General features: G+C 44.0%; 6 protein-coding genes and 1 long non-coding RNA gene across 27 annotated transcripts; 3 read left to right on the top strand and 4 right to left on the bottom strand.

The window, feature by feature from the left end:
• Positions 1–25557: 25557 nt before the first annotated feature.
• Positions 25558–38251, bottom strand: si:dkey-196h17.9 (tumor necrosis factor alpha-induced protein 2). The gene is made up of 12 exons (XM_061243938.1): positions 38123–38251; positions 36391–36551; positions 35313–35817; positions 30948–31062; positions 30738–30851; positions 28803–28903; positions 28022–28114; positions 27765–27888; positions 27546–27656; positions 27299–27451; positions 26931–27046; positions 25558–26809 (listed from the first exon to the last, which is right to left on the bottom strand). Exons 2-12 carry the CDS (start codon positions 36518–36520, stop codon positions 26632–26634), a joined length of 1740 nt encoding a protein of 579 aa, XP_061099922.1. The 5' UTR covers positions 36521–36551; positions 38123–38251; the 3' UTR covers positions 25558–26631.
• Positions 38252–39314: 1063 nt separating this feature from the next.
• On the top strand, positions 39315–46356 carry LOC133137238 (eukaryotic translation initiation factor 5-like). Of its 2 annotated transcripts, none has more exons than XM_061255379.1 (12): positions 39315–39472; positions 39750–39935; positions 40946–41225; positions 41514–41595; positions 41707–41879; positions 43280–43391; positions 43939–44060; positions 44155–44316; positions 44410–44571; positions 45310–45474; positions 45635–45775; positions 45928–46356. In XM_061255379.1, exons 3-12 carry the CDS (start codon positions 41154–41156, stop codon positions 46027–46029), a joined length of 1293 nt encoding a protein of 430 aa, XP_061111363.1. In that variant the 5' UTR covers positions 39315–39472; positions 39750–39935; positions 40946–41153; the 3' UTR covers positions 46030–46356. The 2 variants fall into 2 exon arrangements, with proteins under 2 accessions (XP_061111363.1, XP_061111372.1); XM_061255388.1 differs by having other exon boundaries at positions 39750–39972.
• Positions 46357–49396: 3040 nt separating this feature from the next.
• LOC133122075 (uncharacterized) lies at positions 49397–51813 on the bottom strand. Its single transcript, XR_009708072.1, has 2 exons — positions 51446–51813; positions 49397–50366 (listed from the first exon to the last, which is right to left on the bottom strand). It is a non-coding gene; the product is annotated as an uncharacterized LOC133122075 (long non-coding RNA).
• mark3a (MAP/microtubule affinity-regulating kinase 3a) lies at positions 49698–104467 on the top strand. Of its 18 annotated transcripts, none has more exons than XR_009708070.1 (19): positions 51487–51734; positions 53740–53931; positions 54238–54291; positions 78300–78348; positions 81987–82052; positions 84456–84526; positions 87030–87086; positions 89773–90009; positions 90411–90551; positions 91048–91147; positions 91776–91888; positions 92143–92293; positions 92652–92866; positions 93157–93260; positions 95724–95990; positions 99599–99681; positions 99811–99880; positions 101783–101827; positions 102892–102986. XR_009708070.1 is itself a non-coding variant. In XM_061231689.1 (19 exons), the coding sequence occupies exons 1-17, from the start codon at positions 51627–51629 to the stop codon at positions 99877–99879; spliced, it is 2058 nt and encodes a 685-aa protein (XP_061087673.1). In that variant the 5' UTR covers positions 51488–51626; the 3' UTR covers position 99880; positions 101783–101827; positions 102892–102986. The 18 variants fall into 18 exon arrangements, 17 of the variants coding, with proteins under 17 accessions (XP_061087689.1, XP_061087607.1, XP_061087594.1 ...); XM_061231689.1 differs by having other exon boundaries at positions 51488–51734; positions 99830–99880; XM_061231705.1 differs by lacking the exons at positions 51487–51734; positions 99599–99681; positions 99811–99880 and adding exons at positions 49698–50474; positions 94425–94586 and having other exon boundaries at positions 90411–90530; positions 102892–104467.
• A 1079-nt stretch (positions 104468–105546) lies between these two features.
• On the bottom strand, positions 105547–110030 carry LOC133122051 (creatine kinase, testis isozyme). Of its 3 annotated transcripts, none has more exons than XM_061231734.1 (8): positions 109968–110017; positions 108510–108697; positions 108084–108238; positions 107166–107298; positions 106851–107022; positions 106421–106544; positions 106142–106331; positions 105547–105921 (listed from the first exon to the last, which is right to left on the bottom strand). In XM_061231734.1, the coding sequence occupies exons 1-8, from the start codon at positions 109976–109978 to the stop codon at positions 105743–105745; spliced, it is 1152 nt and encodes a 383-aa protein (XP_061087718.1). In that variant the 5' UTR covers positions 109979–110017; the 3' UTR covers positions 105547–105742. The 3 variants fall into 3 exon arrangements, with proteins under 3 accessions (XP_061087718.1, XP_061087710.1, XP_061087727.1); XM_061231726.1 differs by lacking the exon at positions 109968–110017 and adding an exon at positions 109681–109735; XM_061231743.1 differs by lacking the exon at positions 108510–108697 and having other exon boundaries at positions 109968–110030.
• Positions 110031–111458: 1428 nt separating this feature from the next.
• Positions 111459–115909, bottom strand: LOC133122068 (creatine kinase B-type-like). The gene is made up of 8 exons (XM_061231755.1): positions 115757–115909; positions 114499–114703; positions 113470–113624; positions 113252–113384; positions 112902–113073; positions 112359–112482; positions 112067–112256; positions 111459–111884 (listed from the first exon to the last, which is right to left on the bottom strand). The coding sequence occupies exons 2-8, from the start codon at positions 114689–114691 to the stop codon at positions 111706–111708; spliced, it is 1146 nt and encodes a 381-aa protein (XP_061087739.1). The 5' UTR covers positions 114692–114703; positions 115757–115909; the 3' UTR covers positions 111459–111705.
• A 723-nt stretch (positions 115910–116632) lies between these two features.
• trmt61a (tRNA methyltransferase 61A) lies at positions 116633–134864 on the top strand. The gene is made up of 4 exons (XM_061259674.1): positions 116633–116764; positions 118522–118908; positions 124575–124841; positions 133797–134864. The coding sequence occupies exons 2-4, from the start codon at positions 118578–118580 to the stop codon at positions 134111–134113; spliced, it is 915 nt and encodes a 304-aa protein (XP_061115658.1). The 5' UTR covers positions 116633–116764; positions 118522–118577; the 3' UTR covers positions 134114–134864.
• The last annotated feature ends 7928 nt before the right edge of the window (positions 134865–142792 follow it).

Raw genomic sequence — 142792 nt, 5'->3', positions numbered from 1 at the left:
TAAGACCTTGAGAACAAGGCGTGTGGATACTTTAACCAATCATTGACTTGAATGAACCCAGAACACCCCAAAAACCAGCAGACACTACGGCCCTCCAGGACTGAAGTTTGACACCTGTGCTCTATTCTATTCTATTCTATTCAAATGAAGTGCTTGGTGACTGTATTACTGTGGTTATATTGATGTATATGAAAAATAGCCCTAATAATACTGTTCAATAATAGTTCTTAAATAAATAGCACATCTGATACGCGTTCCCACTAACCCTGCCAGGAGTGTAGGCTTGGAGTTAGTTAGTTGTAAATGGGGATGCAATCAATCTTGATGCAAATGTGACTGCATCAGTATGTTCTGTATGTATATGAGCTCAACTGACATTTTTTAGTCATGGTATGAGGCAGCAAAACGTTGTCCAGTTCAATGGCCTGAAGTGATCACGCATAACATAACATAACATGAAATAACATAGTGAGAAGAGGCCATTCAGCCCAGCAATGCTGTATCAGGCTGTGTGCTTGTATCTCATTAACTGCATCTTTTATTCCTATTCAGACTCTCTCGATCATCTCATTTAGAGTCTCTCAACATCCATTTGTACAGGGAACAATTTTTGTCCATTGAAGAATTCTTGTTAAAGTGAAAGTGGTTAAAATGTGATCTTGAATCTAAGTGAATGCAGTTATAAAAGATGCATCAGGCAACACTTATACATTACACATTCAGTTTCCATCATGCAGTAAAAATATTCAGTTGCCTTGTCCTGATGAAAAGCTAATGACAATTTGACTTCTTATCCCAAATTTTCTTCATCAGTTTTATCTTTGTAGAATGTTTATTTATATATGAGGATATATTTTTAAATGAATGGTTATTTGTATCCTAAAATATTTAACAATGTACAATATTAAGCAAGGCTTTCATTGTTTTGCACCAAAAAACAGCCAACAGTGTCTCATGGTGAAATTATTTAGTTGATAGTTTATTTAGAAAATGGGTTACAAGTCATTCTTAATTCTAGCATTAGGTGTAACAAAAAGTAATAACATAAATAAATGGAGTTATGTCAAATCTAATATTGTAAACATCGTTTGCAAACATGTTGCCCTCCATCAGGGCACTTACTGAGCTGTGATCGGAACTCACAACAACTTCTTCAAGTCATTAATCTGGTGATTCTAAATTAGTCATTCTTCTTTCCCTTCTGTTTGAAATGTCTTGGTTCAGCAAGTTCTTTTCACACAAACAAATGTATTTGTTGTAGAGTAACAATTGGTCTTGGACCAGCCAGCTGAAAGAGAGAGAAAATATACAGGAATAAATATTAAAATAATAATTTCTCTATGGCACTAAGACTATATTTTGTTGAGTCTTAGTTCCTTGGCTATGAACAGGTGACTCCAGTGTATTATAATCTAGACAATGGCAGAATATGATTTTGGATAGACTGTACAAATATGTTTGTGATGGTCTCTTAGTGTCTTTGAAATGACATTACCTCTTGTTTGCAGATAAAGGCAAGGGTAGCTGCTGGATGAAGCCTGAGATTGCCAGTTTTGGTAGTAGAATCCTTCACCATCCACCCACAACCATGTGTTCTGTAGGGTAGAAAGTAAGAGTCACTGACACTTAGTACTTGTCCTCAACACCCCTTAGGAAATAAAACACATGACATGAAAATTGTTCTCCAAAGCTTTATAATCACTTTGTAATTGTGCAGATGGGACATTTTGTTTTGACAGAAAAAGATGTGTTACCTGAAGATAAAACCCCCCAAGCCACGCCCGTGAAGTTCGACCAATTTCATCCACCAAGTCTTGGAGGAATATGTATTCCCGCGGGTTGCGTGCTGAGGCTAAATTAGCACCTATTCCAATGCAATATTGCTGGAAGAGAGAATAATGTGATATCAAGTAACTCTTTAAAACACAGTATACAAGCATATTCACGATAACTTCAACATGTTTTCATAAAGTGGATAGAGAAAAAAGAACAGAGCAGGATGAGCATATAACACTTATACATCATGCCATGCAGCAGTTACAAGATGAAAGAGCCTCTGCTTAAATGATTCATGATGGCCTTACCTGTGCATTGATCCATGTATTGGCCTGATTAACGAACTGGTAGCAGCGTCCTTGATGACCGTACCAACCAAATGGACACTCCTCTTGGAATCTTGTGAGTAGAAGCTTAGCCCCCAGTTCAGGGGATTCTGTAAAATAGTGCACAATACACAAAAAAGACATCTTAAAATGTCACAACTTTTTTAATCAAGCAGGGAGTGGAAAAGTCTGTATTGCATTTGAAATGGATGGCAGATAACTTTCTTTATTGTCAAACATCTTTCTTATGACTCTATATGAGGCAGATAAGTTGGATAAGTCAGACAATGGTTTGCTCATAGAAGAGTACAGTTGAAAAGGCTGGACCTGGGCCAGAATAAAGTTATGAATTTGTGGACCTGCTGCCTTCCAGACTTTAAGGGTTTTGGCAGTGAATCATCATTACACTTGATGATTATTATACTTCTGCTACTTCTTGATAAAGGCATTAGAGAGACTCTGGTGTATGATTTGAAATAGCTACTTCTGCAGCAACCTGGGCTTGTCCGGCCAACCACTCTGAAATCATGTCCTTACACAGTGAAATCCCAGTTATTGTAAGTTAATGACAAGGCCAAAATCTTCAGTGTCCCGGCTATAGGGAAGATTTGGCTTTGGCTTTACCAATTAAGCCACTAAATTGTCTCACTGAAATAATTTCATTAAAGTAGAGGCAGTAAAGCCAGTCTACTGAAATTCAAAGGTATAATGCAGCTTTATTTCACAATTACTGCGAACAAAAATGTTTTTCAGGCTTGCTTTTATAAATGCAAATATTGGTGGTTTTCCGTAGAACAATTAACCATTAAAACTTGTGATCATTTTAACAGCAGAAGCACTTACCTGGGATATTCTGAGCTGGTTCTTCTGGCACAGTTTCCACAGTCTCCTCTATACAGGAAAAGAATGATCCAGATTATAAATGCAGCTTCACTGTGTCTTTTATATGCGTGTCTGTCCTGTGTCAGTCAGAACCTGCTGCTACTCTCGGGCTGAAATCAGAGCACTGACCTGCTGGAGGTGCAGCACCATTTTCAGCCACACTGACCTCTGCTTCAGCCACGCTGGCCCCCTCTGGAGAAAAAGGACATTGTTTCCTGTGAGAACCAGCTAGCTTAACACTGGGTCTGCAGTCATGAGTGCTACTGTGGCTGGGGTTTCATCTCCATTTGTACAAACTGTAAAAACTGCTCAGTGAATTCAAAACAGATATACAAACAAAAGATTAGGATACTGGTGCTCATCTTTTGGAACAAAAACTGATGAAAAAAGGCAATGCACACAAATAAAGGCATTTTTATTCATTGCACAAAACTGCACTTTTTCATTTTTCCTATGGTGTATCATGCACAAAGTGGCATATTCGGGTGAATTAATTTATATAGTGCAGTGTCCACTTTTCTCAGATAATTTAAACAGTGGCACACACAAATGTCAGAAATTACTACAGTGGACACCCCTTATCTTTAAATAACTACATATTTCCTCCCTTTGAACTTTGACTTTACAGTGATATACACACTAGTAATTCGTACAGTTGATTGGCCTGTTTATAGCATGTTGTTCAGAGATCCCACCTGATACACTAAGAGCGAGGCCCATGAAGAGCAGCACAGAGACAGTCAAAAACTTCATGATGTTTGTCTGGAAAATTAATAGACAGAAAATCAGTATCAATCGGCAAAATCATTACCAATATGACATTAATCTAATGACATAGTTAGGTTTTTTTGCATGATTGCATGACTTCAGTATCTTGCCAGTCATGTCAATATCTTATCCAAGTTTTTTGTGTTTAGTGTTTCAATTGAGACCATGGTTTCATTTGTTGATATTAGTCAGTAATTCACTTTAAAGAGTTATGCATAAAGCAAAACATACCGCACTAATTTTAATTGAATTGACAGACTAACAACAAGTACACAAGCAAAGTGGTTTTCCTCCATATTTAACAGCTTAATTACATTGAACATACATACATATTCATGTCACTATTATTTGAGATATCAAACTAATTGTTACAGTTGATTCAAAATGAATTCTTTTTTCATTTTTACTCAAATCTTTAGAAAAGTGTTCATTTATTTGTTGTATAAATGACCAGTTTCCATGAAATCAGGAAAAAAGCAATGAATTCAAAGATTGCACATTTTTACTTTTTAATGGGTTAATTTTGTAGGTTCATGATCCACTACAACTGATCTCAAGCATGAACTGGGAATTTCATATCAACAGGCAATGTTCTGACCAGATTTTAACTTGAGAGATCTTCCTGAAATATCAGTTCAATTAATGAATTAATGAAAAAATATTACTCTTAATTTCTTGTGCTCCAGAATAATGGGAGACTAATTAGAAGGTATGTGTAAGTGTGAGAGAGTGGATGCAGAAAGGCACTTACCTGTTGCAGAAATACTGTAGGCCTGCAGGTATTTTCTCAAGTGGTAATGAGTGAGTGACAGACACACTTCAGACACATCCATTTATACTAATCTGATAGACTGAGGACATGACCCCACTTGGGATTATAATAGGTACATAGTTCAAAATGTATTATTCATATAAATCAGATGATAATAAAATCTAATGGCTATTCTCAGTTATCAACACCCTCCCATTTCTTGGAAGGTTACTTGCAATAATATTTGGACAATTTCCTTATAGTCTTATTTGCAAAGCAGGGCAATGAACTCCCATTCCCAGACTCAGACAATAAAAGGCATATTCGAACAATCTTTGATACCGTTTCTGTACCTCAAAACATCATGTTCCAATCGAAGAACAAGAACATGCAGTTCAGAAGCTACATTTCTAAGCTAATTTTATTCCACGTGTGGCTGACATAATTATGGTGTGGTAGAAATCTTTGTTTTGAAAATCTTTGTCTCAAGAAATCTGTTTTAATAGAAAAATGAGCTATTCTGATCACGTGTCTGTTGGCGCCCAAATTAAAGTCTGGGTTGGTCTTCGACTTAGATTAAATTGAGATTTCTAATAAAACATACAGTGTTTTGTAATATTTTTGTATTTTAGTGTGTCTTTTGTGTACACAGGATGCACATGCTCTGACATGTTATCTGTCTCAAATTTCTGAACGGTATGAGCCTCTGTTTTAATTTAAGTCTTCAACCGTGTGTAGTAAATAGCTGTTGAGATCTTGACACTTTTATAGGACTCGTACAAAGTAGGTGGAAATTGATATTGGAAAAGAATATCCCTTGTCTGTTAAGTAAGGACATCCATGTAATGCAGGTGGAATGGGTGAAGAGAAAAAATGAAATGAAAGAATGTATTTCATTGAATTTGCTTTTTCTGCCGTAATTTCTAACTTCTCCATTATAATTAAAATGCTGAGGGGTTCAAGGTCATAACACATATGAAGTATATTTGACTACATATTGTATATTGAAATATTGAAACAAGAATAATAAATAAATACCTACCATGTACACCAGAACACAAGTGGCAATCATTTAACATCCGGTCAGCAATAAAACAATTATTGCTGATTGGAATCAGTGGAAGGAAGTTCCACTGGCCAAAAGGGGAATTTATTTAAAATTACTACTAATCCAAGCTGCCAAGACAGGGATTTTTGAAGATCACATCCTGGTCTTGTTGAGAGCTGTTGCTGACTAGGGCAAATGCCTCATATCTCCTGCTCACAAGATTGGCCCCGGATTGTCAATCACACTGTGCTCACACCAGGCCTGGACTTCATTATGAGGGTCACTCCTTTTACCTATTGTGCAGTCTGTGGCTCTAATTAACATGGCGGCATGACAACGGTACATAATTATGTTTTTGAATGTTGATTTACCTTCTGTGAAAAATTATTGTTACTACTCCCTGAATTGAATACATACATTTCTAGCTTGAGAGACCTGAAATTCATTGCAGGGTGTTCTAAATGGTAAATGGTTGGCATTATATATAGCGCCTTTATCCAAAGCGCTGTACAATTGATGCTTCTCATTCAACCATTCATACCCACACTCACACACCAAAGGCGATTGGCTGCCATGCAAGGCGCCGACGAGCTCATCAGGAGCATTTGGGGGTTAGGTGTCTTGCTCAGGGACACGTTGACACAGCCCGGGCGGGGGATCGAACCGGCAACCCTCCGACTGCCAGATGTCTGCACTTACTGCCTGAGCCATGTCGCCCCTGTGTTCTATATTTTCAGTGGATATTTTTGACCAACTACATGATCAATTTTTGCCAAATATAGTTTTTTATGAGAGTGGAATCAGTACAGAATATATCAGGAATGGTGGCCCCTACTTTTGTGTATTGTTGTCCACCATTGCCCCAGCTACTATAAAAAAACAGAATATATGTAAATCTACTGTACATCAGATTCCATGATGTTTTAATTCATGTTATACCCTCTGCTCAGACTACTTAAGTGTGATGCAGAAACAGTGCAATACTGAAGATATATAATCTTTTGATGTCTGAAGTAGAGAACAATTGATGAGATTATCATTTTCAGGGAAAGGAGCAATCAATAAATGGATCATTTACATGCTCCATTCCAGTCAGCCCATGTTGTGCTTAAATCACCTTTCTGTTAAATATGATAGTGATGATCGATGTGCTCATTGTTGCAACAGTGTTTGCCAACCAAGACGCAGGCGCGCACGCACACACACACACACACACACACACACACACACACACAGACAGACAGAGCACCATTAGATGGCGCTGGGGCCCGTGGTTTAAGAGGGCCCATATGTTTCTCTCTCTGTGTCAGTATGCCGTTTTTTTACAGGTCGTTATTATTTAACCACTCACCGGAAAAGAACACAAAGACTACATTTAAATTATCAGTGGTGTTTATTAAATAAGCAACCTAGGTCTCGGCCATGTTTACTACACTTTGAATTCATCTAATAAAACACTTAGCAACAGATTAGCAAGATATTTAGTGAAATATATTATTAACAGAATGAACTTACAATTTATGGAATAAAGAAAAAGTGCACGCTAAAATGAACAAGCACTACTGTACAGTGGGAAGTAGCCTGTTTTAAATCATTTTTGCATGAATACATGAAACATTCCTGGAGACTGAGAGTGTCAGACTAGATTAAAAGAAACCTCCAGTGTATGGAGGAAGTCCAACTAGTCCAGGTGAAGCGGCATATTGACTGCTGTTTTGTTGACTATTGCCTGCCTGTACCATGACCTTGCCTGCTGTCTTCGTGCTTTTGCCCCGCGGAGCAGACTTTGGTCTTGACTCTTGCGGCGTCATCGACCCTGAGCCTGCCTAATGTCCGCCTGTACTTCTGTCCCGTTGACAGCTTTCCTGGCTACTGGACTTTTTGCATGGTGTACCGATTACGAGACTGCCTTCTCCCTCGGTACTGTGCTTTGGCTTTGGCTGGATTTTACTTGTATGAACATTGCTTGTTTTTTTGGGGGTTTTTTTTTGCTTTTTTGGGTTAGACAAGAGGGACAGGGATATTGGAAGGTGGGGGAGAAATCAGGAGGGCTTGACTATGAAATGATTTTTTGGGTGCCAGACAGGGTGGTTTGAGTATCTCAGTAACTGCTGATCGCCCAGGATTTTCACACACAACAGTCTCTACAGTTTGCAGGGAATGATGCGAAAAACAAAGAAACATCCGGTGAGCAGCCGAAGAAGGGCCAGACTGGTCAAAGCTGACAGGAAGGTGGCAGTCACATAAATAACCATACAGTACAACAGTGGTATGCAGAAGAGCATCTCTGAAAACACAATGTGTCAAACCTCTGGATAGGCTACTGTACAGAAGACCAATACATTTTTTAAAAAGACTAATAATTACCTAATGATAAGACACATGAAGTTTAATTGTCTTTATATTTTGTATCTCAAAATCTGTTGTAATATAAAAACATAAACAGATGTGGAAATTGATATTGGAAAAGAAGATCCCTTGTCTGTTAAGTAAGGTCATCCGTGTAATGCAGGTGGAATGGGTGAAGAGAAAAAATAGTCAATGAAAGAATGTACTTCATTGAATTTGCTTTTTCTGCAGTAATTTCAAACTTCTCCATTGTAATTAAAATGCTGAGGGGTTCAAGGTGATAACACTTATGAGGGATATTTGACTACATATTGTATATTGATTACAAGAATAATAAACTATTAGTTCCACTTTCACTGCCATTCAGCCTGGCTGTGACAAACCACATAGAAATCTTGAGTGGACATTAATGCTGCTGATTTCCACTTCATATGTGCCACGCTGTCTCTGGGCATGCAGTGAAACTCCATCAATATAGATGTGCATGTAGAGACAATATCATTATACCACGTGAAAAGTAGGGATATAATCTGTATATGAAGCTGGTACATTGATCATTTATAATTTGCAGTCATACTTTCAACAATCTCATCAGCATTGTAAATCTTCAATCCAAATATTGCAGTGGTGCTAAAATGTGGTACATTTACCATAGGGGACTAACCACTGGTTGTTACATAGTGCTCTAATTGGGTTCTTGGTTGTAGTTTTCACTTGTTATAAGTCTCTATCAGTCTAAATGTGCTGTGAATCTCTCTGATCTTAGTCCCTGATGGAGATATTGCTTGGGCCATCAGCAATGGTTTGTTAAGGTATATGCATTGTATAGTGTAACTCAGTTTCTTTCTTTGTTTTATAGATTTTTTATTTTATTGCTATGCGAACCTTGTATTGTCTTTATTGTACCTTTCATTTCTTTTTTTAACAATAAACAAATATATCACAATAATGCACAAGTACAAATAGGTTTTGTGTTTTTTCTAGCAGGCAAAATAGTATATACAGTCACCAAGCACTTTATTAGGTATGTATTGGACTTATTTTTTAGACTTCTACTGCTGTAGCCTATCCACTTTGAGTTATGATGCATTGTCGGTTCAGAGATGCTCTTCTGCATACCACTGTTGTAACATGTGGTTATTTGTGTTACTGTCACCTTTCTGTCAGCTTTGACCAGTCTGGCCATTCTCCTCTGACATCTCTCATGAACAAGATTCTGTCTGCAGAATCGCTGCTAACTGGATTTTTATTTATTTTATTTTTGCACCATTCTTTGCATGAGATCAGAACTGTTGATACTTTCTTTGAGTATCAGCAGTTTCTGCGATACTCAAACCACCCTGTCTGCCACCCACAATCATTTTACAGTCAAAGTCACGAAGATCCCCACTCTGATGACCCGTATCTACATGATTGTATGCATTAGACCTCTGCCACACAATTGGCTGATTAGATAATCACATGAATAAGTAGGTGTAATAAAGTAAAAATGTTCCTAATGAAGTGCTTGGTGACTGTATTGCTGTGGTTATGTTGATGTATATGAAAAATAGCCCCAATAATACTGTTCAATAATAGTTCTTAAATAAATAGCACATCTGATACGCGTTCCCACTAACCCTGCCAGGAGTGTAGGCTTGGAATTAGGGCATTTGTTCAGTTGTAAATGGGGATGCAATCAATCTTGATGCCAATGTGACTGCATCAGTATGTTTTGTATGTATATGAGCTCAACTGACATTTTTTAGTCATGGTATGAGGCAGCAAAATGTTGTCCAGTTAATTTGACTTCTTCACTCTTGTAGGTGAGCATGTTTGCTCATTATTTCAATGGCCTGAAGTGATCACGCATAACATAACATAACATGAAATAACATAGTGAGAAGAGGCCATTCAGCCCAGCAATGCTGTATCAGGCTGTGTGCTTGTATCTCATTAACTGCATCTTTTATTCCTATTCAGACTCTCTCGATCATCTCATTTAGAGTCTCTCAACATCCATTTGTACAGGGAACAATTTTTGTCCATTGAAGAATTCTTGTTAAAGTGAAAGTGGTTAAAATGTGATCTTGAATCTAAGTGAATGCAGTTATAAAAGATGCATCAGGCAACACTTATACATTACACATTCAGTTTCCATCATGCAGTAAAAATATTCAGTTGCCTTGTCCTGATGAAAAGCTAATGACAATTTGACTTCTTATCCCAAATTTTCTTCATCAGTTTATTATTTGTAGAATGTTTATTTATATATGAGGATATATTTTTAAATGAATGGTTATTTGTATCATAAAATATTTAACAATGTACAATATTAAGCAAGGCTTTCATTGTTTTGCACCAAAAAACAGCCAACAGTGTCTCATGGTGAAATTATTTAGTTGATAGTTTATTTAGAAAATGGGTTACAAGTCATTCTTAATTCTAGCATTAGGTGTAACAAAAAGTAATAACATAAATAAATGGAGTTATGTCAAATCTAATATTGTAAACATCATTTGCAAACATGTTGCCCTCCATCAGGGCACTTACTGAGCTGTGATCGGAACTCACAACAACTTCTTCAAGTCATTAATTTGGTGATTCTAAATTGGTCATTCTTCTTTCCCTCCTGTTTGAAATGTCTTGGTTCAGCAAGTTCTTTTCACACAAACAAATGTATTAGTTGTAGAGTAGCAATTGGTCTTGGACCAGCCAGCTGAAAGAGAGAGAAAATATACAGGAATAAATATTAAAATAATAATTTCTCTATGGCACTAAGACTATATTTTGTTGAGTCTTAGTTCCTTGGCTATGAACAGGTGACTCCAGTGTATTATAATCTAGACAATGGCAGAATATGATTTTGGATAGACTGTACAAATATGTTTGTGATGATCTCTTAGTGTCTTTGACCTGTTGTTTGCAGAAAAAGGCAAGGGTAGCTGCTGGATGAAGCCTGAGATTGCCAGTTTTGGTAGTAGAATCCTTCACCATCCACCCACAACCATGTGTTCTGTAGGGTAGAAAGTAAGAGTCACTGACACTTAGTACTTGTCCTCAACACCCCTTAGGAAATAAAACACATGACATAAAAATTGTTCTCCAAAGCTTTATAATCACTTTGTAATTGTGCAGATGGGACATTTTGTTTTGACAGAAAAAGATGTGTTACCTGAAGATAAAACCCCCCAAGCCACGCCCGTGAAGTTCGACCAATTTCATCCACCAAGTCTTGGAGGAATATGTATTCCTGCGGGTTGCGTGCTGAGGCTAAATTAGCACCTATTCCAATGCAATATTGCTGGAAGAGAGAATAATGTGATATCAAGTAACTCTTTAAAACACAGTATACAAGCATATTCACGATAACTTCAACATGTTCTCATAAAGTGGATAGAGAAAAAAGGACAGAGCAGGATGAGCATATAACACTTATACATCATGCCATGCAGCAGTTACAAGATGAAAGAGCCTCTGCTTAAGGTAAAGTGATTCATGATGGCCTTACCTGTGCATTGATCCATGTATTGGCCTGATTAACAAACTGGTAGCAGCGTCCTTGATGACCGTACCAACCAAATGGACACTCCTCTTGGAATCTTGTGAGTAGAAGCTTAGCCCCCAGTTCAGGGGATTCTGTAAAATAGTGCACAATACACAAAAAAGACATCTTAAAATGTCACAACTTTTTTAATCAGGCAGGGAGTGGAAAAGTCTGTATTGCATTTGAAATGGATGGCAGATAACTTTCTTTATTGTCAAACATCTTTCTTATGACTTACGAGAGAGTACAGTTGAAAAGGCTGGACCTGGGCCAGAATAAAGTTATGAATTTGTGGACCTGCTGCCTGCCAGACTTTAAGGGTTTTGGGGGTGAATCATCATTACACTTGATGATTATTATACTTCTGCTACTTCTTGATAAAGGCATTAGAGAGACTCTGGTGTATGATTTGAAATAGCTACTTCTGCAGCAACCTGGGCTTGTCCGGCCAACCACTCTGAAATCATGTCCTTACACAGTGAAATCCCAGTTATTGTAAGTTAATGACAAGGCCAAAATCTTCAGTGTCCCGGCTATAGGGAAGATTTGGCTTTGGCTTTACCAATTAAGCCACTAAATTGTCTCACTGAAATAATTTCATTAAAGTAGAGGCAGTAAAGGCAGTCTACTGAAATTCAAAGGTATAATGCAGCTTATTTCACAATTACTGTGAACAAAAATGTTTTTCAGGCTTGCTTTTATAAATGCAAATATTGGTTGTTTTCCGTAGAACAATTAACCATTAAAACTTGTGATCATTTTAACAGCAGAAGCACTTACCTGGGATATTCTGAGCTGGTTCTTCTGGCACAGTTTCCACAGTCTCCTCTATACAGGAAAAGAATGATCCAGATTATAAATGCAGCTTCACTGTGTCTTTTATACGCGTGTCTGTCCTGTGTCAGTCAGAACCTGCTGCTACTCTCGGGCTGAAATCAGAGCACTGACCTGCTGAAGGTGCAGCACCATTTTCAGCCACACTGACCTCTGCTTCAGCCACGCTGGCCCCCTCTGGAGAAAAAGGACATTGTTTCCTGTGAGAACCAGCTAGCTTTACACTGGGTCTGCAGTCATGAGTGCTACTGTGGCTGGGGCTTCATCTCCATTTGTACAAACTGTAAAAACTGCTCAGTGAATTCAAAACAGATATACAAACAAAAGATTAGGATACTGGTGCTCACCTTTTGGAACAAAAACTGATGAAAAAAGGCAAAGCACACAAATAAAGGCATTTTTATTCATTGCACAAAACTGCACTTTTTTCATTTTTCCTATGATGCATCATGCAAAAAGTGGCATATTCGGGTGAATGAATTTATATTGATCTTGTGCATTGTCCTCTTTTCTCAGATAATTTAAACAGTGGCACACACAAATGTCAGAAATTACTATAGTGGACACCCCTTATCTTTAAATAATTACATATTTCCTCCCTTTGAACTTTGACTTTACAGTGATATACACATTAGTAATTCGTACAGTTGATTGGCCTGTTTATAGCATGTTATCAGAGATCCCACCTGATACACTAAGAGCGAGGCCCATGAAGAGCAGCACAGAGACAGTCAAAAACTTCATGATGTTTGTCTGGAAAATTAATAGACAGAAAATCAGTATCAATCAGCAAAATCATTACCAATATGACATTAATCTAATGACATAGTTAGGTTTTTTTGCATGTTTGCATGACTTCAGTATCTTGCCAATCATGCCAATATCTTATCCAAGTTTTTAGTGTTTAGTGTTTCAATTGAGACCATGGTTCCATTTGTTGATATTAGTCAGTAATTCACTCTAAAGAGTTATGCATAAAGCAAAACACACCGCAATAATTTTAGTTGAATTGACAGACTAACAACAAGTACACAAGCGAAGTGGTTTTCCTCCATATTTAACAGCGTAATTACATTGAATATACCTACATATTCATGTCACTATTATTTGAGATATCAAACTAATCGTTACAGTTGATTCAAAATGAAATCTTTTTTCATTTTTACTCAAATCTTTAGAAAAGTGTTGCTTCATTTATTTGTTGTATAAATTACCATTTTCCATGAAATCAGGAAAAAAGCAATTAATTCAATGATTGCACATTTTTACTTTTTAATGGGTTACTTTTGTAGGTTCATGATACGCAACAACTGATCTCAAGGATGAACTGGGAATTTCATATCAACAGGCAATGTTCTGACCAGATTTTAACTTGAGAGATCTTCCTGAAATATCAGTTCAATGAATGAATTAATGAAAAAATATTACTCTTAATTTCTTGTGCTCCAGAATAATGGGAGACTAATTAGAAGGTATGTGTAAGTGTGAGAGAGTGGATGCAGAAAGGCACTTACCTGTTTCAGAAATACTGTAGGCCTGCAGGTATTTTCTCAAGTGGTAATGTGTGAGTGACAGACACACTTCAGACACATCCATTTATACTAATCTGATAGACTGAGGACATGACACCACATGGGATTGCACCAATAGGTACATAGTTCAAAATGTATTATTCATATGAATCAGATGATAATAAAATCTAATAGCTATTCTCAGTTATCAACACACTCCCATTTCTTGTGTCTATTTTACAGAAAAAAGGCTATAATGTATGAACTATTCAATGAAATTACCTGTGGCCGGCTAATTCAGTTGGTGTTGGTATTATTTTCTGATATGCAAAGAGTGCTGCCGGGAAATATGTTTGCTGTTTTCCAACGTGAACTGTCTTGATCATCTGTTGATGGCTACTCTAATGCGTAAAATATTGAGCGCCATATAGCTGCGTAGTGTGAAAATGCCGTTGAAGCACAAAAGTGGGTCGCAGAAAAGAAAGGATAAAAAGGAAAAGGTTGCAAAACTACCTAAACTGGACAGCTTCTTGAAAAAAATAAAAGCTCAACTTTGCCCATTGCACTCAATGCACCCGACGGCGGCGAAACCTTGCAGGTAGGATAGGAAACTAAATATAACGTTAGCCTACTGTACTTATTCAGGATAAAATCCGGCTAAATTTGGCTGAAAAGTTACTTTTCTAGGAACTACGATGTAGCCATGGTATATCCAGGTAAACCATGAGCTGCATTGGCGTTAACCGTCTACGTGTCAAGACGTCTCTCAACCAATATTTCCACCCCCTAGACGTCTAGATTCCAACGCTGAACTTTGCTCAACGCCGTAACGCTCATGTGAGCTAACTTCATTCATACATCGCTCATCTTACAATTATGAATTAACATTAGTCAAAGTCCGTACTGCACTCGCATTGCATTCGAATTAGCCAAAAAAGAAGCTAATTCTCCCAGCAGTTACCGTGGATTAGATTTGTTATCCTGGCAGACTACCTCCAGAAGTGACTACCTCCAGAAGTGGCACCTTCAGCTCAGCATGGGCAAGACAGTGTCTGCAGCTTACCACCTTAACAATCGGGAAGCAAGAAGGGAACTGGACGTGCATGTTGGCAACAAGCGCCTGGAGTTCCAGCAAGCCCCCAAGTACCTCGGCGTATGCTTGGACCGGACACTGTCCTACAAGCAACACCTGGATGAAGTGAAGGCCAAGACAACAGCAAGGGTCTCGCTCATCCGTCGCCTGGCGGGTTCGACTTGGGGAGCTTCCCCCCAGACCCTACGCATATCCACGCAAGCCCTGGTATTACCCGTAGCAGAATACTGTGCCCCAGCCTGGAGCAGAAGTCCACATGTGAACAAGGTAGATACGGTCATCAACAGCGCCCTCCGTATAGTTACTGGTTGTCTGAAACCCACCCCTGTGTCCTACCTGCCAGTCCTAGCTGGAATCGCCCCAGCCAGTCTCCGACGGGATGCGGCTACCCTCGCCCTGGCAAGAAAAGCCCAGAAGCACGACTGGCACATCCTACACAAAGCCACAACAACACCGGCACCACCATGCAGGCTTAAGTCTCGCCATCCCTACAACAAGGCAGCACAGGAGATGCTACAGTCTATCCCTGAGGACTTGTCCAGAGACGCCTGGCTGGCAGCATCCTGGAAACAGACGTGGGAGACGGCTGGGCCCTCCCGCATGCAACGATACATCCGGGACCCAGGAGGCGGTGTAAAAGGAGAAGACATGCCACGCCATCTATGGACCTCACTGAACCGTCTGCGCTCTGGCGTCGGACGATTCAAGTCATCTCTGAAGAAGTGGGGCCTATCGGACAGTGCGGCATGCGAGTGCGGCGAGCCTGAACAGACTGCCGAGCACATAATCACCGGCTGCCCCCTATACAGCCCACCCTCAGAAGCTGGCCTTTTCGACTTAGGACCGGAGACGAGGGCGTGGCTGCATGACACTGAGTTGGCCATCTGACGATATACGAAAGAAGAAGAAGATTTGTTTGTTCAATAGCTGGACTGGTTTTCTGATGTAAACTCAGCGTTCCACCAATGTTGAGTCAGGGGGCTGCTTTTAAAAACCTCATGAAATAGAAAGTATAAATTGTATCGCTTAACACAGAACAAGTGACCAAATAGGTGTGTTGACCTTTGATTGGCATGTTTGGTCTCTTTAATTTTATCAACTGCAGGAGGAGTTACGTCAATAAAAAGAATAAGTACCTGCAATAAATCAAATGTTAATTTTTCTAATAATAATGACAAGTTGAAAGATAATCTTCCTAATGGTACTGTGTGTATATGTGTGTGTGTGTGTGTGTGTGTGTGTGTGTGTTGGTGTGTGTGTGTGCGCGCACGTGCGTGCGTGTGTGTAGGTTATATGTGTTTGCTGTGTAGTATTCCCCTGGTCCTCCCTAGTTCCCTCCATGTGTTTCCTTCCCATCCCTGTCCTCTCTCCTCTCCCCAGGTCCCAGTCAGGTAGGAGGTTCGCCTCCCGCCAACATGGGCAGAATATCTCTAACCTCATCTTCCCTCCCAGATCCCCTGGTATTGATCTCTGTGTGGCTGGTGGCCTCTGGAACTGCCAGTCCGCCGTCCAGAAAGCAGACTTCCTATCTGCCTATGCCTCCCACCTCAAACTTGACTTTCTTGCTTTAACTGAAACGTGGCTCTCACCAGAGAACACGGCCACCCCGGCTGCCCTTTCCTCTGCCTTCTCTTTTTCCCACACACCCAGATCCTCTGGCAGAGGAGGTGGCACAGGTCTCCTAATCTCATCCTCATGGAGATCTAGTGTCTTCTCCTCATCCCTCTCCTTCTCCTCTTTTGAATTTCATGCGGTTTCTGTTACTCTGCCGTGCAAACTGTTTGTTATTGTTGTTTATCGCCCCCCGGGTCCTCTGGGGAACTTTTTGGATGAGATGGACATCCTCCTCAGCTCCTCACCTGTCAATGACACCCCCCTGATCCTCCTGGGTGACTTCAACCTCAACTCAGAGTCCACCCAGTCTACCTTTCTCTCCCTCCTCTCTTCTTTTGACCTTACCCTCACTCTTTCCCCTCCCACCCACAAAGCAGGCAACCTTCTTGACCTCATCTTCACAAGGAGCTGCACAACAACCAACCTCTCTGTAACACCATTCCATATATCTGACCACTCCTTCATCTCTTTCTCTCTTCCACTCTCCTCTAACACCCATCCACCTCTCCCACCATCCACTGTCACCTGTCGACGGAACCTACGCCACCTGTCTTCCTCCACCCTCTCATCTACAATCCTCTCCTCCCTACCATCTGTGGAGTCTTTCTCTCGACTGTCTCCCGATGATGCGGCTACAACTCTCATGTCCTCCCTCTCATCTTCCTTTGATTCTCTGTGTCCCCTCACCACCAAACTAGCTCGGCCTCCCCCCCCAGTCCTTGGCTTTCTGATGCTCTACGAGCTGTCCGAACCGAACTGCGGGCGGCGGAGAGAAAATGGAAAAGGTCCTGTCTTCCCAGTGATATGGCTTCCTTCCATGCCCTCTTATCATCTTTCCATTCCTCTGTCTCTCTAGCTAAATCTTCCTTCTTTCACTCGAAAATTAACGCGGCCGCCTCTAATCCCCGCAAACTGTTTTCAACTTTCTCCTCTCTTCTGGCCCCCCCTCCCCCCCACCCCCCTCATCACTCACACCTGATGACTTTGTCTCCTTCTTTGAAAAGAAGGTCGATGCTATTCGCAATTCCTTCTCCCAACCCTCCACCCCTGGTGACCCTCCTACCCTCCCCAACTCCCTAACCTCCTTTTCTCCCCTCTCTGACGCTGACACACTGAAACTCCTTACTTCCCACCGCCCAACCACCTGTCCTCTTGACCCCATCCCCTCTCCCCTCCTACAATCTATATCTGATGACATTCTCCCTTTTCTCTCCTCTCTAATCAACACCTCCCTCTCTTCCGGCACCATGCCCTCTTCCCTGAAGAGGGCCAGAGTCACTCCCCTGCTCAAAAAACCTACTCTTGACCCTTCTGCCCTGAACAACTACCGGCCTGTCTCTCTTCTTCCCTTTCTCGCTAAAACTCTGGAACGGGCGGTCTGCTCCCAACTGTCCACTTATCTTCTCCAGAACAATCTCCATGACCACAACCAGTCTGGCTTCAAGAGTGGCCACTCCACTGAAACCGCCCTGCTCGCGGTCACTGAGGCACTCCACTCTGCTAAAGCAAAATCCCTCTCCTCTGTCCTCATCTTCCTCGACCTGTCAGCCGCCTTCGATACAGTCAACCATGAGATTCTGCTCTCATCGCTGTCTGGGATGGGTGTCACAGGTTCTGCACTCGCTTGGTTTTCCTCCTACCTCTCTGGTCGCTCCTACCAGGTGACTTGGAGGGGCGCAGTCTCCGACCCTCAACCCCTACGAACTGGAGTCCCGCAGGGCTCGGTTCTTGGGCCTCTCCTCTTCTCGCTATACACCATGTCTCTTGGTTCTGTTATCTCTTCCCACGGCTTTTCTTATCATTCCTACGCTGATGACACCCAACTCTTCATTTCCTTCCCCCCCGACACCCAAATCACCACACGGATCTCTGCCTGCTTGGCTGATATCTCTGCGTGGATGACTTCCCATCACCTGAAGCTCAACCTTGCCAAAACTGAGCTTCTCTACATCCCTGCTAAGTCCTCTCCGTCAATCGACCTCTCATTGACTGTTGAGGACTTTGTAGTTTCCTCCTCCCGTACGGCAAAGAATCTTGGGGTGACTCTTGATAACTGCCTCACCCTGGCTCCACAAGTATCCTCCACTGCCAGAACCTGCAGGTTCTTTCTGTATAATATACGCCGTATCCGTCATCTCCTGACTGAGAAAGCCACCCAGCTCCTAGTCCAGGCGCTCGTCATTTCCCGCCTGGATTACTGCAACTCCCTCCTAGCCGGTCTCCCAGCATGTGCCATCAAGCCCCTCCAGCTGGTCCAGAATGCTGCAGCCCGCCTGATCACCAGTCAGCCCAGGTCGGCTCATGTCACCCCGCTTCTCATTGGCCTCCACTGGCTTCCTATTGCCTCACGCATCCGTTTCAAGGCCCTAGTGTTGGCATTTCAGGCTGCTAAGGGGACTGCCCCACCTTACATACAATCCCTGATCACTCCCTACTCCCCAGCTAGACCACTCCGGTCTGCCAGCTCTGGTCGCCTTACGGTTCCCTCTCTACGTGCACCTGGCGGTCGAGCTGCACGTTCACGCCTGTTTTCCGTTCTGGTTCCTCAGTGGTGGAATGACTTGCCTACCACTGTCAGAACAGCAGAATCCCTCCCCCTATTTCGACGCAGACTCAAAACCCACCTTTTCAAACTGTACCTTAGTCCTCCCTCCTGATTTCCCCTGCCCCTCCTTTCTGATATCCCTATCCTTGTCTAACCCCCCCCCCCAAAAAAAATATTAATTATTTAATTTAAAAAATGCACTTCTGATGACAACTATGTTTAGAACAGCATTTCCTGTGTATTTTGCTAGTTTCTGGATGTGATGCTCTGACTTATGGTAGAACCTATGCACTTGTAAGTCGCTTTGGATTAAAAGCATCTGCCAAATGACTAAAATGTAAATGTAAATGCATGCGTGTGCCTGCATCTAATCAGGCTTTAGAGGAAGGTCCCATAAAAGAAATCTTGCACCGCGGCCCATCCTAACTAGCTGCCACCACTGCCTATCTAAGTGGTCTATCTAAGTGATCACTGAGTGTATTGCCCTTTTTAATTAATGGATATTTGTCAAATAAAATATTTAACACGTACAATATTAAACAATGCTATAATTGTTTTGCACCCAAAAACAGCCAACAGTGTCTCATGTCATGGTGGAATTATTTATTTATTGAAAATAAGAAACAGGTCATTCTAATTCTAATAACTAAATGAATGGAATTATGTAAAATCTAATATTGTATTATACATTGCCCTCCATCAGGCAATTTATTGAACAAAGAGCTGTAATAAGAATTCACTAAAACTTCTTCAAGTCATTAATTTGGTGATTCTAAATTTTGCTTTATGATTTCCATTCTTCTTTTCTGATTGAAATGTCTTGGTTCAGCAAGTTCTTTTCACGCAAATTAATGGATAGCCTGTAGAGTAGCAATTGCTGTTGGTCCAGCCAACTGAAAAAGAGAGAAAACATACAGGAATACATTTGTCCCATATTAATGTTAGCCTTACTTAGAGTAAAGATAGCTACTCTCTGCTACTCTGTTTGAATTCCTAACTCCTAATTTCATAGGCACTGTTAAGAGAATATTTTATTGAGTGATATTTCCTTGACTATGAACGGGTGACTCCAGTTTACTATAATCGAGACAATGGCAGATGTTGATTTTAGATGGACTGTACAAAAATAACAACAGCACCTATGAGCCACAGTACAAAACAGCACACCGGTCGGAGATTTATTTTTGTGTTTGACTTTAAGTGACTTTCAAAGGACATTACCACTTGTTTGCAGATAAAGGCAAGGGAAGCTACTAGAAGAACTCTGATAATCCCAGTTGTGGTAATAGAATCCTTCACCATCCACCCACAACCATGTTTTCTGTAGGGTAGAAAGTAAGAGTCACTGACACTTAGTACTTGTCCTCAACACCCCTAAGGAAATAAAACACATGACATGAAAAGTTGTTCTCCAAAGCTTTATAATCACTTTGTAATTGTGCAGATGGGACATTTTGTTTTGACAGAAAAAGATGTGTTACCTGAAGATAAACCCCCCCCAAGCCACGCCCGTGAAGTTCGACCAATTTCATCCACCAAGTCTTGGAGGAATATGTATTCCCGCGGGTTGCATGCTGAGGCTAAATTAGCACCTATTCCAATGCAATATTGCTGGAAGAGAAAATAATGTGATATTAAGTAACTATTTAAAACACAGTATACAAACATATGTATAAGAACTTCAACATGTTTTCTTAAAGTGAAGGACAAGGATAGAGAAAGAAGAACAGAGTAACTTGATAAACATTAAATTTCTACAGTGACACATTAGCAACTCAGTCACTCAAATAAGTCTAATAAATACCAAATAAAGTGGTCACTGAGTGTATATTTACTAGAAATCCAAGCAGCCAAGGCAAGGTTTTTTGATGCTCACTTCTTCTTCAGAGATGTTGCTCACTTGGGCTAGTGTGATGCATCCATAGACTGTAGATAAAATATGGGCCAAGTGCCTGGGATGTCACCCACGGTCTATACATGGGTTTTGAAAGTGAAGTACCGCCATGTTGCACATTTTAAAGCCAGAGACTGCTCACTAGGGAAATGGGTACCCCTTTTAAGGGCATGAAGTCTCACACTTCCACTAAGTGTGTGAAATAGTCGACTCGACAGCAACAGAAACCGTACCTGATTCATCCACAAAGTATTTCTGTATTGTCCTAATAACACATTAAATTGGCACATGGGGAGACATTAGATGCAGAAAAAGCACTGATAGCAACTATATTTTCTTGTAGGAAAAAGATATTGACATCATATTTTTACTGTATTGGTTCCATTGGCTTCCATTGAAAGGGGTGGCTGAAACACCTATACAGGAGCCCACCACAGTGGCGCTAGTGAGCCACATCTCTCAACAAAACCAGGAAATGAGCCTCAGAAACGAAGCCAGTTTTATTGCTTAGATGTGTGTCGTACTCAGGCATGGCTCCAGACTGTCAATCACACTGTGCCAGCATGACCATATAAGGGACTTCATCACCATATAAGGGTACCCTCCCCAAAACAAATCAAGATGCATACAAGGTGAGATCATATCAGGGCATTGATGCCTACTCAGATCAAAAGTTTCCATAAGTCTCTGAATATATACCTATTAACAAGCTGGTGTACAGGTCTAACTAATCAAGTGCTCACTGAGTGTTCATACACAATGATTTTACTTTATATTGGTCATTGAGCAAAAATATACATGAAACATTCCCTCCATTGGAGAGAAATAAACAGCCTCTTTCAGGGTTTTTTTTCTTTAAAGGTTCTAATATATACCTATTGTGCAGTCCCTGGCACCAATAAGTGCTACATGGCAGCATGAAAATGATACTTCCGCAGTTTCAAAACACTTCACCATTACATCACATCAGACCCCTAGATATTTTAATTTATGCAATACCCACTGCACAGAATATTTAAGTGTGATGCAGAAGTGACGATCTGCTGTGCAGTGCTGAAGAGCTATCATCTGTTGATGGCTGAATTAGAAGATCATTGATCAGATTATCATTTTAAATCAAGGTAATATACATAATTTGTAGCGCATTTCCAGGGAGGGTGCTATCAATAAAATAGCCTGTCAGTCCCATGTGTTTAAATTACCACTCTATGAAATATGGGAGTGATGACGTTTATTGTATCTGCATTGATGATGAAAGGTACAGGAAAGAATCTTAACACTTACTGAGATCAGCAAGATATTTTGCAAACTACAGTACTGTGCAAAAGTCGTAGGCACCTGTATAACATTCTGTACAGATAAGATTCTTTCAAGAATAATTCAGTCAAAGGTCCTAAATAAACATACTATACATTTTACATTACATTTGAGTAATTTGGCAGAATAGTTCAAAACTGAAGTATTTTTTGTGACCACCCTTTGGTGTTAAAACTGCATCACTTCTCTGAGATCGCCAACGCTGTCCTGCAGTTCTATAAAACAATCAGCAGGGTGGTTGTGTCAAGGACCCGGCCCTAGGCCTGCCTGATGAGAGATTGACAGAAGATGGGTTAGGCAGGAATGCATTGTTAACCCCTCGCACACGCCATTGAGGTGGTAGCAAGAACGCCCTAAGAGGAAAAATATGCGGTTCAGAGCTAATGAGCAGCCCTAATTGTCAGCAGAGGAGTCTGAAGTCGGGGGACTTAGATTTAGGGTTCTAGAGAGCAAGGCTAAAGGTCTGACTGAGGCCATGCGTAACATGAATGTATAATAACATTCTTGGTTGAGGAGTGTGGGCTTGCTCATACAGGGGAGGAGCACTTGTTCCAAGCATGTTGGAGAACTTGCTACAGTTCTTCTGCAGACTTTGGTTGGCTCCTTGCTTCTGATCCCAGACAGCCTTGATCAAGTTTTTATGTAAAAAGTAGTCATTTGCTTACAGTAATATGTTCCTTTTTAAATTAAATACAAAAATGTCAAATTACATCTTTTGGAAAATTAATATTCGGGAATCTCAAATGTGTTCTTTTATGCTAACACACACAGAGAAATAAACATATGTATAATAAAGTCTAGGGTGCCTAATACTTCGGCACAGTACTGTATATTGACACCGAAAAGTCAAAGTTGACCAAGAATAGGCAGCTATCGAGCTAACTGCTTTTGATAATGGGAAGTGTAGTAAGTGATTCAGTGCACCTGATCCTGATGTTCCAGCTCCAGTGTATCATGGCAACCACAAAAACGTGCCTCTCCCTGGAGCTCTGTACCTCAATAACACCAGTGGTGCCATTTGTGAGTTAACTAGGTTGCTCGCTTCTTTGCCACCAAGGCACTATTGCTTCCAAAAACTGTCAAATATCTATATATATTCTATTGTTTGATCAACTGTCTTTTGCTGCCATCTACTGCAACAACAAAAAAAGTGACTTGAATAACAGAAACTTATAACTTCAGGCTTTTGATGTGTTTCTGTGCTACTTCTTTGACAGTATCGACTTCCAGAAATGTACTTTTAATTTGTCAAGAGCTTGCTTAGTCTTTTTCTTTTTTTTAAAGATATTTTTTCAGCCTTTTTCAGCTTTATTGGAGAGTATAGTATAGAGAGACAGGAAGAATGGGAGCAAGAGAGGGAAAGACATGCGACAAATGTCAGACAGTCAGATTCGAACCGCTGACGTCGCGGCTCGCAATGAGCATGCGGTCAGTGCTCTACAGGCTGCGCCACCGAGACACCCTGCTTAGTCTTTTTCTTGACAGTCGGCTTTGGAGCAGCTCTGTTCAAGTCACCTTACTACCGACTGCACTTTACCTTGCTCCAGAATACGATAGCACTGAGTCCCAAACCTCACAGCTGTCTATATGACTGGTTTTACTGAATCTGCAGCTCGAGATCACATATCGGAGAGCATGTCTGTACATTCTTGATTTGACGGAGCAAATTACCTGAATACATACTTTGTGGATATTCAAAAACCTATGTTCTCTAATCAAGAAAAAAGTGTCTATATTTGGCATTGTCATTGCCATCAGCCCGCTTTGTGGTTTTAAAGTATTTATTTCTCTAGTCTCCATCATTATTTTCAATAAAATGTTGTAAAGCTAGAAATCTGGCATTATCACTCAGGGCTGGTCAGCTTGCTGTCTTCCTCTGGTATTGTGGAATATGTGGCTGTAAAGTAATTTAACTCAGGAGCATGCACCATTAACCCCCACTATCTCCGCACCCATTCGGGCAGGAGCCTGTGGGGGAAGACTCAGGCCTCCAGCCGTAAAACTCGTTACGACGGGGCAACATCACATCCATAGATAATATTCATGTTTGGTATTATTCTGATTGTTTCAGTGCGACTGGTGCAATGGTTTTATTTCTGCAACAGCAAACCCTGGACATCATAACCAACCAGGAGAAACTGTGTGGAGCTCTGCCCCAGTGAAAGCCATGTGCCTCAACCCCCCCTGCGCTTCCTGGGGAGGCGTGGCTCCAAATTACAGATGGGTGGCCCATTTTTAGGGTTAACATCAAAGGCCAGATTTTGGATTTAAGGACAGCAAACTAAGCAATCTGGGAGAATGCAATCAGCCTCCCGTGCACACAGTGCACGTAATTTCTACGTACAGGGTGTCTGTAGCCAGACTCCCGTATGTAGCTTTTATTACTTTTAAGACTCCGTAATTTGGTTTCCGTTGTAATGTTTTTTGATTTGGAACTAGTATGTAATTACGTGTATGTAAAATAAATGCCTGGTAAAATAAATTGTTAAAACTTGATCTGTTTGGTTTCGCTTACTGACACTCAAAGTTATACAGGGAATGCGTGGTTTACCCCCTCAAACTGGTCTAGGGAGGATGATTATTTCCACTTAATGTATCACGGCGTATAGCACACGTAGACCTATGTTGGTAAATCCCTCGCCTCCGCATGGTAGTTCATTCATGTCAAGCACAGCCGTAGCTAGGTTGGTCTGCTTGGATCCCTAGGCTGTAAACAGATATACCCAAGAGTAGCTATTCCTGCAACCTCTGATGACTACAGATAGCTAGTCAGTTCGTGAGATGTGCACATTACGTGCGATGTGACATGTGGTGGTACCAGCAGTGGACTGTTCGGAGAGTAAATCTCAGTACAGGATTCCTATAGCGATCAAGTCAAAATTATAAATACAACATCCACTAAATGTGGACAACTAATCTAAATTATTATTCTAAAATGGAGTCAGATAAACGAAGGTGAATCTATTGGCCCTATTGTGGAGATTCTGGGTCAGCCCGGACCAGTAAAGAGCGGAAGGCAGAGTGGTACTACTGCCTTTGTATCGTGGTTTGTTTATTGGCTGATCTAGACTGTCTGCATAGGGGCCACTCATTTTTAACCCTATTAGTATTCTTTCAGCAACACCAGAAGGACGAGCACGCTGATACCTTCAGCCCTCGCTAAATTCCGTCGTTGGGTTAGCGTGGGGTTTTACAATGTTATTTAATATACCCAACAGAATCCCACCATAATTTGCTCTAGGAATTGAATATAGGATTTGCAACAAGCAGTATTTACTGTATGATAGATTAAATGGAAACAGATCACAGTGGGACTAGTGGGATGAGTTACCATGGTTTATTTACATTCATTTACAAGATTAAAATAAGAAATATGCACATAAATGTCTTACTATACTGTCCATACAGTACATACACTCAGCGAGCACTTTATTAGGTATTTACTGCACTTATTTTTGACCCTTCTGCTGCTGTAGTCTTTCCACTTAGGGGTTTGACGTATTGTGTGTTCAGAGATGCAGTGGTGCATACCACTGTTGTAAAACATGGTTATTTGCATTTCTGTCACCTTCCCGCCAGCTTTGACCAGTCTGGCGCTTCTCCTCTGACCTTTCTTTTTAACAATGTATTTATACTCACAGAATTTTGTTTTTTGCACCATTCTCTGGAAACTCTAGAGTCTGTTGTGTGTGAAAATCCCAGGAGATGAGGAGTTTCTGAGTTACTCAAACCACTCAGTCTGGCACCAACAATTATTCCATGGTCAAAGTTACATAGATCACATTTCTCCCCCGTTCGGTCTGAAAAACATCTGAACCTCTTGACCATGTCTGCATGCTTTTATGCATTTAGTTGCTGCCACATAATTGGTTGATTAAACATTTGCATTAACAAGCTGGTGTACACTAATAAAGTGCTCACTGAGTGTACATACACAATGATTTTACTTTATATTGGCCATTGAGCAAAAATACACCTGAAACATTCCCTCCATTTAAGAGAAATAAACAGCCTATTTCAGGGGTGTTTTTTAAAAAGGATCTAATCCCAGTGCCCAGGGGGTCAATTTCTTTTTGTGGGCTGGGATTTGGCTGCCCTGCAGACTACACAATGCAAAAAATTGAAAGTATACTGTAAATTCTCACCAAAGAATGTTATGCTATATATATTATTTACTTGTACATATTTGCAAATGCCACATACATCACTATAGGTTCACTTTCACTCATCATCATTCCTGAAATCATCTTAAATTCCTCTACAATAATTAAAACAACAATTAACAATTAATACGATTTTGTAAGAAATTCAACATGGTCCCATCCTGAGTCTGTTCCTGAGGTGTTGGTCACCATATCAATTCTATACTCTCCAACACACATTGTTGAAAAAAATTATTAAAAGTTAAAATCAGACTTGGCCCAGTCTGAATCCAAATTCACAGTTGATATGTATTCAGAGCATTGAGTGGGGGATTGTGTCCATATCCAGCATTCTCGGCCTGCCTCCAGCACCTCATTCACTTGACTCCGTGATAAACCTTTCCACTGTAGCAGACTGCGAACCTGCTCTTGACTGAAACACATTTGCACACATAAACCAACACAGACAGAATTACAGAAATGCAGGACAGGCACATAGACAACAGAACAGACAAAACTAATAGTCCTCACTGGACCAAACATGGTGAATTTACCTCATGTCAGGACATTCTGTCTTCATTTTGATGACTGTCTGTGCATTTAGATCATTGCACTTCAAGAGCTTTCCTACATTCAGTAGAGCCTGGTTCCTTGGTATCACTTCAGGGTTCTGTTAAAAAAAAACTCAGGTATCAGAAGAACAAACCAGCTCATCCACTCTAATCATTAGCCCTTTGCTGTGAAGAAGTTACAAGTGCAGAGTATTGCCTCCTTGACTTGTGCATTGCCCTTCAACTTCAACACAAATACCCCCCTCAAAACTAAGGCATTGTACACTGCAGTCAGTAAGACTCTTCCGACTGCAGCCATTGTCCATTGTGCCAATAACCTAGAAAAGGCTTGTGTGTATTAGCGATCTTACCAAGTGAGAGAACATCCTGTGCATATACTCTGCATTCCCTGTTACTTCACTCCCTACATCACTCCATGTCCTCTCTAGCTTACTCCTGTTGCTCTGCAATAGGTGTTTCAGGTACAGACAAGTGAGGCGATCATAAGCTGTGTCGACAGCTTTCTAAAGAGAGAAGAAACAAGGACAGTAAGTTGGTTGGCCATATATTCAGAGACTTCTGCTCTGAGTAGCAATCAATGCCCTGGCATGAGCTCACCTTGTATGCGTCTTGATTTGTTTTGGGGAGGGTAATGAAATACTCTCTGATCTCTTCAATCACACCCATCTTGTGTCTCGCTTCTTTCTTAAAATACTCTTTTAATGTGGCCTGTAATGACATAAAATAGCAATACCAGAAACTCAAACATCATGAAACAGTAGAGTGAAAATGAAATGATAGAAAGACAATTTTCTTGAAGAATTTAAGAATATGAACCTTTGCTTTGGACAATGGCTTCCTCAACACAAGCTTCAAAGACTGGTCCTCAATGCGCTTTAATGAATGGACAGCCTTGATGGATTTATCATTTTTATTGGTTGCAATAGTTTGCGCATACTTCCTGGAATATGAACAACAGAAGCATCATAAACAGAGGCACCCCTTACATCTTCGGTGAGGAAGATCAGTTCCCCACAAAGCACAGAGAGAGAATGTGTAGCTAATATGGATTTTTTGTAAGAGTTTCAGTTTACCTAAGTTCCATAGAGGTGCAGAATGTCCTGAATGGGTACATATCTCCTGATTTTGCATGCATTTTCAGTTGCTTCTTTTCTTTCTCTACATATCTATAAGAGAAAAAACGTTGAATGTAATGAGTTTAATAGCTGGGATGTACAACCAATGGATATCCTTCCCATATACTATTCACCAAATACAGTCACTGAAATTAACTGTATTTGGCAAACTGGTTTGAGTGCAGGACCATTCTTTGGAGCCTCAATGAACTAGATCCTAGACAATAATGGTTTAAATAAGAGCAGATTTTAAAAACAGCCTCTGCCCTCCAGTCAGCCCATTTGGGTCTTGCGGAAATTTGAGGAAAGGTAGGGAAGTCAACAGATATACAAGTGATAGCCATAGTTTACAGTATCAATATACATGATTAATGGAGTTAAAATAAGTGACTTTCTTTCTCCATTCCTCCAGGGTAGAATGAATCTTCACTTGGGCATCCTTAGTATCCTTCCCAAGTACATTGTATTATATTCTACTTTGTAAGATCACTATTAAATGCAGTTATGTAATGTAGCATTATGAGATTCAATTAAATACTATGACATGTGCATAATAAATCTGATATTATTATTATTATTATTATTATTATTATTATTATTATTATTATTATTATTATTTTTATTATTACAGCAGCATCATGGAGCATTTTAAAAGGGCTATTCTGGAATTCATAATGTGTTTGCACAAGTGATGGAAGAAGATATTGGTTGGAGAAATGTGACTGATAATGGTACTCACTTTTCTAAAAAGTCCAACAGCTTCAGGTAACAGATTTCTTGTACTTTGACCTTTAGTAGTTTACTAATCTTGCCGGCCTGCTCGATCCAAGCATGAACAACCTGTGAGCATAAGCATCACCACAGTCATTGCAATCACAGTTATCATAAATATACTGCTAGTGTCACTGAACTACATTTGGAGTCATTTAATCAAATCACGTTGTGCTTTTCAGAACATGATTTAAACCTATATTATGTTAATTATGTTGATTTTATGACTGGTTTTACTTTTGGGGTCAAATTGAGCCCAACAGTTGAAGTAAACACAAAAATATTGTAATAGAAAACTTCTGACATGTAGCATGTCGCCTTCTTGTCTCTGAAATTACTAGCCTTTCATCTGTGAGAAACAACTCATTTTAGAGTCTAAGGTTCGCCACAAAGTTTGCCACCTGTATGGGAAAGTGCCACCAGAATCATTCACAAAGAAATCTAAGATTTAATGGTTGTATATTTTCTTACATTTTATACATTTTATTCTTACATTGTGCAGTGTCAAAATAACACTGCACAACACATTTGTATGCCAAGTTGGTACAGGACTTCACATAGCAATATGTTTATTGCATTTTTACCATTTAATGCCGCCAAAACAGAAAATGTAAAAAGAAAAGAAAAAAACACAGTATCGAGATGAAAAAAAAGGTTCACTGGTTTCTAAGAGATGTCAAACACTGAATGAGGTCAAATTTCAGTCATATGCGTGGCCACATGTCATTACTTAACTGTTCAAGGACTATCCTCTTACAACGGGTTACTGGTGAGGACCCAAAGGCAGACGTTGACCACCATCAGGTTAAGCACTCCTCACTGGGGGTGTTTATTGAGAATGAACAGAGTGAGCTGGAAATCAGAATCCCCAGACAGGCAGGAAAGATTGGGAGGAACCAGCGAAGATGGCAGGGAACAGGAGGACAAAGAGGCAGACGAACAGGCAGGAATCAGCAAAGATGGCAGGGAACAGGAGACAAGGCTGGGTACAGAGACAAACTGAATAGTTCACAAGCACTGACAAGACATGAAAAGGTGCTTGACTTAGAAGGAGAAACTTGCACAGTCTGGCAGGGAAAGGAGTGTGTGCTGGGACTAAATAGTGAAAAGGGAACATGGAAGCTACATGGAAGCGAATGTGTTACATGTTCCAGTACTACTTGAATGATTGATTGAGACATGAGGAATGTGGTGCGAACTGCGGGGCAACTGAAATCAGTGCTCATGGAATGATGAGGTAATAAAGCAGGTGAAACAGGAAGTTAGGCGGGTTAACAAGATGAGTGAAGTGACTTTGTGGGATGGAAAACCACGACAGGCAGAGAACATGAACTGCACTAAGCCTACAACACGGAAAAAATAAAAACACACAAGTATACATGGGGTGACATGGCTCAGGCAGTATGAGCAGTCGTCTAGCAGTCGGAGGGTTGCCGGTTCGATCCCCTGCCCTGGCTGTGTCAAAGTGTCCCTGAGCAAGACACCTAACCCCTGAATGCTCCTGACGAGCTGGTCGGTGCCTTGCATGGCAGCCAATTGCTGTTGGTGTGTGAATGGGTGAATGAGAAGCATCAATTGTACAGTGCTTTGGATAAAGGCGCTATATAAATGCCAACCATTTACCATTTAAATTAAATATAATACACGACACACAGGGAACTGGGGAAACATGGAGGTGGGGACCCGGGAACCGACAAGCATAACACTATCCTATTTCATGTATGTTGAGTTAGTTTGAATGAAAGTTTGGTCTTTTTCCAAGCCAGCCATCTGTTAATATAAGTTGTTTAATTCAGTACATTACATTATTGGCATTTAGCAGACACTCCAGAGCAACTTACACCAAAGTGCACACCCATAACCAGTTAACTGAAAGACTGTGGAGGGAGTACAGATTCAGTACCTGAATGACATCTATATGCAATTTAATGAAGTTCTCCTCATCTCCTGGGATACAGTTGTCCCAGTAAATCTTCTCATTCTGATGGATACAGCACAGTCTCTCAGAAACAACCCCCTGGGAAGAGTGAGAAAGAAGAGAGTCATACTGTTTTTTTTATTGTCTTTGCACCTGGAGATTTCTCAGGCAGAGAAAGTGAGATTATATGGGTACCTGTACAGCAGCAAGGAACACCTTTTCTGCTCTCTGCATCCAGTCTGAAAGGACCAGCAGGTCAACTGCCTTGAAACAGCTATCCTTGATGTCAGGGTGGCTCATTAATTCTTCACTGCAAAACCCAAAACCAGAGGATACACATGGGTCAACTTCATCAGTGAGTGGTCATAATGTTTTGGCTCATCAGTGTATGTATTTACTATTTACTATCTACAGTATTAACTCACAGGGAGATTTTTAGAATCATGACCTGATAAACAAAAAGGGCACTTTTCTCTCAGGCATGGCAAAAGAAAAAGGAATGACATGTAAGTTCACCAAAAGATAGAATAAGTTGTTTTGGTTTTATAAGACATCGTGAGAGGTTGGGTTGAGCTGTGTCAGGAGTGGTAGTAACCCACAAGGGGAAAAACATAAAAACAGCGGAGCTAAGATGTGAAGAACGTAAACAGTCAATTAAAAAATAATTTACTTGAAAAAGATGTTTCAAAACAAGAAAGCCCTCCTTTCCTCAGGCTCATTCCAATTGCTTATTCAATCCCATCTCCTCGTTCCTTTACTGACCTGGAAATCGATTGATGTCCACCAAATGACATTCCAACCTGTTAAATGTTCCTTGAAGGAGCTAGGAGCCAGGAGCTTAGAATCTCCAAAATAATTATTGGGCAAGGAAATTAGATACTTTGAAGAAGCAGGGCATGCCATTTGTCTAATTCACATTTTCTTGATTCTTCCTTGCCTTCTCCTATGGGTGAAGCTATGAACTAGGAAAGGAGGGAAGGAAATGAAAGAAGGTAAAAAGAAGTGATTGGAAAGCCCCTCATTCCTCGCTCCACCCACTGGACAAGGCAATGGAAGGCAGTGAGAAAAGGAAGCACAGACAGAGGAAAAGAGAAAATGTGAATGAGGAAAATGGAATGTCCTTGCTCTTTTAAACTTACATTTTAAGCCACATCAATAGCAGGCATGGCAGCGAGGGGTGGGACCACAGGTCAATCATACATACATATGTCACACGTTCTGAATGCACTCGTGTTACCTTGCTCAATAATAATTATTTTTATTTTCTTCTGTAAAATAAAATCATAATAAAAAAAATTAAAAAAAAATAATAAAAAAAATAATATATATATATATTATTTTGGAGCCTCCTAGCTCCTGAAAGCATCCTGGCAGCCAATCGCCGTCGGTGTGTGAGTGTGTGTATGAATGGGTGAATGGAGAAGCATCAATTGTACAGCGCTTTGGATAAAGGCGCTATATAAATGCCTGCCATTTACCATTTACCATCCTCCATTCCTCCACTCGTCTCCTCCCCCCATACATTTGAATAAGAGAAGATGAGTGAAGGAAAGGAGGATTATGTTCTGCCATATTGGGAGGCACCCTGGAGTGGAATGTCTTTAAAGATTGCAGACCTTGAACGATTTCCATTGGTTACTGGAGGTATTGCGGCATATTAAGCCTCTGGTGCCAAAAAGCTAATTTCCTCATTTTGCCCTGCCAAATGTATAATATTTTGGACAGTACTTCTAAATGTAAAAATTTCTTCACACTTGTAGGGCATTTTACATAGGTGTGCCTCTCTGCAGACCCCCAAAAGGAAACAGACTATGTTGACCATGTTGATACAGAGTCAGCAAGGTTTGATGAAAAGACAGTGTTTGTCAATACAGACTATTGCTCCCATCATTGTGCTGCCTCTGCACAATTCTGCCACCTCAGTGGAATGCTCCCAGAACTGATGAGTTGAAATAGCACTGTATAAACCATGTGTTTTCCACATACAGTGTTTGGTGTCTTCAGATAGCTAATGATGTAGGAAATAATTTGGTGTCATTGGTGGTGTGGTACACTGGTTGCTAAATAAAGATCTTGTAGGAATAAACCACAGGTAATGCAAGTTACCTGTGAGTCAGCCTCCAGTTGTGCTACAGGGGTGAACCAGATTTGTTAGACATACAGAGATAACATCAGCAGGGCCATTGTTGTTACCGCCATCTTGTGACTCTTTATTTGATGATTTGTTGTTTTTCCTGTAAACCCTGGGTATATAGAGGGAAACGTGGAATAGTTCGAGGGAGACTTGCTAATACGATCTCCTGCCCACTATTTGCATATAGCCATTCATATTATACCTTGTAATTCTTGTAACACATTTTCATTCTATTTCTGTGCACAATGCACATTGCTGAATAAATTGTATTCATTTGACCCTGCATCCTCTTGACTCGCACCACTGCAACACGGTTTAGAGTCCTACTAGACATAGACAACCTAGGATACCTACACCCCATAGTCACTCGCCTATACACCAGTGCCATCACCAGATACATACTAAGTGTATCATTGTAGGCTATACAGGCCACAGGCATGTCTGCGTCTATACAAATAGATAGCGATATAGAGCCACATTATTGGCAGACATTTGCAGTTCCTTTTGTTGAACTGGTAGAACAGAGGAGCAGTTGAACTTATCTTTTGGAGTCAGATAAACGAGAACAAAATTAAATGAACCCTGTTCCAGTAGCAATGGTCAGACTACACACGTTTCCTTCACCCCTCAGATACTTCCATCTTTTGGTGTATTTGGGGGGTTTCTTACACACTGAACAAATTATTCTCCAGGGATTGGGTTTTTTTTGAGCCGCAGAAGAAGTGCCAAAGGGTGTCGCCATTTCTTTGTATTAAAATAAAATAAAATAAATAAAACCTTTGACCACAAAAAAGTGATTTTAAAGATCTGTGAATTGCTACATTGAATGGCATTATTATGGTATGCATTAAGCATCAGCAAAATTTGAGAAATCAAATGAATTGCAATATAAACTTATGTAAATTGAATAGATAAGGGTTCTATTTATCACAAATTGAGCTATTGGGTCAGGGTGTAACTCCTGCCTCCAGTCAGGTCACTTTACACACACTCCCTGACCACACACCCAATCTGAACTCAGACACTTTGGAGACACTCCCTGTTTCTCCTGAGTATTGAAAGCACCTGGACTCGGTTTGTTAATTGCCATGGGTATTTAAACCCCTTGTGTTTTGTTCCTCATTGTGAGGTATTGACTTTGTCCAAATGAACTGTGTGCAGCATTGCAGTCTGTGGGTGTGTTTACGCTTGTTTCAATTAATTGTGCATGTTTTCATGAAATTACTCTTTGAGGTTTTTTTTATTGTTTACCTTGATCTTTGTTTTTGGATAACCTATTGCTGGAGCTGGACCTTTTTTTATTCTGATCTCTGATTATTGGATTGTGTATCTTTGCTATCATCTCTAGTACACTCTGTTACTGTAACTCTGCACTTGGATCCTCTGAGTCTCCATATTACTCAGGGTCCTTGATGACATGAATAGTTCCCTGACCGAATGGCCAACGAATGTTTAATCTCATTGCATAACTCCTCCCATAGTTCCATGATATTTGTATATAGAGATGTTTTCTAGAGAGATTTGTAGCCTAAGCTACATATGTGGTGGCATGGTGGTGTTGTGAATAACACTGTCACCACACATGAATAAAGTTCATGGTTTGAACCCCGACCGGGGGGCCTTTCTGTGTGGAGTTTGTATCTTGCTATTTTTTAGCTCTTAATCTGTCTACGGACCATATGAATCTGCCGGTCTCCCTCCTCCTCCAATACAATTTACTTATGGTGGTACATTTTGGGAGGAGTTGGGAGGAGTTGGGGCGGCCTGTAGCGTAGTGGTTAAGGTAAATGATTGGGACACACAAGGTCAGTGGTTCTAATCCCGGTGTAGCCACGATAAGATCCGCACAGCCGTTGGGCCCTTGAGCAAGACCCTTAACCCTGCATTGCTCCAGGGGAGGATTGTCTCCTGCTTAGTCTAATCAACTGTACGTCGCTCTGGATAAGAGCGTCTGCCAAATGCCAATAATGTAATGTAATGTAGCCACAATAAGATCCACACAGCCATAACCTTGCACTGCTCCAGGGGAGGATTGTCTCCTGCATTGTCTAATCAACTGTACGTCGCTCTGGATAAGAGCGTCTGCCAAATGCCAATAATGTAATGTAATGTAGGAGTTGAGGAGGGAGGTGGGGTCGTGAGACAGTCCAGATCACACCCATACTGGTATTGTTGTCAATGTTCAATGGATACATCCCTCTGTGATCATTTATGTCTCTTTCAAAAATGTTCAGCCATTTTACAGACTCTTTAAGCTTCCAGATGCATTTTAAAAATATGCATATTGTAAAGTTATGGTGTTTTCAGACTCTAGTATTTGGTCCTTGTAGCTGCTCCCCACAAAGGGGGATGAAAATAGTCATATTGCACAGAAACTGCTGTCCTTACCATAGTCACAATTGGAAGAACAAATTATTTGTTCCTACCTCAGATACACACATGCAGCCCAATACAGCACCAGGTAGGCTTTGTCTGCAGTCATGGTACATTGCAAGACCTTGTCCAGCTGGGCAAAAATGTGCCGGTGAAAATTCTCAACCACGCAGTCAAGAAGTGGGGTCTCCCTCAGACCTGGGGCTAACCTCCTCAGCTCCTCCAGGACTGTAGCCTGGACCAGCTGCAGGTATTCCTTCAGCACCTTCTCTGGGTGTCCAGACCCAAGCCTGTCCAGGGGGGGCTGAGGGATCTTCTTGGTTACAGCCTGCTCCACCAGTTGAGTGAACTTATTGAACCAGTTTTTTGGGCTCCATTCTTCCTGTTGACAGACTCCTTGGAGATTCTGTCCCATGAAGATGGCCTGACTGGCATTGCGCATCTCCTCCACAGAGGAAGATTCCCCAAGCAGTGCCTTATTCATGATGCTGCAGACCTCCTGGTACATTTCCTTAAGCTTCTGAGAAGTAGACTCTGTACTGGCACCTCCTGCTTCCACTAAGCATAAAAGGTGAATAGATAATTGGTGAAGTTGTGGTGTGATTTGTAAAAAGGCACAAAGGTATACCTAATAATTACAGTGTGTAAGCCATGTAAGGTAAATAAAACATGCCTGCAGTCTCGAACATCACTACTTCCTGAAGTGGATTTAATTGGTCAAAATGCCTTGCTGCATCACTGAGCTAGCAGTTATAGCCACTATAGTTCTTTTGCACAGGAATTTGTCATGCACAGAGCTGCCCTAAAATAGATATATGGCATCTTACATGCTATGGCATGCCTGCTGCAGTTTAAATGTGAATAGAAACAAAATAGCTTTAACAAGTTAGTAGCCTGTAGGCTGCATACATACATTCATTTTTTCTTATTTTACCTAATAACTCTAGAGTTATTATTCAATTATGGGTTGGCAAAAGGTACATTGTGATCATGTAACCATGAAGGATTTCAAGAAGAGTCTGATATTTTTACAGTACAGTACCGTACACCACATCCTATACATTGTGAACAGCAAACATGATGAAAATGTAATATAAGGGTGTCATAATGCAGACTGAGCAGCTATCTTACCCTCTGCACTAGTAGCCTTCTTACACCCCAATGTCTCAGGCATTTCTGTTCCAGAAATACTCTCTCTTTTCTTCACTTCCCCCAATCCTTGCGCTTTACAGCAGCAGTTAAATAGTCTTGACAAAGGCATGTTTAACCCAGTCAAGTAATTTTATATAAACCTGTAAAATGTAAAATAAATAAATGAATGAATAAAAGAAACAGAAAATATAAATTGCCAGTTAAAATACTGCAAAACATTCTGACAAGGTAGACAACAGTTAGCAAATGTTTAAATGCTCCCCTAATTTCCCAGATGAACCCTTTGTTTTTAGTTTTTTCTCTGTTGGGTCCCAGATGGTTCCAGTCAGAGGAGTCAGAACAATTTAATAGTGCAAGTATAAGTTTTATTTTATGTGCACATGGGAGCAATGTCACCCCAATCTCTCACCGAACATTCAATTAAACATTTGTTTATCATTCCTGCGACCTTTTGATAAGGACGTTATGCCAGTAGTCACTGCATATGGAACTATAGATAAGCTTGCTTGGAATGATGACGCATACAAATATTTTTCTTGTTAATAAGGTTTGCAGAACATTCACAACTTATTCATAAGTTACTGTATATGAGCTCTGCCCTACTTTTCAGCAGTATGTGTTATACACTTCAAATCATCAACACTGCTGGTCCTCTCAGTGTTATTGAAATGTGTTCATGCTTGATGAATTAACAACCATCAAAAGTCCCTGAATACCGGCTGAAGGGGGATTTTTAAAATCTTTTATAAATATAATTAGGATACACAATGGAGGGAGAACAGTAATTTCCCTAAATCTGTTGTAACTCTTGTGCAGATTGAACAGCTATACACTGAACAACAGCAGGCACACAAAGAAACTACTAAGGCTAATATAGATGTCAAAACATTATGCAGCTGTACTTTCATATTACCCTTATCATAACCACACAAGCGGTCATGCTTATCAAGCACCCAGCAACAACAACAGGTGATCCCTGCTGTAGTGTAGTGTTGTTTTTATAGTTTAAATTACTATGCAGGTGTGATTGCATTACTACAGGTTTTCTGTGCAGCATAAAAGCCACACATCAAGAACATTCAAAGCGAACAGTTATAGGCATTGTGAGTGAAAGACCAAAACAGTCACGCAAACCTCACCATTAAAATAATTGAGTACAATAAACAATTTCACCAGTGTAACATTTTCTGCTGAATTGCAGATGCATTGAATTTTTTTTTTTTTTAAACTTCTGTCACTTTCAGAAGGCCAAATTTATAAACACACTTTGAAAAAACACAAACCATTCATGCCATTTCAGAATGTTTACATTCCTGCAGTATTGGTGACCATAAGCATTGTTTTATGATGACATGCACTCTGCCCCAGTCAGCACAGTCCCTATTCCACTCCATAATCCAGGGAAACAGACTCCCATTCATGCCCTCATTCCACCTGGTTTAACTGCCCCTCACACCACAATTCTGCTAGAATGCTTTTGTTCCACGAGGACTAATAGCAGGACCAGAGCTTTCAGGCCTCTGTCCTGTTATACACAGTGTGTATGGCAACACAACAGAGTACCCTGAATGGAATGGTTGGAAACACAATGAATGAGCTGCCTCCATGATCTAACACAAATAATTTATATCATCATTCCCCAATGTACTGTAAACAACACTATATGTTATTAAGTTAAATTAGTATACAATGAAAGAGGAATGTATCTTACCAGAAATTGAGATTGCAATGTGACAGAAGTGTGGTGGCTGTGGATTTTATATTGTTGCTCAGGTCATTTCCCACATAACTCTGAAAGGGGAAATCCGGTGTACAGTAGATGTTTGGGTTTCAAACCCACTTCCAGGGGTATTGTCACTTTCACTTTCCCTTAAAGGGCATGGCACATACATGAAATTGAACCCCACCTAGCTGCCAGCTTCACTTGGTAACTATTATGCGGCACTTGGCAATGTTAGTGCCTGTCTTCTATATGTGGATACATTATCAGAAAATGTACATATTCTGCTATTCTGGGACTAAAATAAAAACCACAGTTCATTGGTGGTCAGTGAAATGATTTACCACTTGCAGATTAGTGCAGGTGGATTAATAAAACTTGGTTATTACAGTACCTAATAAGAAAGAAAACCAGAATACAAGATTCCCTTGGATTGGACATTCTGCATCTTGGTAGTCCAGCAACAATTTATTCTTTGTGTAAAGGGAATATTCATAGAAGTTAAATTACATGAATATTACAATTATATAACATAATCCAATATTAAAATAAAAAATGAAAAACAAAGTACCAATGAAACTCATTTTGTTTTCTTAAGATCTTGAGAAGATTATCGCTTTATCTCGGCAAAACGTTATTACATGATAATGACATAAATGACATAAATAGCATAAATAGAGAAAACAAAGAAAATTATTTTATCATCACCCAAAAACGAAGCAAATAAACTGTATGAATGCATGGCCTATCAGGGCTTCCGTATATAGAGGATGGTACTTTTAATTACAACAATTTCCTCTCACTGAACTAATTATTTTCCAGGGACCAATTTTAATTCCTATGAATCCCTTAGGTAACCAGTGCGCATGCTCTGATACCAAATAGCCCCATAGTCAAATATGGCAGCCTCCATGAACTGCCTTCATGCGCCGCTGAGCAGCTGCCATAGGAATCCATGGAACCGGCAAGCGGAAGCTGTCACTAGATCCGCTCAAAAACCGATTAATGATTAGGTCGCTCACTCACAATTCCAACCCTAGAATTAGTCTTATTTTGAAATAAATAGCAACTAATTCATAAGCGGTGTTTGGGAATAGTAACTAGCCATACGTCCCTGTACCAATTCGGAGTAAAGATTTGGACACGTTTAAGTGAATGGTGTTTCAACCTATGGTTTCAACACAGTTATGTGGGTGTCACAGCTAAGGGAAGTGAGAAGTATCCAATGGCTTGCTGTGTAAGGGCGGGGACAGTGAGAACGGTCTTCTAAGATCGACAGTCACATTGCTGCGAACTGTAAAGGTTCATTCTGGCACTCCGTCGAGTGAGAACGTTCTAGAGGTAAGCGTGTCGTTTGATTAATTGTTACTTACTGCGGACTATACACTGGGAAAGAACGTTCTGATTCGATTGATAATAAATCCATCGCTAAGTTACAGCTTCATCATTGGGGAGAAGTGTTTTTAGAAGCATACGAAGTGAATGGGGTCGCTTGTTGGGTAACTAACTAGCTAGCTAGCTAGCTGGCTGGCTGGCTAGCCTGTCCAAATAAACTGTCGCCCAACCAGCCGCGTTGAGTGTCACGTAATGCTAATTATTTTTCCCATTTTGGTTACAGATACCCTATTTTTGAGGGCGTCTCAAATTTCCTTAAAGGATTTAAAGATCTGACTCCGTACTCTTGGCACCGTTGCTGTGCCGTCCTGCTTCCCTTCCAGTACGACTCAACCAGCACTAAACACAAACACTTCACTGTGTCTCAGGGCGACCAGCGTTGTGTTTATGTCTTTATTTTGCGAAAACGGTGAGTATCGGAACGACAGGAGCGGCGAATGGGAAAGGTATTCTGATTCTGTCCTTTTGTATTGTTTTTATGTCGTTGCTGTGTGTGTATAGCTAGCTTGTCGAGTCTCCTATTACTTTCGCAGTATCTGTGCAGCGTGTGAAGTATGTGGCTCAAAATGGCGCCTCTCTCCCCTCGCACACCATTCCCCATGGTAAATTGTGACGCACTCTGCACCACTTTGCTTCTAAGAGCGGCCTGGTGTGTAAATTACGTCCACTGTGGTTTAAAACTATATGGATAACGTTATGCGCGGCTCTATGGCTTTGTTATAGTTTAGCATCCACTAGTATTCATATCTATCCGTTTTTGCTAAGTAGCTGTCGAAGAAGTTGGCAGCTAGGGTACAGCCTGGTTGCAACTAATGAGTCATCGTTTGGTAAATAAAGGCCCATCCTGAGTCTTTTATTTATGAACATATATATGGGGTATGCCGTTCCACGAAACGATCGTATATAACTTTACTTTGGCTTCGTTTGGATTGGTTGGTTGGCTTGCTAAATCGGTAACGATCCTTACCCACCCAAACGACCACAATATGATTTCGGATCCAAATAACGTCGCGCAGACATTGAATTTTACCTTGCGTGGTGGGTAGGAAGTTGGATAGTTTACCTGGTAGTATAATGTATTAGTTCGTTTTCCGAACCACCCCACACTGGCGGACCGCTGCGTGTTGCGCTTGTGAAATGCTCCAGATAACTTGGAAAATGCTTCTAGCAGGATAAGAATGCCTAAAATGAGTATTTCACATACGATATGTTTTAGTTCAAGATAACATGTACTGGTGCAGCTCAAAGGTAGCTTTTTCCAAGTGAAGGTAAATGCAGTGATGTGTGAATGCATGTCTGTCTTAAGTCATAGCAGACATGGCATGCATAGTCATGTTTATCATCTTGCTACTTTCAAGCAAAATATATTAATATTAATTTATTTCCATTCACTTAATCCACCCCCCCTTCTCATTTCAGAGCTGTTGCGCAGCTGTTGGAACCTGTGTGGGGGAAACTTAGCCTACAAGCAAGGAGCTTGCAGCCTCAGTGGCAAAATCTTTTTCATGTCAGAGACCGAGTACGCTTGCAGTCGTTTATGTCATCCACTCTTCTCCAGACAGAAGATACCAAAAAATTGCAATCCAAGATCTTTTTATCTTACTGATAAAGCTAATAACAAGCCAAAATGTCTGTCAACGTCAACCGCAGCGTGTCAGACCAGTTCTATCGCTACAAGATGCCCCGTCTGATTGCGAAGGTGAGCTGGGTTATGGGGCAAGAAGTGTCGGGGATTGCACCGAAACACAGGGTCGAGTGCATTTATGACTTTAACTATATAGACTTAACCCAGCATTCGACTCGACTCTTTAGGAGGCTGAATAATGCTTTGAGAGAAGATGCTCTTGTGAGTAATCTGGGGCGGGGTGTGTTAAAAATGGGCATGTTTTCAGGTGGGAACCTGTGAAGTGGTGACATGTGAATTGTTCCAGATTAGAACTAAGTAAAGTATTCCTTTGTGTTTTTTTTTTTTTCTTTCCCCCAATAGGTGGAAGGGAAGGGAAATGGAATTAAGACTGTAATAGTCAACATGGTTGACGTTGCAAAGGCATTAAATAGGCCTCCAACGTGTAAGTATTTTCTAGTGCTGCTTTAAAAGAACCATCCTGCCTATTTCAGTACAAATTGAGTGTGCAAGACTATGGGCTCTCTTTAAAATTGTTGCACACCCTTTTTTGTAGATCCCACCAAGTTTTTTGGTTGCGAGCTGGGTGCCCAGACCCAGTTTGATGCCAAGAATGACCGCTACATTGTCAACGGATCTCACGAGGCAAACAAGCTGCAGGACATGCTGGATGGTTTCATCAGAAAATTTGTGCTGTGTCCTGAGTGTGACAATCCAGAAACTGACCTGGTAAAATCGATAATTTGTTCAATCACTTATTTTTAAACTGTCTCGGATTACTGTGACATTTGAACCGATGTGACATTTTCTTGTCAATTTATTGACTCGTATCATGCAAGAATGAGGTTTAATCCCCTATCCTATGCTGAATGCCCCTCCCCTATATCATCTAACCACATCACCAAGTCAGGGATTGGCAACACTGGTCCTGAAGAGCCGCAGGCCGTGCTGGCTTTTATTGTTACTCGGCCCTTAATTGATCAATGAATTGTTGAAGACACACTGAACTTGCCTCACCTCATTTGTTGGTCTTAATCGGTTGCTGATTTTAAGGTGCAGACAAATCTGCACACCCTGCGGCTCACCAGGACCCAGGTCCATGTTGGAGCTGATAGGATTCATTCCAGGAAAGAACCATTAAGAAGTAAAAAATGTTAAGGCAGTTTGTTTTTGCATAAATGTACTTAGGGACACTGACAAATGTATGTATTGCTGCCTTTTTGTTGCCCCTTGATCTCTGCTTCCTAACATTTTAGAATATGCAAACATTAGTGAAGGTGATTTATTTATTTTTTGCTGGTGGATAAATTGCTTCTAGGGCAAACTAAACATAAATGGCCTTTGCCATTGGTGATGAGGGTGATTGCGTCAGTGAAGGTCAAATCTTTGTCTGCGTGGTACGGTATTTTCCAGTGTTGTATGTGCAGTCTGTAATAAGGTCAGGGCTGCAGCTGGTGGTGTTTGAACGTGGGCTCGATCAATAGAAGTTTCTCAATCAACTCCCAGCTTCTCTGTGCGACCCGTGTCTTTAATGTGAGGGAATTTCACGGCTTTTTACTACACAGGCTCAACTTATCCTGGACAAGTTGTGCTCATAGTGCTGAAAATGTTGTGCGAAGGAGCAAGCAAACGGTTGTGGGTGTGTGCGCACTGTACTCAAAGATCAGGGGTTGGCAGCTTGCCAGCTGTGACCTCTCTGGTGTGCCAGGAATATTGGATCAGTGGGTGCATTTGTAATGGCAGCAAACACTGCACCCCTCTCACTGCTGGCTGGGGTTGAGCCCCGCAGTGCTACGTCTTAAGTGCCGCTATGCTAGAGCGGTTGGCCTTTTCCTCTGCAATGCAGCGCTCTGGCACGCCACAACATCTATTTTATATAGGGCAGCTCTATAACCTCACAGTTGGAGTGCTGTGGTGAAGATTTCTTGTCTTGGGATTTTATCCCTGTGGGGGCAGGTTGGAGTCCTGATGTTGCTTGCATGTAATGATGATTTTCATTTTATTTTTTTGCTGCTCGAGTTGTGTTAAACCCCTCCAGTATAACTGATCAGCAGCTTTCTGATTTATTTTATTGAATGTGAATTTAATTGAAATGGTTCCATCTCCGTTCTGTTTGAATTCTCTTCCAGCATGTCAATCCCAAGAAACAAACCATCGGAAACTCCTGTAAAGCCTGTGGGTACAGAGGCATGCTTGACACGCGACACAAGCTCTGTACGTTTATTCTTAAAAATCCACCAGGTGAGTGAAAGCTGCCACTAAGCAACTCTTCAGTGCTAACCAGCGTTCGGAGAATCTGTTCAGGTGCACTGCTCCTTTACTTCTGACGAGACAAACATGAAATTGAGTGTTTGGTAGTGAGTCAGACTAAGTTGTGGGGTGCATAAGGCCTACAGTAAAACCTTTAACGTTTAACTCTGAGGCTTTGTTTTTATGAGTGGTTGAAACCATATTTAGGAAGGCAAAGCTCAATGTTTTGTGTGATACCCTCATTTTCTTATTCTTGTGTTTATTTGATGTCCAACATGTTTAATTTGTCATTGTCATACTTCATGGAAGCATGATGAAGTTTGGAATGTGTACTTTTATTTAAATTAACATGCCATACATTTTCCATACATTGTCTAAGTTTTGTCCAAGGAACTCTATGTAGCTTGGCAAGACTGCCCAGATATTATAATTATACCTTCAAAGGTGGTAATTAAGCTCTTTATATCTCCCATACTTGGTGCATGTTAGCTGGCTAACTTGATTTCTTTTTTTTTTCTTTTCTTTTTTTTTTAAACAGAAAATGATAGTGGGTCTGTCAAAAAAGAGAAGGAAAAGAAGAACCGAAAGAAAGATAAAGAGAATGGTTCCAGCAGTGGAGAAGCTGGGAATCACAATGACATCGATGCACCTGACGCTGTGGTGAGTGCCCTCTCTAAACCATCCCGTTTGGCATGCTCGACAGGCGCGAGAAACTCAGAAATATTTGAATGACCTGATTGTGTGCGTTTTGCAGGACCGAGACGACGACGATGAAGACTGGGCAGAGGAGACCACTGAGGAAGCCCAGCGACGCAGAATGGAGGAAATTAGCGAACACGCCAAGAACCTGACCCTCACTGAAGACCTGGAGAAGACCCTGGAGGAGAGGGTCAACTTGTTCTACAACTTTGTCAAGGTGCTTTTTCCCCCTCATTTGCCTATAAGAGACATGATTGTTTCTTCCGCGAGTCACACCGAATCCTTGAATAATTAAAAATTGTGTCTAAAGCAAAAAAAGGAAAATGGAGCGATCGACGCTGCCGACAAGGACATCCTGGCGGAGGCCGAGCGGCTGGACGTGAAGGCCATGGGGCCCCTGATCCTGAGCGAGCTGCTGTTCGACGAGAACATCCGGGACCAGATCAAGAAGTACAAACGGCACTTTCTGCGCGTGAGTCACTTCATCCTCAGCACTGGTGCCTATCGGAGACAACATGGGGGAGGGAAATGACAGAGGAAACTCTTTTTGGTCACTTTAAAAATAAACCCTATATATTAGGAGTTGTGTTTTTATTCTTGCCCTATTGCCCTTCGAGCAGTGGTCTTGGTTGAGTGGGATGTCGTGTTGCACAGGAAAGGATATGATGTGCATGCCTTGGTAGTGTTGATTTAGTCTAGGCCCTGTAAGAATGAATGGGAACTGCAAATCACCCTTTACTCATTCCCACAGACGAACATTGTCAGCACAAGCTATATTATTCACAGCCTTTGTTATGGGCAGTTTAATACTTACTTGGACATATTCCTTTCTAGCTTGGAATTGTACAATATCATACTCCCTTGGGAATATGATCATTTTGGTAAATGTTAATGTAGGTAAAAAGCAATACTACGATCCTATGGATGCGAGTAGTCTACAGTTAAATGCACATAATGCCCCACCAGGGATGCTAGTTGATGGAGACCTTTTACCAGCCCATATGCAAGAGCCCCATCTCAGGCTACCCTACGTGTCATAGGGTGACCCATGGCAGACGTTGAGGAGCATGGCAGTAAATGGCAGCTCAGTCCTGCCCCACTGAGACCGGTTGAAACCGACCATGTCGGACACAGTGGGCGTTTGTGACCAGGCTGACCGTAATGGGGTGAGCACCATCGTGTTTCTCACAACGAGCTCTCTCGCCTCTAGTTTTGCCACAATAACAAGAAGGCCCAGAAGTACCTGCTGGGTGGCTTTGAGTGCCTGGTGAAGCTGCACCAGGCCCAGCTGCTTCCCCGCGTCCCCATTGTGCTGAAGGACCTGTACGACGCCGACCTGCTGGAGGAAGACGTCATCCTGGCCTGGGCCGAGAAGGTGGGTGTAGTCACGGCTGTATGGCGGATGACATTGCAGTTATGGGGCAGGACTATGAATTCCAGGAGGCACTTGTAGCCACCAGAAGTGCCTTTCTTCTGCAATTGAGGCTTCTGCGAGCAATTTTTCCATTCGTCAATTCCGCTGTTGTGCCTTGCAGGTGTCAAAGAAATATGTTTCCAAGGAGCTCGCCAAAGAGATTCACGCCAAGGCCGACCCCTTCGTCAAGTGGCTGAAAGAGGCCGAAGAGGAGAGCGAAGGCAGCGAGGAGGAGGAGGAAGAGGAGGATGAAAACGTAGAGGTACCCCATTGCTGATTTATTCTACTAGTCATTCCAGATCTTTGTCATTACCTGCAGGGTAAATGTTAGAAGTTATTACACCAAAGAAGCAAGGGCAGCATTGAGTTTGACCAGCAAGTGATAACCTCCTGCTGTGTTGTGTTCACTTTCAGGTGGTTTACTCTTCCTCTGCGCGCGAACTGAAAGTGGAGACTGTGAAAGCAGAAAAGTCTGACAACAAGGAAGAGGAAGATATTGATATTGATGCCATTTAAAAGCTGCCATTTCTGCGCTTGGCAAAGCTCGAACCTGCGTTAAAGTAGATCACAGTGCTTCGGTCCAGCTAGCCTTTCTCTCTCCCTGCTGCTGTGGCTTGGTTAACATAGCGTTTGCTAACTGCATTATAATGTAATGCTTGCTCTGATGGAATGCTAAGATGTGAGTTACAGTTTTTGTGTTTTTTTCCCCCCAAAATTATTAAGGGTTATAGATGTCAATATAATTTAAAGTATTGGGTTATGAATTTTACTGCACATCATTTTTGTCTTGGTTTTTCTCTTGTATTTCTTTCAATTCATTAAAGAATGTTTTGCTATTCAGAATTTTCTCCTATCAGATCTCCAAAGGTGGTAGTGTATTTAGGAGGCCTTCATAGGACTTGAAGACGCCAGCGCAGAACATTTGCTTTAACATTATCTGCACTTTTCTCAACCATTACTATCTTGTATTGTTTTACTGACCAGCTATGGTACACTTGATAAAAGGTTTGTGCCTGAAAATCGAAATTACAAGAACAGATACTAAAGGTGGAACTTGCCCTGTTCCCCTTTGAAATGTAGCATTTTGAACAGTAGTTAATGGTCAAAGAAAAGAATGTAGAAAATGGGGGGGAAAGTATGACCACAGTCAGTGTCATCCCATCTACTACTTGTGCTTTTATTTAAGGGGAGATTAATAAGGGTGTTCACCCAAAACAAGCACAAACTGTTAGGATTCAGCATGATCAGAAAGGATGTTGGGATGCTTTCATAGTGCGGTTTGGTTCCCTCTGGACAACTATACATGTGTGAAGTCATGGTATTGGCACCCAGAAAGCAAAGCAAAGGCACCAGAAGAAAAATGCCTGATCATTATTTGTCATGCAGGTCACATTTACTGGGTTGGGTTCTGATGAGCATTACTTTGATATTGCTCTATTACACTGAACTGGTACATTTTGCCTTTGCGTTTCTGACAACCGATGCAAGCGCCAATACATGAACAGGCCGTTTCCTTTCTTAGCCACCAGATGGAGCTGTTGCCCATGGTTCTCTGAATATTCGCTGCAATAAACTTGCATTAAGAAACAGGCCGTGTGTTCCAAAATGCGTTCAGAAACACTGACCTAAATTTACCACCACTCGCTGCAAGCCATGGCGCCACAAACAAATTTACATAAGAAGTGAAACGGTCTGCTGCGATATTAAATTACTTTAACTTTTCATACAGAACTGCCACATAGATAATATAGATAGTACCTTAGAAATACATGAAAATAAGATTTAGAATTCTGTTGATTGAATGCTGAAAGGGCTTCTGAAATAACATTATTTTCCATATCTAAATTCAGTTGGTCATTGCACTGGCAGTGTAATTTTTATTTTTATTTTATATATGTTGTGGTGCATCATATGCAATCAAGCTTCTGCACTAACTGGGGAAGTCTTATCTTGACTTCAGTTGTTGTTCAAGGGTAGAACTTCTGATGAGTAGATCCTTCCTTTATAATATATTTATAAATTTAGACAAAGGAATATTTAAACATATGAGTAACTTTTTTTCCAAGAGTCAATAGTAAAAGTTTCATTGGTCAAATTGACTAATTGTACTCACTTAATTAGAATGTCTAATGCTTGTTCCAACAGCTTGATTCGTGGCCTACTGAGGTCAAGATACACTATACTGTATGCTATATTGTACCTGATCACAAAAACCCAGCTCAAAAGATAAGTTTGTGTCAAAGAGGTGTGACCATGTTAAAAATAGAATTGCATACAGTATCAAGTAGCCGTTCTCCTGTAGCTTTATGGAGCATTGAACATTTAAACACATACTAGAGGGTCACCAAAAGTTTTTGCTTAAATATGGATAATAAGGATCTTCACATGCTGGCTGACAGGTGAATCATCTGTGTGCTTGGTGGTTGCTTACCACTCTCCCTTTGATGGAGCCTCAACCACACAGGAAGTGTAGTGTGGGAGGTGCAGCTGATCACCCCCCCACCCCCTGTGAATGCTACAGATCTCAGCCCTGCTAAAAGTACCCAGACCCACCTCTTGACCATGCCTGCACTGAGCTCCCCTTACAGTTTCCCTGGACTCTGTGTTGGAATTTTGCCTCCAGTTCTATTTTCCCCCCCACACACAATATGGAGCCCTTAACCACTAAATAATGGATTTGTTTTTGTGTTGTGTGCATAAAAGGTTTTTAGTAAACTAGAGAGAACTGCAGGTTCTTCAATTTACAGCTCCCCTCACTGCTGCCACTAGTGTACGTGGACCCAGTCCCAGAGTGTGCACAAAACAGGCAATTTGGGGGAAAAGAAGAAAAAGAAAAGAAACAGCCAAATGGCCTTTTACATTGGCATCAGGGGTTAAATTATTTTGTCTGCTTTTTCATAACAGTAAGTTTTGGAGGATGGCCTAGTACAGAATTATTGGAGGTACTCCCCAAGGGCACCAGCAGTGGCAGCCCTGCCATGTCAGCAGATGTTCAAGTGGTCTATGAAAGGAAGAAATGACAGTTTCAAAGTTATAGGTATCTTCCTGGCTGTAGATCTGACCCACAGTCTCCAGATCTGCAGACCTGTGAGTTATGGTACTGAGAGGGGAAAGAGATATGATATCCCGCCCAGTACACACAAACACACACACACACACACACACACACATACTTAATTTCATTATTTTTATATCAACAAGGGCAGAGCAGGAGGAAGGTCAGCCATGCTCTGTGGGGAGTTAGAAAAGTGAGAAAAACATGGTTTCGTGGAGGAACACAGTGACTTTGTCAAACCCCCTGTGAACCTTTGTGCATTTCATGTTGACGGTAGATTGCATTCTGTGGGAAACTGCTGTTTCATCAGGGTGAGAAGAACTCAGGACAAAAGTGGCTAGTCCTCACAGAGGCAGCTTGTAGCCTAGTGGCTAAGGTACATGATCGGTAGTTGTAAGTTTGGTGGTTCAAGCCCTGGTGTAGATCTGAGACAAATCAGTTGCTTTGGATAAAAGTTTCAGCTAAATAACTAATTATATTATCAATTATTACAGACTGACATAGCCTTTGCTTTCTTTCTGGATCCACTCAGCTTTCAGTGCACTTGGTTGAAAGTCATTCCGGTGGAAAGTGATATTCACCCAGTAAAAAAAGCCTGAGAAAGGATTTTAATCATTATTAGGTTACCTGCGGCGATAAAGGCTGACTGTCATCACCAAAATCCACCCCCCATCTGTCGAACAATTTTCACCCATCCTCTCATCCACAGAGACATTTCACTCAACAGGGAACAATAGATATCCAAGTCCACAAATGAGGGTTGTTGTTTTTTGTTTTTTTTTACACATCCCGATTTCAGTTCTTTCACCAGATTTTACACACGCCTGAAACCAACACAGGAATTGGTTTAATAAACACATTATGGAATCTCCCACGGCAAATGCAACCAAAAGTAGTCACAATCAAATCAGTTTTCTGAATACATAAAACACATCATGATCATAATCCCACTAACTAATCTGTACTCTATCATGTGCCACTGGAAGATAAGTAAGGAACTGGTGCAATGTTGTCCTGTTTTCTGGTCTTGTGCAGGTTTTGCCCTCCCCTACGCCCCCACCAGTAATCACCCTAGCAACAACAAACAGCGCTGCTTCAACTACAGCGCCAATGAGCTCCGTACGCCGCCTCTTTCCTCACTTCCTCTAGCTGTCCAGAGGGCTTGGCTTGGTACTCTTCAGCTAGTGGGCAGCCATCTTGGATCCAGCAAGGCTACGTTACTTTAGAGATGGGAGGAATCGAATCGACAGCGGGTGTTTCAGTGAACGATCACTCTTGAAAACCGGGACAGTGCCCGTCGGAAGCCGAAAACTAAACGGACACAAACCCACGCTGATAAACAACGAACTGGCGACAGCATATAAGACCGGTTTTACTTGAATCCCCTCCCCATTCCCTTGTCTGGATGCAGTGCAGTTGACGAGGGCCTATTTAGCTAGTGTTTGTGTGATCAGTTCACTTTTCACTGCAAAAGGCCAGAGGGATTCCGAAATCTAATTGAGACCGCACCGAGGACATGGTTTTCGAGTGGCGAACTTTGCATGAAGAAAACATCTCATTTTATTTTTGTTGATAGTCAGTGTAAAGTGGACACCTTCCAATGCAACCGATTTGCAATTCTGTAGAGTAATGCAGTAACTTACAACATATTACTCGATTAGTCAGTGTCCGGTATCCTCAGAATCAAGTTTGTTGGAAGTTGGCTTTGGACTGTCGACGATTTTTTCCTCATCGAATCGATGATCTTCACCAGAAGTAAGCAGATAACTGTCTGCCTTTCACCCCTCTGACCAAGGTGCTGCAAAATCAACACAATATCAGAAACACTCTGGCAAACTACACCCGAATGAAAAACATGTCAACAAGAACACCCCTACCTACAGTGAATGAACGGGATACTGAAAATGTAAGTGCTTGATCTTTAAAATGTGCAATGTTTCATTACACTCAGTGGTTTAGCTAACTTGTTTTCTTAAGCTGGTTGCATTTTGTTCTGTTGTGTTTACCAACTTTTTGTCATGCAAGTTAACGTTACACGATCAGCGTTGGGCGTTAAATGCAATGCAGCTGTCGATATATATATATATGGGCTGCGTATAGCTAACGTTATACAATATTACATATTTTAGAAAAGCTGATAGACTTTGCTGTAGCCGAAGGAGACAGTGACGCATAGCACCAGTGTTGCTCAAACTTCGACCACAGTATCGGGCTCAAAAACTGTGACATCTCCACAGAGACAATCTAGTAGTAAGACGGCTAGTAATTATCATTGAGCCACGCCAAATCGCTGTCTGCGTCGGCGGTTCAACACTGTTGTATGGGGCGACGGTTCGTAATTTCTGTCTTTTTTTATTTATTTTTTCTCTGCATTTGCTAAATATCCAGTCGACCTAAATACACACCTGCAGTCCATTTCCATCGGACAGCCGCATAACCAGAGGGTCGCTGCATTACGGAACTGATCTAACATTTGTCTGTTGAATAGCATTCACATTCAGTCAGTAAATCTTATGCGATTCTGTGGAATATCGAAATGATTAATATTTCACTGGTTTCAGATACTAATGACATTAAATAATGCACAGACAGTTATAGCATACCAGTAGTTAAGCTACAGAGCGTCTTTAAAGTCAATACCGAAATAAGCCTAATTGTGATAGCCTACGGCATCATGCAAATGTTCCCTTGACTCACTCCTACGCAGACGGGTAAACACAGTTGATTAAAAGTTTGGCGTTTCTGAAGGGGTTAAGCTATCTGAGGCGGAATGGTTGAATGTAGCACTGGAAGGCGTGTACAGTACAGTTATATTACACCAACTGAACAGTCTGCTTACTGCTTTTATATTTCACAGCCATAGACATGCAAACTTACCTGTTGGAGAGGGTTCAGTTTCTTTGGCGTGCTCCTGGTCGTTGGAAGTATAAGCATTGTGAAGGTGCCAATCCCTCTCTGCAACGAGACATGGGGTAGCGCCCACCCTCGCAGTAAGGCTAAATTACATGTGCTGGAATGTTTTCGTGATGTTTGAAGCGTCGGTGTGAAGGACGGATCAATGAACTACCCTCACAAAATCGAGAAGGCAGCCTGGTTCGATGCCATTCAAATCGCCAATACAAAAATGAAAGCCTCCCACTCGGTGAAGAGGCATCGTATCACCATTGTAAGTGACCGTTTTTAATAGATTTTCCATTTATATGTAAATTAGGGCATGTGGGATTTGCATCACAAAGGAATTTAAATTTGAGACGATATCAAAAAGAAGCACTGTGCTATTTTTACCTTAATTGTGCATGGTGCTAATTTGACAAACTTGAGCTCAAGCTTAATGATCAGATATAGCCTACATTGAATCGCATGTTTTGCTAGAATTTTAACTCGATTTGGACCGTAAAATTACGAGGCAGTATTCAGTTTTTGTTGGCAAATTCTCATAGTCTCAACACGTGTTTTTCATGGTCTAATTCAATGATTAGATTTCCACTCTAGTTGAATAGAAGCACTGTTAAGGCCCTCGGAAATTGAGAGAGAAACTGGAAATCTCATTGTGTTCTACTTCCTCAAACTGTGAATCATTTGCAGGTTTTAACCAGTGTTGTCGAGTTGTCTGTTCTCTGTGAGGCTTGAGTCTTGGAAATGGTTAAGCAATTGAGAAATGTGTTTTAAGTGTTTGAAAGTTTTTTATTTGGTTTTCAAGTTTGGGCAAGAATGCCTTTGGGTAAATTGGGAAGTTGTTTGCAAGTACTTTTTCCTCAGTCAACTTTTTCTATGATTCAGAACCATATAGCCTATATTAAATAGCCTATGTTACTCTCAGACATAGGAAACCGATTGTTGTTTTTTTGGGGGGAAAAACATGGAGGAAGGCATTTCCGTGTTTTAAGGGTTATTCAGACCACTGGTGAAATGTTTCTGGAAGGTCACCTTAATATCACCTTAAAAACCCACACAATGTGTTTGTTATCTGAACCCTACATTTAAAAAAAGAAAAGAAAAAAAGAAGGTTAACTATGACACTGACAGAGAGATGTGTTGTGACAATTTAATTACAAACAAATACTTTGTATCCAGATTTTTTTGCCTGTGGAAGTGCTACATAGTCAGAAATAATGTACAGAAAATCAAAGAAGAAAAAACAAAGAATGTCTACAGATTGAAAACTTAGGACCCTATGGTTGGAGTGGTTGGTTTGCATTTTAATGGCAAAGTCGGTAAAGCGGGCTCTGTTAGACCACTACGATCAGAGCTGGTGAATAGCATATGCTCTATGTAGACATATCAGTACCTTGGGAAAGAACACTGTCCTATCACTCACCACTGCGGCTTTCCAGGGGACAGTTGGGACTCTTTGGAAATGGACCTATTTGTTGACTGTGCCTCTGATAATAGGAAGGGGGACTGATCTAAATGGTTATGGGTCAACAAAGAGATTTTTGCGATCAAAGGCTAATGGACTTACCAGGGTAGGAGATCGATATCCCATCCATACACTGGCCTGTTACACAGACCGTCAGAAATCCCATTAGAAGATTAATCCATTGCCAGATTCTTTCACAGCAATCCATCACTTGCATAGTTTTTGCTAGACAAATAGTGGAACCATTTTTTTTGTATTTAAAGCTGTCTAGTGGTTCCCTTCCCCCTGCACCTACAACAGAAGGGAACACGCTAACATGGAACTTACACTACAGACAAAACATATGACAGAGCACTATAAATGCGCTACAGAAATGCTGACTAAACCGTGAGACTAAACAGCCAAAGGAGGGAGACAATCTGCAGGTCCTTCAGCCTTTTATGAAACTCGGCTGTTGTTTTGGGCCCAGGTACGCCTCATCGACAATCAGGACATCATGGCTTTCACCTGCAGGACCTGCACACAGACTGCATACATGGGAACGTAACACTACCTATAGGGCTACATAAGTCTTTTCAGTGAAAAGCTGGGTAGTCACTGCTGAACTGTGTTTAATTACATTTAGCAGAAGCGTAACCTTTTTGTCTGAACACTGAATCTGCTTGTGGGCTTAAACGTTGGATCTCTAGTTTCTAAACGGTAGTGATTGAACGGGGCATGTAAATGTCATTAACGTTGTTTACCAGGCTGATCACTTTAAGGTCTAACTCATTACACAGGGCCTGACTTGTACCCTTTCTTTCTCCCAAAGCACACGTCGCACGGCGATGGACGCGCCGAGATCACCGCCCGTTCCAGCCGCTCCGGGGCCCGCTGTCGAAACTCCACCGCCTCCAGTGCAGACGAGCAGCCCCACGTCGGCAACTACCGGCTGCTGAGGACCATTGGCAAGGGCAATTTTGCCAAGGTCAAGCTGGCCCGCCACATCCTCACCGGCAGAGAGGTGAGCGACCTGCTCTTTCCCACAGCGGCTCAATAGATTTTCCTTGCACTGTTGTCAGGTTTAGATTATATATGAATTTCTTGTTTTGATCACTTCACAAATGCGAGTGTCTGTTCATTTGCTGAGAGGAAGTCCAACTGCACTGCCTGCTCTTGTACCATTTTCCTCTGAGCCTGCCCGTTTCGCAGTCTCTCGTTAGCAACAGCTTCCCCATCACAATGTCACAGTGCTGCACTATTACCGTGTCACTGTATGCTGAAATGGATCGCGTATGTGATTTTTTTTTTTCTTTCCTTTTTCCCTCAGGTTGCTATAAAAATCATTGATAAGACCCAGTTGAATCCTACAAGCCTTCAAAAGGTAAATTCCTCTGCCACATTTTTGACACGTGACTGTGGTTGTTTTCTTGTTTTCTTTTGTCTTTGAGGGGTTTGCAGTTTGCCACGTGAGCTGCTTCTGCTTGTTACCGACACGTTTCTCATTCCTCACGCATGCCTGCTCATCACGCAGGCTGTTTTTACAGTACTCCCTGTGCTGCCTGCTGGCTGCGGCCCGCTGAGCCAAAACACCCGCCACGCTGTTTTACATCGGGAGGTAATTCAGTCCAACGCTCCTCCGCTGCTTGACGGAGGGCGTTGTACGGCTTGTTGTGCGTAGCTGCTGTTCTGAACGGATTCCTCTCGCGACTCCTGGGCTGGGCTGTGGGGGTGACTCGGCGATTGATCACATGTCAGGACAGATGCAGGAGCAGGTGTTGCCTGTTGGCCTCAGACATTGAGGTGGGCCTGTGCAGAGTGATAGAGAGTAAACAGTGTAGCGTGTGTCGGTATCGCCTCTGAGGCATAGGGGAGAAAAAACTAAACCAAGCTGAACGTTGGCGTATTCCAGTAATATCACAAAGACCAAGATCCAGTTAGCCTCTACTTTCTTCAGTAGTGTTTCTGTCCTCCTAATTGCTGCTGAGTGAGTGTGAACACTTGTCCTCTGGCTTTTGTGTAACTGCAGAGAACTGTCCCATATGTGCTTTTTCTGAGCAGAATATGGAGGAGGAGCAAAGACTAAGGCATATAGGTGCTGGTTGGCTTTGTCTCTTTAAATTATTGAACGGAATCTGCTTAAAGCAGTCCCTGTGTCTTCCATTCTGTTAGAAAATGTGTAGCGCTGGCATTTAACATGTCAGCTCGCAAAGTTTTATCCTGTTCCACTGCTGTGGGTCAAATTTCTCTGTGAGGATGTTCTACCAGGGTACATTATGGGAATGCTCCTCCAAGGCTCAGACCTCTCTACAGATTTAAATTCCAAGTGCTGCTAATTTTATCAGGTGCAGAAAAATAAGAATGGGAATCTTATGTAATTGTGCTACTTATATTTCTGTTGGATGAAGGAGTGATGTGAAATTAATAAAAATAATTTGTTATTTAGCTGATGATTTTATCCACAGTGACTAACAGTTGATTAGACTAAGCAGGGGACATTTCCCCCCCTGGAGTGATGTGGGGTTAAGGGTCTTGCTCAAGGGCCCAACAGCTGTGCGGATCTTATCGTGGCTACTCCAGGGCTTGAGCCAACAACCTTCCAGGTTTCAGTCATGTACCTTAGCCACTAAGCTACAGGCTGCCCCCAAGTGTGATTCTGTATTGACTGTTGACCACTGGACCCTAGGATATGGCCTGCTGCTTCAGCAGTGAAAAATATGTAGCATTTAGACTTGGCCACATTGATCAGGCTGTCCCACCTCAGGGATGGTGACACCATGCATGGGATCGTGTGGTGTAATAACCAGACTGCTGAACCTGGATTCAGACAGGATTCAGGGGCTATGAGCCTCTTCCTGTAATAGACCAGTGTATTTTTTCCCAAGCCCTCATTGATTTGGTATCTGTGGACATCCACCGCTTATGTGGGTGTAAATGGGGTGGGTTGCGACTTTCAGGTTACTCTCCCAAACCGTAGTCAATTACAGGGGTTTTAGTCATTGGCATTTGATGGCCTCCCATCTCCTATCTCGGAACTATGGACAGGAACACCACCGTTATTTTTTATTCAGAAAGATCAAAGCTGGGTAAGACTCTACTTGCCACGAGATGTGTTTTTACAGGCATCCCTGCCAAGGATGGAACTCGCCCTTCGTTGACGTCATCGGCTGCGTGTCAACCGCTCTACTTGCTCGCTCTTGCTTCACACTTATCCTTTCTCTGTTTTGGGGCTGTGTGCTATGCCACCCTACCAGTTTGCAAGACAGGTAGTTCCAGCCACACACAATAAAAAAATAAAAAATAAAAAAATCAAGTCATTACTGTTAACACACATTCCTACATTGCAAAATGCCTATTGAGTGCTTGCTATTAATCACTGGTAACAAAGTGTGTGGCTTCAGATGGAATTTACAAAATCTGAAATGTCGAAAAGAAATAGATTTGTATAATTACCTCATGTACGATTAATTTTAGATTTACACGGTGTCTTGTAAAATTGGATGAGGGTTATGAGTGTTTTGTGGTCTACTGAGACACAGCAGTGTGTCCTAAATGCATGGGTTTCTACACAGTTGTTGCCCCTGAAGATGCCAAGATAGTCCAAAGACTTAACATAAATAGACAACCAATATCCTGGTTGATCTCGTTCCACAATTTACCAGAATCCAGGTAGTTGTAAATCTCTGTTTTGCCTGTTAGATCAGATTGTCTTGCTTTTAACCGTCTTTGAAGCCCTTGTAGGGTAGAATATCGAGTCCAGAGGTCTGTGTTACCGGAACCATTTTTATAGAATGCAGTTGCCAGAGTCCTATAAATCCCTCTTTCTGCCTGTTGTATTTAGACTATTGATGTTTGATTATAGAAGATATTACTTATATCGTTCTAAGGGCCATGGTTCAAGGATCGGCCATACTGGTCAGCACCCTTTTTTAGTTTCTCGGATGAGTATGTGTTCAGGATTATGCAAGCAGGAGACTGCTAGCACTGCTGGTTGTGTAACCAGTTCAGTGTGGGCGTACTTGTGCTTAAACAGGTCTACTTGCTGCTTGAATGTGTTTGGCAAGCCAGGTAGAGAGAGAAAGAAGTATCACGACGCTGGCCTTTGAGCTGGGAACAGAGGATTTCTCTTCCTCTGGCAAATCCCACACAGTCTTGTATTTATTCAACTTTATTAAGTGGCACGTTCGGTGGAAATACCCTGGTTGACCCCGGGCTCAGAGTGTCATCATGTTTCTGACAACCCTGTCCTTACCTGGGGAGTCATTGTAGCGTAATATTTAGGGAAGTTAGCTTGCAACTCCAAGGCTGTAGGTTTAGTTCCCTGCTGGGGTACTGGCGTTTTGTCCTTGACTTAAGTTGCTTTAAGAAATATCCAACCATGTTAATCGATTGAATGTAAAGAATGGTGTTTTGTTACTCTGGAGAGCTAGTCTGACAATTGTCATTGTGAACGTGCTAATCATAAGTATGATTGCCGTCATTCAAAGCATTCAGTAACTGTAAACAGATGACCTGTGATGTGTAACCACCCCCATCTGACGCGGTGGTGGACTATAGTGAACGCACCCATTCGCGTAAATCGAATCGTACATGAATGCTCGGATGATTTAAAACATCCTTTTCAATTTGCACTTGGTTTAAAAAAACAAAAAACATTTCCAGTGTACTTTCGCCCACACAGTGGTCCTCTCATTGACGTAATTAAGGCACAATAAACAGCAGCCAAACTTGCACCATTCGCATCCCTCCCTTTCTATCTGTCTCTAATTGCTCACCTTTTTGTTGAAGCTATTTTTGCTCACTTTGGTGCACTTATATAATTGGTCTGAGTGGGCAGCGGTTCCTATTCGCTTTCACAGGGAAGTAGCATCTCTTTTTAGACCTGAGTTTTATTAGCTCTGGTTTGGGGGAGTCGGGCCCGGAAGTGAGGGGTGATGTAGTTGGGGTCAGTGCCAGAAGCATTCTCTTGCTTGGCCTGATGGACCTCGGTGGTCCTGTTACATTACATTATTGGCATTTTGGCAGACGATCTTATCCAGAGCGACGTCCTCCCCTGGAGCAATGCAGGGTTAAGGGCCTTGCTCAAGGGCCCAACGGCTGTGCGGATCTTATTGTGGCTACACCGGGATTAGAACGACCGACCTTGCATGTCCCAGTCATTTACCTGAACCACTATGCTACAGGCCGCCCGTCTGCTGTGTAAATCACTGGTGTCATTTCTACACTGTGAAACCAAAATGTAAAAAAAATAAAATAAAAAAAAAAGTAGCCCTTTATTAAAATATGAAAATGAACTTTAACCGCATGTGATTTGTCATCACTAATTGTGGAGTACAGAGGCAAATAAAATAAATGACGGGTCTTTGTCCCAAACATTGTGGAGCACTGTAAATAGGCGCATAATGGGAGCTTCTGGAATGTGTAGACAGATTATGCTGAATCGTCTGGCTGCTCTCATTATGTGAGTCGCAAGGCTGTAAAGGCCAACCGTGGCCAGTGACCTGATTTACTTCATGGGGAAGTGGTGAGACAAGGCCATGGGACAAAGCCCTGAAACTCATGGTATGCATCGGCCTGCATGGTTTCTTTTGTCATTGTTGTTTCCCGTTTGTTTGCTGGTTTGGAACTTTTCTGGGGCCAGGGTTTGACCTACCAGATTATTTTATAGATACTGTGTCGTAGGTTTATACATTATCTAAATTGGCAAATGGGCCTCAAGTGGTTTACATATTTCTGTTTCATGTTATCTCCCCCGCCCGCCCACACCTGCCCCCACCACAATTTGGTTCAGGTTTCATATTCAGAATGCTGTGAGTTTGACTAGACTGTCCATGTACTGTAGCTCCTTACACTGTTATTCTGTTAAACATGCTGCCCGTTGCAGTAGCCCCCAAATCCCCCTACCTACAGGCCTGGAGGAGGTTGAGCAAGAGGAGCCTTACCCCCCTCTCCTGGTGCTCAGGGCGCAATCCGGGCAGTCTGAGTCACCAGGCCTGCCTCATTGTGTGGGCCTGGGACACAGCTGCAGGCCTTGGGTCCGGAAAATTCCACCAGGCCGCACGTGAAACGGAGGGATATTTGTTTTAATTTCCCATGGCTGTTTGGTCTATACCTGAGAAATGAAGACGCGTACTCACTTTCATCTTCGAATGTTTCCGTCCATTTCTTTCTTTTCAGTGTCTTCTGGAGAAAGGGACCAAAATGTGTCCGGTAGCTTGGTGCCATATCACGCTTTTCTGCAGGTGGCAGCCGGTCCTGCTCCGGGGGGTCTGGAGCCCACACACTGCGATTGTTTGTGTATTGGGGGGTGGATGGGGGTTGACATGCCTGTCTGTGGTTGTGGGTTCACCACCCGCTGCATACAGGTGGGGGATATCTGAGAGCGGTCACGTTCAGCGTTGTTTTCCTCAACCGTGCTGCACAGCCTCTCACCACCGGCCCATATTTCCAGGACATTTCCCTTCCTGTTTTTTTTTTTGTTTTTTTTGTTTTTTGCAGGAATGCGAAGTGCTCTGAGTCTTTCTCTCTTTCTTTGGCATGCTGGTCTCAGCTCCCTGTGTCAAATCAGCTCCCTCCCTCTTCTCTCTCCCTGGTTTTTTCTCTCTCTCTTAATTTCTTTTCTTTATCCCTGCCTCCCTCTCCTCCCTCCTTTTCACTCCTCTCTCCCACTCTTCTCCGAATCGGAGTGTAAACGGCTGCATAGCGCCCAGAAGATTAGTCAGCAGCGTGTGCATATTTGTGCGAGGGCGCAGCTTGTGTGGGAACGAAGGCTGTTTAGTCGTTCGGTTATCTCATCTCTCCGATTGGTTGTACTGGATTCTGTTCATTGTATCGATTTTGCCTCGTACAGGTAATTACTGAATATGAGAGAGCAGAGCTGTTTTCTCCCTGTCCTCCAGTGACCTCAGACCAACTCATATCCAGGCAGTGTTCGAACACATAGCGCACAGAATAGCGTCCTGTTAACCAGCCGGCTTCCTTCCCCTGCTTTGGTGCCCTCCCCGGTCCTTGTTTTTAAGCAGCTCTTGCCAAAAGACGTGATTCACTGGCGGGCCGTGCTCCTGTCGGCCCCCGCCAACCCGAGTCCCGTTCTGCAGGCTCGTGTGGCCATCAGCAAAAACATCCAGGGTCCTGGCAAACACTCCCTCTGCATTACCAACATTGAAGGGCTTCAGTGCTGTAGATGCCATTTAGTCCCAATTCAGAATTTTAAGTCATACTGTTGTTGTTAATTCAGTTGTCTTTCAGGATACTGGCTTGTTACAGCAGGGCATATATTGTAGTAGGTTGCTGAGATGGCAGGTAATTGTTATTTTATTTAATTTATTTTTTTCCCCCCCACAGTTAGTGAACTAGAAACATTTGATGCTTGATTAGGAGCAGTAAATCTAGGGGTCAGCTGTGTGACATGATGGATGTGGATCAAACATCAGTGCTTTAAAATGCAATTAGTTATTAGATGACTGGTCTGAGGAGCTATTGCTCCATGGAGAGCTCTGCGCCTGTTTTCTTGATTTTTCAATCTCCAGGCCCACAGGCAAGCATGCTCCTTGGTTCCTGCTCGGGGTTATTTTTGTACAGTTTTTCTCGGGTGCAGGAAATTGGGTCACAGGTGCAAACTTGCCTCTCGAAGCCTGGAGCCACATTGTGCAGTTCACCACACACTTGTCCTATTGAGCGAGTAGGATCATGTGAGTTGGTCTTGTCTTGACCCATACTTGCATTTATGATTTAAACCAAAAATATTTCTACTTCTGTTTCGCTCAGTCAAGTGTATCACCAGGAAATGACTGGACGAATACTCTTCATCGGGTGAAGCACCAACGTTGTGAGGTTAAGCACCTCGTTTTCCAGCAGGGTGATGGCAAAGACTGGGCCCTGGGCTCCCCTGTTTTGAGAGCCTGTAGTCCTTACCACAGCTCCCTGGGCCCAGAACACAATGGAGCTCCTCTGTATTCCACTACAGTAGTGTGAGCACTGTGCCATGGAGGACATCAGAAAAATCACCAGAGTGAAAAGGGAGACAGCAGCAACTTCCCTGCCAGTGGCCAGCATACCCCTCTTAGGCAGAGCACCTGGTCTTCTCAGTGGCCCTGAATTATTGTTCTGACCAATGAGGGCTCATCCCCTTGTTCATTGGCTGACGGGAAGCTGACCTCAGTCAAACTCGGATTTATAAACACAACCTCTCTACACCCATACTATGTGACTGCATCGACGGCAGCCATTTTAAAAAAAAAACCTGTCTTCAGTGATAAATGTGTCAGGTTGCGTGTGTCGAATTAATCCGTAGAGAACGGTCCTTTCTGATGTTGCCAAGCTTAACTAAATGGATAGAACCGCAAATGTGATCAGCATTGCAGTGTGAAAGGACACTAGGGGACGGGAGGAAGGTCACTTCAGATCGTGTTCCGCATGAGGCTGTGGGAACTCAAGGGCTTATCTGATGCTGCCGCTGCCACCTGCTAAAACCTGGAACCAACACCTGCAACTAAGAAATGTAGTTATTTAATTTGATTTATTTAATTATTTTGTTTTCCCGCTGCCTCTGTTGGGTGCATGCACCACCCCATATGGTCCTTCAGTCTTATTAGGTAGACCAACATGGGATTGGTCAGATTGGAATTCACACGTTGTGACTATGCGGACTGTATTCATGCTGTATGGCAGTTAGTTAGGATCTGTTCCATCTGTAGTTTCAGTTTTGAATATGGACTGAATTCAAAGGTGACCTAAGATTTGGCCAAAGAAAAAAGAAAAAAAGGACTTGTTTGGCCATGCACAATGAGGATTGTCTATTCTGCAAAAAGGACTTGATGTGCAACAATTTACCTATTAAATGTGACATGCTAAAGGTGTTTTATCACCATGGCAGTCTGGCATTTGAAACCTTGTTTACCATGGAATTCTAATACTGAACTTAAAGTAAAGACTTGCTTTGGCATTTTTTCAAACCAAATTTTTTTCCCAACCAATAAAGTAGTTTTCTCAAAATAAAAAGTTTTGTCTTTTTAATTGGAAATGTTACTTATCTCCTGATATTTGTCACTCCATATCACTGAACAATCCTATTTGTCATTGTTCAGTTGTGGTGTTTTTCATGGGCTGTGGTATGAAAAACACTACATGGCAGTGTTAGTGCCAAGCCATTTCTGTTGTGTCGTGACTCAGAACAAACAAAGAAAACAGTGCTAAATAATTTTCCAGAACATAGGTGCAAATATTTGATGAAGCTTTTGATTGTTCAGTTGTATGGACTGCCAAATTCACAGATCTTCTTGTCGATTCCCCCTATAGGCTCAGGCTGAGCCAATCGCAAACACAGAAGCATGGGCAGTGATGCTTAGAATGTCTCTTGGCTATTGACAGCAGTTGTAGACAAATTGCATGGCAACACCGACGTGTTGTGTAAGTCCTCATCTTATTCTATGCTCAAATACATCCTCCTAGTTTGATGGAATCTGAAAATAGTCATGTGCTCAATAATTTACTGTTTCTTGCAATAGACCAGGGGTGCACAAAAAAGGGTCGATCCGTTTCAGAATTTGGTGCCAACTTCTGGTCTTAATTATTTAATTGACTCAATCCTATCTTATCTGATGTGTATGAACACCGGCTACAGCTGCAGACAGCCAGTGTATCCTAATGATTTTACTATGCTCAAGCCCAGGCTTGAACCAGGGTAATTTATAGAGCTGTCAGCAAATTAAAAACAAGGCAACTGGTTCGAACAAAAACCAGAACGCAGACCTGCCCTCGAGGACCGGAGTTGTGCTCCTCTGCAATAGACGCCAGACTTCTTTTCAGTACGAATGAAATCACAATGCTTATCTCATTGAGAGGCTCTATTTTCCAATGGAGTCTGCACTACTTTCACTTGCTGTCTCTCTTGGGACTATACCCCTCCCCCCCCCCATTGCTTTCTGGTTCATAATTCTCAGTTTGTTCTCTCTCTCATATTCTCACAGCTCTAAAGCAGCTTCTTTGTACTGGACTGAGATCCCTGCAGATAAGGCAGAAAGGAGCCAGTCTCTAACAAGCAAATACTTGTGTGGTTACTGTAGCAAGACATGAAAGCATTGGGAACGGAGGTCATTTTGGCATTTATACCAATTTTATACCCATACTCCCATTTTAATCTGTTATAGATTGCAATCATATGTACTCTGTACAATTGCCTTATTTAGGCTAATCAGATTTTCTGACTGTAATCCTTAGTTTATCAAAGCAGTGCACTGTGTATCTGTGAGAGAGTGCTGTAATTTCATTAAACATCATTTGGGACATGGATTTAGCTCCGCTGCACACAAGAATAGTCTTTGCTGTATTTTTAATTTAATACACACAATAACAGTTCATGCACATCCTTGGTGTGCTTTGGCATTGTATTGAAACGGTCCTGTTTAACACACAAACTAATGGAATGCCCTAAAGTTGTACACATGTTCACAAAAATGCTTTTATTATTATTATTATTTTTTTTTTAATGTGTGCCTGCATGGCACCCACATAACATGTATTGCATTAATCTCGAGCTTTACACTGTGAAACAGCTCCCACACACTAAAAATGGTTCCAGATAATGGTAAGTTGGCTACAGTACAGCAGCCACAGTGCACACTGAAGGTATTTACAAAAGCAAGTTATTAAATTTTAGAAAACGGTTGTTGCACTTAAAGCAAGTTAATTGCTGAATTTTCTTTTTCAAAGCAAGTTACTGAAATGATGATTGTAGGTAATGATTTGCTGCGCTGCCATATTAATCAAGCACAGACTTTCTAAAGATGCTAGCCTTGTGCTTTTCCCCGCTGCAAACAGTCCAAAGGGCATTTGTCCCTGCCCAGACTCTTTACCAAAAATGGCATTCGCCGAGAGCATGCAACAGCAGGCATGTTCTTCCCCACATTCCTGTTTTGACCAGAGCAGCGTTTCCACAACACCCGTCAATATATCATATTTTCAGCAGAACACGGATATTGATGTTTTCCAGTGCTGTGGGACATATTTCAAGTGTGTATGTGCGCAAGAGCGCACGTGAGACATTTCCGTATGTGCATGTGCATGCGTCATACTGTCTGTTGCATGCAAGTGCATGAATACATTCAGCTGTACGTCTGAGTGGGTGACGCATTTCAGACACTTCAGCTTGATACCCCGTGACCTCTTTCCAATCCTTCTCTCTCCTTTTTCTCACTTTTACTTATGCATTCGTGTGTGTGTGTGTGTGTATACGTACAGCTCTCCGATGTACTGACGTGTGAGTGCATTGCCATGTCTTTGTGTTTGCACTCGCTGTTGCTAAGCAGTGGAGGATTGACAGTAATTGGCTTGAGTCGATACAGAGGCTTACAGGATTGCCACCAGGCCCCTTCTGCTGTTCACACCTATGTAAAGCTCAGTTCTCCAGCCACCCAGGTCAGTCAGAGCCACTGTCCTGAGCCAAATTCCCAGTGGAAATGTGGAAGTGGTGGGAGGAAGCCTTCACGAGACGGAGCACGGAACTTGGGAGGGGGGACAGGAGGCGTTTCGTTGGGTAGAATGCGGTCAGCGAGGCGCGACCCCATGTTCCTGCCGGGGGGGCTGTGTCATAGAGCCAGTCTGAGAGGAGCCAGGTGCTGTGCACCTGACAGTGCTGATAAATCACGCTGCAGGGGGCTTGGCTGGCTGTGTGTCACCGTGCCTTGGAGGTAGCGTAGGTGAGGGAGGACTGACGTTACCGGTGACCTTTCGTGACCTTTCCTGGTGCACTTCCTCTTCGTGCTGCCCAGACGGCCTGCTGGGGGAGGGGAGGAGTCGGCGCGTTTAAAGCAACGCTCCCGGTTTGAGCACAGAGTGCTTACGTTTCAGGTCAGGGTCAGCAATTCACAGCGACAAAGCTTTGCCACTAATAGCGATTGTTTTTGCGGTATAGTATCAAAATTTGCCTGCTGCAGCTCTTTTAAACGCTGTATCTTTGAGCCTATGCAGGAAGTGCTCTGTTCACTAGGAAAATAGATCGCCTTGGAATGAGGGTTTAGATTAATTAACACAAAGAAGGGAGCTTCCTCATTTCTGAGGACTCACTGCTGTTGCCCTGGGTGAATTATGAATGTAGATTCTGTGGATAAATATATAGAAATGTATGCAATTATGTTTAACAGGACTGATTTATTGCTTTTTCCCCAAATTTCCTGATTTCATTACAGGAAACGTATAAATGATGTGTAGCAATGCTAGTTCAGTTTTTAAGCAATGTAATTTAAAATAAAGGTAGTCTAATTGACAGAAGTTACGTAAACAACAGACGCGAATGGCATTGAGGCATGTGTCTGCTGTGTGCTGACATTGGATTTGGACTGACAGCAGAGTTTATCTAGAAAAGGCCAAGCTATTTCAGAAGCATACTGCCACCAGTTACTGCACACATATGCCATAAACCATATAGCCTTGGTAAATCAGTGAGTGAATGGTGCTGATAAAGGGTTATTTGTATGTCTCATCCATACTTGTTAAGCAAACGCTATAATCAGTATTTAGTCGTCTAATTTTATCTCCAAATATTTAACCTTGATAAAGAGAGTAAATAGTAGGGGTCTAAACCTCAGGCTTCTCCACAGTAGGAAAAGTTTGATTCTTGAAGCAACAGTTTGATATAGTTGGAAACTATCAATATATGATCCTGCTGTCACAATCCTGTTACAATGTACACATACAACCAAAATTAGGTTGATGGTGCAAAAATGTTTAACAGCAGGCAAAATAGCTGTAGACCAAGTGATGATTGGAATTGGAAACATAAACAATGTTGCTAGAGACCAAACCACTGTAAGACTATGGACGTTTTCTATGAACTATATAGATTTGTTTTTTGCACATACTATCGATTGGATCAGATCATTTGAATCGATCCATCATTCTGGATAGTTGTATCATTACACCCATTACAATCAACTTTTGACAGACTGGTGCAGTTGGGGAATAAAATTGCCTGAAAAGAGAACATGTTTTCTCTCATTGATATTGCGGTCCTAATGTGCCTTTTGAATTGTTGGGAGCAAGACTTACATTAGTCTATTTCTGATACTGCCATTTCCCATTCCTTTGTTCTGTGGTTAAATGGCCATATTTGGAAGAGACCCAGTTTCTCATTTCTTGCCTCTCTGGGTGTCGAACATCCAGCCCCACAATGGCTTTGTGAAACGCTGAGAGTCCCCGGTATTACGTGTGAATTTCTGACTAGTACCAGCACTCTGGAAATGTCAGAGATCCTCCGAGCAAGTTTCTGTGGTAACCGCAATGCCGGCAGGCCTGCATGTAGTCAACATTTACATTGCAGGGACCCAGCATGAATCACTGGGGTTCTCACAGTGCTTTTGTGTTCATGTTCCCACACTAACGTATTCACTGCATAACAGTGACAGTAATGACAGTGAAGTAATAACCCTCCCTGTGGTACAAACAAAATGTGAAGGTCTGGAGTGAGACGCATGTGTTCAGTGGGTGCATGATTAATGAACATCCGCCAGGCATTCGTGTTTCTTTTGTCCGTGCACACACTGCCACACCCCGGAGGCCCTTTCGTCTTAGCCCGGTCTGAAATTCAGGCGTGGCTCTTTGTGAACCGTGCGTTCCAGGAGAGAACGGGGCACAGCCTCTCCCCGCCCCAGTTTCTCCTGGGTGACCCCCCTGCGGGGGCCGCTGCCCGCCCCCTTCCTTTTTACATTACACACATGAATGTTTCACAGCAGTCCCTCTCAGTACATGCAGAACTCTGAGATTGGCAACCCTGGATAAAGCTTTGATGGTATCTATGGAATTCTTAAAGCCATCACAGCTGGGAAACCATGGCGATGCTGTGTGTCTGTGTTAGTGGAGCTATGTCAGTGCTATAGGAGCTGTGTCTGTGTGTCTGTGCTGGAGGAGCTGTGTCAGTGTGTCTGTGCTGGAGGAGGTGTGTCAGTGTGTCTGTGCTGGTGGAGCTGTGTCAGTGTGTCTGTGCTGGAGGAGCTGTGTCAGTGTGTCTGTGCTGGAGGAGCTGTGTCAGTGTGTCTGTGCTGGAGGAGGTGTGTCAGTGTGTCTGTGCTGGTGGAGCTGTGTCAGTGTGTCTGTGCTGGAGGAGCTGTGTCAGTGTGTCTGTGCTGGAGGAGCTGTGTCAGTGTGTTTCTGTTATTTGAGGTGTGTCAGTGTGTCAATGTAATGTAATGTCTTGTCTGTGCTGGAGGAGGTGTGTCAGTGTGTCTGTGCTGGAAGAGCTGTGTCAGAGGACCAGAGTGTGTTGGTCTCAGAGGCTTTATCTCAAGTGAAGTTATGCCAACAGTAATTAATTCAATTTTTAAATGGAAGAACAACTGCATTACTAAAGATTCTCTCAATTAAATTAGCATCATAATTTGCATTTCTGCCAGACAGCTGACTGCTAAGGTGCGAAAATGCTTTGCACAGCATATATATTATGCTATCTGTCACAATCCATCTGCCAATTCTCCCAGAAAAATACAGATACTTCCTACGGAAAGCTATACCTTTTGGAAACAGCAGACGACTACACTGGGAATACTGGGCCTGTGGCCAGTCAGGCCTTTTAGCGCACAGTTTGGATTACAAGTGTAGTCTGAATGGAATTTGATAACGTGAGTAGACCGGACATTGACACCGCCTTTGAGTCACACTGCAGGTTGGTGTCGGAAGCAGAGGCCAGTGGGTTCGTGGATTCACAATGGGAGTGGACTCCGCTGGGCAGTGTGGGGCCCTGACTCGCTTCCTCTTCTCTGAACCGTGTGTCACGAGCAGGGATGTGGGGCATGCTCATCCAGATTGGCTTGTAAGGCCATAAGATATTGTATGCGGATCAGTCACAGCAAGAATCTAGCCCGCAATGCACTGAACAACATGTATCATGCTGAAAATGTATAAAGAAACAACATTGTATGTTTCTGGTTCTGATTTTAGTCAATAGTAATTGGTCTTGTGCTTGTAATTGAGCTTCGCAGTTTTGACTTAAAAGCTGTACTGACAACAGGCACCCCGAGCATAATGGTCTATGCAAGCAGCATTGTCTAATTTCATAACCAGCGAACAGTGATTATCAAGACAAGTGCTACTTTTCATCAGCCCTTGTGTCCTCTGTATGGATGTTAACCGGGTCTCTAGTGTTCACTGGACTCCCATCTCCCAGAGCATTCACAGTTCTGAATCTGGAAGCATGAGGACAAATAGCTCAAAAATTCTCTTGTCAGAGACGGGGGGCATTTTGTGACATTTTGTGAAGAAATGCTGATGAGGGCCCAGCTTGAGGAGAAAAACAGGCAGAGATTTATTGCTCTGTAGACGCAGGGTGCACTTAAGCGTAATGACAGGCGATTGAATCTCTGTGCAGCCCTCCAGCTTGTCAGATTTTCAGATGTGTGAAGTTTCCGCCCCGTTTGGCACTCTACCCTCCTGTCGCATTTCCAGGACAGGGAGTGGCCTACCGACGACCCCCTGCTCACTTTCAGAAGCTCCAGGGGAGTGTGTGTGTGGGTGGCTGTGGTTTCCTACCCCCTGGGTCTGTTACAGGTTCTTTGAGATGATTTACTCTGATGTACTGAACATCAGAGTGCAGGGGCAGCAGGGACAGGTCTCCAGTTCTGGAGGACTTCAGTGTGTACAGGTTTTCAGTGTGGTTCAGCTCTTTCATTGTTTAATTTGTCCCTGATTGGTGAGACACACACCTCGCGTCCAAGCCGTACATTTCCTTCCGGATAAAAAGAACAGAAACATCCGAGGGCCTCTAGGACTGACGTATAGCTTCAGAGCCATGAACAGAAAGACTGCAGACTAACTACTTCAGTGCCAGCAACTGTTGGACATTTTTCTGGACCAAGTGTACATTTATTTAAAATTGGTTGCTGAAGAAAAGTGCATACCACAGACCAAGCCAAGATAAGGACATTGACATATTTTATAATGACTTGTAATTAGTCATCCAATTTCACCAAAACTGAGGATGACACATTTGTTGACTCATTATATAAAATGAAAGCCAAGTTTAAACTTGATCTTATAAAAAAAAAAAAAAGTTTGATGAATTGTGCAACTTTTCAGAGTTAATCTTAGGTGAATTATTTAAACTCAGATATATGGAGGCTACTCTGTTATGCCTTGGCTTCGAAGTCTCTCTCTCTCTCTCTCTCTCTCTCTCTCTCTCTCTCTCTCTCTCTCTCTCTCTCTCTCTCTCTCTCTCTCTCTCTCTCTCTCTCTCTCTCTCTCTCTCTCTCTCTCTCTCTCTCTCTCTCTCTCTCTCTCTCTCTCTCTCTCTCTCTCTCTCTCTCTCTCTCTCTCTCTCTCTCTCTCTGAGGTGGTCATGTTGCAGGGGTCTGGCAGATAGTGGTGGAGGGAGTGTGCGATTACACCCCTGTGCACCCATCAGCAGCTGTGTATTGGGTTCCAGCTCCCCTCCCCTGGCTGCCCCTCCCCTCGCTCTTTGATGTGGTTTCCTGTATTTCAGGGTGTCTTGGGTACGACTCTTCAAACTACAAACTATGTTGCTATCTGACTAACCAGCAGCAATTACGATTAGCTCTAATGTGGAAGATTTCCAGCTTCCACCAGCCGGTCCATAGTCCATAGTGAAGCCATTCCTGAAGGTGTTTTCCAATTAGGTTGGAGTTGGGGTAACTTGCACTGTCTCTCTCTGGCAATGTGCTTCTCTGTTTGAAGATTGTAAAAAGGACTGAAAGGAAGATGCTAAACCGAATTGAAAAGGACATTTAAAATGTGCCAAACGCATGTTGTTTCAGCATTGTGTCATTTGGTCTGAATAATTCACGCACATGAGTACACGCAACGCACACACACACTCTTGCTTTCTCCCTCTCTTTCTTTCTCTCTCTCTCACTCAGAGTGAGTGTGAGGCCTCCCTCCCTCCCGCCCCACGCACTTCAGAGCGCGCCGCAGAGTGTGGGTGGAATGCTCAGATGATCCATAAAATCTTTATTGCAATAAGAATATCCTGTTTTTCCCAGGCATTTGGAACACACTCCCTATCCATCTGCCGGCATAGGTGCACATTTCACACGTTGCGGTAAGTGTGTGAGCAAGCGTGCGTCATGCATGAGGGCATCAGGTGTGTGTGGGAACACGACAGCAGTGCTTCACAGCCCTGTTCTTGGAGATCTCCCGCCTTGTCGGTTTTCGCTCCAACTCTTAACACATCTCATTTTTAACAGCTAGAGAACTTGTTGAACTGCTAATTGGCAGAATCAGGTGTGCCAAATTTGGGTTGAAATGAAAGGCTACAGGACCGTCGATCTCGAGGAACAGGGTTGAACCACTGCACTGCTGATATACCGTCCATATAGCGCAAAGTAGCCCTGTCAAAAAATGAGTGGTATTCTACTCATCATTAACTTCCCCTTTACTTACCTGTTGTATGCAGGTACTGGGGAACTGAACTACTTTGTTCATCCTGCCTGGATCCTCCCCCTTCCCCTTCTCTTCTTGTGGGGAAAGTTTGACTCCCCATCAGGTTAAATCCTGTGACAGGACAGGGGTAGAGGCTCCTTTCCCAGTGCCCTCACCTGTTGGTGCCTTTAGCTCTGAAGTCTGTGCTTTGATGGACTCAAACAGGAAGAGGAAAACGCCCTTCCTGTGTCCCGTTTCCGGCGGCGGCCGTGTTCTGCGAGTCCGTGCCGGCTGTGTGACGCAGCGGCCCTCTCCCCTGGGCCGGCCCTGCTGTTTCAGCCGGCGTCCTCCTCCTCCCCCGCCCTGCTGGGCGATGCATGCGGGAGATTCCAGCGTTATTCCTGTCGGCGGGGCAGCGGCTGGCCGCCGTGCGGGGTAATTATCCCCAGACCGCCGCATTCCTTCCTCCGCTACGCTACGCCCCGCCGTCCGGGCAGAGGGCGGCCAGCGCTGGGTCACCGCAGCGCGGGGTCAGCACCGCACAGGAAGCCCTGAGAGGGGTGAGCCCCTGCACCTTGTGACCGGAGTCTACACCACTGCAGGTGTGCCCGATAGTGTCTGTTGAGAGGTGTTCAGCAGTGCCCGTGCTTCTCTCTTAAGAGCACAGGCTAACAATAAACCTTCCATTGAGCATAGAGATATGGCTTGTGTCAGTTTAGTTCAGGGAGATCCTGCAAGGCTTCACTCCAACCCTAACAAAGCCCACCTCATTCATCAGTTGAGCTGATAATTAATAGAATCTTGTGCACCAACTTAGGGTTTACATGAAAACCTGCAGGACAGTAGACCTCCAGGAACGGGGTTGGGCAGCCCTGGTTTAGTTTAGACGTGTAAGGCAGACTTTGAGGAAATAGCTGCCCCAGCGGTCGATAAAGGAAGGAGACCCGCCGGCCCTGCACTAGAGAAGACGGGCTTTAGTTTGTCATTATGGGCGGCTGCCTGTGTTTTTGGGTTGGCTGCTTTCCGCACAAAGCCAGGGCTGGGCATGTAATTGCGGCCTGTCCGTTAGAGACTTTGTTGAGTCTGCGTCGGTTAGCAGACCGCCGTTCACCCAAGCCCACTTCCTGTTCCGCTTCAGTGCGGCCACGATACTCCTCACCCAATCGCCATTCCCCATTTGTGGTGGTGAGATAACGCCGGCCGCCCGTGTCCGTTGGAATGGAATCCTAACACTCCAAGCAACTGTCTGTTTTCTTCTGAGCAGATTTAGACCTGATCATCCTCTTAACACGTAAAAAGAGACTGCCGGTTGTTGTTTTTTTAGATGGGGTTACTGCTTCAATATTCACAGTCACAGGCCTGTCTTGCTAAATATAGATGTACATGTTCACTTGTGCAGGGAAACCCAACACCAGCTCTTGCACAGACAGACGGCTAGTGTACTGCAGGGCCACAGGGCGTTGGGGTCGCACACACCCTCAGCCTACAGCCCACTGCACTCTCCATCATCTGTGTCAGTGTTCTGGTAGCTACAATTTAAACTAAAACCCCACATATGTATCCATGGAGCCAGGCTATGCGAGTAGATCAATGAGTCAGGCGCGTGCGTTTGTGTGTGTGTTTCTGCGCATGTTTATGTGTGTGGTGTCACTGTGTAAGTGTGTTAGAGGGAACGGGCACGTCTCCTCAGTGAGCTCAAACCTGAAGCTCAGAGGCTCTCGGGCTCTATGGTAATGGGATCTGAAGAGGCTGCTCTTTTGGCATGGGATCCGCTGGGTAGGAGGTGTGGAGCTCAGTGGCCCCGTGCTGTAGCCCTGGATTAATTTAGAGCAGCACAGGGCTTGTGTGCTGTCCTCAATACACACAGACGACACCCTTTGGTCCTGAGCAGCTCTCTCCTGCGGTCTGTGATGGGAATATAAGAGCTATGTCTATGTCACTTATGTCACTGCCTATGTCACTCTCTCTCTCTCTCTCTCTCTCTCTCTCTCTCTCTCTCCTCTCTCTCTCTTTCTCTGTCTCTCCTCTCTCTCTCTCTCTCTCCTCTCTCTCTCTTTCTCTTTCTTTTCTCTCTCTTCCTCTCTCTCTCCGTCCGTCTCTCAAATGACAGAATGGGAATTACAACAGAACGTAACTGGAATTCTGCTCCTATTTGCAGTAGCCCTCTTGAGTCCTGAGAGACGTGTGTGCCGCAGCACAACAGTCTTGAGAAGCATGGCACCATACAGTACACAGTTTAAAGTAATTCAGCATTTGTGACCTCCTCTTCTTGTGGGGAAAGTTTGACTCCCCATCAGGTTAAATCCTGTGACAGGACAGGGGTAGAGGCTCCTTTCCCAGTGCCCTCACCTGTTGGTGCCTTTAGCTCTGAAGTCTGTGCTTTGATGGACTCAAACAGGAAGAGGAAAACGCCCTTCCTGCAGCACAACAGCCTTGAGAAGCATGGCACCATACAGTACACAGTTTAAAGTAACTCAGCATTTGTGACCTCTCTGCAGCAGTGAGGGGTCTCCTTTGTTATCACAGGCCTTTGGTGTGTTGGGTGGGGCTCTCGTCCCCCTGGGTCTGCAGCAGGTGCAGGGAGGCCCTGGTGAATTGTTTATGTGCTCTCGCTGTGTGGTCGCGCTGTGCGCATGCAGCAAAGGGAAGCAGCCTTGTGAACTACCGGCCCGTGTTAAATGTCGAATGTTGACCTCATTACATTTCAAAGATTTCTGTGAATACAATTGCTCACGCTGTCCCTTATATCGAATATCTTACGATTTGGGATTGTATTCATCCAATTTTAAATGCACAACCATCAGCAGGTGTACTTTTCTGATCCAGTGCTTGCTGTACGGGCACTGAGTAGAATTGCACAAGCTGTTCATCGTATCGTTTTCTCTGTGAAGTCAGCAGTTCGTTAAGGCAGCTCAGCAACTTTTCACAGCATTTCTCCGTTAATGTGTAGGTAGGCCTGCCCAGTGTTGGAGTCGAGCAGCACAAGTAGGCATGCAGACATCCCCTGAGTGACATTACCCCTCTGGCGAGCAAATTGTAAATCTGTGTTTTGTGGAAAACGGGAACTACGGTTATAACGCACACCTTCCTCCGTTACACCACCTAAGCCTAATGTATAACATTTACCCTATCCAACGTTTATGTTGTAGTGGAGCAATATTATAAAACGTTATGTGGAGAACCTATTTTCAAATCAGGAAAAGTGATACAGTACTGAATAAGTACTGGCACTGAAAGGGTATATTAGAGCCTAGCTTGTTACTGTGTGTCAGCATTGAGAACAAATTATGAAAACAGTCCCTTTTCTCTTTGACCAAATGTTAAGTGTTAACAGTTGGCTTTTTCTTCACAGAATGTTTAGCGAGTTGTGGGGGATTACTCTGGTTATATTACATAATCAAATCTCAATCAGCATTGAGGGGGGAAAAATTGAATCTAGGCCACCGTGTCCTATCTCTCCTCTGTAGTAGCACAGCGTTAAATAACAACAGTCTCTCGGGTTCAAACTGCAATGGCAGCTTGGATCAGAATGGCCTTGGATTCAGCCAGCAGTGGTGAGCCGGGAGGCTGTGCTGGTGAAGCCACCAGGACCACCCTTGGCTGTCAAGGCCCAGACAGGGCGCCTGCTGTCATGACCTCTGCTCTGTGCCCGAACTCTGCGTGCCACCCTGGCAGGTGCGGCTCCCATCTGCTCCTGCCGATGAAAGACTGATGACTCGGCTACCAGGGGGCAGGGAGCTGCTTTTAAGAGAAATCAATGATAAGATGATGCACTTAGTTCTCGGTGCCGGATGGATCAAACTTAAAGAGGTTTGCTTCGTTGTGGAGAACTGCTTATCTGCTCACTTTGAGAGGCGTGGGTGGTGGCCGGGAGTGATGCACGCAGTGAGGAACTTGCACGGGGATGAAGAACGTCGCTGTCCCATCTCCTAGAGCCAGTATGAGTGGCCTTGCGTGTTGCGTGAGCTAGAACTAAAATGTTTGGAGTCGGTGATCGGTCTCTGCGATAGAGTCGTCACCATAGACGACATGACCTTCTCCCGTTTCTTCAGACTCGCTGATGTCCCACGAGGAGCCGCTCCGCCCCTGTGAAAAATCCCTCGTTCATCAGTTTTTCCCCCTCCATCGATTGATCAGTTGGTGTCGGGAAGCCAATTGAGAGATGGCGCGTGTGGCGGTCTGGGAGGACGGAGGAGCATGGCGCTGGCAGTTCCTGCGGAGGGAGAGCTTTGTTGAAGTCGTTTGTGTCCACGGTCTGTGGCTGCTTTTGCATGTAGTCCTGGTGAGGCCTATGGGAGCCTGGAATTTCACCCCCAGTCTCCCAGACGATAGGATCTGTGCTCACAGTCATGCGTTCTGCCAGTGCAGGTCACACAAGATAGAGGACAGTGGGGTTGTGTGTGTGTGTGTGTGTGTGTGTGTGTGTGTGTGTGTGCGCGTCTCCGTGTGTCAGAGTGCTGATCCTCCAGAGACATCAGGGAGCCTCCATCAGCAGCAGGGATGTGGGGGTGGATGAATGTCTGGGGGCAGGAGGTGTGACTTTGGGCAGGGGGTGTGACTGGAGGCAGGAGGCATGGAGGAGACCAGAAGACCCAAGACCCTCCTCCAGAGGGAGCGCGTTGTTGAAGTTGAATCATTCGCATCGACTGTCTGTGGCTTCTCTTGCGTGTAAACATGTCTCACTGCGATCAGTACTGGAAGTGACTCCCATCACACTGGAGATTGTGCAGTTCCAGATACTGCCTTCCTCGGGCCAATGGAGAATAGTAACAACCACACGTTCTTCTCATGAAAATGTATGAAGTCTACCTGGAAAGGAGATGTCTGCCAGATAAATGCAAAGATCGAGGCAATGTTTATGTGCCTAGGCACATGACAGATTGTGTAGACAGTGAGAGGGCTATTTTTGTACCAGCTGAATGACTGCATCCTGTTTGATTGACAGGTTCTCATATGATATGTGCAGTTCTGTTTCCTCCGGAGGAGGGGAATGTGTGCCCAGAATTTCACTCCCAATCTCCCAAACGATGTGATCTCCGGCCTTAGTCGTGTTTCTTCCAGTGCAGGGTCACACAAGATTGTGTATAGTCCGGTTGTGTACCACTTAGGGGTGTGTGTGTGTGCATGTGACTGGGTCTATGATAGGGGCTATGTGTGTATGAGAAGGGCGGCCTGTAGCGTAGTGGTTAAGGCAAATGACTGGGACACACAAGGTCGGTGGTTCTAATCCCAGTATAGCCACAATAAGATCCACACAGCTGTTGGGCCCTTGAGCAGGGCCCTTAACCCTGCATTGCTCCAGGGGAGGATTGTCTCCTGCATAGTCTAATCAACTGTACATCGCTCTGGATAAGAGCATCTGCCAAATGCCAATAATGTAATGTAAAGAAGGGTTGCGTTTGAGGAAGGGGTTGTGGGTGCGCTTGTGTGTGTGTGCGCGCACACCCATGTGTGTGTGTGTGTGTATGTGTCCATGTGGCAGAGTGTAACAATGGTCTCACTTCCTCTGAAGGTCCCCTTCCATCCTGCCTCTGTACTCCATGGTTTCTCCCCCAGCCAGGCTCTCTCTTGGCGGGGTCTTGGCTGTGGAGCAGGCTGCAGTAGCAGTAGCGGTGGTGCCCACTCCAGTGTGTTCAGAAAGGCTCCAGGTGCTAGCAGGCCAGCCCACGCTGCACTGAGCTGGTAGAGAGCCTTGAATGGGTGGGAGGACACGCTCGCTTCTCCGCGCGCTGCCGTGTTCAGCTCTATTTTTAACACCGTGTGTAATTTGTAAACACTGGCGATGAGACCAATCTGCAGCCTTTAAGATCGTTATGCAATCCTTCAGAGGAGCGTCATCCTGGAGGGTAGTCTTTCTTCGTGTCATTGCTCTTTAAGTGTGAAATTTGCTTTCACGCACAAGTGGTGTTTAGTTTCCTCTAATACAGAGGTGGGCGAAGCAGGCGATGCCTCATTGTGGTTTTCATACCAACTTAGGCTACTTAATTAGCCCTAACATTTACCCCATCTGACCTAACTACATTTCTTGATAAACACCTGAAGGACAGCGCAAGACTTGTTCTTGTGTGTGAGATGTTTTACTGTGACCTACAAGTCAACCGGTGTTGGTGTAAACTGCCAATTAGCTCTTTTAGCCAGGGCAATTGGTGGAGACAAAAACCTGCATACTCACCTGCCCTCCTTGACTGGAATTTCTCACCCCTGCTCAGAAAATGAAAGTATGGTCCTGTAATGAACTGGACCTGCGATACAGTATACAGCCGTCTGAAAAGTAAAGCAAAATAATTGGTTGGAACAAAAGGCCCTCCAGAATTGGATCTGTGCAGCCCTGTTCTGGACCTTGTTAATGTTGGAACAGCGAGGCAGCTGATAGGTCACTCAGCCACTCTGCAGCTTTGCGTTTTTGGGTTGAGCGCATTGGTGTGTTCCGGGGGCGAAAAGTTTGAGCATTTCCGTCCCACGTGCTGAGTTTCAGTGTTTCAGTCCAGATCAGCCCGAGGCCTAGAAAGCCTTATGTAACCATCACTGGGATGCTTGCGTGAGCAGTGCAGGTGAGATGCCTTGCTCCAATGCCTGCTGTTACATATAGGCCCCAGGCCCAGGATAGTGACAAAATCAAATTTTCAAGTATATTATCACACACTCGGACAGTCATGTTTACCTAATTCTGTATGGGTGCTGCTGCCCTCCCTGTCAGAAGCCAGTAGTACAAACGGTGGCCATCTGCCCTAAGCCGTGTCCCCTTGCTTTGACCGAGGGCCTGTTTCTCTTGGTTCCCTCCTAAGAGCCCCGTGCTGTTGGATGCCTCTTCCAGGCTGAAGCGGGGCTAGAGGAAGTTCCTCAGGAAGTCACAGGCTGGGAACTCTCCAGTGCTTTTGGTCCCCCCTTAATGGTGTGCTGGGAGATGGGGCAGGACACCAATGAACAGGGCTTTCAGCACACAAATGCGCGCGCGCACACGCACGCACACGCACGCACGCGCACGCACGCACACGCACACATGCAGTAAGGATTTGAGACGGGTGAGAATGAGCAGGTCTTTGCTGTAGGGCCAATGCTCTGTACACACCCTATTTCTCTCTCACACACACACACACACACACACACACACACACCCTGTTTCACACCGTCACACCCATGCATGAGAAGTCATGTTTCCGGTTCATGTGTGAAAATGCATATCGCACTTGTCTGATATTTCTCCCTGCTGTAATTGCATTTAAGTGGTGGAATTATTGCAATAGAAAAATGAGTCATTAATTGATGGAAGGTGAGCACTGATCTGTGCAGTGAACTCTCAATGCCCCCTCATATCCTCTCCCAAGTGCATTACTGTTCTTTTTCCTTTGCCAATAGCACAATGTAGCCTACTTTTTGAATATATATTTTTTATTTCTTTACAGTCATTAGCCTTTTTTTGTGGTGCCGATAGCGACTACATGACTACTGTCAAATCCATTGCGTAGTCTGGATGCATTCCTCTTACATTTTGTTACAGATTGCTGGCAGCTATATGAACTGTTAAGTGGTTATGTTACTATGCCCACACAGCATGATTGGTAGTTTACTCCTACCCTGATACAGTACTGTCATGTCACTTTGAGGTGTCCTGTTCTGTGTAGTCCCAAGACTTCAACGAAACTGAGTCCTTCTGATGTTACACATAAGTGATATGATGTTACTGTAGATTAACAAGCTTTCATGTTCAAAGTCTGTTCAGTTTGTGTCCTGCGGGCTAATGTATAAGCCTTGGGCTGCGGTTTAGAATCAGTCTCCTGGGTTCTTTCCAATCTCGGGATTATGTTTGTGACGTGAGCCTGTGGTTGTGGTTGCCAGGTTTATGTATGTGAAGCAGCAGGTGCCCAACACAGTTCTGCAGTTGTTAAGGAGGCCAAACGGTGTTGAGAAGTGACTCGGGTTACAAAGTTTACCCATCGCAACCAGTTTACCCCTTTTCTTTTTATTTTGTTTTGTTATGCTTTGTATTACCTACATATGTTTAAAGGACATTTCTTTTTTCTTCTCTTTCAGCTCTTCAGGGAAGTAAGAATAATGAAAATCTTGAACCATCCAAATATTGGTAAGTAGCAGCTTGCATACTTACCGTAACGACACTGACTGCACGGAAATTTATCTGCTAAGAGCTGTTTCAGTTCTGGTTTTCGCTGGTTCCTTTGTATCGGTTTGGTCTCAGCTGATGTATGGCTTATGATGGTATGTTGCAAGTCCTGCTTATAATGCTTTGATATAATCCTGCTAGTGTTTCTCGGTACTCACCTCTTGTCTGCCCTACTGAGACCTACCGCATACCCCCTGCCCCCTTTCCTGCAGCCCTGCAGGGACGAGGGACCCCTCCCTGACCGAATTCCCTCTTGTTTTCCTGGCGGCAATAGTCCGCTCCCTCTCGCTGGGTCAGGCTGATGGAGGAGCACAAAAGCCGTCCTGTGTCACGCTTTGTCTCATTATCGCGCATCGCGCTGGCAGGTCACCTGACACCCTCCACATGCCCCTGGCCCTCGTATCACTGGTACACGACCCCGTCCCCGGCCCTGGCCCCCGCCCATCCCGGGTCCTCACTCTGAGCGAGGTGGAACAGCTTGAGGGAGGGAGTGCGTGCCTCCCACAAGCCCCCTGTGGATCTCCTACAGCGTGATTAGCGGGGCTCTTTCAGGGCTTGGTTATGCATCGCGGTTGGAGTTTGTCCTAGGAAATGGGTGTGCTGCATCTTTGATGGTATTTTTATTGCATTGTGATATACTCTACATTGTGAACTCTCATGTATAAGAGGTCTGTGGAGACTCTGATAAGTCCTGATAAAATTTTAGTAGGAGTCTGGATGCAGATACTGTATCGACCTGTATTAAGCTTTTATAATTCAGCCCCAGGTTCTGATGAAACTCGCTACTGTCAAGTTGGGAAAACAGAGTCACATAGTAAGCTGTACAGATCAGGCCGATGGGTTTTTAATTTCCAACAACATTAATGACCTGATATTCCTTTGTTGTTTTAGCGCTGTTCTGTCGCTGTCGCATTTAACTAGATATTCCACATTTCCTCTTTTTAGCACATGAGCTCAACCCTGCTCCCACAGGTCATTGCATTATTAAAGGTGTACGTGGGCAAAGCTGCTTTGGCGCCGTGCTACGTTTGCCTTCTCTATCTGCGGACACGGAAACAGAGGCAGAGGAAATGGTCGTGACGGTTGTTGACAAGGCGGTGTGGCTGTTGACATCCTGCCTGGTGTGGGCACGCCCGCCCGCTCTATCATTCGTCCTATTGGCCCGTCGGCGCGAGTCTCGGGGCTGCCGCAGGCGCCCGCGTGCTGTCCGTCACACTCGGCCCTGCCTCTCCGCTGACCCACATAAGAGGACGTGCTGATGTTTGTACATATAGTATCAAACTGTAAGCCTTTGTTAATCATCTTGTATGTCCCCACTCCCCTGTGGGGTGGTTTTGCTCATCGACTCTCTCTTGATGAGCTTTAAGTCATTGGGCATTGCATCTACACTCACTGAGCACTTTATTAGGTATTTATTAGATTTATTAAGTCTTCAGCTGCTGTAGCGGTTTGATGTGTTGTGTGTTCAGAGACACTCTTCTGCATACCTGTGTTGTAATGTGTGATTATTTGCGTTTCTGTCACCTTCCTGTCAGCTTTGACCAGTCTGGCTCTTCTCCTCTGACTTCCCTTTAACAATGCATTTTTGCTACCACATGATTGGCTGGTTAAATATTTGCATTAACAAGCTGGTGTACAGGTCTACCTAATAAAGAGGTCAAGTGGCAATAAGCTGGGTGAGCTCTGCTCTCAAATGCTGTGCAGAAAATGCAATATCTGTATTTTCTGAACTACATAATTGGGCAATGTAAAACCGGAAATGTGTGGTTTCAACCAGAAGTTGTGCAAACGAGAGATTCTGCTTCTGTCAGACATGCATATGACTTGTGATAACGGTGTGCTAGCTGAGATAAGTATTCACATAGAGCATTTGCATGGTGCAGTGTTGCTCTTTACCCGGTTCTCCCCCATTGGCTGAACCAATCGAGATGAAAGTGAGTGGTACTTCATTGCCTGTGCCATTGCTGGCTATAAGCACTTCAGAAGTTCCCAGGTGTCTGTATTGACCATTCTGAAAAGAAAATATGCAGGTCTCTTTCACTGTATTGGTTGTTTTTCAGAGCAGGTAAACATCATTGGAAAATTAATCTTGTTTCCCATGTTTTAAAAGCAAACAGATTTTAGGATTGAATGTAACGCATGGACTGTATGTAGGCTGCTTGTTCCATACAACAATGTTAAAAGACTATCTGGGGTATTCAGGTTGATATGATTGCCTTGCCCTTTTGTACATTCATCAGTTCAGTTAAGAACATAGTTTTCACCCAGTGTAATGTTTGGCCTGCCACTGCATTTTACATAGCAGAAGGGACACCATTAATGTTTTAAATGGTAAATGGACTGCATTTATGTAGTGTTTATATTAAATATTTTATTAATGTTTATAGGCTGCCATGCTAGGTACCAGCCAGCTTGTTAGGAGCAATTGGGGGTTAGGTGTCTTGCTCAGGGACAGCCTTCCGACTGCCAGACGTCCGCTTTTACCTCCTGAGCTTATTTTCTGCGAGTGACACGGATATATTGTGAGCACAGCAGTGTGCAGTGGGGCTCTCTGTTAATGGCAGCGTATTGCACGTTGATGCATTTCAGCCTTTCATTCACCAGGGCCTGATAAAGCAGCACTGTTAACAGCAGCAGAGTAAATGGCGGTTTGGGAAATATGCTTGTAATCATATTGTTTTTGGTTGATCTCACAGGCGGGACTCTTGGCGAGGCTAGACTCTGTTGTAAATATCCGCCTCGGTACGTGGACGGTATATACGAGTAAGCTGAAGACAACCACCCCTGTTAAGGTTGTCCTCTAAAAAAACGGCAGCAGGAGGTTTTTGCTGATGTGTGAGAGATATGACCCGCGTTGGCGTAGCTTAGAGCCCCTCATTGAGACCGTAGCCACCCCTGTTCCAGCAGGTCTCCTCACAGCTCAAACCTGGCTCTGTGCTAAACCACATCCTCCCAGGGGCCTGTCTGGGGAGGCGGAGTGAGGTGTGATCCACCGTAGAGCCCCCTCTCCATAGGGACCCTCCAGCTCCCCATCCCAGCTCAGAGGACCGGGGGCCTGTGTGACTCTAAAGAGCTCTTACTCTGCTCCAACCCGAGCACTGGCTCGCAATAACCCTCTCTCTTACAGCCGGTTGCACCCATAAAACTTTGGTCTTTAAACTTTCAACAAGATATTTAGAAGGTATTATGCTTTTCGGGTAGTGCTCCCTTTCTCATTGTTCGGTCAGGGTCTGTTTGTGAAAGAGTGCAGTTGGTAAGCAGTTTTCATGGTCTGCTTGTCTGCTGCACACAGTGCAGTGTGCAATTGTCTGTAGTGACACAATGAACTGAACCTTTCTCTTCTCTTTAGCCATGTCTCCACTAAATACCTGTGGTTTATTATTTTCTTTTCAACAAAGGTTCCAGACAACTCCTGTTTAGTAATTGCCCTTCGCGGTGAGAGGAGAGTGCCAAGAAACTGTGGAGGCAGAGGGCCTCCAGGCCTGTATTTTATTACTTTTTAAAAGTCATACTCCCTGAGGCAGGGCTTTCATGTGTGAGAATGCTGTGAATAGTATTGTTGCCTAACAGAGTCATCCTTTCTCTTCACACTCTTACAGTGAAGCTGTTTGAGGTCATTGAGACGGAGAAGACGCTGTACCTGATAATGGAGTATGCCAGTGGAGGTGAGTGGGCTAAACCAGTCTGAACCAGCCTAAACCAGCCCAGACCATGCAAACCTTAGCTGTGCTAAACAGGAAGAGTGCAGAATGCCTTTTTTGCGCATTTTATTTGTCTTGTGTGTGTGACCTTTTTATTTTATTTATTTATTTATGCTTTTTACCCAGATTATTTTTCAATATTTCCTTTTTCTGCTGATGCGGAATATCCAAATTAGCCAGTCTCGCCACTGCTGCTTCCTCTCAATTCAAACATGCTCTCCTGCCAAACACACGCTGCTGTGTGCGGCCATTTTCTTCCACTCCGCAGTCCACCAGTTGTGCTCACATGTTCACTGCGTGGGAGTACACTGGGAGTACACTGGGAGTACACTGGGAGTACACTGGGAGTACACTGGGAGTACACTGGGAGTACACTGGGAGTACACTGGGAGTACACTGGGAGTACACTGGGACTGCGATTTACCTGGCTCTGCATGCCCTTCCCTTATTTACATGCCAGTGATCTAGGGTCAAATACTGCAAACTCAGTTTTATGTCCTTAGCCTGCATTGTGTAAATAGTTTTCCACAGTTTTTCATGTCACAGTCTGTTTGAGATATCATATATTATCATTTCTATGGACCATTTTGAAAAACAATGCAGCCTTCCCTTGAGATTTGCATTTTGCAAAAGCGGTGAGCTATTATTTATTTGGCAGAAAATGTTAACTGCAGTGCACGCCCTACAGAGTGTGGGCTGGGCAGTGCTGCTCTCCCTGCCTCCATTGGTCTAAACCTGGGGGGTAATGAGTGAGAGGACACTTCACTGAGACTTGGGAGAGGGAGGTGCATTTTGTTTGTGTGCTGGGGGAAACCAGGCCAGCAGCAACTGCTTGGTACACGAGAGATCCCCATCACGGTTGAGAAAGCCAGCGAGGGTCCTGGGGAGAGCTGGGATGAGGAGGCTCAGTAGCCTTTGGGATCCGAGAAGCAGCCTAAATAGAGCGAGGGAGGATTGGACCTTATCAGATTGCTTTATATAAGCATTACTTCTGGTGCTCATCATACTTTCAGGAGCTTTGAAAACAATACGAATGCACAGATTTTCACAGAGCCCATCTGTGGCCTTAAACGGCCTAATCTCCCTGTGGAGAGAATCGCTGCGTATTTTCCGCGTGTGCATGTGTGTGTTTGTGTGTTTGATTCAGAGACAGTCTGGTAGATAGACATACCAACAGGCCGATACTAATCCTAATCTGGCTAACAAAGCTAACGGCTAACAGAGAGTGAGATACACGTGCATAAGACAGGATGTTTTGAGCCCGACATATCCCCCAACATGTCACATCATTTGTGCTGAGTTGCTCAGCAGACCTGGGTCTAAAAAATATGAACTATCCCTTTAAAAATAATGTTTTTTACATCACTGCAGGGACTTGCATCTTTATGACTGCTTCTCTAAAGCACCAGGTCTCAGTAATAATAATAATTCAATTTATATAGCACTTTTTGAGCTCCGGCTCAAAGTGCTTCACAGCATTGTGACATTATGATACAATAAAGGCATATTTCAGACATAGGTTAGGCAATGAAGAAGAAATAAAATAAAATAAAACAATAAGTGCGATGATGTGCTACACAGTCCATATCATATGTGGCAACAGTAGTCCGGGACCCTCATGGTGCCACATGATTGGCTGTATCATCCAGTGAGGGAGGGACACGGCCGGCCTCACTCACCAACAGGATCTCCTTACAGGCGATCAGATGCCTCAGCTTGCCTGCTGCAGCCTCCCCAGCTGAGCAGTCCTCCGGTGCAGTCAGAGTGCTGCTCGGCTGGTGGGTTCTCCAGATGAACAGCTGGTGGCTGCATAGCTTTCAGAGGACCGTCATGTTTGGGTGTGAGCCCACTTGAATACACAATGGATGCTGGAGTGATGGGACAGGCGTAGTTAGAGCGATTGAGTGTTCCAAATTGGTCAATCAACAAAAAATGGGGATATGACTTTTTGTTTTTGTTACTTAATGAATAATTGTTGTTCCACTTCATGCCTTTAGTCCTCCTGTACAAGGACAGAGAATGGCAAAAATGACAACATTTTGTTTTCAACAGAGCCCACAATGTAACATTGATGTTGGTTTGCGTGTGCTTCAGGCAACCTTTAATGCTTTTTTGGTTCTCAACTATTTTTTAATATAACTAGGCCATCGCTGGTTGTGTTTCCCAAGCAGTGATGGCCTAGCACATCTAGCGCATGTCAGCTGATGAAACGTGTTCAGATGCTTCTATAGTTGTCATCTTTGGATTCATTTGCTTTAGTTTTGATGTGTGTTGTTTAAAGGTGAGTTGTGGAAGTGTCTGTGAGCGTAACTGAATCTGTCTGGCTGTCAGGGCCTGCTTCACATCTTGCCTTCCTTGTCTTTGCAGGAGAGGTCTTCGACTACCTCGTAGCTCATGGAAGAATGAAGGAAAAGGAGGCCAGGGCTAAATTTAGACAGGTACCGCAGTGTGCTCATTCTCAACTATCCCCAGCCATATGTCATTATCCTGTCCCGGTCCAGAATTCACAGAGAAAAGCCGGCCATCATAACTGCATTGCTATCGAAACTACTTTTGTAGGGAAGTTAACCGAGGCCTCGCCGCGCATCGCTGCCTGTGACTGAACCCGTGTCGATATCAGGGGCCTTAAAGGGGAGGCGTAAGGCGGTGAAGGGTGTCACTGAGAGTGACTGAGTTGATGACATGTACAGTTGTTTTCTCTTTGTGCAGCAGGGTGCCATTTTGCCCTCCGGCTGCATAAAACTCTGGCCCAGGCCCCTCTGTCCTTGCGCATCACACTACAGTCTCTACGCATCATTCCTTTCTATGGTTTTTAGTTCTGTTAATCTATTAATCCTATAAAGAAGATTGCTGCTATACAGTATATTCTGGATTATCTCAGAGTGAGGGGCAGCACAAGTTGCGGAGTGCCTGCGACTGTTGCATGTATGTGTAGTAGGGGTTGTAGATGGGAGTTGCCTAGAGATGGCGCACCTACCGTTAGGAGGAATTTGACTGGCTGCTCCTCTGTAGTGATCCTGTGACTGCACAGTTTTTACCCTCAGTGGGCTACAGGATGTATCCACACTCCTGCTTCTGCAGCCATGTACACTTTTTGTGCCAGTTGTAATCTACGCTTTGTGTAACTGTGGAACAGAGTCCATAACAAATCCATGTAAACTGCCCCATCTTGACTACTTGAAACTAATGAAAAGTATACAAAAGGATTGTTAGGGCTATCCTGCAGAAAAGGCTTTAAATGTCATTGGCAATATCGCCATAATTACTGCTGTGTTTTGTCACGGATGTCACAGGTCCTTCACTATTAAAAGATTAAATCTTAAAATCTTCAGATATAAATCTTCCGTTAGCTGGAGAAAATGACTGTGTGTCCTTGAAAGTAGGCCATGAAAGTAGGCAGTAAAAGTACAGAAACTGCTTGCTTCTCTCCTAGTGAAAATACTTGGAGCATCTTATTGGGATGCTTATTGGACTGTTTTGCCTATGGGATTTAATACGATGCGAGCTGTGTGCATCGAGTTGAAATTATATTAAAGTGCCAGAGCTAAAAGGCTAAGAAGGCGAGTTCATGGGAAATACTCAGTCAGCATTTTGTGGAATTGGCAGAGTCGTGCTTTGCACAGCATCTGATATCCCTGCTGATTACAAGTGAAAACTAAATCGCAGCAAATGCATTGTGTTTGGCTTGGACAAGCTCTGTCAGTCAGGAAAAGTGAAATCTTTCAGTCGCGTAGCTAAGGTAGCTCTTGACTCTTTTCTGTAGGATAGCCATGAAATGAAACCGTCCATGACGGGTTCTTGACCTTGCCTTATGAGAAGTACTCAAGGCCATTACTTTATATGAAATTCATCTGGCTTCAATTCAATCTGAAATTTCTCTGAAGGATTTACTGGTTCCCACAAAGAGATCAGACTTCAAGGTTTATTTCACCATAAAGCTGTCTTCGTGACGGATGAATATTGTGAGCTTATCCAACGGCATACCGTTCCAGGGCTGGAGAAAATTGTGTTTAGGAAAAACCTTTTTACATTAGGGTTAACTATTCTGTCAGTGCTAAAATCAATATTATTGCATCCAATTAACTCTTGATTTGTTGGATTCATTTGTGGTGTTAGACTCCTTGGCCTTTTGCAAATTAATTTAAGGATATACTGGATGCTGTGCTGTAAGCCCATCCCTTTATATAATTTTGAATGATTCTGAACATATTTAAAGAGTCTACACGCTTGGATGAAGGCTGTCGATTTGGCTGAATGATGCTCAGGACTAGCTCCTGTGTAATGGTCCTGAAATACTGTTCAGTATTGTACTGAGGAATGAATAGTTATTCTAAGGACTGTAAGTCACCCTTGAAGTTTGTGTGCTCAAAAAGTCACTTGGGTAACGAAAAAGTTTGTGTGATAGATCTGCCTTTCTTACACACATCGCCAGGCCCGGGCCTCCAGCAGGGCATCTCAGAAATTAGCTGAGTCACTGGGTTTAGCAGCTGGACCTCCCCACGCCTGCCCTCTCTCTGCAAGTCGCGCCTGCTCCGTTTCCATGCCTGCGGAGTCAGGGCGTATTTCAGGTTGAGGACATGGAAACTTCTCACCATTATAGTGAATATGGGAGAACAGGCCTTATTCACCGCCTTGGGTCCATCATCAATGGGGCTGATCCGTTTCTGGAAAAGCTGACATGGCGCATCGGTCTGTGTGGCTCACCACCTCAACATCTCCAGTAGATCCACACAAGCATTTGCTGCTCCATAAGGAGCCTGATAATACCCTGATGAAGGTATCAAGGCTGTTGATGGGGTATGTTTCAACTGGGCATATGATGTCTATGTCTGAGCACATTTGAGACCCACCTTCACTTACGGGTAGATTGCATCACTTCTGTGTTGAAAATTGTCTGTTGAATTTAGCAATGGTCCAGTAATTTTTGTCTGCTTTGTTTAGATTGTGTCTGCAGTGCAGTACTGCCATCAAAAGCACATAGTTCATCGAGATCTGAAGGTAAGAGTTCCACAGTGACCTCACTGGCATGCTTTCTACTGATGCAGTGTGCACGTACACAAGTCTTCCCATCGCACATAAACTCCATCTTCCACTGCTGCCATGTAGTCTTTAATTATTCACATTCCAGGGCCCTTAATGCAATGCATTTGGCTGGCTGCTTTAATACAGGCAGCATCAACCTGGGCAGGAACTGGCATTCTCTAAAGCCGCAGAGCTGTACCACCAGCGCTTGCGCTTTGTTTCCACCCGATTTTGTTATGAAAGATTCATGATGAAAGGGATAAAAGCCCTGATGTCTCTATGATTCATAAACTGCAGGGAACGAAATGGAGATTTCAGCTCTGTACCTGGTTTTAGGCTCTACACAGTCTTGCATATTTCTTCATTCATTTTTTGATTGATTGATTGATTTTATTCAATGTATAGTTCCAAGAATACATGGAACAGAGGACATGCATCTCAAACTTCATCAAGGATAAAAACACAATAAAGTCACAGACTTGTTTCCATTGTGGTCCTTGGTCAAGGACAGACAAACAAGACAACAAGGAACAGGCACAATAGGCACAAAGGAAGATAAGACTAAAACACCATGTTACTAAGAGACATTTTCTCTGAGCCAGGACTTTACTTTGGTCTTAAAGGAGTGCACACTGGATACACTTTTGATCTCGAGGGGCAGCATGTTCCAGTTGACAGTTCCACTAAACTTGAATGAGTTTTTGCCCATGTTGGTTTTAAACCTGGGCAGGCAAAGATCAGCAACACTGGCTCTTGTATGGTGATCATGAGTGTCACCACATCTCTTAAGATAATCCTTAAGATACATGGGGGCCCTGTTGTTACATATGTTGTGGACCATGCTAAGCTGCAACTGGACTGCCCTGGCATCTATGGGGAGCCAGCCAAGCTGCTTAAAGTGCTCTTTCCCTATATGGTCTCTAGGAGATAGACCCAGGACTAGCCTAATTAGTTTGTTTTGTGAAACTTGAAGTTTGTCTTTGAGGGCTTTTGACAGGCCTCCATACCACGAGCTGATGGCATAGTCTAAACAGCATAAAACTAGAGAGCTAGCCAACAAATACAGGCTAGCTGCATCTAGGAAAGGAGCTTTTCTGGCTAAAAATTTGGTTCTACCATTGACCTTACTAATGGTCTTGAGAGCCATGGTTTCACCACCCAGGCTGCTGTCCAAGATACAACCCAGATAGCTCACTGAGTTTTTAGCAGGGAAGATCTGGCCTCCAAGGACAATATCAGGTGATGATAAACGGCTCAACCTGGGTTTAGAGCCAAATAAAATATACTCAGTTTTGGCCATGTGGAGGGACAGCTTGTTATCAGTGAGCCATGACTTGATATTATCCAAAATGGCTGAGTTGTCTGCGTAAAGGAACAAATTTGAATTACAAGCAGCTTGTAGATCGTTTATAAATATTAAAAACAGCAAAGGGCCTAGGACACTTCCTTGTGGGACCCCACACGTCACAGGCAGTGGTCTAGAAAGATGGCCGAGACATTCAGTCTTTTGGTCCCTGTCTGACAGGTAGGAGACAAACCATTTAAGGCCTAAGGAGCTCAGGCCAAGAGCCGTAAGCTTGTCAAAAAGCAGGTTATGGTCGACTGTGTCAAAGGCCTTCTGAAGGTCAATTAAAATCAAGCCACAAATTTTACCGGCATCCATCTCTGATCGAATAAAATCAGTGAGGAAAAGAAGACAGGAGTCAGTTGAATGGGACTTCCATATATATGGTATCTTTGTGAACTGTCAGTGAAGGGTCTTTTGCTGGGTTCATAACTCTGATAGCCTGCATTGACAAATGGCAGATTATATTATATTATATATATATATATATATATATATATATATATATATATATATATATATATATAATAACTGAGCACAGCACAAAAATGGAAAACTCACTGTCCTGTGAGTCTTTTTTATTTATTTATTTTTTTATTCCACAATCAATTCCTTGTATGCTTTACAAAAGTGGGGCATGTTTTTCCATTTAGTTCAGTACACTGTAAATATTTTTCTTGCCCTTAATCCTCACATATTTGTATGTTTTATATTAGATCCAGAAATTGTAGTTGTGCACATTCAGTCCTGTTTTATCAGGTATCGGGTAGATGAGGCAGACATGCATGTTTTAGTCTCAATGTCGAGATCACAAGTTGACCTTCTGTTGTGCGTATATTGATAGCCCTGAACCTTAATTGTTTGTAGAACAAATAGTCCAGGAGGAAAAATGGTGTTCACAGTGAACACCAAAAAATAACATTTTGGAGTTTGGAGCAGACATTTCACACTGGGTCTAGTACACCAACTTGGGCTTACATTAGATATTTTATATGCAGTCTTTTCCCATCAAAAAGAACATTGCCATTCCTTGAAATGTGTATCCAGGGTTGTCCACTCACCCTTCAATGGCAGTATGTTTGTACAAATGGTGAGGAGCAGGTGTGGTAATCAGCCATAATTAGTGTACAACCTTGTGCTTGCAAGCATAGGGGGTAAGTTGCTTTGTGCTGCAGTATACCCCATATTAAACTGCCCTTCCATTTCACAAATGGTACGCAAAGGTACATGTTCAGAGTTTATGTGGAAGTGAGGGCTTTATTCCAGAATGTTCCAGTGCATCTCCATTTGAGGATTCCCCTTCCCCTCTCTCCTCAGGCAGAGAACCTGCTCCTGGATGCAGACATGAACATTAAGATTGCAGATTTCGGCTTCAGCAACGAGTTCACGCTAGGGAACAAGCTGGACACGTTTTGCGGCAGCCCCCCCTACGCTGCGCCCGAGCTCTTCCAGGGCAAGAAGTACGACGGGCCCGAGGTGGACGTGTGGAGCCTGGGGGTCATCCTCTACACGCTGGTCAGCGGCTCCCTGCCCTTCGACGGGCAGAACCTCAAGGTCAGACTGTCTATCCGGCAACCTTCCTCAATTTCAGCTGATTATTGTCACCTATTTTTAATTGATGCTGGAAATCTGAATTTCAAGGTTTGAATGGGTTACATTCTTGCTTATGTTTGGTGGGGGGGGGGGGGGGGTGTTGGAGATAAAGAACTTGTGTTTTGGTTCTTGGTTAGCACTGTTAACTTTCAGCTTTTGCATATGACCTGACTGCTATATCCTGGTCTGGCACACAACTTCTTCTATTAATCAGATCAATACACTTCTCTTACATTTTAAATCTCTTTGGATAAGATGACCTCCTAAATAGATGTAATTATAGAGTAATCTGCTTTTGCTTTGTATATCTGGTGTTATTCAAGGTACGTCCTAACTTTGTTGCTCTTGGCTGCCCCCTGCAGGAGTTGAGGGAGAGAGTATTAAGGGGAAAGTATAGGATCCCCTTTTACATGTCCACAGATTGTGAAAATCTCCTCAAGCGCTTCCTGGTGCTGAATCCAGCCAAAAGGGGAACACTTGAGGTGAGAGAAGACGGCGAAAATGTAAATATTTCAACATTTACTTCATCCCAACCCAGCACCTTCCCCTCTCTTCCCCACACCCCACACCCACCCACTCCTGCACCCACCACCCTGTCCTTCCTGTGTGACTCCGTTGGATAGCGGGTAGACTTACCGTATCTTGCATCTTTCCTGAACACGTGCTCACCTCGTCATGTGCTGTACGACAATGTGCAAGGCTGATTCATATCCCACTCTGCTACTACATAACCCCACCAAAAGCATTCAGTTACAAATACAGCACTTCCGAGTTGAGATGTGTTCACAGGAATATTTGTGTATAGTCCTGTATGTGTGTAGTGCTAATGGGCTTGTTGATTTACTTGCATGGAAATGGTTAAGTAATTACAGAAACAGAAGTAACCCCCTCTCACCTGATTCCCTTTGTATTTGCATGGCTAACCGATGGTAAAAATACAGCCGTGTGGTCAGGTGGTTGGTAAATGGTTGTGGTGTCTGTCCCCCTGGTGTTTTCCAGCAAATTATGAAGGACCGGTGGATCAACGCAGGCTGCGAGGACGATGAACTCAAGCCCTTCGTAGAACCAGAACTGGACATATCGGACCAGAAGAGAATAGGTATTGAACTCAGAATTTGAGGAGGGACGCCGTGGTTTGTTAATTGTTTCTGCAGAATGAATCTTAGATGATCGTAAACATATTGCATAAGGCCATAAATAAATGCTGGGGACAGACACAGACACGCAGGTATCTGTAATGCATCCTCGATGAAATCACCGAAGCTGAGTGAGTGTTCATATGATTTGATCTCAAAGCTCTGTTTTGACTAAGTGCCTTCGTCTCACGGCCCCTCCTATCTGATATGCTTCTGCCAACGTGAGACTGGCGGTAACAGGGAGAGGGTTAAACACCCCCCTCCTCACGGAAGTGGCCTCATATGACTCATGACTCATGTCAACAGACCTGCCATGCTTACTGGGAGGGTTCTATTCATCTCAACCCCAGGCCTAGCTCCCATAATGCAGTGCAGCTGTAAACGCATCACAGGTTGTGTGACAGTGGCTCCTCGCTCAATGAGAGATTTGTATGAGCCGGCGCAACTAAAACCAATCCGGTTGAGGCTCCATGGTGACGGCATTAGAGACGGCCTTGTGGTCAGCGGCGGAGGGAACCGGGCTCTGGCGGTCCTCATTAGAAGCGAGTGCGAGTGAGCCGTATGGTGTTGACCGTGGTGTCCGCTCCGCAGACATCATGGTGGGGATGGGCTACTCCCGCGAGAGCATCCAGGAGTCCCTGGCACGAATGAAGTACGATGAGATAACCGCCACCTACCTGCTCCTGGGGAGGAAGTCGTCTGAGGTGAGAGATGGCCGGGGTTACCGCTCTAGGAGAGCTGCTGTACTAAATCACATTTTCATATAGAGATTTTTATCAATGTGCTTCCATATAGTTTACCAACTGCACTGGTTCATGGATATTGGCAAGAGGGAAGACGATATGGAAGACGTATGCCATTGCATTCACTGTACCGTCATATCTGTACATTTATACAGAGGTCTAATGTAGCCATAGTTCCTAAAAAAAACTTTTTAAAATTGTCCTTTTCCTGTCAGCTGGAAGCCAATGACTCGAGCTCCAGCAGTAACCTCTCGCTGGCCAAAGTCAGGCCAAACAGCGAACTGAACAACGGCCAGTCTCCGTCTCACCTCAAGGTCCAGAGGAGCATCTCCTCCAGCCAGAAGCAGCGCCGATACAGCGACCAGGGTGAGTGTGCCAGGCAGGGTTGAGCAGCACCACTGGGCCACTGCACTGCATACTGCTTTTGTGTGTCATGCTAATGGGCTAATGTTATGCTAATATTGTCATTGAGTAAATACGGCTAGGCTAATGCTTGTGGTAAAAGGTAAAGTAATTGTGATTATCGGGTATTGAAGCACAAGCAAAATGCACACAGAAGCAGAGGAGAGCCTCAAGGCAGTCCCTTGCTCTTCTGCATTGTATTCATGGACAGCCCAAGAGGTAGAATCCTCACCACAGCTGGTTATCTACTAAAATGGAGAACAGTCGCTTCAACCAGCAGCCTTGATATGACTCCATGCCTTCTCTCGGCCCCTCTACCCAGCTGGCCCAGCCATTCCCTCAGGGGTGGGTTACCCCAAGAGGAGCCAGACCAGTACAGCCGACAATGACCTCAAAGAGGAGGGCGGTGTCCAGCCGCGCAAGTCCAGCACAGCAGGCGGGCGTGGCGTGCCCCCCACCAGCCCCATGCTCGGCAACGCCAACAACCCCAACAAGGCCGACATTCCGGACCGCAAGAAGGGCTCCACCGCCCCCAGTGTGAGTGCGCTTGGTCACATCGACCGCTTTGTTTACCCGACCGCCGTAGGGGATACATTAGTGAGGATCTTAGTGAGGATATACATTTCTCTGCTCATAAAGACACATGCAAGAGAACACTAAGGGCTCATAACGTGGAAAATGAACGCAGACACGACCAGGAGAGCTGTTAGCACGTTAGCAGCCATGCATTCCGTCAAGTGTTTCTCAAGGTGTTTTTCTGTGGAGTTTGGCAGGTACCTGATGAATTGCCAATTGAATCCCCCCCCCCCCCCCCCTCACCGTTTCAGAATAACACCGGGTCTGGAGGCATGACCAGGAGAAACACCTATGTGTGTAGCGAGAGGAACACCACGGACCGCCTCTCAGTTGTTCAGAACGGAAAGGAGAACAGGTAAAAGATCTAACCGGACCCTCTCACGTGCACTTTGACCCCTTGTTCTACTGTACAGAGTGGTATTTGCAACAGGATACGCGCCCATATGATGTCACTGTACTGCAGCTTTTTCCACTGACGGGTGTCTTGCTTTCTTTCTGCCTTGCTTTGTGAGCACTGAAGCGCATGAAATGTGTTTCTTCCTGAAGCAGCTGTTAAAATATCCTGTCCTCTTGATAGCATTGTGGCCTCCAGCACCACTTACTTTCCCTACAGAAGTTATTTTTCAAGAAGATATTCTAGTTCAATCATTTCAGAAAATTATTCCTAGCAGACATATACTGCGCTCCAGAATTATTGGCACCCTTGATAAAAATGAAGATAAAAGGCTGCACTTAATAAACAACACGGATAATAATCTATATGTTATGTTCAAACGTGTAGGAAGACTATATACTTTTATTTCATTTATGAAATTCATGCTTCAATGTTTTTTTTATTCAGTATTCAAGATTACAAGAGACAGATTGTCCATCACAAGTCTGGTAATAGGTACAAAGACATACATAAATGCTTAAACATACCACTTAGTGCTGTAAGGACAATAATAAGAAAATGTAAAACATATGGGATAGTTGCAAACTGCCAGGAAGAGGGCGCAAGTGCATGTTCTCCCCACAGAGGGTGAGAGAGACCATAAAGGACCCACGGGTCCCGGATCAAGAATTGCCGATATTGGTTGCATCTTGCACCAAGTCTCAAAAAGAAACAAAACACCGCCTACATACAAACAAACTCTTGGAAGGGTGCCAAGAAGAAAGCCCTCACTGAGCACAATGAAGTTTTTGAATTATGACTTCAAGAGAGTGCCATGGTGCTATTTATCAAGGGTGCCAATCATTCTGGAGCCCACATTAAGTCACTGTTTACTGAACATATTTGTTGGGTAATAGTGCATTTTGAAAGTCACCCTGAATGTAATGCCAGGTCAAGAAGCACTATGGGCCTTTTTTTGAATGACGAAGGAATCCAAACGGCAGCAGCCCTGCAGCACACGATGTCGAGACCCAGGCCGCTCTGTCTTGCCCCTTTCCTTTATCTCATTTATTGCACCTGTTCTTTCCTCCTGTTGCTCTGGACTCTGCCTGCCTGCCGCTGCCTGGCATGTGCCCCACTCCGCAGCCTGACCGCGGTGTCCTCTTGCGCGACTAGCCCCTCCGCGTACCCCGCCGCGTCCGCCGCCGCGGCACGGCTGCAGCACCAGAAGGCCGTGTCGCTCTCGGCCTCTGCCCACTGCAGCCGAGTCACGCTGCCGCCCGCCAGCAGCGGGGCGGACGTCTACAGGCCCAAGTAAGGCACAAGGGCCCGGCGTCTGTCTCCCTCTAACCCGAGTCCGTCGTGCTGGCCCCGGCTTGCTAATCCTGTGCTGCCACCTCTTCTCACCTCTCACCTTTTACGACCTCTGACCTCTGACCTCTGGGTACTGTGCGCCCACGTCAGCACTGTTCCTTTCTAACCTTCAACCACCCGAGCCACGGCCATCTTTCACCCGGGAAGCTGACTGCCAGTCATCCCCGGTGGCTCTGTCCACAGATTTTGAAGAATCTGGTTTTTGTTTTTCCACCATGGGCTCTTTCATGCGTCTAACAAAGACCTGTCTTTTTATTCAAGAGGAAACCCTCTCATCAGGATTCTGCCACTAACCCTGGAAGTGTCTTTTCTTAAACTAACAATGGTGGCATCTGCACATATTAATATATTAACAGTACCTCTGTAGATATAATTAATTATAGCAACCTAGTTTCCATATGGAAAAAGAGTGGATACTAAACAATCATATAATTAACACAATGTTTAGAAAGTGTTCCATCTCAAGTGTCCAGCAAAATGACTCGATGGTAAGACGATTTTCCTTCATAACTCTCTAAACAACTGTTTAAAGACTCCAATGCTAGATCATATTTTAAAAGCTTTTATAGTGATGCTCAGCTATAATGTTACAGAATACACATTACTTGCATTGGATCGATGGTGTTAGTAAATGCTGCGTGACTTAAAATCTCAGGACCACCACACATAAGCATTGTGAATTTTTACTGTAATTTCCTCAACGGAGTAACCTGGGCCTGTTTTCAGGAAATAGAAGTGAAAGTTGAAACTTTCGAGTCCCACACGTACAGTGTCTGGATGTTTCTCTGCAGTGAGACATAATACCACATCCCAAGTGGGATTCCTTCTGTCTACCAAACATTGTAGGCGTTTTTTTCCCCCCAAGAAGTAGCATTATTCTCTCCAATTTTCATACAGTCCATTGTTATTGTGAAGACTGTACTTTGTATCTGGGCTGAGAGTGGTATTGAGGACACCATTTTGAGGAGTTGCCAGTTGCTGCGTCTCCGTGGCCCCGGGGCCTGTACGTCCGGCACGAGGCCCGCATGTGACCGGGCGTGTCCCCCCCCCCCCCCCCCCCCCCTGTCGCAGCACGGCGGGGACCCCCGGCCAGCGGAACCCGGTGGCGTCCACCCACAGCATCAGCAGCGCCACCACGCCGGACCGGCTCCGCTTCCCCCGCGGCACGGCCAGCCGCAGCACCTTCCACGGCGGCCAGCTGCGGGAGCGCCGCACCGCCACCTACAACGGCCCGCCCGCCTCGCCCACGCTGTCGCACGACGCCACGCCGCTGTCCCAGACCCGCAGCCGAGGCTCCTCCAACCTCTTCACCAAGCTGACCTCCAAGCTCACGCGCAGGTAGGCACGCTCCACCCAGCCGTTCCTCCGTCCCGCATCGCTGCTGTCGGCGTCCGGTGACGGACTCCTGACCGCCTCTGGGGCGTCTTCAAAGCGCACACACACACACACACACACACCGTAAAGCGTCTCTTTCACTTCTGTCTGTGGCTTGATATCGCACCAATGTGATTTGAACACATTGTCTGGTTTTATCTCATTTTCTCTAGTCCTCCTGGGGAAAACTATTTAGAGGTCTTTCCTTTTATTGGAAATGTATTTATAGATTTATGTTATTATCTTAATATATGTTTATCGTTTATAGAAATATATCCGCAGTACTTGTCCTTACGTTTGCACATGTAATACATTTAGTTATACTGTATATAGTGTACTTTATGTAGCCAAGGCAGGTGCAATGTCTTTGATTTAGAATGTTTCTTTTTTCTGTCCCATATGTTTTTACATTTCCAATGGTCAACTGCATTTTTATGTGTGCAAATTGTTTCTCTAAATGTTATGGATATATTTATGTTCCCTATGGAACCTTTCTCAGTGAAGGGAAAGTCATATTGGGGTTTTAAAACCTGAAACCAGTCACTCGTGGAAACCGTAGAACGCCACCATCTTACCAATGAGTCTGCGCGCCAGGAGATATTGTGTTCAAACCACAAAACAAATCTAGGCTTTATTTTACTCTCAAAATTGTTGATGTAACTTTGACCTGAAGCTAGGAATCAAAATCAACTTACTCACCTTAAGCCATGCAATCACTTAGATCCTCTTTGCACCATCCCTATTCCAGCTTCTTTATTATTTTAGTCCATTTGGGTTATTGGCCTTCAGTTTTCCTTTTGTCATTTTTTTCTGCTTTTTTATGTTTTTTGTTTCTAGAAACATGTCATTCAGGTTTACAAAAAGGTAGGACATTCAATTGGCTTTTTCTACCAATTAACAAAAAACTTGCGCTTTTGAAAATAAAAAGAAAAAATAAATATTTTTATATTGCAACCCCTCTGGACTGAGAGCTCATCCTTCTGCTTGGAACTCAAGTTGCAGTGAGCACTGAGCAGCTTGGAGTGTGATTAAGCATGCCTGCAAAAGCTGCTTTCTTCTGGGCTGATCAACAGAAACGATCTTTACTAATCACCCATGCATGCTTTTCCAGTACAATACTGGGGCTGTTTGGTTTTGTTTTCACAAAAGTGCTTACCTATTAATTACACAAGTCTTATTTCAGGTAAGTGTGTTTTGTGTTTGGAGGTATAATGTACATACTGTATACAAAAAGACAGTACTGTGCAATGTTAATTGCAATATTTTGTTTCAGCCTTTACATTTTTCAAAACAATACAAGCTGTAATCCTTTGGAACCGCTTGTGACAGGGTAGGGAAAGTGAGATTTATTTTGAATAGAGTGCCCTATCGGTCTTCTCTCCTTCAGACAATGGGAACCAGGAATAATTAGGCCAGTGGATTAAAGTACTCTTAAATTTTATTTTATCTGGACTGATATCCTAATAATCTAATAAAAAGGACTACAGAACAGTGTTATATTCATGAAAATAAACTCCAAAGAAGATATGATATGTTTTTTTTGTCACGTAATGGTTTTTGACTGAATTTTTTTCTACTTGAAGAAATATTATACAATTCTAGAAAAGTCCAGATTAAGTTTACGTAATGTAAAGCCTAGCCTAGCTGTATGCCAATGTATGACCTTGCTGGCCTTAATTTCTTGCTGAACAAAATTTATTAGGATGGATGCTGCGTTTTGAATTAAAATTCTGGACAGAATTTGAATTTAACCGCTCATGCGTTAAAGCAAGACCATTCCGTTTGCAGCTTGTACCGAAGTTAACCTGCTTAAGGAAAGAGATTTTTTTCCAGCCTTGACCAAGTGTACGGTGATACTTTTGGATTAGATACGCATTGCCACTTCTGCGTTTCACAGAAGTATGCGAGTAGGTGCAGAGGCGACATTACATACAGGCGCAGTGACATAGGCTAACACAGTGGCTCAAGTGAAGGAAAACCAGGGTTTCTTCAGTTTTAACTGGCTTGACCACCTGTCCATCTGTGTTTTTGCCGAACGGCTCTTAATGGACGGAGAAGAGACTACATTTCTGCCAGGGCACATCACTGAAGAATGTATTTAGGGGGGTGTTTATTTTCTTTCTTTCGAATATTTGGAGTCAAAGGTATATCATGGCATTATTATGCTTTGGAGATTGCCTTGACTATGTTGGCAATACAGGACCGGTGTCGTGTAGATTATGAACCATTGAGAAACTTTATTTGTTTATTTGAATGTTTTGCGCATTTATTTATTTTGTGTCAACATTATAGCACCTTTAGCACAGCATGCAATACACAGCAAGCAAGTGTATGTAGAAAGATGCTCGTCTAGATCACGACCCATGTTTCCAGGAGGCTATACAAAGGACTGTAGAAGTGGTTCCAAAGTAGCTCTGTGGAGACTTCAGGGGTGTCTCTGTTTGGATGCTCTTAATCTGAGTTAATTTTTGTGACCAGGTAACAAACTCTTGGTTTGGTTTAATTCAGGCCACGCCTTTGGGCACTCAGCAGGCGAGTGACGTGTTAATTGAAAGGGGTACATTTCAAGGAGGCACTCTGGTATTGAGACCCTGACCTTTCCTGCCTGTCTTCTGGGTGGTTGTGGTGGGTCTTTGGGTGCTTGTGTCATCCCTATAGGTTAAAATTTGCCTGCCCCCACCTCAGCCTCAGCCTGGGCTGCTCAGCATGCTTTCTGTTGCCCTTGTCTGGGTGGAAACGGCTCTCTGAAGCTGTGGAACAGACTGGTGAAACTTCTCAGGCTGTCAGAGCCAGGCCTCCAGTGTGGAGTTTTAAATGTCTTTTTCCTTTTGTTATTGTTTTCTCATAGAAGTTCATAGTTCCAAGTGAAAGTCCCAGTCCATGTCCAGATGTTCAAAAACAGTACTAACAGTATGGAATATCACTGTCCAATGATGGGGCAGACTGCAGAGTGGCAGGCTGCGGTTTCCTCACTGTCGTGTCAATGGAAAGAGTCTTGGTGGTCAAGCGTCTTGTGTTTTTTCGTCCATAACTCATCACCTCCCATCCATCTCAGCTTTTTTGCTTGTTTCGTTTCCATGTCGATGTCAGTCAAGCCACTTCTGAGTTGATTCTTATTCCTGTTGTGGGCAGAAACTTGGGGAAACCTCTCCCTGTGCCCTTGATACTGTAACTGTCTGGCTGCCAGCCACAGAATGTTGCGCAGCTGCTTATTGCGATTACTGCAACTCCGATGGTTACTGCATTCAGCCGCAGTGGTCATGTGCAGGAACGGACGATGTGATTACGGGCGTCTGTGTCCTAAAAGACCGCGTTCGCTCCACCATCACTGCAAAAGATCCATGAGATATCCGGTAGCATTAATCTCAGATTCCAATGGTACAAGATTGACTTTTTTTCTTCTTTTTTTTTAAAGTGGTGGCAGTAAGCCCCAGCACCCAGTCCATTTTTACACAGGCAGCCACGGTCAGCTCTGCTTCACAGACATTCTCTCACCCACAAAATGTGCTGCAGTGATGCTGTTTACCTTCACCTGTTTGTGCAGTTTAATTTTCCACTCTTCCTCTCCGTAGGGTCACTATTGACCCAACCAAACGACAGACCTCCAACAAATCAGGGCCTACCAACCCCCCTGCCCCTGGAGCAAAGACTCTTAGTAAGTCTTCAGTCCACCAGCCTTTCCTCCTCTTGACATTCGTTTTTCTGTGAACATGTCTTACATCAAGAATTTTTTATGTTATTTTTTTATTTTGTTTTATCAATAAAAACCAACCCTTTTTTTCAGAATCCATCTTTTCTTGCAGATTCAGGAGCGGAAGATATAGAAAGTTGTAAATCGGAGATGGAGAAATAGAGTAAGAGTGCTAGGGCTTTGTGGTCCCCCCCACTGTTTCGCAGAGAGACTGACCCCATGGACAGACAGACAGACAGACGGACAGACAGAGGCACACACAAGACATGAACACATACGTGCAGTGACCGTGACCCTTGCCTGCACCTGTCCTGCATTCGGTCATAGAGCCAGGAGCCCCCACCCCACAGACCCCCCCCCCCTCCCCCTGTCACACATGGGGTCCTGGCGTGTCCCCCCATAACCCGTATCTCGTTTCGTCCAGCTGGATGACTGAGAATGTAGCACAAGTCGCCGACCTTCTTACGACCCCTTGGCATATTTACGTCCGTTGCAGGGCCTCAGTCAGATAGGGACTGCAGGTTCCCCTCCCTGATGTGTTGAATCTAGCCCCTGGTACTGATTGTCAGAACGGAGACCTGGTCTCAAGGCTCTCTCTCCCATGAGCGCAGTGGCCAGGTCAGGCAGGGGAAGTGAGGTGGAAAGTTGAACATCTTCCCATCATGCCCCAGAGTTGCAGCTGAAAACCACAATCATTTCCTTCACTCTGGAGACCAGATGGAAGGTGACCTTTCATGGGCTTCCCCAGCTCTTGTAGTAAACCGACCCATGGACTGAGCCTCTAAGATGGATGTTAGCACCATAAAACTCTGGCTTGAAATTTCTGGTTCTGCACTCACTGTGGTCTGACTGGTTTCTCTGATACTCCAGCATGATATACCAGCCGTCTCATTTAGAGCTTTTGAAGAATTCACGTAACAGAAGCAGTGGAGCAACTGTTGTCTCCTCTTTTCTATTCCGCACCAGCCTGTTTCTGTTTCCCTCCAGGACCAGAAGAGGTGGACATTAGACCCTGCATATTTCCACCATAGAGTTTTCGGTGTTCTGCCTTAAATGGCAACTGCTGCTGCCGGTTTTGATTGTTAATGCTATTTGGTTGGAAAAAAAGCTTAGTGCCAGTTAAATGAAATCTGAATACCTTATAGAGACACCACCAGGCTCTTACCGCACAACAGCATACCTCCTGAAAGCCTTGGCATGCGTGACACCAGTCTGTAGTGTCACCTTGTTTTCCACCATATCTGGTCTTCAGCCTGCCAGGCTGACCCCAGAACCCTGCCTTGTACCTTCATGCCCCGCCCGATGAACACCAGCCCCCACTCACCCCCTCCATTCTAGCCTCTGACACCCCCTTACTCGATTAGTGCGGACTGCATGAGCCCTCGGACCTACTGGTGTCAACGTGTTGTATCTGCATGCCAGTGACCGTATGTGTTTGGATTCTTTCTGTGTGTAAGCGTACATGTCTGTAAATGCGATGTGTATGTACACGCACACACGCACGTGTCGGCACTCCGCTCTCGGACACTTCCCGCCTTCACGGAGCGTGTGCCCCCGCTGGTCTTTTTCCGCACACTTTTTTCTGTTGTTTCTCTGGTTAAAGAAGCAAGAAAGTGACTGCCAGCAAGACGAGTGTTATTGTTTTTGGTCTGTAGTCTGCATGTGAAAATGAAAGCCAGGAAGCTCAAGCGAGATACTTTCTCTGTACTGGCGTAATTCAGGATATTGCATTTATTCTGCCACTCATCAACATTTCTGTTTTCTTCTGTTTTCATTTAAGTGCATGCCTAATTTTAAGAAATGTCCGGAACTTTCCACTATCACAGCCAATGTGGGGTGTAAGGGGGAGATGGGGAGCTCCTAATACCTGGCTGATGGCTTTCTTGGTTTTATAACTCTGTGTATATGCTGTCATCTCTCTCTTCTCTCCCTCTCTCGTTGTTGTATCAATGCTGAGTTTATGGTGTGAAATGTTTTTCTTCTCCTGCTTTTGCATAAATAAAAGATCTGTGTTTCTCTTTTGCCTCCTCTGGCCCTCTCCGTGATGGTTTGGTCTGTAATAAAGAGTCCCACCAGAGTTTGAAAGAAACGGGAGATTTGAGGGCTCAAGGTGAGATTGGTTCGGTCGAATCTGGTCATTTCTGTCGTGTCATGCCTCCCTCTCCCCTCTCCCCTCTCCCCTCTCCCCTATCACGTATCACCCCCAGTCATGGTTTCTGTGTTCGGCCTCTTTAAAGACAGGGGCAACCTGGGGACTACCTGGAGCAATCCAGGTTGACCATAGCACACTGTCATTTCAGTTGGTGTTTATCTTCAAATGAGTGTAGCTTTTTAATATTGGATGGTCCTCCTTCAATGTTGTGAATGAAGCATCATTCAGTATTTTAAATTTACACTGCCTTGGTTTGAATTATTTTCAGATTTTGCAGTAGTAGTTGTAGTAGTTCAGACCCTCTTCATCAGCATTGTTTTCCAAGTTAAATATACATCAGTGGTGTCAGAAGAGGGCAGTATTTCACAGCAGGAAGAGTCATTACTGAGCTCTGCAGACACCTTGTGGCTAATGTTAGGAATAGAACAGCTTGTTGTTGGACTTGCAATTATGTCCTCAGAGAAATATGTTGTCATGTGTTGTGTGCATTAAATGTAGGTATCTTGTGTTTCATGGTCAGCGGTTGCCATCGTCCCAATTCTACATCATCCTATTTTCTTTTTTGTATGATTTTTAGATTCCTTGTGATTTGGTTTCATCTGCTTGTTTTCTGCTTGTGAGCTTGCATGTCCAACCGTGTGAAATGCATGTTTTGTTTATTCACAGAAATGTCTGTCCAAAGTATAGTCATTTGCATGGTACTGTGAGACAAAATTGTTTGATAAAGGGGGGAACAAGGGAACCCCATGAATGCAGCTATTCAGGTCATCTCATTTCAGTAAGCGCAGAACACATGAGCAGAATGAACAAACTATACCTACCGATGAACCCAAATTGCAAAAACATGGCAACCCATACTGTACACACACACCCGCACACATTCTGTGCACACAGACCGACACATACACACCCGCACACATACTGTACACGCACTCACACAATCACTTAATACAGGACTCAAGGACACACACATTAGCTCTGCCTGCTAACCTGCTTGGTCTGTATCTTTTCTTTCCTTGTAGTCGCAATGTATCTGGGGATCAAAAAGATGAAAACAAAGACAGCAAACCCCGCTCCCTCCGATTTACCTGGAGTATGAAGACCACCAGCTCCATGGAGCCCAGCGACATAATGCGGGAGATCCGCAAGGTCCTGGACGCTAATAACTGTGACTACGAGCAGCGGGAACGCTTCTTGCTGCTCTGTGTCCATGGTGATGGCCATGCGGAGAGCCTGGTTCAATGGGAAATGGAGGTTTGCAAGCTGCCCCGCCTCTCGCTCAACGGCGTGCGCTTCAAGAGGATATCAGGAACATCCATTGCTTTTAAGAACATAGCTTCCAAAATTGCCAATGAATTAAAATTGTAAAAAGTACAGTAAAGAAAAACTTAAAACGAGCATAATTAAGCTGTACATTGTTTAAAGTAGCAGTTTCATAAATGTGTTTCTCCAAAACACTCACAAAGTATGTATTGATAATGTATAGAATAATGCTTTAGGCAATAATTTCGTGCATCTTTGAAATTGTATTATTATTATTGCTATTATTGTTATTGATATGGCAAGAGGTGTTGAGCTGCTGCAGAAGATATGATGGACATTTAGATTGAAGAATTTGCCCTTTTTTTACTGGAACTGCACTACAGCATTTAGTAGCCTATGGCTCCAACAGACCACCCACCCTTGTAGTTCTGTGGTATTCCATGGGGGTTAAAATCTGATTAAGAGGTGGCTGAGAGCTCCTAATGGGTGAGGGTGGGGATGGTCCTATGGTTGTTGCTGACGTAACCCTCGATCAGTGGAGAGATTCACCGTACTGTCTAATCTGTGAGATTGGAGACGGCCACAGCACCAAGCCAGTGGCTGGGAACCGTGCCTCATTTAGGGCACCATGAATCTGTTGGTCTGTTACTTGGAGACATTGAGAACTTGAATGCTTCTGCCTAGGAAACGGCCTTGGGGTATTTATTGCACAGAAGTTTTGATTAGAACCATTACTGATGTTTTGGCAGGGTCACAGTTGCATAAGTATGTTCCTTACCTTGTCACCCAACAGTCATGGTTAGTTATTCTGTCGCACTGAACAGGTTAGTATTATGGCTCAAAGAATCAAACACGGATGTGATGCTGCTGCTCCTGAAGCCACCTGTATTTGATCGGCCTGGAGTGTGAAGTCCACTGTGGAGCTGTGAATTGTGGGTATTCAAAAAGTTTCCCCAACCTCCAGGAAACAATCTTGGCCAATCTGTAGACACCTCCCTTTTTTGTTTAATCTCCAGAGCTGGTCCGAATGCCATCCATAGTATTATCCAGGCCAAGGACAGTTGGATGTGGTTTACCATTCTGAAAACATTGTGTCATTTTGAGGCTTTCATATTATTTATGTTTTTTTTGGGGTTTTTTTGGTCAAGAAACCTCCCCCCAAGAAGTACAGCACTGTTTTTGAATGTAAATAATGTAACTTAGTTTTGCAACAACTGCATATTGTTATACGTTTTTCTTTTTTAAAGTCCTGTTATAAGTCAGAAATTATGGAATTAATGCCACTTGTCACCAGGTAAGGTTCGCCATTGTCTCCATTAAAACATCCTAAAATCTGTTAGCCTCAGTGTCTGTTTAACTGGATACATAGCTCATGCCTAGTGGTGATATATTTGCCATACAGCCATGTACTGTAGCACCCAAAAACCATTTTTTGAATGTACAGTAAATTAAGCAAATTTTACAATTTAGCATTTGTGTCACTATAACCGTCTCCACTCAGGTTCAGGAACATGGAAGTTGGAAGAAACCCTGATGTTCAATGTTAAGAAGTTTCAAAGTGTGTTTCATGTGATCTAGATAACATCTCAACTTTGCATCTATGCCATTACATTTTAATACACTGGTCTCCTTGGGAAGGTGATGCGCAGCTTTCCCCAGTGGTTTCTTGCCTAGTTCTATTTAAAGTGTGCATCCTGATTATTTGTATCATCTTTTGGAGAATGGCTGAGCATCTCATTTTTAGGGTTTACTTTAACCATTAAGACCCCTTTGAGATGAAAGTCTCTTTTACAACAGGGACCTTGCATAATAAAACGCAATGTTGCAAGAAGAAAGAGAATCAACCATTAAAATGACCAGAACATACAGGGATGAGACCACTGTATAGAGATGATGGTTGCTTCACAGTGAAAGTCTCATAAAATTGCAAGACTAGAATGGTTGTCCGAGTATGGTTCCAATCCTGTCAATCGATCAATGCGGTTTCTAGACTGAAAGTTTTGATGTATTTTTCAATACAACATCAAAGGGTAATTCTGTAAACAAAATGACTGATTGCTACAACCCTAGTGGTAACCACTTGGTTAGTGGTAAATGTAAACACTTCATAAGGGAAATGTTTGTCCATTATATTTCGGGGTAGTACATTTCCTGTGATGGATATACATTGCCAATCAATCAATCAATTGTTCATGAAAAATGAACAATTACAATGCATTAAAGTGCCCTTAAACAAATTGCCCATTTGTAATGACCCCTAATTATTTGACTGTTGATAGGCAAGGGCAAATATTTTGCATGGGTTGGGTTCCCCCCCATGTGTGTCCCTCAACCTATACATGAGTTCAAATGATTCCTCGAGCAAATACATTTATTTTTGATGAGATACATCCTCGAGAACAATTCAGTGCAGTTAAGATACAAGCCTCCTAGATAAAACGATGGGAAGACTTGTCAAGCCTAAATCTCACTTGGAAGCAAAGTATTTCGCAATATACATAAAAATGTATGTAATTACTCATGAATAATTATGAATAAATTAAAAACAAATAATTAATGAAATAAAAATAACATGTATATGTTGAGGGCATAAGAGAGTCCTGCATTGTTTTACTTCTGAGCAGGCATGAGGTCATTGATGGACCTGCCCTTTTCTAGACTCTTTTCCATGTCCACCATCAGCTTGACTCCATCCACCACCATCTGCACCAGCTCCACCTCAGAGAAGCCCAAACGATCAGCATTGGAGATGTCAAAGGTTCCGCCCACAGCTGCAGTGTCCACACCACCTGAAAGCAATAGGCAGATGAGAACCATCCATACCATGGAGAAGATGATAAACTTAACTATTGTTTCCTGTGAGCCTTACTTTTCTGCCCATGGAATAAAGTCACTTCAGAAAGATGCAAATGAGATAAAATACACTCGAGATCCACTATACTAACACATGCTGTCCATGGAACACATGGTGTTTTGCCACATTTCATCAAAGTGGGGTGTGTACTGTACCTGTTCCACGTTTCTGGAGCCTCAGCCTCTTCAGCACCTCCTCAAATTTGTCATGTTTGCTGAGGTTGGGCAGCTTGACGTGTACTCCACCACGTAGGCCAGTGCCCAGGTTAGAGGGGCAAGTCAGCACATAGCCCAAGTGCTCATTCCACATGAAAGGACAGCCCTTCTGTTTGAACAGGGCCTCAATCTGCAGGGGAGTAAGAGGCAACGCAATCGATTCCCTTTTGTCCCAAAACTGTCCCATTGGAAGAGAGGATGTCCATGCTCCTCAGTTACCTTGGTGAGGCCAGTGCAGAAGCGGTTGAAGACCTCCCTCATGTTTCCACCTGTCTGCATGGAAATTACTCGTAGGTGATCCTCTTCATTGACCCAGACCAAGAAAGTCTTGTTGTCATTGTGCCTGGGGGCAGAAATGACAAATTGGAGACCATGTGCTATGTCTAATTACCTAGTCTAAATCTAATAAAATGACCAGTTGCCTTCAATTAGCATTGCGTTGATGTACCCAAGGGTTGTAATTGATGTATTGTATCTGTTCTATTTGATGTACAAATGGAACAGATACATAAAGAAATAAGATTGAAATTATAAGTACAGGCCCTCATATACAGAATTCAGGCAGATTTACAATTTATTTTGTTTAATCAGTGACCAATATTTTGTAGTACTGTATGAACAGGGGGACAGAGGATATAAATATTCTCACCAGATTCCCCTGCCATCAGGCCAATCACGGGCCATGCCAGCAGAGAGCAGCAAGGGAGAGACCGGCTTGTCAAAGAGGAAGTGGTCATCAATCAACTGCTGCTGCTCTTCATCTGTCATGTTCTTCAGAGCATAGTATTTGCCTTTCAGGTCCCCATCTAATGAACTTAATGCTTGTGGCAGAATGAGCATTACATGGTTAGAAATTCCACACATAACATAAAAAGATATGGGGTTTTTTTCGTTAACAACACATAATTGACATCAAAGCAAGATTTGAACAGCAAGATTCCCATAGATTCTCGGACAGGTGTACCTTCGATTGAGAGTGTCTCAACAGCACGGCGCTCTCCACGGCTGCAGTGGGGAGGCAGGCAGAACCCACGGACGCTCCTGCCAGTACGGACTCTGCAACTCAGGACATAGTTGGGGTCCAGGTCATCCCCATCCTGGGCAAAGTAATCGGCAGTAAGTGGAGGCCTCATTTATAGAGATGCACAGCTGGGAACTGGGATCACTTCAGCTAAGCAGAAAAAGTACATTCAGGTAAGCATGTGACAAATCATCAGTTTTTCGAAACGTTTACCATCCCATTTTGTAAACAGTTAATCAAGTAACCAATACTGCTTATGATTGCTAAGGGCCATGTCTTATCTTTATACCTTTTTTTTTTTTTTTTTTTTTTTACATTTTTTTCTTACATATTTCGTAAAAACTATAGCCCATTTAAATGTCAAAATTGTCAGTCAGATAATAGCCCAATTAAATATTTATATATACATTGTGCCGTGTAACCTCAGAGTTGTACAGCAGTCTGTAGTTAAATGCCTGTAGTTTACATCCAGGCATGCTGGTCGATCAAGTCCTTTTTTTAAATGCATCGTTAAAAATGATAATTTTTCATGTTTGCATCCCCCCTTGATAACTATAACACTGTAGCATTCAATTCCCTGTAGTATTTGCATGCTTAACCCCCAGAAATGGCCAAAGATATAACTAGTTTGTTGATTGCTAGTTTAGATTGTAAACAGCCTGACAGGGATACGTAGCTATAGTCTTTCTTTCAATTATCTGACAAATTTGTGCATTATGTCACTGGTAGTGAATGTGCATTTATTTGAAACTGAGCTCACCTTCAGCTTCAGAAAAAAAGATTTTGGTTAGCAATTGTTTTTAAAATTTTACAACTTAATTTCAGTTAACTGTTTAAATGTTTAACCATTCACACCCCTACCTTCAAGTTTTCAGGGTTCAGATCAGTCTTGTGTTTGTCTGTGGGCTTGTATCCTCCATGTCTGTCCTCAATGATAGGGTCAAGCAGCTCCTTGAAGACGTCATACGTCTCCTCATCTCCAGCCACACAGCCCACTGTCATGATAAACGGGTGGCCTGGAGAAAACAAAACCACAGAGGCAAAATAGTTAAATTAAGAGCATCTCACAAACCTTCATTACATTACATTATTGGCATTTGGCAGACGCTCTTATCCAGAGCGACGTACAACCAAGTGCATACCCATAACCAGGGATAAGTTCGCTGAAAGACCCTAGAGGGAAGTACAATTTCAACTGCAATTTCAACTTTCACTTTGTCCAATTAATGATTAATATAACCAAGTCCTGGCATTAGCACTATATCTTGATGCTCAGACAAGTTTTACCAGGGTTATCCACTCCCGTCTGAATGACACCATCTATGGTGAATCCATTGGGTGTTGTTCGGTCTCGGATTGTCTTGAATACGTCCAAGGATAAGACTTTGGCCATGTGATTGTTGTGTTGACTCAGGTCGGGATACTCCTCCTCCGCAGACAGTCTCTTGACTGACAGTGTAGCCATTTTAGTCGTACTAAAAAAATAATAATACTTCATGGTTAATTAAGCATGTATCTGTCTCATGCCTTAGTGATACCACGCTTTAATGAGTTTGGCTTCCAAGTGCTCATTGGTGGCTAGTATAACGTTACGCTATGTGTCTGACTTTTTCTGTGACTCCAAAAGGTTGGTTGGTATGAAGTTTGCATAGAATGGGATTAGAAACATTGTACATTAATGGCATTTGGCAGACACTCTTATCCAGAGCGACGTACAGTTGATTAGACTAAGCAGGAGACAATCCTCCCATGGAGCAATGCAGGGTTAAGGGCCTTGCTCCAGGGCCCAAGGGCTGTGCAGATCTTAAACAATGTAAATACTGCACATAAATAGTATCAAATGTGGAGCGATGTAAAGTTAGGCTATGTCTATGTATTCAAGTCTATGCACACCACACTTAATAAATCTCCACACAAATATTTAGCTACATGCAGTAAGTTAACTAGTTAACAGTTAATGTGCATGCAAATAATTGACATCTTTGCAAGACCGTTATTTGATAACCCAGCAGCCTACATTTATTTGAACGTTAACGTTAAAATGATACGATAACGTTTAAGATAACTTAAGTTACATATTTTCGATTTTAGTTGTAACCTTTGTTGTGTTTTAAGTTAATAATTAACGGTGGCTGCTTGGGGTTAATTTATGTATTTATTTTTAAATGAGCTAAATCTAGCTAGCTGACAGTTAACGTTACGTTAGAAATATACGTTAGTTAACCGTTAAGAATGTCGGTTTGAAATCAAAAACAACAAATTATGAGATTCCTGAACTAACGTTAGCTAGCTGGCTATGTTAAATTGGCTAAATTTAGCTAACGTTAAATGGTCAGCTAGCTAGCTCTAATATACCAAAGATTGACAGCAATTGTATTGCAGATAATAATCTAGCGTTAGCCCGCCATTTATTTACGTTAGTTAACAAACATTTTCACGTAACGTTAACGTAACATACCGTAAGAAGTTTATCGTAGCATTTAAAATGACACCCATTCTTTTCAGCAATACCATTTTGTACTTTCAACCAGTAAAAATAATTTAGATAAATCTCATAACGTTATCCTGTCAAATTCTTAAATGCATGTTAGCTTGCTACCCAGATATGTCTTCTCGTATATTTAAAGGTAAACCACAATGACAAATTAAAGTTGACATAGTTACAATAAAATAGATGAGAGTGGTTTGGATGTTATGTTTGCAATAAAGTAAATTCAATTGATTAAAATATAGAGAAGACCTTACATGTTTTCCATCTTGCAGGCTGGATGCGCCTCCGTAACTGAAGTGCGTGTTCTTCTCACGGAGACCACTCAAAAAATAACCGTTACAAAACTTAAAAATTAAATAACAATAATGCGAATGAGGCAGTTAGCCTCATTTCAGGAATTATTATGTTTAGGTGACGTCAGGGTAACGTTACAGTCGCCTACACTAAGTGGTTGCATCCGCATATACATTGTCAAATTTGTAAAAGGTGGCTGTTTCAAAAACATTTCTTAAAAGTATTCCAAATGTATTTCAAAATGCAATGCACGTAAAATCTATTATGTAATGCATTCAAAATGTATTTGAGTAAAACAATTATCTTGCGAGGAAATTACTAGTTTTCACAAAAACATAGGCCTATACGGCCTGAAGCCAGCAAGGGTCAAGAAAAGATTGCTATTATACCACAAGGTGGCACTATTGATCAGTCTCGGAAAGCTGTCTTGTTTTGCTTGACAGCCACAGAAATTGACAGCAACATATTTTACTATATACCGAGTGAAGTATATAGTATTCACATTCCATTTGCTGAGAATTGAATACTTTGGGTCAGGGTGATCTTAAACATTTTACAATTTATGCACACATTTCTAGTTTTTGCATGGCATTACATTTTCTAGCCCACTGTTATTATTTAGTAAACACAATTATTTATTTATTTTTGTCCATTGTGGTGTTCTAATTTGAAATAAATCAAGAGGACACTCCCAAACGAATTCACAAATGTAACGGAACCTCCTTTCTCACCTTAAGCCACATGATATTATTGGCACAGATGGGCTCGGACAAGAAACATAGGATGGAGGTATTGCTAAGTTATCTGCTACAAGTTGACTAACGAACAAACAAAGCTGAGTGAAATTCAGCAAGCTGTTAAGTTCACCTATTATTTAAGTTCACCAATTTTAGCCTTTTAGCTCAGGGATAGTGTGTAGATACTCCATCTTAATTTAAACCTCATGTGGAATTTGAGACATCTATCAGCCATTTGTAGAAACAGTGATACTAACATGCTTAAAACTTTAAAATTAAATTCTAAATGATACCAAGCCAACAGCATACTATCCTTATAATGTTGTTGTAATCTTCCAGCAACAATACAGAAAAATGCATGCATAGCATATGTATTATCGTAATTTATTCAGTCAAGGGCCTTATGAGCACTGAAGGGGGGCGGCCGGTAGCGTAGTGGTTAAGGTAACTGACTGGGACACACGAGGTCGGTGGTTCTAATCCCGGTGTAGCCACAATAAGATCCGCACAGCCGTTGGGCCCTTGAGCAAGGCCCTTAACCCTGCATTGCTCCAGGGGAGGATTGTCCCCTGCTTAGTCTAATCAACTGACGTCGCTCTGGATAAGAGCGTCTACCAAATGCCAATAATGTAATGTAATGTAATGTACATATATAATGATATTTCCTGATTCATCTGTAAAATTTAAAGCAAAAGAGACACAGAAAAACAGAACCCATGGGCCAAGCATATTTATTTTCAGGTGTACAATCTTTCCATAAGCGAATTCCAATACCTGTGAGATACAAACAGCCTTTGATCACAATGACGGAAGACCCACTTTCACTAATTTAAGAGTCTCCAGCACTCAACAGAAGTGTAGAAGTGTATTCCTCAATATGGATAAGGTTATTTGATCAAAAGGTACACTTGGAGGGTTGGGGTGGGGGGGCGGGGGGCGCGTGGTTTAACGCAATGAGTGTTCACTTTTGTGCAGGTATGAGGTCTTCAATGGACCCGCCCTTCTCCAAACGCTTTTCCATGTCCACCAGCAGCTTGACACCATCCACCACCATCTGCACCAGCTCCACCTCAGAGAAGCCCAAACGATCAGCATTGGAGATGTCAAAGATTCCGCCCACAGCTGCAGTGTCCACACCACCTGAAAATGAACGACAGTATTACAGTGTTAGACAGGGGATAACCTCCATACTCTTCAGTAGAAAAGATATACACAGCTACACCATTCTATGAGCTTTACATTCAAAGTTCTCGATCACAAGATGCACTATAGAACAAAATATGTCATGACTGAGAAGCATGAAAGTGAGGTGTATACTGTACCTGTTCCACGTTTCTGGAGCCTCAGCCTCTTCAGCACCTCACCAAATTTGTCATGTTTGCTGAGGTTGGGCAGCTTGACGTGTACTCCACCACGTAGGCCAGTGCCCAGGTTAGAGGGGCAAGTCAGCACAAAGCCCAAGTGCTCATTCCACATGAAAGCATGACCTTTCTGTTTGAACAGGCTCTCAATCTATGGAACAAAGGCAAAAAGCAAGAGTCAACCCAATCCAAAGCAATTCTGCATGTCCCAGAGCAGTCCCACATGAGTTTGATGTCCATGCTCCTCAGTTACCTTGGTGAGGCCAGTGCAGAAGCGGGTGAAGACCTCCTTCATGTTCCCACCCTTCTGCATGGAAATGACTCGTAGGTGATCCTCTTCATTGACCCAGACCAGGAAAGTCTTCTTCTCATTGTGCCTGGGGAGAAATCAGAAACATTTTCAATGCATGTCTAAGTATTTTCACAGTTCACAGCGCAGCAGGTTAGTAGTAATAATAACTAATAAATGTAGCCTGGTTCAGTGATGACAGCGGGCATGTGAACATGTGTAAAATTAAACGGCTAAAACTAAGTTTTATCATTAAAACTACATTTTACAATGCTATTTAAGTCTCCCTGTCCAATAGTGTCTGGCAAATAAACAAAGTTAAATAAAGTAAGTAATACACCGGGCCCTCAAATAGGTTAAACCCTCAAATAGACCACTTCCACCACCGCAGGCAGTTTTTAATGTGGCACATTATAAAATATGAATATGTAATGTTTGTTTGGAATACAAATGCAAATTAGCCAGAAGCCAGAGAGCCAAAAAAGGTATAAGTACACATCTTCTCACCAGATTCCCCTGGCATCAGGCCAATCACGGCCCATCCCAGAAGCCAGCAACAATGGAGAGACCGGCTTATCAAAGAGGAAGTGGTCATCAATCAACTGCTGCTGCTCTTCCTCTGTCATGTTCTTCAGAGCATAGTATTTGCCTTTCAGGTCCCCACTTAAGGAACTTAATGCTTTGGAACAGAATGCACAGTACATATGAGAAAGATGTGATTAACATTACGATAATTAGAAGCATTGGCCAGTTTGTATAATAACATTCAATGAATGAATTCATCTTAATTGAAGAAAGAAATTGAAGAAAAAGAAATTTGCAAATAACATGACTGCAAGTCAGAGAAACTTGCTCACCGTCAATGGAGAGTGTCTCAACAGCACGGCGCTCTCCACGGCTGCAGTGGGGAGGCAGGCAGAACCCACGGACGCTCCTGCCAGTACGGACTCGGGAACTCAGGACATAGTTGGAGTCCAGGTCATCCCCACCCTGGGTAAAGTAAAACCATGGGTAAGCAGATGCCTCATTTATAGAGATGTACAGCTGGGAACCAGCAACGAAGCACAAAAAGTACCTTCAGGTGTTCAGGGTTCAGATCAGTCTTGTGTTTGTCTGTGGGCTTGTATCCTCCATGTCTGTCCTTAATGACAGGGTCCAGCAGATCCTTGAAGACTTCATAGGTCTCCTCGTCTCCAGCCACACACCCCACTGTCATGATAAACGGGTGGCCTGGAGGAGACAAAGCCACAGAGGCAAAAGATTCAAACCAAGAACACATCTTCACATGCAATCTGACGTCTCACCAGATGTCATTTCACTTAATCCAGCCAATTAGTTTTAAAAAATCAAGCGGTTGATTTAGTGCTATAGCTCAAACAGGATTTAAAATGTCAAGACATGTTTTACCAGGATTATCAACCCCGTCTGAATGACACCATCTATGGTGAATCCATTGGGCGTTGAGCACTCTCGTAGTTTCTTGTACATGTCCAGGGTTAAGACCTTAGCCATGAGGTTGTTGTGTTGACTTAGGTCAGGATACTCCTCCTCAGAAGACTTCTTGGTTGTCAGTGTGGCCATTTTAGTAATGCTGAACAACAACAATGACAACAAATTCTATGTAGTAAAGAAAAACCATCTGTTATGCCTTAAAGTGCCTTTAGATTGTTAGTGTATTTTCTAAATGTTAGTCAAATGACAACTCTACAATATGTAGCATTGTTACATAATGGTTAGTCTAAGGTCTTACTAGAGAAATATTAGTTCAGAAAATTTACATCAAATTTACATACGGTAAAATGCTGACCGGACCAGCAAGACACCAGGAGTGTGTCTCACACTGTATGAAACAGTTCATTTGAATTTTATTTTTATTTTTAGTGCTACAGTAAAATAAATTAGCTTTTAATTTCATTTTTGAATTATTATGCAAAGGTAGCTACTGTATAACCACAAATTACCCTTTGCCAAGGTCAACTGTATGAAGCGAGTAATGCTGAAAAGATGATTGACTTTATAACGCTCTGGAGCTGTCCTTACTAAATGCACTTTAACAGGCAGAACAGATGGTTGGAAAAAAACAAAAAACAGCTTGATTCTTTACCTGGGTTATCAACCCCGGTTTGAATGACATCATCCAGTGTAAATCCACTGGGAGTTTGTTTGTCCCGGAGGCTTTTATACATCGCCGGAGTCAACACTTTCGACATGTGATTATTGTGCTGGCTGAGGTCAGGGTACTCTTGCTCCGCTGAGAACTTCATCTTCATCTGGTTGTGGGTGCTGCTGAAAGGCATGGTTGATTTTCCCTGAATGCAATAGCGAAAGAGAAAATTAATGAATAAACCTGAACATCTGAGCCCACGGAAAATTTTCATTATTAAAGAGATGAAACCAAAAGACTTGAATAATTTATATTAAACAGTGTGCCTAGCAGTTGATCACATGCTATTAATAATACTTTATTTTATTATATAAACAATTATCATATACTTATTTCATTATTAACTTTATTATAAAGATAATGACCTAATATATTGTTCAAAACAGATTGCGTGGGCCTACTGACTTTTGAAAATCAGGACTTGATAAACGTAATTGATAAACGACTATTAAAATCCCCTCAGACATTGCGATTGATATAGAAATGCACCGTGCATTGTGCCATTTCATTCCATCTCAGTGACTACTCCAGGAAACGAAGGGCGGATAGAACGATAAGAGCCAATACCTGCAAGACATCCGAACCTAACATACCTTGTACTTGAGCGTATTAAAGGCAACACGAACCTACATTCTACTTGAGCGTATTATATAATAATAAGATTGATACATTATAATTCATCTTTTTCGAGGTCGAAATAGTGCACTATAAACATCCATTGCGGCTGAAAATAAAACCGTACAAGAATAAGACCATTGTCCCAGGCAGGACACGGTTTTTCGACCGCTTGATCGATAACGTTATCGAAGATATTTTCGAATAAAAGAATGCGAAGTTGTTCTTACGATGGTTTCTTTTAGGCTAACGCTTTTCTGCAAAATTAAAATTATTTATGCGATCATCCGTAACGTTTAAATGCGTAATATTCACATAGCCTACATTATCCCAGTTTAAGTTTGACGATGCTGATTTACCCATTTTAGCTAAATAAACCAGAGACGGTATAAAATGGCTAAAATAAATCATTCAATGCGCTTCTGTAAACGGGACGATACAACAAGGCTTTGTTCACCCGTCAACAGCGGGTTTCTATAGTCTAATCCCTAGCTGTCCATGTTAAAATATGCCCTAGTAAAAAAAACTTCACATTTTCTTTATAAGCGAGTGTCCTTGCGAAAAATGGACACGACCGTCCTACCTGCTGTCTCTGCCCAGGCTGCTGATCGTCGGGAAGACACAAAGATCCCTGTTTTCTTGGACAGAAGAATGAACACACCAACGCTAATTCTGAACTCAAGAATGTTGTACGCCTGGATCATTTATTATATACCAGACGAGCTCGATTCCAATTGGCTGCTATTTGCAGTCCATTCATTTTATTGGAGGTCTAGATGCTGTTGCAGCCACCGCACCGATATTTTTCTGTACAGTGGCTTTCAGATGCCCAATACACAATTTATTTGACAGGCGAGTTGATTGACAACATTATGAATTCAGCAAACAAAGGTTGGATGGACTGGACACTTACAAAGACACAAGAGTCGCTTTTGAGCTGTAGAATGCGCATATGAACACCTATGTTATTATTAGCTGATGCATGTTTGTTTTATTCGATTAAGAGAGGATTAAGAGAGCTCCTGTACTGATACAGGTTGGTATATTTATCTAAGGTTCTGTTCATGTCTCTGTTTACTACAAAACAGACTAAGAAGAAATATATCCGATAATTCCAAAGTTGACTTTATTATGATGCCACTATTAGGTAGTTATCTTCAAGACTTTTTGCTAGATATATAATAGATTTTCATAAAACGAATTTCCCAATGTCACTGAATATTGTTGAATATTTACGACCGTATTATCAAATATCATCTGGGAGAATATTTTATACGTTCTATATAGTAAATTAGTAATTTGGCTACTCGGTGAGACTTTTGCTGTCAGTAGTAGAACATGACTTCAGATTTGGCTGTAGGGCAGGCTGGAGACAGTCGGCAAAAGCCTCTCAGTAATAGACGGTCTGCAGCTGCAGATATACCTACTTGGGCCGCTGTGCTAGCGAGCCTGTCTTTTTAAGAGATTGATTTCCTGCGTCATCAACGGGAGCCGAATTTCCACACACGTGTGCTGTAGTTTTGCATTGGTCTGTCGATAATAGCTAGTTCAGCTAGCGAGCGCGTAAGAACTTTCATAGGTTAACGACAAGGTAAGCCGAAACTTAAAATAGCGTTTTGTGAAATCATTCTCTATTCTTATACCTGACAACTTGAAAGCTGTTCAAAGATGAGGTGAATTAAACTGGAACACATACTATCTCGCAAGTTAACTATCTCAGTAACATTAGCGGTAGCTAGCTAGTTGGCTAGCTAGCTAACTTCATTGCATCTTCTTAGCTCAATTTGGAAAACCTTATGCACTGCTTTTCAACTAATAGCTGAACCGATGCCTGCAAAATAGCGTGAAATATCGTTAATCAGAAACCAGAGCAAGAAAAGTTATATTTAAGACGACCAAGTCGGTAGTGGCAAGCTTTATGGCCAGTTGGATTGGCCCCACGTGAAATTTGAGTGTCGGATCCAGAATAGTTTTTCTTGTTTTATTATTATTATGATTATTATTGGTAGTTGTAGTAGCATCAGTAGTATTACATGTAATCTTTTACGTAAAAGTGGCATTACATTTATTACATCTTTAAAAACAAAAACGCAGGGTTTCATCTATGGGAGTATTGGTTACCAGAGTTCTGTATTGTGTACATAAATGCATGCAATCCATGCTCTGTGTTGGAGAGTTGTGATAAAAAAATAAAGAATTCAGGCCATACATTATTTCGACCGATTATAACACCCTGGAAAAATGGTCAGATGAAATATTGTAAGCTGTGGAAAGTGGCTCACTGTAACTTCCTTTCTCCCACTTATTACCTTGCATTGCAGGATGTCCAAATGAAAATAAAACTGAAAAGGTGATCTAAAAGATAAAACAAATGTGCAAGACAAATGTATTTTACAAGTAACAAAAAATGACTGAAGCAGGCCTGCACTTAATGTAGCACAAGATGACCCATTACAACCCTCACTTGATAACCCGTTCCTTAAGGAGCTAATGATGGATCATGTTTCACTGTCATGATTTCATTGGCTATCGGCTGTTGGAGCAAATAGAATGGACCATACATATGTGTTGCAATTTTTTTTTCTATTTTTACATTAATTACATTAATGGCATTTGGCAGTCACTCTTATCTAAAGCGACATACAGTTCATTAGACTAAGCAGGAGACAATCCTCCCCTGGAGCAATGCAGGGTTAAGGGCCTCACAGGCCCAACGGCTGTGCGGATTTTAGTGTGGCCACACCGGGGATCGAACCACCGACCTTGCGGGTCCCAGTCATGTATCTTAACCACTACGCTATTTTATAGAAAAATGCAATGGCTCATACCATACCTACTTCTTTTGATTGGCACATATTTTCTTTGTCCCAAATGCAGTTGAATCAGTCTGCACTGAATATCCTGTAGTTCGCAGTTCAGTCATTTCTTTGCTTTCTCCTACTAAACAAAATAGTTGTAACTAAGCTATAACAAATTTGTGTAAGGTGTGATTATTATTTGTGTGTGGAACTGTTAAATGCTCCATAGTGGGTGGGCAACCATTCTAATTGAATCCATCTGCTTTTAGTTTGCCATGAGCATCACAGGTAGAGATGCTAAGATTGCTAAATTCATACGATTCATAAGATATGTTGCTATCTTTGCTTAGCTTATTTGTTTGATAGGCTTAGCTGTCTCAGATGAAGGCACTGGAACTCCTTGTTTGCTCTGTCAAAGGAAAATAATTTTGGTTGAGATGGCGGAGGATTTTATCCTTTCTTTATCTCTCTTTCGTTCTCTTAACTCATGGGCTTTTTGCTATCAACTTTGACCTGTACTACGGCACGTGACAGAGTCTTTTCTTTGTAGAACCCGAGTCAGGAGGCAACATCCCCGTCTCGCCACGCAGCCTCCTGTCCTCTCCCATGAGTTTCGTGGAGTATGCCGAGTGCATCCAGGAGGGTGACGTGGTCATCATCTTCATGGGCCATGACTCCATGTTCCCGGTGAAAGTTCAGCAAGGAGGTCAGACCCAGACGCGGTACGGCGTAATCCGCCACTCCACTGACCTCATCGGCCAACGCTTTGGCTCCAAAGTCACATGCAGCAAGGGAGGCTGGGTGTACGTCCTGCACCCCACCCCGGAGCTGTGGACGCTTAACTTACCGCACCGCACCCAGATCCTCTACACCACTGACATCGCCAACATCACCATGATGCTAGAGCTGAAACCAGGCTCGGTGGTCTGTGAGTCAGGTGAGCCAAAAACCTTAACCTGTAGTAGTTTAATGTATTGATTCTCAAATATAACCAAATCCACAGTATTGGATGCCCTTTTTCCTCAAGCTTTTATTTTTAATCTTGCTGTGTCTTTGCAGGACTATCGTTATAGTATGTCATTGTAGGCATCTTGTCCGTTTCTTTTAGAAATGTTTTCACAGTACAATGTGTGCAAACAAATATTAAAATAGCTGTTTATGATAAGGAGTTAGTTTCCTGTGATTCTGCACTTTCTGAAATGGTGTGTTTGCTGAACTGGTGGATAGCTGCGGGTGGGAGTTGCTGAAGGGGCAGATACGGGCTCATCTGTCAGATGATGACTTGCACATGCAGTAGGCTGCTGCTGTGATATGTTGCAGTGCTACATGCCGCAGTGCTCCACAGCACATGACTTTGCTCCTGACTCTGCTTTAGTGCCAGGATGGCTCCACCCCTCTGGAGTCATAAAGTCGAACATGTTAGCGCAGGGGCTGCAGTGGAGGCGGGACCAAAGGTGCGGCAGGATCTAAGACACTGAGGGAAGTGGTGGAGGGAGTTGACCGATCCTCTGCTGGTCCAGTATACAGCAAGGCTCGAGGCCCCTGTACCCCTCATGTCCATTCAATGGCTATTGTCATAGTGGAATAAGATATGGTTGTTGCTATTATTAGTTGTAATAAAGCGTCCATTTTGCTGAAACATTCATATGAAATGCATTGCTCAAGAGAGCAGCGAACATCTCCATACATAGTCAGGCTCAACAACGTATAAAACTGTGCTGCATAATTCATGAAGCAGCCTGCGAAATGTGGGCTCAGATGGAGTTTCACGGCCAGTAGCCACAGCCCTGGTTTCCTGTGCCCTGCTGCAATATTATACACTAACCGCTGTCCTCTGAGGTTTCATCTCTGTGCCATTATCGACAGGGAAATTAATGTGTGCGAGACCATGTGAAAATGGCTGCATCAGCCCCCTATCCTCGCGTATCAGCCGCTTAATTAAATATACGGTCAGCCCACTGTCACGCTGCGCTGCATCACATGCCTGAGAAAGCGCTCTCGCACACTGAAGGATGAACCGCAGGTCCTCCACGGTGTAGAAAGCATGCGCTAAAGCTGTGTCGTTCTGCGGCAAGGTGTTCTGTATTTCAGGACATTTTTATCCACTTCTGCTCATGTGACAGGACGTGCATCACTACTGTGTTAAATTTTGGCCGTTTGGTCTAGCAGGTCTCGTGGTGGAAAGGTACAGGCATTTAGAAAGATGGAAAATGGTGCATGTCCTCCTTTGTAAGTGAATGGTCAGTGTAGTCTGCTGCTGTGCTCCACAGTGGTGATGCATTTACACTGTTGTGAGTGTGAGAATTTCAGCGAGGTGGAGAAAAGTTTTGCTTCCACTACTGAAGGCCCCCTGGTTTTCCCGTAGTATCATTCATAATTAATGCTGTAATTGTATCGGTGCACTCTGCTCGGCCATTTGCCACTGAATGTTTATACAGTGAATTATTACTCTGCAAGATGCAGAGTGCCCCCCCCCCCTTCAGGGTAGTTTAGTGCTTACATGCGTTTAATACCCTGAGGATATAGGTTCAAATATTAGCTCAGTAAATGTTAATGTATCAGTGTGTAGCTGCTCTCTGCTGACCGATAGTGTCGAGTCGGGGGTCACCTCGTGGACAGATTGCACTGAAGGTCATCTTTGTCCTTGAAGGTTTTCTGGTTTCCTGTGCCAACGCCTCTTTTCCCCTCATGTTCACCTTCTCAGGCCAAGAGATGTAGATAAAGTCTTGCTTGGTTTTATTAACTCGGCCATTATGTAGGGGATAATGGAAGCCAAGTGCACTCGCAGATGACAATCAAACCCTCTGCCCAATCACAAGCCGCCTTTTGTTCATGGGTACAGAGCGTGTGCCAGCAATAATGGGTAGTGTGGTAGATGGTTGGACTGCTTTGGTTTCTGTTCCCTGTCTCCATCGACCCTAACCCTGGCTGGTTGGGGGTTGGAGCGAGTTGATTCGCTCTGGCTGCTGAGCTGTTGAACAGCATTGTGTAGCAGGAGATTAAGGAAGTGTCGCAGCAGGGGTATGGAACTGTGAAGTACAATGTTGCCTGAGTAATCATGAGAGGACCAAGGTCGTTAGGTGCCAGGCTTTTAGGATCAAGGCGCAAGTTGATATTCAACGTCACTTTGGAAGTCATGTTCTGTGGCAGGAAGCCCTTCTTGTGGAATTTTATCAATTAGAGGCACAGTACTGGTGTGTTCGGCCTGTTTCAGTTCAGGGGACAAATAACAATGCAGGTTTTTGTACCATCTCTGTGTAATGTATAATTGTTCACAGAAAGTCATCGTATCTGATTGGCTTAGTGAATTTGAGTAATCGTGGAAATACCCTTTTACTTGTAAATACACTTGCTTAGTTACAACAAGGTTTTTTTGGTGGAAGTGTGGGGGGAGGGCGGGTTCTACAGAAAATTCTGTGTTGAATGTCTGGGCAGGCCCAGCCCCCTTGTCCTATTGGCCTGCCGATGGTAGATTTTGGACTGGGAGTGTGCGGTGTCTGGCCTTCCGTGGCTCAGACTCCCTGAGCGGATGCAGAAGCAGCAGCAGTGCTGGTGAAGGCGGGAATGGCGCACTTCCTGTTTGTCGGGGACTGAGTCAGAGGCCCTGTGATTCTCAGCTCCTCATTCCGCTGCAGTCATTATCAGGTGATTGTAGGGACATGTCCTCCTTTGGGTTGGTGAAGAGAGCCACGCCCGCATCCCAAAATACCACTTGACGCATTCTCCTCCAGACTGTGGTTCACAGTTTTCATTTAAAAGGAAATTGATGTTGGCCAGTGGTATTTCATTGTGGTGAGCCTGGGCAAATGGATTTCAGTGGGCATTTCTGCATGTTTCCTTGCCCCTGTATCGATCTACGCATCATTAACCACATCTCACCTTTTTGATGCACACCATTTAAGGAGTTATGGGGGAAAAACAAGTTCAGGTGCAGTACTCAAACAAAGAAAAAGCTGAGCTCACCAGCTGGCTGCACCCTCGCAGAATTCGTAGGAAAGTTTCTTCTGTAATCCCTCCTTCATTCAAATTTCCTGTAGCTTGGGAGTGGAAGAGGTCATACTCTCGTTGGCAGATTGGCTGCGATTACAATGCTCTGTGTTTGTGCTAACAGAGTCAAATTACTTCACTGGAGTTGGCTCGACACATTTACAGTTGGTGCTCTCTGTCCCAGGTTCATAGAGCAGCACTAACGAATCAATGAATTAAATTTTTTTAAACTGATGTAGATGGAGACACTACAGCCCTCATTAGCCCCTTAAAGTTTTCTTGTGCTACTACTCAGCAAGTTGCTCACTTCACAGTGGCATTGCTCAGTATTGTAATGCAGTAGGTATCTGAATGCAATGACTGCATATCCTGTGTAGTTGTGCCGACATGCCTGAGGAGGCCTGTATCCTTCAATGACGTGTATATGTATATGCTCCAATTTTGCTCCAAACTTTGTGTAAATATTATTTGGTTGTTTGGTCAATGTTCAGTCCTGGAATACGGTACGAAGGCGGTCCCTTCTCGTGTTTGATGCTAGATAAAAAAACCGGTTAAGCAAGCCATGTTGCTGTGAGCAAACAGTTGTTATGGTTTTCTTTGTGTCTGCCGCTGTATTGTTGGTACGGAACGTATGCTGTAGTATGCTGTAGTGTGCTGTAGTGTGCATAGATGAAGCCTGGAGGTCTTCTGTGGGGAGTTTTGTTGGGGGGGGTTAATCTCTTCCAAAGCTCCAGCAGTAATGCTCTGAGTCGGCTCGATGAGAAGCAGCACTTTATCCCACACGGCCCAGGGTTGGAGGACTTCCGCTCTCCCCAGAAATGGAGAGTTTAGCCGTTGCACGTTTTCTTCAGCTAGCAAAAGCAAAGAGTTGATGGCAGGAAAAATAGCATTTGGGTGCTCCTCCCTCCCCCTGTGTCGGAGACTGTCTGTGATAGGGCCTTGGGGAGTGAAATAACAGCCCTCTTTGGCAGCACTCATATCCAAACATTTTTACAGCCGTTCAATCAATATAGCACATAAAGGCAAATGCGGTTCTAATATTATTATGTCTAATAATTATTATGTTACAGTGTCACCTCACACTGTACCCGACTGCTTTGCATTCTCTCAGGACAGGATATCATGGCTGTTTCCTGCTCCATCTCCCTGGCCCAGGCATCCACAGGTGCTACACCGTCAGTGCCTCGATGGACCGTAATGGGCAAAGTGCTTCCAGTATCTGGCAGTAGAATGGATAAGCGCGAGTCTGCACGTAGTCTGATGCAGAGCCATTACGGCTCTGACCGAACAATGCTTAAATGGATAGCACTGGCGAGCAAATGCAGCGTGCAGAACCCGTCCTTCTTATCCAGTGGACCCGTGATGGGAACTTCCCCGTAATCCGCACCAGACTGTGCGCTGTCCAGCAGACGTAAAGCCTTAATGCGGTGAGCGTTTCTCAAGGGACGCCCCAGGGAGCTTTTCCCCGCTCCAGGGCCCCCTGGTTGGGCTTCATTTATCCGGCCTCATTTGCATACGAAACCGGAGCGTTTGGGGCGACATTGCCTCCATTGTTAGCGCGGAAACAAAGCGGTGACGTAATGCGTGGACGCCGGCCGAATCAAGGGTCCTTTCGCATCCGGCGCCCCTTCCCCGCTTCATTAGCATGCCCTGCGAGTCACGCGCTGGGTCGAGACGCGCACAACGGCGCACGTTGTACTTTCTGCGGAAGCCCTGCCGCGTTCAGTGAGCGTGCGGCATTTCCTGCACAGTCCTGTAAACTGCCCCCTCCAATGGCTGCGCTGTGGATGAATGACCCGGGTCAGTTTGATTGGGTGCGTTAGAGTGACCAGACTGGTGGCGGCGCAGCCGGATCGTGTTCTATTGACGGCTCCCGGTTTCGCTTTTACGCACCCGTTGTGCTATTTGCCGTAGAGGCTAGCTGTGAAGCCTGACGGGTCGGTTTGTTTTAGGACGTGCCATGGCGTGCTCGTGCGAGTTGGCCTCATCCACCCTGGCCCGCATTGTAGATGGAAGGATTCACCTTTTTGCTGGAGCAGATTCCACAGATTCAGAGCCAAGTGTATCACTAATGTTGCCCTAAAGATACCACTGCGGTCACAGGTTGTTGTGCGTTTCATCAACCTTACTGTACCCCTTACAGTTACTGCTCTCTGTGTTGTTTCAAGCATTAGTATACATTCCTATTGCATAATAAATCTGCTAATAGTTGCGACATGGAGAAATTGCGACATGGACTTACAATTGTAAATCTGTGGCATTCATTAGCTGTATATGATCACACTATATGTGTGCACACTATATTATTGGCCAGCTGGAGGTGGTAGGGATTTCCTTTGTGAAATGTAATGATTGTGTTGTGGTGTTGTACATTATTGTTTTTGGTCTGTGCTTCAGTTAATTTCTAGTGCAGGTGTGCTGTCTAGAGGTTGAGAGGCACTGTGACATTCTACTTCAAAGAACCGTTCTGCATTTTCCCATGTTGGGCAGAGCTGCCGTTGTTCCAGAGAGTAGCCTTTTACGCAGGGTCTTCTCCACGGGAGAGTCGCCCCTCGTGACATGCCTGCGGAAGGACGCGTTCCGCCCGGCGCACGCTGACGCACTTTTGCATTGCAGGGACAGGCAGCGGCTCCCTGTCACACGCCATCCTGCGCACCATCGCGCCCAGCGGCCACCTCTACACCGTGGAGTTCCACCAGCAGCGGGCGGAGAAGGCCCGCGAGGAGTTCCACGACCACAAGGTGGGCCACCTGGTCACCGTGCTCAACCAGGACGTCTGCAAGGAGGGCTTCGGGGTGTCGGGCGTGGCCGACGCCGTCTTCCTGGACATCCCGTCCCCCTGGGAGGCCATCGGCCACGCCAAGGCTGCCATGAAGAGGCGAGGTAAGGTGCAGCGGGAGGTGTTCACTGAACTTCCCTCAGTGGTCCAGGGTGACACTTCAGGTGTTCACTACAGTACCCTCTCTGTGGTCCAGGGTGACACTACAGGTGTTCACTACAGTACCCTCTCAGTGGTCCAGGGTGACACTACAGGTGTTCACTACAGTACCCTCTCAGTGGTCCAGGGTGACACTATAGGTGTTCACCACAGTACCCTCTCTGTGGTCCAGGGTGACACTACAGGTGTTCACTACAGTACCCTCTCAGTGGTCCAGGGTGACACTACAGGTGTTCACTACAGTACCCTGTCTGTGGTCCAGGGTGACACTACAGGTGTTCACTACAGTACCCTGTCTGTGGTCCAGGGTGACACTACAGGTGTTCACTACAGTACCCTCTCTGTGGTCCAGGGTGACACTACAGGTGTTCACTACAGTACCCTCTCTGTGGTCCAGGGTGACACGGCGTGTGTGTAACTGACCTCTAATGAGGTTTCCTTTATCTGTGTTCCCATGCCGTTCCAGGAGCGTGCTCAGTGCTGATTGCCTGGGCGATACAGGCTAGCTTGCCTCACTCATTGTGACCTGCCACGGCCCCCAGACCAGCACTTGACTTGCAGAGAGAAAAAAAAAAGAAAGAAAGAAATGAATAGGTGTTGAGAGCAGCATTTAATTTGGGACAGCACGCTCACCATCATGAAATATTTGATTAAGTGGCCCTGCTGCCGTTATCATGATTGACGCAGGCCAATGGGAGTCCTATCAGTACTGTGGCTCGACAGTACACCCCCCTCCCCCCATGGCTGTGTACCGCTGTGCAGCCATGACTGCCTGCTCTCTGCGGCTGTCATATGTTCCATCACCCACAATCCCACAGCCCCACTCTCTCCAGACGCCTCTGTCCCTTTTCACCAGCCGCCTCCCTGCCAGTTATTCCAGAGCAGGGCTCTCTGTCTGCATCGTGCAGACAGGTCTATCTCACCCCTCCCCTGACCAGCACAGCCAGAGCGTTTACTGGCAGCGAATATGCCCAGAGATAAAGACTGCTTTCAGGTCTTTTGCCTTGCTGGGCTGGAGGCACCAGAGACCTTCCATTTATTGATTACGACCTGTTAAAAGCAATCAGGTGCATTTGTGCTCAGATTAGGATGGAGCAGAGAGGGGGAACATTGTATGGCTTAATGTACTGTCATTCTGGGAGGGTCCTTATCGTTCAGCCGTGCAGGTTTTCTCCTACTGTTTCTACAGGGCGTATATTCTTGGACCTGCTACTATGCATTTGGTTAAAGTGTCCAATTTCAGTAGATATCTATGCAAAACCTTGAAATTCAATGCCACATTAGTAGCAATGTTTCTGCTCTTGCCTTCACCTGACTGCTCCTGACTACTCCTGCCACCGGTTTCCATGAAATGTGTTGTAATGTTAATCTAACTGCAGCAGAGAACCAAATCGACGGTCATCAGGGAACGCTGCAAACTCGTTGGGTGCTGATTGCGTGACAAACTTGAGAGACATATACACATTAAAAGTCCTAGCAATAAATTACCCGGTGGTCAAGGAAACGTAATGGTTCTAGCTCCAAATTAATATTTACATATGGCTGCCTAGCAACGATATGAGCTACCTACTGAACTTACCTGTTGACAGATATACTGCCCATATTTCTATTCTTGTCTGGCTTTGTTTTGCTCTCAAATCCTCTCCTCAAAAATTATTAAAAAACGTGTTTTGTTCAGTCATGTGACAGTCCACTTAAATGGCTGTATTTACCTACTATCTACTGCATCTCTTCGTCTTTCTCCATCTCTGTTTCATTCCTTCCAGTTCCCCCTCATGCTCCCATCCCCCCCCCCTTTTTTTTTTTCTAATCTTGCAGCTGTGGACCTGTGGAGTTTAATGTCCCTCATCCATCACTCTGTGTGGAGCTGCACCTCTGCTCAGAATACTAACCAGCAGCCCGACACTCTGATGTGTGCACTGAGAGAGGCTCGCTGGGCACCAGATCAAACAGCTGCTTTGACACTCTCCCGTTTTACGGAGAGTTGCTGTAAAGTGCCCGATGCTTCTTCTTCTGTAGTAATGGATATTTAACAATTCAGAGGGTCTGCCTGGCAGCCTGCAGTATCCAGTGTTGTGAGCTCAGCCCCGGCCAGAAAGGAAAAGGTGGGAAAAGGAACAGGCAGGCCGATGCTGAGAAGAAGAGAGGCTGCACTAGACACTGGCTAATTATGTGCAGTTGTGCCTCCATTGAAAGCGACTGGAAGCTGCCGGAAGCCTCTTCTCCTGGCTGCCTGATAAGTGTCGGAGGCCAGCCCACTTCCTGCTGTGCTCAGCATGGTGGTCCCGTGCTGTGAGGCTGAGTGTGGGCTGTTCAGCCTGTCTCTCACATCCCTTCCCCTTACACACACAGAATAATTACACGCCACCATAAGCCTCCGTCTCCTGTCACTGTCACTGTAAGTCAGGAGTGGCCCGCCCCTGATCCTGGGGAGTCTGCTAGTTTTTATTTTCACCTTAAGCACACAACCTTTAGACCCAAGGAAGCTGGTGAGGTGAGTTCACGGTATTCTCAACCACCTGCTTTAGTTGAACAATTGTGTGCCAGGTTACCACAAAAACCAGCAGACTCTGCAGCTCTCCAGGATCTGTGTTGGCCTGTGGGTGTTCTTCCGGTGTCCTTTTGGTTTGGCACCGCTGTGAGGGGGTCACTGAGGGGTTAAAGAGCTGTTCCCGAAGAGACCAGTCAGGCGCCACCTCACGAGGCTGCAGAGCGTGAGCCGTCTCCATGGCGATGGGGACACGCAGCCGACAGTTGGCATGTCTGGGCAGGCCCCCTCCGCTGGAGGTGCAAGCGGTTTCTATGGGCCGGTGGATGCATGGTCAGGAGGGGTGGGAGAGGTTTCTATGGGCCGGTGGATGCATGGTCAGTAGGGGTTCTGCCCTCTTCTGTGTCCTCCACCACACTCACTTTGATCTGTAGATCCGTCCTGTAAATGCACGGGTGCTCATCATGGATGGAAACCTCATTAAAGGACACAGACTACCTCACACACACGCACACACACACACACATACACACGCCCACACAGATACACATGGTTTCAGCAGACATATGGTTGTGGGACTACCTTAGATGGACTGCTCGCCTCGCTGTAGTTGAGGTCTCCAAAACATGGATGTCTCACTCCAAAGCATGGAGCTTGGCCTTTAGCCCAGAGATTGTGTAGAAGAGGATAACTATTTCGCTGTCATGAGTTCAACGCTTTCTCTCTGCATTTTCCTTTTTTCTGTAATCTGAGAGACAGGCTTTCTGCTCCAAAGCAGATTAAAGCTTTCACAGACACAGCTGTCTGCAATCTGTGCACTCCCCTCGCTTTAGAGGGCCGTTAGAGGGGAGATATGAGCGTGTGTGTCAGGGCTTTATCACAGCAGAATCGGCCTCTGAGCCCTGCAGTTAGTGTGAACGTCTGATCAGACGTGGGGCTGAGAAAGAAGAGGAGAGTGTCTCCCATGGTGCACTTTGTCAGGTTTGCCTCAGGAGAGGAGTCACTCCTGTCAAGGCAAAATGGAGATCTCCCCTGGAGTTGACCATTTCCTTTCCAGCTTTGTGGCTTAATCAAATTTGTTATTGCATTTGGGTTGGAATCTGAGCACGTCTGGTGCCCGTTGGAGGATGGCCGGGGTATGAAATGGAAGGAATGCCTTGTGTGGGCTGTAACCCTGGATGTGCGGAAGAGGCAGGAGAAGGGAAAGTTCGGGTTTCAGGGCTGTCTTTGGGTCACGTGCGCATACGGTTTCACTTACCCTTGTTCCGTGACTCACGCCTGATTGCATGAAAGTTTTATGGATGCATGATAGACAAGGGAACTAGTGCTTTCATATCTCCTTACTCTCTTATTCTCCTCCTTTTCACTTGCCAGCCCTTATCTCTCCCTCTCTTTTTCACTTGCCCTGCCTTATCTCTCTCCCTGTCTCCCGTTCCGAATGAGATGTCAGTCAGGGTTGTCGATGGCGATGGCGCAGAGATCAAAAAACCCAATTCTGTGCTGTGCTCCGTGTCACCAGGGTGCCTCCATAACGAACACATCTCATCTAACCTGAGGTGTATGTATTATCCCTTGTTTTCTTTTGAAAGTTTGTGTGCAGAGCGAGGTCCTGGAGAGATGATGGCCCTCGTCATTCTGAGAGCGAGAAAGAGGGTCTGCAGTCTAGGAATCTAAAATGTGTTTTCTGTGTGTTTGTTCATGTGCTCGCAATCGGAGTCTGTTGGTAAGAGAAGGGATTCGCTGTCGGTCTGAATTCCCTAATCTTCCTTCATCTCACAATCCTCTCTTTAAACAGAAAAACATGTAGAGACACACACACACACACACACACACAGTCTGTTTGCTGCGGCGGCTTGGTTTTGATTCTGCAGCGATTGCATGACCATATAGGGTGAGGTTACAGGGACGGGCAGCCTGTGGAGCTCCTGCAGGAGAGACCTGCTGATGTCCTTCACAGCGGAGCGGAGCAGAGCCCAACCTGGTGGAGGAGAGGGCAGAGCGGAGGGCAGAGCGGAGGGCAGAGCGGAGGGCAGAGCGGAGGGCAGAGCGGAGGGCAGAGCGGAAGGCAGAGCTGAGGGGGGAGCACGTGGCCCTGCAGCTGCCGCATCGCGCCCCCCCGGTCCCCCAGCCTTCCCAAGCTTTATTAATTCATGATTATGCTAACCGCTTCGGCGCGGTGAGCGCAGCCGAATACATCACACGGAGGGCACAAAGAGCGGAGCCAGCGGGTCAGGCTCGCCCCTGCTCCTCCCTGAATGGATGGGGGGCTCAGCCTGGGTCTGGCTGCAGCCCTCCGCCTCTGGGAGGTGTGTCTGTGGGGCGAGGGGGGAGGGGGGAGGGGGGTCCCACAGACTGAGGCCCGAACTCCTGTCATAGCGTGCCTTCAATCTAGCAAAGACAGAGCTTGTACTGTACATGATGAAGTCTTGATGTAACGGGATGTGTAAAGGTTTTTGTTTGTTTATTGTTTCTGCCCCGTTTGTGGAACAGCAAGGCGGTTATGTGGGTTGAGTACAGACTGGAAGGCGGCTTACTTGCAGAGAGTCTGGCACCGCAAGTAGTGGTTTTCCATTTTTCCCCGAGTAATTCCTTTCGTTTTTGGCCGTGAGCCCGCACTCTTATTTAGAGAAGCAGACTCTAAACGGTCCCCGGTCCTGGCATGGACCGCCCTCTCCCAGGCCCGGTTGCCAGGAGAGCCGCAGTATGTGTTTATGCCTGCTCTCATGAGCGGCCGGCCTTATTTGTCAATGGAACGCTTGTTTTCAACAGACTCGGTTGTGCTGTGACTGCTCTCAGCCTTGTGCCTTTTTTTAACCTTGTCCTTAGAGCTTTTCTGCATTCAGTGCAGGACGGTCTGTAACATGCGTTGCCATGCCACACTAGATGCATCCCTTTGCTGCATTGAAGTGCATTTGAAGAGTTCCATAAGCATTTTTGTTCTCAGCACACTGAAGGAGTTTCTTAGTGTATCGCTTGTGCTGTCCCAAAACATTCTGCTTTCCATGAGAACAGTGCAAGCAGTTCTCGTCTCTAATGGTGTTACATCAGAGACTCCCTCCATTAAACCCAGCCCAATTATACCACTCTCTTGTGGGTGCTGTAGTTGCAGCATGGCAGGAGAGGTTTTCCACTTCAGTTTCACTTCTGTCTCCTAACTGTGGGAGTGGTACTGTAGAAATCTGGACAAATATGACATGGTGCTAGTGTATAAGCTGTGTTTATTAAAGCTCAGGGCTTGAGCCAACAGCAAGACAGCTTTTATTTATTTTTAATTTTTTTGAGAATCTGATGAGGGTGTAATGTAAATGTTTTTGTACTTCTATGTTGAATACTGAATATATTTGATTACGCAAGTGGCATGTTAAAATGGCCAGGTGCCAATGTTAGACATGTAGCAGTGTGTTGGGGGAGGTGCATCTGATAAATAATTCGGATGATTGTGCAATGTGATTGTTGCATTTTTTCTTTTAAGTCTTTCAGAGGTGACCTGCTGCTCTACCTTTGCTCATAAGACTGTATAATGGAGTTATGCTCTCTCTCCCACCTTGATGTTCAACCAAAGCTTCCTTAGAATCCTTTTCCTTCAAGTGCTGATTTTCTGTCTGCTGCTGTTGGTTCCACGTTTCATGGGAGTTTCAAGTGCTCGCTCTGCGGTTTTTGTTCATGAGCAACTGTTTCCCAATAGCACACCCACAGACACGGAAAAACAGACTGCTCTATTAGACCTCAGAGTTGTGTGCTCTCCAGTAACGTTTGGGAATGTTATGAGTGACTCAGAACAGTTCTGGCCGCCGCCACACCCTTCAGCGTAGGGCTTGCAAAAGGAAGGTGTGGTGTGTGCTGTGTACGTGCCTCTGTAGGAAGCTAAATCAGGCCCTGAAGTTTAGCTCAATGCATACTGGCATTGTCATAATTACATATGCTGATAACACAAGTGATAAGAGCGTGCTGACTGACTACCCAGTCAATAGCCTGTTTGCCGTTTGCTGTGGTTCTGATGACATAAACTAAGAGATGCCATGTCCTCTTTTCTAAACTCCGCCCCACACTAAAGGCCAAATCTTGGTTGAAAAGAAAAGATTTGAAACCGAAAGCGACATTATTTGTGAAAGTGAATCTGATAGTGATATTGGTTCAAACATAATTGAGACGTGAATACATTTGTTTTGAATTTTTGCTCTCCAATTTGGAATGGCTGTTCATATGCGACTGCAGCTGTTTCGTGCACAAACTCCACTGCTGATTCAGGAGTGTTCACGCTTCTCCTCTGAAACGTGTGGTGTTGCCAGCTGCTGCTTTTCGCACTGCAGACTACAGTTAAGCTTGCATAGAGTAGAGTCTGAGGAAGACCTTTCATATGCAGCTGTACCATGCAGTCCATGGGTGCCAGCGGGGTAGTGATGAACGTGGACCCTGAACCGACCGTACCCTCCCATACCCTGGTTGACTCAACCAGCTGGACCTACCAGACACAGTCGGTCCTGATTCGATCTGCGGTTGTCCACAAATGAGCTATCCGGCAGTCCGCCATTTCACTTCTTCACCAAAAAACTCAAATGTTTTGTTCCGGTTCAGCCTCGACAGGGCCATTCAATCGAAATGAGCGCTTCAGGAGGAAGCGCACCACTGGAGCTGAATGACTCCAGCCCTCCCCTGGGGGTTGTACACATTCAGGCTACCTCCCTATGATGAAGCAGGACCACTGCTGCGTTGTGCTGCCTCGCTGCCTTTTCTGCCGTTACGCAAGCCTGAGGGAGGGGGGAGGAGAGCGAGCCGCAGGTGGCAGATGGAGGGGGTCAGCTCTTTGCTCATTAAGAGGACCCCCCTCTCCTAGGACCTGACTGTTCATGTAGCAGCCCCTGTCATTGTGCTGTAGCCCTCCCCCCCCCGTGTCACATTGTAGGGTCCCATCTCTGCATTATGTCAGACTGCAACGGGGAGATAACAACATTATCCCGGTCAGTGCAGTAGCCTTCACTCCTCACACCACAAGACCAATTCACAGCATTGAAGATATCCCTTGGGTTCTGACGTGGCATATTGCAGAACAGAGCCACATAGCTATGGACCTATGGGCTTCTCCAAAAAAGTTATGCAATAATTATATAATAATTATATCTTAGAATTTATCAGATTTGCAGATGAATTAACCACACAGACTTTAGAATGATGGATTAATTGTTTCTGTAGAAGAGCACTCCTGCCTGCCCTTTCCTCTGTTCAGGGCAGAGTATCCCCAGTGCAAGCGTATGAATTTTACTCAAAGATTTATTTGTCCAGCAGAAAGTCTATATGAAATGAGTTGCAGAAATTATGTCTACCCTTCTCCTTGGGGCACCTTACTTCATCTGCTAACACAATGCTGCACTCCATGGAGGGTGCTCTGCTTTCGGAGTTGTGCCCTGCCACCATCCTCCACCCATTCAGCTGAGGGGGGGGTAGTCACATGACTGAGGCTGGCACTCCATGGCCCCCTCCTGTAATCCAAGTTCTGCTTTTTAAATATGTGGGAAGGGGTTGGGCTTAAATTTAAGTTTGTGCAGGGCAGAAGGAATTGGAAACTGTGCACAGAGGAGTCGCAGAAAGACAGCAGAGAATAGCCATTGAAGAGACCGACTTCCGTTCCCGTATGCAGCTGATGAAGCAATGCAAATGTGCTCTATTTTAGGAACTTTGCGCTGGGTTTTCAGCCGCTCTTCAAAATAGCTTCTCTGCGTAAAGACTCTGGTTTTGGCGAGCAGGCATGTCAACAACAGAAGGCATTGCCCTGTGTTTGAACCACCTGGCTCCCATCTCCCCTACACGGGACACATCAGTTACCAGCAGCCAGGGCTGTTCCCATGGTAACTCCTCTGTGCGTTCCAGCCTGACTGGAGACGTTGGCAGGGCCGTGGTGTGGATCGGCACTCCCCCTCACTGCACAGATGCGATGTGTTTGTGGGCCGTCGAGCCACTTACCGCTTCAGCGAGCGTTCTCTGGTTTCCGTTCCAGTAGCGAGGAGGATCGATTGTACAGGTCACTTTAACCGTCTCACCTTCCCAACTGCTTCTTCCTGTGCTGCTTTTGGGCTGAATGAGGCGTAGTCGCAGCCTAATCCATAGTTTACAACGAAGTGAGATGTAACCGTAAACTTTGCATTGTAGTCAGTAGGGCAACAAGTTTCCAAGTCATGCTTTCAAGAACTTCCCTGCCTGGTTTCTTTATGTGAAGAAAGCAGTTCAAGTTGCAAATATGACTGTAATATGAGTAGCACTGTAATCTGTAATCTAAGTATTGTAAAAACACTTTTGACTGAACAATGCTGCTCAAGGCTGGTCTTGTTGTATTGTAAACCATGACGTAGTGTTTGCTGCATGCAGACCTCGGGCTGTGTGACAGTAGTGACCCTTTGACCCCTCTCTCCGTTTGCAGGCGGGCGTGTCTGCTCCTTCTCCCCCTGCATCGAGCAGGTGCAGCGGACCTGCGCGGCACTGGCGGAGCAGGACTTCGGGGAGATCTGCACCCTGGAGGTGCTGCTTCGGGTCTTCGACGTACGCGCCATCACCCTGGCCCTGCCCGACCTGGGACAGGAGGATCCCCTCCAGGCCGACCTGGAGACCCCCAGCGAAGGGGGCGCGCCTGCGACCACCAACGCCTCTGCCTCTGTCATCTGCAGGACCGCCATGCCGCCCAGGGAGATGGCCGGCCATACTGGATACCTGACTTTCGCCACAAAGAGCCTGGTGTAGAGACTGCTGAGAGGAGTGCTGGAGACTGCTGCTGGCGGGGGGGGGGGGGGGGGGCTGTGCTAATGTTAGACTCCCCAGCGTCAGATATGACATGCGTGTAACCAGCTCAGTCTGTGGGGGAACTCAACCAGGGAGCAGACCCTGTGATTACCCCTCATTACACTGGTGTCTACAGTCAGTGCTAACATTATCCTTCAGAGTACTGTTGATATGGTGTATATACTGTACCTGCACACACATGCAATGTCCCTTTATTTGTACACACACACACACACAAGTTTCATAAGCACTGTGTCTGATGCAGAGAGGATGGGTTCACAGGGGAGGGGTGTGTGAGGATTGGTGAAAGCAAGAGTCCAGGTGTCTTTAAAGAGGCGGGCGACTAAAAATGTCCTCATGACGCCATCAGTTATTTTAATGTGCTTCCTCTGTTATGCACATTTTCTTATGTAACCACATTTAATTTTTAATGGAAAAGTCTTCAGTTGCTCAGTGTTATTGCCTACTGGATAAAACCTCAGCATTTGTTTCATGCTTAATTTGTACTTTGGACTTGAATGGAATGCAGTAAAAGACCACAAATTATGCATGTTCCTTGATTCTCTGAAGATCATTGAGGGGAGGGGGGGAAGTGTTAACTGTGGATATAAATATCTATGCTCTTTTCAGTCTACCGTTTTAATACATCATAGGCATCTCATACTGCCGTCCTGAAACTGTGTAGTTTCCACAATATATGAATTTCTGTTAATGGTGTCTAATCTTCAGCTTATTTTAAGAGCTTTTTCATTCATGATGGTTTTATTTCCTGCATCTGTCCATTGGAGTCAAGGCTGTGGAATTTTGCACTTACATTATCACAAATTGCAAGACTTTTTTGACATTGTGCGTTTATCCAGCAGTTTAAATCCATTTCTGTGGTGTCCTTTGTGGCCAACACTGGAATCCATCTTACTGTTCATGGTATAGAGCGGAGATGGGCAAGGTGGGCCGTATCTGTTTATGGATTTCAGACCAACTTCTGCTCTTAATTATTTAATTAACCCAATTATTTACATGATCCGTCATTTAAAGCCATATTCCATGATATAAACAGCAGCTGCTCTTGTTTTGTAGCATTTTATTGTGGTCTAATTTATGAGCGAATCGGTCATGGTGCGTACAGTTAAGTAGCCGATTAAGCCAGGTTAACTGGTGGCAGTAAAATCCTGCATACACACCGTCCCTCATCTGTGGTATAGAGTGACATAGTGTACTACTAAACCAAATAAAGCAGTCATAAAGACACTGGGTACTTCGTACAGGTACTGTAGCTACAGCTGCACTCATATGGAGGGAGATATGGGTCTTAGAATAACAAACATATCTAGATATGGTGTGGCCCTCTTCCCCAGCTGTTATGCAGGTCTGTGCTGTTGTCGTTATGGCCTCTGTCTGATGCGCTCCCCGCTGCTGTATCGGATGAACTCTCCCTTGCTGTAAGCACTCCCCTGCCTGTGGCTCCTCACCAAATAAGGCCAGGAAATGGCAACACTGTGGCCAGCACTGGAGAGGTGCTGATGTACTGCTCTGGGCTAAGATGGGCTGTGTTTGTGTTACTATAGACCTCTCACTCCCTCCTTCCTTTCCTCCTTTCCAGAAGGGCTGCAAATACGGCCCAGCCTGTCAGTCTCAAGTGCTTTAATTTCTGCAGTTTTATTACTGCGTCCCTGCCATATTAGAAGCATTTTTCTTGTATACACACACACACACACGCATATACACCACAGGGTGGGGAGGGGACCCGTGCCGATTGGCTTGTTACATGATGGCTGTTCTGTGCCGAGGTGTCTCCCTGTCGAACGCTACACTTACAGGCCTACCCCAGAGGGTGTAATCTTGAGGGCTGAGGCTGGGAGTAGCAGTGGCTGAGCCCCTGGAAATCTAGCCTAAGCAGCTTGGCGTCGGTCTGCGGAGCCGGGCCGGTCGTGGGTCCAAGTCCAAGCGCGGTGGAGGAGGCGGGCGGGCGCGGGACCTGTGGGCACACGTGCGGTCGGGTCTGGCGGGGGCAGAGGGTGCAGTGTGTGCCTGGCGAGCGGTGTCAGCCCCGTGTGTGGGGCCGCAGCTGGAATCCCAGCATGCCTTGCGTGTTTATTCCTCTTGTCAGGCTTCGCTGTGAGGATGAAAAGAGGAACCGCAGGACATGAGGTGGGAGGGTTTTGCAGGAATGGGAAAACATGTCAAGTGCATGTGTCTCGGAGGGAGAGCTGCCTTTCACGGTCTCCTATGTTCAGTGTTACAGTGCTCTCCATCACGCTCGCTGGTCGACAGTGCTGCAGGCACTTTGTGTTCCTGTACTTATATTTCTTCCTGTTCCTTTCTCTCTGTCTCCCTCTCCCTCTCTCCCTAGTTCTTGGTACTGGATTTATGTCTTAATCCTGGAATGGCTTGCGTCTGTTTATTTATTTGTTTGAAATCTGATTAAAGAGCACAAGCAATTCAGGAAAAGCTGCATCTTGTTGGTACTTTAGTACTGCAGTAAACCTCTTACACAAGCGGCACTGTTTTCTATCCCGACAGCTGCTTGCATATCCGCGACGGAGAGGAACCAGCAAACCCGTTATAATCATGTGACTGGACTCCACAACCACAGAAATGTGACAATTTCCTATTTTTGAGTGTTGCATACATCAGTATTGCTTAATGAAATGTAGACCGCGTATCCAGTGTTCATTCCTAAATGTAACAAATGGTGCAGAGACGTTATTAACCTTCACAAATTACACTCTTTATTTTTGTAATGAAAGAGGAATTGGCACCAAGTACAAGGCAAGTACAAGTGCGCACCACATTCCTTCAGGCTCACGTACCCTCGAGAGCGATTGACAGTCCGGCTTACTAAGTTTGCCAGCTTTGTATGTGTCCAGGATTTTTACAGGACTGTGGTGGCAACCCTACGAGTAGCCCTATGAACAGAAGTGTTGTATACAAGAGGCGATTCATGTTAGTTGCTACACGTTTTTCATGTAGTGCTTCATGTTGGTTTGTTTGTTTTGCATCGTAGCCACGTTACCAGCCCTTTAAGTAGGATTCTGTTGTGTTCTTTTGTCCTGCTCCGACCTCCTGGTGATTATATGGGTATACAATAGACTATTCTGTTGCACAGCGAGCTTTGTTCTCTTCAGAGTGGGGCATCAGGCAGAAGGAGGGGGGCATCTATACCAGCACCCCACAGTTTATTGGGCCCGCAAAATGAGTGATGACCAATTAAATTAAGCGTTTTTCATGTTGTCATGGGAAACATCCCATGGCTTTGGTATCTGTGAAGCATGATGGTGCTACTGCATGTAGGCCAGGGTGTTCTCTCAACGGATCCCACCACCTGCACTTCTCCCTCAGACATATCCACTGTCTCGTTTACACCCTGAACCCTCAGGTTCCAAGTGTGTCCTGTGGGAAAAATCATCTTGCAGTGTCAGCACCATGTTTGTATTGTGGGCGTTCCTAATATGGCTGCCGTCCTTTGTCTTTGCCTGAACTTGATCTGGGTATGTCTCTTGTTTCCTTGGAAGTTCCTTTTTTCCTTGTGTATTGAGGGAGTATACCATTGAGAATGGGGGACACATCACCATGCCTGAACTCCAGGAAGAATGAAAGATTTTTTCGGTCTGTGCGCCACCTCTTTGTGTCTGCACCAGATGAAATGACCCGTAGACAGAAATAATTGACATGTTTCTTAATCGTAACTGGGCCGTTTCTAGTCCCAGAGTGAAAAGGAGCGTTTTGTCATCTGTGAAATGAGGACACTACCTTGCAGACAGGTAGACGCAACAATAGTGAGACATTCACACATAGAATGTTTTTGTTTTCTTATACATGTTTTTGTTTTCTTATACACAAGGGGGTAAGACCGGTCCTCTGGCAGGCTGATGGTTGCTGGTTCGATCCCGCCCTGGGTGTGTCGAAGTGTCCCTGAGTAAGACACCTAACCCCAAAATGCTGCTGACAAGCTGGTTGGTGTCTTGCATAGCAGCCATTCTCTGTTGGTGTGTGAATATGTGTGTGAATGGGTGAAAGAGAAGCATCAATTGTACAGGGCTTTGGATAAAGGTGCTATATAAATGCCAACCATTTAGCATTTTATTGAGTTTGTTCAGCTACATTTTGTCATGCATATAGTCTCTCTCAATAGTCCCCATGCATGCCTGCAGATTCTGGAGTCTATAGCCATTCTGTAGTGGAGGGGATCAACAGTCTATTTTCGTCTTTAATGTAGGATGGGAAAAAGAATGCATGGTGTATGATTGCGTTTTGGTGGCATATAAATTGTTGAGGGGAAGATGTGAAGTGACCCTGTGCACTATTTTGTATATGGACAGAAAATGTGAGTTTCTTCAGTGATGGCTCTCCTTTGCCTTTCTGTGACAAAAATAAATGTTTCCCAGTGACTGCACATACCTCCTGTCATAAGACAGTGTTAGTCAGTCTACACCAGATTATCAGTGTCTCTGTGAGCAGTCATATGTCTATTAATTATCCTGCATTTTTTGTATTTCTGAGTGTAACCTGAACAGAAGGATTCTTCCTTGTTTGTTCGCGAGCCTTTTCACTGAGGGCTAATTGGCTGTTTGTTCAGTGAAATGAGCTCCCCCTCTGCACGCACGCCTCTGAGCTGCGTGGCTCTGCAGTTCCTCGTGTCGACATGGTCTCTGGAGGTTTGCTACGATGAAACGCATATTCACTCTGGACAGGGGGTGTTAAATTGGACGCAGTCCTCCATAAATCAACTGTGAGCCGGGTCTGTAATGTGCACCGTAGCCAGATTGGAATTGATCAGGCCTCCAAAGAACAGGCTGTAATAAATTTCTCCTGCCGAGCCCGAGCGGACCCGGTAGCAATAATTCACCTAGGCCGAGCCGGACGCTGAGCCCCCTGGGGTTGCTGGGCTCACCCCTACTCCACTGCAGTGCTGCGTTTCCTCTTCTGCGTACAGGGAGTCTCGTGACACATTCCCAACCATAGCATGGCTAAATCCTGTATTTGTTTACCAAATGATAACCGTGATGAATTCCCCGGTCTTCCTCCCCCGTCTCTGCTTGTTTGTGTGTCGGCTGATCTGTCGCAGCCTGCTGGTGATGACTCTGCAACCTCTTCATGCTCACAATTAGCCGTCGTTCGGCCTTCACGCTTGAAGACTCGCTGCATGTGCTACATCCCTGCACTCACTTCTACTCCCTGCTGTAAAATCCAGCTATGACCAGCTTGAAATACCAGCTACCAGCAATTTCAAAAGATAACTGGTCAAACTATGTTGAGTGTGGAGCTGAACAAACCATGTTGAGTATGGAGCTGGTCTAACTGGCAGCTACTAGCTTCAGCTGTTTTTTTTTCAGCAGGGCTGGAATTTTTCTGGGGTGAAGTTTGTACACTCACCTGAAAACCATGATTGCAGCTAATCTATACAGCTTTGTCAAAGAGAGCTTAACAGTACTGCAGATTCAGGCCTGCCTTAGTGTGCTGGAGTCTCCATAAGAGAGAGGGAGATCCTGGGTTATGATCTCATTTCTGAATGCTCTCTGATAACCTTGTGAATGACTTTTCCAGGGAAGTGATTTGCAGTTAATCAATGGTTTTAATTGGCAAGAATTATACCTCACTGGTTGGCCCTACTGAGCTAGAGAAAACACAACTCTTGGCTGCACCGTTCATCTGTGCCTGCCTGATTTCTGCAATGCCTGTGCTTGAGAACCAGCCCACAGCGGAAGACCAGCTTGCAAGGAGTTCTTTGAGAGGGAGAGTACTGTATTGGGTGCCAGATTTGGAACATGGAGATTAGTTGTGACATTATGAAAAAATCTTCAGAGATGTACAGGAGGTGTCAGTGCTTTGTATCACTGAAGAACACGGCACCATGACTGTGGTGAAGTATGTGAGGCACAGCTGTCGGAGCCCCGGGGCCTGCCGGAGGGCTGCTGCCACCGGCGCAGTATCACTGGGTCAGGAAACAGCTCGGCAATACTGCAGTGTGCAGGCACCGTCCTACTCGGTGCCAGAGTGGCCCTATCCATACATGTAGACTGCATGAAAGGGGGCGAATCAATGTAGGAAACGGGTATTATCATCATTTATTAGTATTATCTTCTCGTTTGGCTGACACTGTTGTAACTTTATCACGTCCGTCACGGCATGATAGAGAAGAGGAAATGCAGACGATCGATACGTGCAGACGGGTTGCGGGTGTGTCGGCGCGGGGCGGTACAGTAAATGCTGACCTGTTTCTTCTGGGACTGCGGATGTGACTCTCCTTTATCGGCACGTAACCGTGGGTGCAGAGTCCGCAGCCGCGCTCCATCCTGGCGGGAGGGCGTGGTGCCCGGGAGCGGGACTGCACTCTGCGTGGCGGGCTCTGTGTGCTGCAGAGCTGGAGGTGAGACACACGGAGAAGAATGTGAGAGGACTGTGGGATTGTGTTAGCGAGGCGAGAGAGGGGGAGTTGATGGGAAGCCACAGCACACAGGTCGCTGAGTTCCATCGTATTCACAAACACTTACTGTAGTGCTTTCTTGCTCTGCTCATTTACTGCTGTGCGTAAATCCCCCCCCGTGAAGTCACACTCAGCAGGACGTAAATCTGTCAAACTCCCAATGCATGTTCCTCCATTTAATTAATTTGTGAAGTTTGTTCAAAAGGCCACTATTGTTCTCCATAGTTCCATAGTCATTGTGCCAGAGGATTAAGTTTCTCAAGCACCTGCTACAGCTGGTGCAGATACCCAATCAACCTGCACAGTGAGGCATTGTGGATAACCTTTTAGCCAAAACCTTTCCTCCTTCCCTCCCTGGGCAAACCTGTGACCAGTTGTGGGACTGCCTGGCCATAGTTAGCAACTGGTGGAAAATTAGGTTTTTATTTAAGATCATGTACTATTTTTCTTAATTCAAATCTAAGGTCACGTAAACTACACAGACACTCACTTCCTCAAATACATGAACAAGGAAGCGAAGCTAACCCAATGACATTGAGACAAACACAATAAACCTGCAGCCGTTGTGGCAGTGCTTTGAATTGATTTGAAATAAGGAAGTTGCTGGAGCTTTTGAAAATAAACTCCCTGGTTAATTTCAGCTTTGACCTTGTCGTATTCATATTTACTCAAGATAAGCTGATCAAAACTGAATCTACAGACTGCTTGCTTAACCTGCTCCAGGTTTTTGGAAGGACGGAGAGGAAAGCCCCAACCCTTGCCCCCTCCCCCATCCAATTCCCTGGATGTTTAGAGTACAACAGAATGGATTAAGGAGAGAAATGGCCGTGGTGACGGCCTGTCCAAGGTTATGGTATTCGGTCCAATCGTTAAAACGGTTGCTGCCGCTCTTTCCATTGCGGGTGCAATCTCAGCGGGGGCGGATAAGATTGGAAATGCTGTTTCCGCGAGTCATCCTGTCACAGTCTGCACTGTGTTCTTCTCAGGGTTAAAACCCAAGCTTTGTTCTCTCCGGACGTCATGGGTGGCCGGTCAGCTGAGCGCGGAGGCTTCGCTATCAGCTGTGAGAATGTCACATTTATACTGTGCGACAGCCTGCCTCTGCGTAGTACAACGTGCGTGGGCATTAACGGCACTTTCTCCCGAAGCTACGTCAGAGGCTAACTCGTAATTTCTCAGGTGTAAATCTGTCCTAACACTGGACTCACAGCAGAGCTTTGTGCGTTTTAGCAATCTGCCACTTACTGTTATTATTTTAGTCATTTATGGTTCCTGCAAGGTGTTCTGTGTTGTTTATATAACTGTTACAATAGTTGTTTTGTGAATGTGGTCCTGATGTCATGTTGTCATGCCTTGAGCGGTGCATGGATAAGTGCTAGCATGGCAAATGGAGATGTTGTTGTGCCATATGTCAGCACTGATTAAATATTCCCCCAATGTACTGTTTATCATCAAATATTAATTTAACTGAAACATATGTCCTGGATAACTTCATTAAATGAAATGTTGCATTTCACACTTTTTCTATGAAATGTTACTTTGTGATATTAACAAAATGTTCACATATTTGTGGCATTCAAGAAATGTATGATGTATTTTATAACTTGGATTATGTCCTGCCCACATTGGCTGCTGCCTGAGGTTTGCTAAATCGGTAGGGTTTCCCTTTCTCCTACCTCAATAGCAGTACCTTTACTCATTCAGAGGCCTACAGTCAGTGTGTCTGCGGGCCCCCATAACGGAGGGTGTTTGGGGCCGGGCAGTTATGACAATTCCAAGGCAATTTAAGATCTTTTCCTGGGGCCCAGAATCCCTGGCAGCACCCCAGGCCTGTACCTACTGCATCAATTACCGGATGAAAAGTAAACTGTATGTGAGGGAAAGCATATATATTTTCTTTATTCATGATACAAATGAAATTGTTACTAGTCGTATTCTACAACATTTTCCAACAACATGCCTTTCAAGATATAGTGTCCAATCCTAATTTAAGATCATTTTTTATTATTTAAAAAGAAAGTGGGATTGTACCAGTCAGCACACACGCCGGAATGGCGCTTGCGATAAAGACTTCTGAAAGGATTGTTAAATGTTGCTAACTTTCTAGTGATCGCATAGACACTGCAGGATGAGGAAAGTGAGAAAGCAGAAACCAATGCAGGGTCTATTTGACCAGATGATGTGAGCTTGTCTTTTCTCGCTGTCTAAGAATACAG

The sequence above is a fragment of the Conger conger genome, chromosome 1 (assembly GCF_963514075.1).
Source record: "Conger conger chromosome 1, fConCon1.1, whole genome shotgun sequence".
Taxonomy (NCBI): domain Eukaryota; kingdom Metazoa; phylum Chordata; class Actinopteri; order Anguilliformes; family Congridae; genus Conger; species Conger conger.
Note: the sequence above shows the minus strand (reverse complement) of the source record. Positions and strands in the feature narration are given on the sequence as shown.

Bases quoted from the DNA above. Each gene is read 5' to 3' on its own strand.
- LOC133122051 (XM_061231726.1), bottom strand. From the start codon at position 109,718: ATGGGTGTCATTTTAAATGCTACGATAAACTTCTTACG. The intron at 108,239-108,509 runs GTAAAACTTGTC...TGTTTTCTCCAG, and splicing joins GACGGGAGTGGATAACCCTG to GCCACCCGTTTATCATGACA. The intron at 105,922-106,141 runs GTACAGTACACA...TATTGCTTTCAG, and splicing joins GCTCCAGAAACGTGGAACAG to GTGGTGTGGACACTGCAGCT.
- mark3a (XM_061231705.1), top strand. From the start codon at position 50,415: ATGAAAAACATGTCAACAAGAACACCCCTACCTACAGTGAATGAACGG. The intron at 91,889-92,142 runs GTGAGAGATGGC...TTTTCCTGTCAG, and splicing joins TGGGGAGGAAGTCGTCTGAG to CTGGAAGCCAATGACTCGAG. The intron at 95,991-101,782 runs GTAGGCACGCTC...TCTGTAATAAAG, and splicing joins ACCTCCAAGCTCACGCGCAG to AGTCCCACCAGAGTTTGAAA.
- trmt61a (XM_061259674.1), top strand. From the start codon at position 118,578: ATGAGTTTCGTGGAGTATGCCGAGTGCATCCAGGAGGGTGACGTGGTC. The intron at 118,909-124,574 runs GTGAGCCAAAAA...TTTGCATTGCAG, and splicing joins CTCGGTGGTCTGTGAGTCAG to GGACAGGCAGCGGCTCCCTG. The intron at 124,842-133,796 runs GTAAGGTGCAGC...CTCCGTTTGCAG, and splicing joins GGCTGCCATGAAGAGGCGAG to GCGGGCGTGTCTGCTCCTTC.
- si:dkey-196h17.9 (XM_061243938.1), bottom strand. From the start codon at position 36,520: ATGCCTTTGTCAAGACTATTTAACTGCTGCTGTAAAGCGCAAGGATTG. The intron at 30,852-30,947 runs GTACCCATATAA...CACTCTTCCCAG, and splicing joins TGTTCCTTGCTGCTGTACAG to GGGGTTGTTTCTGAGAGACT. The intron at 27,657-27,764 runs GTTCATATTCTT...ATGTCATTACAG, and splicing joins AGCCATTGTCCAAAGCAAAG to GCCACATTAAAAGAGTATTT.
- LOC133122068 (XM_061231755.1), bottom strand. From the start codon at position 114,691: ATGCCTTTCAGCAGCACCCACAACCAGATGAAGATGAAGTTCTCAGCG. The intron at 113,625-114,498 runs GTAAAGAATCAA...TGTCTCCTCCAG, and splicing joins AACCGGGGTTGATAACCCAG to GCCACCCGTTTATCATGACA. The intron at 111,885-112,066 runs GTACAGTATACA...GTTCATTTTCAG, and splicing joins GCTCCAGAAACGTGGAACAG to GTGGTGTGGACACTGCAGCT.
- LOC133137238 (XM_061255379.1), top strand. From the start codon at position 41,154: ATGTCTGTCAACGTCAACCGCAGCGTGTCAGACCAGTTCTATCGCTAC. The intron at 41,226-41,513 runs GTGAGCTGGGTT...TTCCCCCAATAG, and splicing joins TGCCCCGTCTGATTGCGAAG to GTGGAAGGGAAGGGAAATGG. The intron at 45,475-45,634 runs GTGGGTGTAGTC...TGTGCCTTGCAG, and splicing joins TCCTGGCCTGGGCCGAGAAG to GTGTCAAAGAAATATGTTTC.